At 39.6% G+C, this 144,179-nt stretch overlaps 1 protein-coding gene across 1 annotated transcript; it reads right to left on the bottom strand.

Annotated features, from left to right (window-relative positions):
* Positions 1–73,084: 73,084 nt before the first annotated feature.
* Positions 73,085–125,238, bottom strand: BASP1 (brain abundant membrane attached signal protein 1). The gene is made up of 2 exons (XM_082044668.1): positions 125,038–125,238; positions 73,085–74,420 (listed from the first exon to the last, which is right to left on the bottom strand). Exon 2 carries the CDS (start codon positions 74,409–74,411, stop codon positions 73,677–73,679), a length of 735 nt encoding a protein of 244 aa, XP_081900794.1. The 5' UTR covers positions 74,412–74,420; positions 125,038–125,238; the 3' UTR covers positions 73,085–73,676.
* Positions 125,239–144,179: the final 18,941 nt, after the last annotated feature.

Raw genomic sequence — 144,179 nt, 5'->3', positions numbered from 1 at the left:
CATTCTTGCAGAACAGACCATATACTCTCATCTTAATCGTCGCTTTAACAACACATAATATAACCCTTGCCAGACTTACCTTTCACTCACAATTTTGCTGACTGATTCTTTTCCTTATTCTTCAATATTGCTTTTGCTTTTTACAGCATACAACAGAATAGCATCTAAGTTTTTTTAGGACCATTCATCTGTCGATCTGTCAACCCCTTTTTAACAGATCTAGCTGATTACAGGCAATCATTTCAGAAGCAGTGCAGTGCTAAATTAGACTTTACCAATGGAAACTGAAGTTTCCAATGAAGCATTACACTTACATTTTGTCCTCAGAGAACCATGGTACTTGACTAGAATAAGATGTGAGATCTGCAAGTTTCTCATAAATGGCATCCAACTGCTTTATTTAAACTAGCATTATCTGAAATCTAGTAAAAATCTTCTATACAAACACACATTCTTACTGTTGTACATAAAACAGATCTTGGGTATTTAGACATAATTAGAAAATATTGAACAATTTTAAAATGATCATCAGTCACTCTTCTGATGGGAATCTTTCAAAAATCTTAGCATTTCTACACCTATCCAAATCACAAAAGAGATCATGGACTTCCTTTGGATTTAGGGACATAAATCTACTACTCAAAAATAAATAACAGTAAAAAAGTGTCTTATATAGATGAGCTTGTTACTAACCATCATGAAACATATTGGAGAGACCAATTACCAAATTAGTAGATTAGGTAACTTGAAGTAACAAAACATGCCCTAGTGCTTCAGAAATCATAATCTCTTAGGACAGCAAAAAGTAACTTAAGAGTTCCTACCAGAATTACTGTTATCAGTGAGTTAGTTGGGTTTCAAGCCGATGTTAATGTCACTGTTGCCTCTAGGAAGCCAAAGAATCCTCTTTCCTTTCGGATCTGTAGAAGACCTTGGACAACAGGATTCAAGATATGACAAGAATAGGGTTGTGTCAGAAATCAAGCATAAGCAAACAGGTTCACAATGAAATCAATGATAATGGGAATTTTATATAGTGAAACTGGCTTGCAATGTCAGAGTAGTAACCACTCCTATAGAGTTTAAGAATTTACTGAAAATTCGTGTGGAGACTTTCATAGGCTTAGTAATGAAAGATATGAGCAAATGGGGACCATTTTGCCTTTGGGGCAAAATTAATATTATCTAAATGCAAGTACTACCCAGACTGCTTCATGCCGTAAGATATTTCTTAGTTATTATTCTGCCATTTTGTTTTAGAAAAATTAATGTGTTGTTAAATATTTTTAGGTAGCAAAAGAGAGGACAACAGCAAGGTAGCATGCAGAACAAAGCACAACTTCTAGTCATACTCAAAAGTTTCCATTTCTTCATCTGGAAATTTAATTTTGCTCCAACATCTATCCAAAAGGTCTGTAAATCCAGCACAACAAAGCAAGCCCATCTCAGGGAATCTATTTTATTTCCTACATTGTCAGAGGACTGATGCTGATTGTAATGTAATTCTTCACACTAAAAATGTGAACAACATCACTAGTAATATCACAATTCCATAATGTCAGCACTGTGGTTATCCAGGGTCGTACCTTGGTGCAGCTCAACAGTTTACAAGGGAATTTAATCTGCATGGATGTCTCCATGAGAGTTCATAAATAACTAAGATAAATTAATTAACGCATTAGGTAGTGGGGTTATTATGCCAAAAATACACAGATATATATCAGAGGTTTTCAATGCAGGAGCACAGAGTGTCATTGCATGGTGTTCCCTGACACACCACACCCCACACCCAATGGAGTCATCGTGCCTTGTATTATACTATCCCAGGAAAAAGAAAACACACACACACAAAGAGTAATACATCATTTTAATAATTATGGACAATCCTTTATACATAAGCATTCAGGTTGCTATAGAATATGTGGGTAGCATAAGAGTCTCACACCACAGTTGTTTTTCCCTCTGAATTGCTGATTCCTCATGGCTTTTTTAATGGTTGGGTTTTATATATATATATATATACTTTTTTATTTTTATAATTTTTGTAAAAAATTTTTTAACCATATGGCAAAACAGGTGTGCAAGGTTGGAATTAACATCAATATTTGCCCAGCCATTTATTTAATGTAACCCCACATATGAAGCATATTAAAGGGGTCCAGGGAAACGAATCACCTGAAGAGATTATCCTGATACAGCTACATGTCGCTGAATAACAGCAACATTAGCATATCACAGAATAACCCTCCGGTCTTTTAAAATTATTTCACCGTAGACATAAACTTCTAAGATCCCTTCATCATGTTACATCATCAAAGTACATATTGTGTAACTATGGAGCTGAGAGAAACTTCTGAAGTCCTTTGACCTCAACAAAGCAGTACCACTTTAAATCAGAAAGGAAATGACCCACTTAAAGCTGGTGCTTTTAGGTCCCACAGTCACTTTGTTTCTTTAATAAACAGGAGTGAGTGAACATTTTGTAATTATTTTAGATACTGAGTAACAAGTAGTTACTGGGTTACATAAAAACTGCTTGGAAAAAAATTCTCTGGCAGATGGGGTTGTTCGAGGTTTTTAGTGTATTTTATGCATAACGTAGAGTATGAATTTACAAGAAACCTTCAAGAGCAACTAAAAGACTTCTCTAGTCACATCTTGGTGAGCAGCCAACATTTAGAAAAGTTATCAATCTTTGAAACGAAGTAAAACTATTTGATCTCAGGTAGTATCACCTGCATCCAGGGTTTGACTATAGATGACATTTGAGGGAGTACTAATTTAATGTTTGTATTCCTTAAAATGACAAAGCCCCTTTCCTATGAGCTCCATGTGCTCCTTTACCTTTCCAAAGCTGTATAAACTGGATATTGTAACAGAGGGAGACACACGGTTCCAGCTCCTGGGAGTGAGACCACCCTGCTCCACTGATTAAGACCCTCCAAACAAGACCACGCTCCTGAGGAAAAAAGAGGAAAAAACAGAAACAAAAACAAAAAAAAAGACCTCTTGTATTTTCTGTAGCTCAGGAGTAAATCTAAAATTCCAGAATGTGCCACTTTCTGGGATGAGCAGAAGTATTAATAACTGTGTAAAAGTGTACTTAACTGAGCTTCATTTCTCAAGCTATGCCAGATCAATACAACATGTAAGTGTGCATTAACTCTCATTAAATAAGATGTGCAAAGGACTTGCAGGCTCTGACTACATTAGCCTGTATGGCTGGCTAATAGTATTCTTCCTACCATGTTCAGAGAAGCACAAGGGAACAACTTGTTCATGTCTTAAATCTTACTTAAAGAAAAAACAAACGAACAAACAAACACCACACACACAAAAACCACAACATTAAATGTTTAATATAGAGCCTAATATACAATTCTAATAAACAACTCAAATAAAAGACCAAAGCACATACTGAAGTTCCTTTTTGTGGTGGCGGAAGGCTTCTATCCTGTGCACCAGATAAAACATTTTATGCTGGCCCTGTGAGAGTTGGAGGGAGATCTGTTACCAAAATGGAAGGTCATAATGTGAACTATGGGTGTGTTTTCTATGAATTATTGACTGAGATTTTTTTCCAGTAATAGGATAAATGCTTTCAGAAAAAGAACTATCATAGTAAGAGGCTTGAAGTGTTATTTTCTCTCTGTGTGCTGGAAGAAGCAGGGGAAGAGAGGCACCATTTCATTGTTTGTTTTAAGGGATGAGCCTTTTAGCCAAAGACTGAGATCCGTTATCATTCTAGTCACTGACTATACCAAAGTAAGAGTGCATAAGAAATGTATCCCTTTGCCATTTCAGATTACAAATCAAAAATTCCAGTGGTGTATTTAATCTGTGTACACTAATGTACATGCTCAGAGCTCAACGGCTCTCTTTTATTGTGTATCTGTTATTGAGTGCATCTCCTATTCCAGGTTTATTCTATCCTTGCTGTCCACTTTGCACTGAAGAAAACAGAGTCACACGATGTCCGTTAGCAAGTTTACCTCAGGACTCACTGTGGTGAGTCACCCCTTAGTATGCACTGTAAATCCAGGGCACCTATTCCTGATGATCACTCTTAGTACCAGACAACATACATTGTCTTTTTGTTCATTGCCTTTTTCACATGAATGTTTCCCAAACATACAACCAGTGCATGAAAAGAGCTAAACAGGAGAGTGTATGGTTTGGGGTTTGTTTTGTTGTTGTTGGGATTTGGGGATTTTTGTCAATCCAGTATACGTTCTGCTCCTGGTACGGGAAAAAAAAAAAAAAAAAAAAAAAAAAAAAAAAAAAGCTAAGCATTCTGGTCACTTGATAAATGTAATACATGTGAGCAGACCTTTTCCCATTTGGGTTAGAAAGACAAGAGTAGTCAAGGCTCACCTGTTCATGAATCTATAACTAAATTTTAGGGTGCAATAGGTTACTTGGACAGTACCTAAAGGTAATTTACAGCCTTACTAATAGTTGATAATTGTTGGTGAATTTCTGTGATACAGATGCTAAAAGCATTTACTTGAAGTATGACATCTAGGTCCAAATCTTTGCGCATTTTGATGTTTCTTGCATTCTTTGCTCTGTTACAAAACAGAGAAAATGGCTTGTCTGTTTGTTTTGTAAAAAATGGATCTACTTTTTTTCTGACTTTTGTATTAAAATAGTATAAAGTTGGAGGCATTTTAGCCCACAGTAATGTATTCATACTAGAGTATGAAGTGAACTAACATTTCAGCATAAAATCAGAACGTATGATTTTTGCCAAATGCTTTGGTTTTGCAGGCAAAACTAATTTAGTTAAACAACATTAAGTACAAATGCTTCTTCATGAAGGAAAATATTGACTAGCTCTAAATATTGACAGATAAATCAAGCTGGATAGATTGTTTGCTAGATTGAATGCTGGATCCATTGACCTTCAAATCTATCATGTTTTGCAAACTATATTCAATTGCCTTACAGCAACACACTTTATTCTCTGCAAGCAAATCCCTGGCATACTGTGTGCACTATTGTCAAACAAAAGAATGGTTCTTTCCCTGGAGTATGGCATGCAGGTGAGAGGGGAGAAGAGAAATAAAGGTTATTTTAATTTAGTTCCCTACTCTCCCTCAGACAAGTTGCTTAACTCACTGTAAATTCATCACCACATAACTCAGCTATTCCTAGTATGCTGCCTTCAAAAAATTATTATTTATGGATATAGTCATGGAGTAATTCAAATGTCTGCAACAATTCCATGACAGAGATTCAAAAGGAATATTACACCTTCTCTGCATTTTCTAGTAGTCCTTTCTTAAGCTGATGAAGTGATTGAAGTTAAATGCACCATGATCCCTGTTGCTGCACATCTATGCTCAGAAAATACTACTTAATTACCAATCTAAATCAGAGAGATCTGAGGTCCAACACAACCTTTATGCTTCTTGCTGTCACTGCAGCAAGAGTCTATATGGGAACACTGAAGGAAGAAAAGGCAATCAGCATGATGAACAGAATAAAGTTAATAGCTAAAGCAGAACTAGTCTGATACATCCCATTCAATAGCTCCCTAAAACAAAGTAAAGTTGGATTATATTGTCTCAGGCAGGGTATTCGTCTGAAATTCTAGAGCCATCTACACAGGATTAAATAGTGTAACAGTGTTTCCCATGATAATAAACGTTAAATCCAGTGACTGAATGAGAGACAGAGAGTGATCCTGTTTCTGTATGTGTGTGTGTGTGTGTACACAGGCGTTCCCGCGCATGTGATGGTTTCTATAAGCTTGAGTGATTCGACTGCATTTCTGGCACAGCCTTTTATTCTGCATGCACACAGTCAAGCACATTAAATATTTATCATTGTGGAGCAGAGCGATGCTGCCAGTCTGGAGTGCTGGTAACGATCCTGTCCAAGCAACTCCCTTATAAAATACAGATGTGGTCTCAAAATGGAACAGAGTACAGGACACACACATGCGCACATGCACACATGCATACACAAAAATATGCTGTGGGTTATTTACGTTATGCCTGGTATTGATTATTACCAGATGGGAGGAGAAAGCAATAGCTGACAGATTAACCATACGGATCTGCTTTAATTTACCCTGAATTATAGGCTTGCAATTCTCCCTCCTCTCTTTTTGGCTCAGAAACCTATGATTTTCTAAGGGGAAAAAAATGTAAACTTACTGGAAGGAACACATTTCCATCCTAAGCCTACTAATGCTACACTAAGGGATTGAGCTATCTTTCCTTACAGGAATTGCAGTTCCGGCATCACTTCCTTAAGCCACAGGCAGTGCCACGAGCAGAAGATTTTGATACAGACCGATGAACAAAAAGTGTTTTAATACTAATGAGCCTTGGAGACAATAATTCCTAACTGAAGAAGCTTTGTTTAAGATTCTGCTTTTCACAAAGCTGTTCCAGCCAGCCCCATTCAACATACTGACAAAAAATCCAGAGATGGCAGTTGTCAAGACATCATTCTGTTCTGAAAACTGGGAGCCCTCTTAAAGCAGTGCTTTAAGCTTCAAAGCCTTGGCTTTGGAGGCTTTCTAAATAGCTGCCCTTCCTACAACAGTCAGATATAGCAGGAGCTACAAATTCTTGTAGAGCAACAAAGGAAAACATAGTCTCCCCACCCAGCTGTGACCTTCTGAGACTTGTGCTTTATGCATTAGAAGGCTGGAGTGTAAATGGATACTTCTAGAAAGGCTTAAAGGGGGAAAAGAAAAAAAAAAAAAAAAAGTCTAATTGACCTAAAAAAAGCTTTTTGCTCTTTCTGCTAAAAGTGGGTTTGAAACAATGTATTTTCTGTACAGTTTAACCTTTCATTTATATTGTTTTGATTTGCAGCCACCTCCATCCCACTTCCAAGGGCAGAGGGCAAACAACCCTCTATTGCTCATAGGTTTTATTTATATATATGCACCATTATAGTTATCTAACCTTTTTGCTTTTCAAATCCATCACTTATGTCTACTGCTAAATAAGTTACTGTAGATTTTTCAGTGCTCTCTAAATCCATAAAAGAGCCCTAAAAGGAGGAGCATGGGCATCAAAGAAACAACACGTATAGCTGAGACAATATGAAAAGGGACAATCCAAACTAGAAAATCAGCAGTAAAAAGAAATGTACACCATGTTTCAATGTGCTATTCATATCTACTGGAGGTTACAGGCAAATTCCAGTCTCTCTGGCAGTAAAAGGCATGAACGCCTCCTTTCTTCTCTTGAGTCAAGAAGAACTGTGATAGCCAGAGTTTACGACTGGTCATAGTTTTGTCCCTCAATTCTGACCCACAATTCTGTACAACTGAGGGGTTTTATTTCATTTTCTTACCCATAAAATGAGAACAAACAATAATTCATGCACAGAAACTGCTAGGGGAATTAGTAAAGCTTTTTCAAACTGATAGTTAAAAGCCATGCTCCATCTAATCTAGCTTTGCCTGGACACAATTCTAAAACCACAAAGAAGCTGAGAAGGTTGCACCAATCTGGTAAACTATACTCAGTTGAAAATTTAATAGCCTGCTGGAACAAATGGCAAAAGCCTTGCTCATTTTAACACAGTTAGGATTTCACCCCCCTGAACAAAATTCCCAATGAAAGTCATGCACTTCAAATATTTGCACACTAAAGTCCTGTATTTTCAGTCTCAGAAGGGTATTTTGTAATTCATGCATGACTGATGATCTACAAAAGAATATTAAATAAAATGTCAGTGTTCAGTGAAACCTGAACAAAATATAGTGGTTGGCCTTAAAATCATGCTTTTTATAAACAAAACTATATTTAAACTAAATGACTGCTTCAGCAAGAAATTTGTTTTCTACTATCATTTTTGACAAAAGCTAACAACACTCTGCAACACAGATAATCAATATCCAAAGGCATGCTTTAGAAAACATAAGGCCATTTGTAGTATTTCCCCTTCCTCAGACAACAAACTCAAAGAGTTCAATTTACTGTTGTGCTGTTGGTTCACCTACCAAGCCTGTAACAAAACCAGAATGGGAATCCACAGTTCTCAAATCCCAGTCCTCTGCATTAGCAGATAAACCACACTGTTCCCTTTTGTGCATACGCTGCTCTGATGGCAACTAAGACTGGAAGCCAACTTAGGAAAAACTACCATTTCACTGTAAAAGAAGGAAGGTTACTGATGCCTCCTTGGAGGTCAATAACAAAGAGTAATATGTGACTGCTTCTCATGACAGTGGAAGTTCTGCCTATAGAAGGCTTGTGTGTCCAGGATTAGTGTTTACACTTCTGTGGAGGAACAGAATGGTATCCTGGTGGTACAGCCTTAGTGATTTACTCAGAGTGACACTACTGTTCATTATTGGAGGGCGCTGGCCCTAAGTGGTCCCCCCAGAGCCACACTGGCAGAAGCTTGGAAAGGGGCAGAGCAGTACTGAGACTTTTTACTTTCTGCCTAAGGACAATGCATTCATGCATTGTCTCTAGACTTGCAGAGTGGAACAGCTAGTGGAATGCAAGGAAAGGTTGTCTAGATTTTTAATCATTGCTGTGATATACCCAAAATGGCACACTGGGAATCAGAGTTAAAACCTTGAAACTTCAGTATATTATGCAAATTTGTGGATATCTCCTTACATAAAACTATGTAATAAATTTTAGCTTAATTAGTTATACTGGTCAATCCAAAGGTGTGCGTTTGGTTTGTAAAAATCATCCAAATTCCTGGCTTGGTGTTCTGACACACCTGTGACAACAGATTAAAATTAGATGACCCAGGTGTCCCTCTGCACCTTCCTGACAGATAGTAGTAGGCAGTGAAATAGACCTAAATCAAAGTTGTGGGCAATAACCCTTTCAACCATCTAGTTTTAATCCATTGCCACAAATTTGCTGGATACCACAGAAGCACTTATAATGTCCAAAAGTGCTTTTGTCAGTATAGCTCATTTCACACATTGAACCACTGTGAACTATGCTAGCCCTAGCACTTTTTTGCTAGTGTAGCTGTGATTCCATTAGTAGGGTTTTATTGGGAAAGTTATCCAGTAAAGCTATCTGTAAAGCCAGGTCTTTCATTAGGAATGAAACTGCTAACAAGTCTGACATTTAAATTACCATTACTAGCCAGCTGAGTTATCTTGCTGAAATGAATGGACCATTCGCACCTCTCAGAACTACTGCTGCAAGCTCTTTGCTCTGAACCCAATGAATCAAGATTTTGAGGGCTTTTTGCAAGTAGAATCCATAAAAACATCAATATTTTTCAAAATTCAGAGGAACAAGACATTGCTACAAAATGGTGCCCAATATGACCTGCTACCATTTCCAGACCTATTCCGGGGACTTACCTGCAATGCCCTGAAAAATTCCCTAGGTTACCTGGAAAGTTCCCAAGCTCCTGCTCTGCAAAAGAAAATGCAGACATCATACTAAGAGAAAGAACAATCTCATGGTTAATGTTCAGGTTCTTCTGAACGTGACTTTGGGCAAATATTTTTATTTTCTTTACTGCAGCTTTCCCACTGATGAAAGACGATAATCCTCTTCCTCTAACAGACTAGCTGTGATGGACCTAGCAGCTCACTGCATGAGTAGGTAAAGTCCAAAACAAACCCCCTTAGCTTTCAAGTGCTTTGAGACAAATATTAACAAAATAGTGGTGATCAAGAGACTGCTAAAAAAAAAGTCTGTAAAATACATCAATTGAGCACTTTCTGGATGTTGCTGTACTGGCTTAAATCTTTTTGGTTGAAAGCTGTGGAAGTCCTGCCACGGCAGTCATAGGCACCCTCAGCTGAGGCTGTGGCTATGGCTATGAGATCAAAGAGGCCATGCCACAGAAAAAAAGATGCCATGGCAGCTCCTGAGAAAGGAGCAGACTGTGCATTTGAAAGCTGGCAAAAGAAGCAAACTGCATGCTCAAAGAAAGACATTTGATCAAGCAAGAAGCATAGCCCTGACTCATCCAAGGGTGCTTGGGGACAGCTCCAAGCTGTATACGAGTCACATGATGATTTTGCTGCTTTTCAAAAATCAGGACAGCTCTATTTGCCTTGGGTTAACTGGTTCACATGTCCCTTGCCTACACGTGATCTCATGTAGCTATTTCTTAGGATATCCATTTTGTAAGGAGAAGAGAGAGGAAAAAAAATATAATAATAATAATTAAAAAAAAAAAAAAAAAAGTAGAAAGGCACAGGTTTGGGGATTTGACTAAAAAAAAACCCCAAAAAACAACAAAACAAAACAAAACATAGGCTTCCTGAGTAATCAAAACCCTGGCATCTTCAGACTTGTTAATGTGATAGACTGTGGATTACAGGATTACAGTGGAGAGGCATTTCCAGATTCTGAAAAGACCTTAAAAAATCAGAGGCTAGTAAATAAATGTAGCCAGCAGGAAGACACTCTTGATTTCCCACACAAAATGGAAAAATATAAAAAAGTACAGGAAGAAGCCTGATCTTCCTCTTCCATGGACACTAACCCAGCACAGAATTATAGTCCTGTCTCAATTGCTTTATGCAAACAAAGAGTAATGTCCATGAATGGAGATATCCTCGCACAAAATCTTCTCTGCTCGCTTTCATCAGCCACAGCGTGCACACCCAGGGTCTGAGTAATTGATGGCTATTCATATTCTGGAGCATCATGGCCTGGTAAGTAACAGCATTCACAGCAGCTGGGAAGAAAGAGATTCTGGTTAAATAAATAGAAGCAGAATTAGAAGGCAAGGATTTTAACTAAAGCTAGCTATTTCTAATGCATATTTCTGACAGTTCATTCACTAGCACTAAATGCTTCAAGATGTACAAAAATGTGCATGTATTTAAAACAGCTGGATCTCTGTGCCATCAAGAGTTTCCGAGCCCACATTTTCACAGTTTGAAGCTACTATGTTAATTTGATGCTGTGTATTTGAAAAAATGTTTGTTGGAACAAACAAACAAAATGAAACAAAGAAAAATCACTGTTTTCATTACTGCCTTTTGTTTTACAGGACAATGCAAGCATTCTTGAAGGTTACAGAAAAAGGTAGCAGGAGCATTTTGTCAGAGACTTTCCCATCAACCTAATGTTTAATATTTATGAGAGTTCGAGACAGCAGAAACATCCACAAGAAGGTCAGGCATAAGGCAGAGTAAGGTAGAAATGCAAAAAAAAAAAAAAAAAAAAACAGGTCAGACTTGCTACAAGGTCTCAAGGAAAAATTAAGAACACTGTTAACTTTTACCTTTTGGGTTCAATGTAGCTGCAGCAGCTTAGCTATTTGTTGGATTTTCACCCACACATGGCCAGACAACATTTGACAGTTTCACTTTGAGATGGCTTGTAGTCAAATTTAGAGTCAAATATAGTGACATTCTCAGACCTGATTCAGGAGCTTATTATTCAGGACCTCTTCAGATAGTGAAGAATTGGGCAAAACAGTTCAAGCTCACAGATAATATGTCTAATAAATCAAAGAAAACAAAACTGCTCTTCCCCCCACCCTCCTTTCTTTTTTTTTTTTTTTTACTTTTCTTTCTTTCAAATCTATTTTGCTGTTTTTTTACAATGAACAGATCAGAGTCATTTAAGAGTTTTACAGAGATGGTTCCTGATGTAAAACAAATACCTTTGTGCTTATCTCTCTGGGCACAGTTCTGCACTTCCTCCTGCCTATTGCACTGCAGCAACTCTGTACTTTCAGAGCTCTCCATATAACATGCCTCCCCTTACAGAGCTGGTCAGCACTAACTGTTTTAGACATGGAGGTTTTCAAACACATCAGACAAAAACTCTGAGACACATTTAACTATTTGTATCACACAGCTAACCCCAAAGATGCACCCATTTGTGTAAGTCTGATAAGCAGGCCAGCTTTAACCTTTTTATTTTCTTTATCTGGCTATTCTTTCTCCTCACCGAGCTGAGACACTTGTCATGCCCCTAGATGAGTGGGTAGGAGGAGGCATGGAAAAAGTGCTAGCTCAGCTTGCTAATGACTTGAGCTGTTCAACTTGGTGACAGACTGTAGTAAATTCTGAAAGTTACGACGGTAGTAACTGGCCCACCTTACGTTAAAATTGTTTCCATCTAAGCTTCACAGCAGAATTTAAAGCTGGTTTCAAAAATAGTAGTTATTTTTCATTGGAACAAAAGAGAAAACAAACAAAATTATTCTTTCTAACAAGCTCATGATGCGAACAGTTTACTAAGCTATGCTGAGGGCATAAATCGTGTTTTGGTGTTTTGGTTTTGTCTACTTCCTTTCCACAGATTTGTGGAAGGCTGGGGGTTGAATGTTCAGAAAGATTTATTTGCTTATCAAGTGACAAAGTCTTCCACAAATAATCTCCTAATAGTGGTGAAAATAAATGAGAAGCAGATTGTTTCAGTTCTTATTGAAAATAAGAGACTGGATTAATGCAATAATAACATTGGAAACCATCATGAGTGGATAAAAATCTCTGTTAATTTACATAGGCTGTATTTAATCCAAGAAGAAATTTTTGTGCTGTATTTGTAAGGTGTATTTTGTTCTTCAAAGTGCTTTCCAAATGTTAGAATTCAGATCTTTAAATGCTCTGTGGTCCTTCATTTTCTGTTCCAAGGGATTCAAATTAGGAAATCTCTTTCGAAGCAGACTATACAGACTCCTAAGTAAATAACTGTTTATGTATAAAGAGGAAGAGAACATAAAAGCTAGCACTGGATGTCCAAGGCTCTAGCCTCTCACATGCTCAAGTTTGGATCAGACTAAACCATCTTCCCTGCTTGTTTGGCCATGTTTTCAGTGATAATGGTTCCTATGATGGGTCTATTGCTGTGAGTTTCCAAACATCACAGTCCAGTTGATAAGAAATCTCGTATTTAGCACGCAGAAGCAACAGCCTTTACAATGACCAGTGCCATAATAATTCATTACAAAGTGTTCCAACAACACCTAGATACCCATAGCCCACTTGTGTGCCCCGTGTGCTATAAGAATTAGCCAAAGACAATTGTTGAGTAGTGCAATTTGTTCCTAATGAATAGATCTGCCAGGGTCAGGTAAAGTCACAAAGAATGAGTTAGTTCTCCAGATTCAACCATTTCATTAAGACCTTGTAACTTGTCCACATTTTAAAGAAACACAGGAATAAACCAGTATGGGTGGTTGAACCACCTGCTGTTGAGCCTAGAGACAGTTTTGTGCAACCGAGGCTATGAGTTCTTATTCAGAAAATGTTTACACAGAAGTCACTGCTGTCCAGAAAAACATTTTAGAGACAGCTTTCAAATACTTAGATCAGATGCTGCAAGCAAGGAAGTAGCCACACCATAAATCTCAAAGGGTACTAAATCGCTCAAACATTTACTTAAATTCTCAGGTGGGATTCACAACCTGAGTTGAGCACCATGAGTACACTGAGAGCAGTATTTGAGTTAGCCAGCTTTAAAGTTATCTTGGAAAGACCTTTATTAACCACAGTGACTACAATATTGGCACATGCTTAGGCTGCAAGATTTTTCAGGAAGGAAAATACACATTTAATAGCACACAGAGGAACTCAGAGTGTCTGCACTGGAAAGGGCAATGACACTCTAACCTCCAGCTGGGATTTTACTCATAAAGTACAAAGTAAGAATTACTAAAAATAGGATGTCAAATACTATGTCAAACAGATGACTTGAGTATGTCCAGTAAAAAACAGTTACTTGATTTTGGCCAAGTTTCACTTCAAGTCATTTCAGCATTAAAGCAAGCAGTTCTCAAGAAATGGAAGTGCATACATTTAAAACAAACCCATATAAACATAAACTGCAAGGTCTCACAGAAATCTCTCTATATGCTGTACTTTTCTGCTTTTGTTCTTATTGCCTCTTCCCTTCATTATTTTTTTTACTTTTGCTCTTGAAGTAACTTTCCGTTCCCACGCATTCTCTGCCCATCATTCACCACCTACCTTCCTATAATAATAATAAAGAGAGGCTTTATGTCTCATTTGTTGAAATCATTGTATTCATTTATTTCTAGTACAGAGTAATAAAAGCTAAAGAAAAAAAAAAGTCTTTTTTTTCTATTTAATTAGAAGAATGTATTTTTATTTTATTTTTTCTTCCTCAACTCACATATAACTTTATTGTCACAACCTTTGGGATTGTGACAGCACTTTTAAAAAACATCTTCTAAATGAGTTGAAATCATGCCATACAGCAAACTGAAATGAGGCAATGAATCACATCTTCCATAGGTATAAGTCTTCAAACTTCCTTTCATATAGTTTTACACTGATCTACTGAGAAAGTGATGATGGCGGTGGTATAATCCCCTTTTTCATCATTCTTCCCCTATCCTGCTACACTCCTGTCCTCTTATTACCTCTTTTTGACTTGTAAGACTTAAAGTCAGAAATATTTTAAGGAAGTTTTCATAATGCTGATGGCACTTCAAATGGATTAGAGGGAGCAGAGAGAGAGAGGTTAACCAAGTAACTATATTTGTCTGTATTAGCTCAAAAAGCAATTAACTGCTGTAACACGAGACCTAACAGACTGATGCCTAGCAAGAGTATATATGACTAATGCAGTGTGACCGTATTGAGAACAGTTTGCCCACTAGAGAAGCTAACACATTACTATATAAGAACTCACTTTGAACTCTCATTTTTAAGCTTGCAGCTGGTCTCAACATTTTTTTTTGAGCTTTCTGCTTCCTTTTTTCCATGATTATTTTTGACAATCCCATCGCTCCTACTCAGCCCAGTGCAAAGCAATGCAGTGGAAAAAGCATTGCACTTACACCACCAAAATGGGCAGTTGTATATTTTCTTCTCTGTCTAACCCTTCTCTCTCTCCTCCTCCCAAGGAAGCCCCAGGCCTGAGATATAATAGAGGACAAAAGTAGAATATCCACTTTTCTAAAAATGAAAAAAACTCTTATCCATCCCAGTGACAGTGTGTCTGGCCTGATATTAAAGCCTTTCTCACTTCATAACCACCCCATAGAGTTTCTCCCCAATGTAAAATGACCATCCCAGATGGTTCCATTTGACAGTTCATCGGTAGCAGCTACTTTGGACTGCAAAATTGGCTATTAATAAAAGCAGTGTTACTTTGCAAGTGGTCTAAAACAGACCATGTCCCTGCCTAGTTTACAACAGTACTCATTCTGATGTGACTGCTTGTAGCTGCAGTGGTGTCTGATATTGTGGTAACACTGAGAAATCAGCAGAGGCCTTGCGAGTTTGTCCTTGTAGATGTCCTGAAGGCTAGACCTCTGGTCCTTGTGGAGGAGGGAGGTGGATGGTGAGTGAAGCCCTGCAAGGCTTCGGGCTATACAGCTCAGAGGCAACCCAAATACGGCAGCTGTAATTTAAACATCTTTCACCCTCCTCAAAGGACCCCCTTACCTGTGTCTGAAATCACACATTTTATATCACCTTTACATTATCTTACTGGAAGACAGACTTGGAAGGCAGATCTCTGACCTCCTACCTATCAGAGGCTGGAGGAAATCACATGACCCCTCTTCCTCCACTTCCCTTTCAGTAATGCTATCAAGTATTTCAAAGTCTCCAGTTCCAGCTGATGAAAGACACTTCAGGCAAAGCTTTAGCTGCTGATTATCAGGTTTCCCTCTCACAAAGCTGACAGATTTCTCATGTTGTTAACTGCATTTAAAAAAAAAAAAAAAAAAAAAAGTACAGGAAAACTGCTCCAAAATCTAACACATATTAAGGGAGTGCAGGAGTTGATAAACAACACAAAGATTAAAGATCAATTGCTTTGAGAACAACTGATGAGATCATTCACTTATAAAATAGCAGGCTTGACAGCAAGGATCAGGTGTCCCTGAACTAGCTCCTGAAGTGTAACCATACCGTGTAATTAATATCAGCCCTCAGAGAGGCTAACATTTCTGTTCAAGTCACATTTCCTCCTGCTATCAGTGAGTCTTTCTGCAGGCTCGAGGCACTGCAGAGCAGAACAACAGGGAGTGCAGTGCTGTTGCTATAGAGGCTGCATCATCTGTAGAAGTACACTGCTAGCTGGTCGTGGAAAAGGCAACAAGGAGACTGCTGGATCGTCACTTGGAAATAAAAATAAAAACAAACCTTGGGGGAAAAAAAAAAAAAAAAAAAAGCCAGAGCTGTAGCACTGGATATGCTAGTTATTACAACTTGGCTTAGGAAACAGAACTTTCCAGGGTCATTTCCAGCCTTTGCAGGAGAGTGTACTCTCTGAAACACAGAACAGACTGGGATGAGTGGGCTTGCCATGTCCTGTCATACTCTTCATGTCGGTCTTTCCTGTTTTATCCTCTGATTTTTCTGAAGGGAAAGGTAAAAAAACGTGACCCAAACAGCTCTTCCAAAATACAGAAAAAGCCAACCAAAACCAGCAAAAGTAATTAAAACCTAAGGCCAGCTTAAAAAGCATGTTGGAAGTCATACAGCTTTAGTCTTCAAAGGCTTGCTTTTTTCTGCAAAGTGGTGGAGAAGAAAGCTTTGATTTAAACAGCACCACCATCACCATAATGGATCATTTGATCTTTTGGTTCCTGTTTTATTTTAATTAATGTTTCTAAGTACTGATTTAAAGTCAATCCAGCTTTATTAAAGGTTCACTACAGGATTAAGAGAGATTTGAAACCAAGCCCAATACAGTCAGCAGAGACAAGTTCAAAATGGCCACTCAGCAAATAAAAAGCATATCGTGCTGGTAGCGTTTTGAGAGATCAGCTAATAAAATCAGGCAGCACTTCCAAATACTGTGTTGTTGTCTTTTTTCCCTTAGCAATGAAAATCTTTTAAACTCCTAGTTCATAGGCTTTTGTGCCACTTCTGAAAAAATCCTTTTCATTTTTTTGAGAACATTCATTCATTTAAGGTTAATGTTAAACAGAATCTTACATATGCATCCATCAGTTACACAGTCATTACCCATGCTGAATGCTACATATATTAGCAAACTTGTACCATTCAATTCCCTTCTTTTTCCAGACTTGCAAGCTCAGAACAGCAACACTGTAATGTACTATAGACTCTAGTTCCTCTCCACAAGTCGCATACTCAGGGCACAGACAGAGCAAGGCTTGTGAGAACAATGAGCTTATTTTAAATCTCACAGAAGCAGTAGCTTTTCTAGCTCTTCCAGATAGGTTGCATCCAGTTGACAGCATGTCTTGGTGGTATTAGGACTGTGTCTAGGAACTTATTAGTATTTAATACGGATTAGGCACTAACCTATATATTTCACACTCCATTAGAAGAGAAAATCTGAGATCCTTTACAAAAGAAGCCCTATGTTTTACTTGCCTTATTCCGACCTCAGGTAAAATAGTATGCCACAGGTATAAAAAATGTCTCATTCTCCCTTTCACAGGGAATTTTATTGAAATCATACATGCAGACTCCTAAACCATATCTACACTACTGTCTCCATTCAGTGCTTCCAGCTTCTGCAGGTTTGGGAGAAAACGAGAGTCACAGTAAAACTTCACATGAGGTATAACACCATGAAAAGCACCATGGTCTCTTGCGGAAACCTCTCCACAGCTTCTGCAGTGGGCAGGTGGGAAAAGAGCATCTGTCTGTGAAAAATGAGGATCCGGTCATGAGAGAGCCAGGGTGTGAGCAGGAAAGAGTCTGCAGCAGAACAGTATGGACATTGGTGCTGCCATAAAGCAGGCCCAGGATCAGCCAATAAGGCTCATCATTCCTCTGTGTCATTCAGCTCAGCTAGTTCCCTCTTGTTCAAATGGAGAATAGTTCACAGCTGTGCATACGCTACCCTAATTCACTGTCTCCCCTGTGAGTGTGTCTACAGAGGGTATCAGGAGGCCTCCATTGCATCAGCGCTGCTACTAAAGCAGGGCAGTACTTACAGAAACACATTTCAATTCTGAGTCCTGCAGACATGCTTTGGTTACTTTTGTCCACTTAATGAGAAAATAATGTAGGGCCCAGCTGGTGTAAGTCAGCACAGAAGCAATGAGCCTAAGGAAACAGTGCCGGTTTACCTCAGTGAGGATCTGGCCCAAGGGATTCATAATGGATGGAGATGTCTAGTCAGGAAGAGGTTAGAAGAGCTCAAAAGATCTGCATTTATCCCCCACTTTCACAGTTCAGAGAGATTCTGCCAAATGGCATGAGCAGCTGGACATCTCTTTCAAATCCATATTCAATTCCCTAAAGCTGCATTGAAATGAAGAATCCTGCCCACAAAACAGATCAATATCTCGCACTTCTTTAACTTCAAATTGTAGTGAACAAGGAAGATGCTGCTGTAGCTTAAGAACTAATCAAATAATCAAGGTTACAGAATCTCTACACTGACAAAATGAAGAAAATAAGCATTTTAAAACATTTTCTTAATTTATTGCCTCTGACATAAATAGATTTATACCTGATTGTGACACCTTTTTTATTCAATACAGGGGTAAGTAGTAGAAATCATAACAACAATAATAGCACTAATATTAATCTGAGAATTGAAAAAAAAAAGTGCAAATTAAATGATAAAATTATGAGTTATTGTCATTCAAGATACTGCCATCAATAGACAGAGATACTATGACTAAGTCATACTATTTGAATCTGGGTCAGATTATAATTAACATTAATCTCTCTACTAGAGTTTTCTCTTTCACCAAAGAAAGAGACAAATTTCAAATCAGTGAATAAGCATAGCTAGGGATGGAAGACAATCGTAATTTCAATTCTGATTGAACTTCACTTCTTGACTTTCTTAATCTAAGCAGAACAAAGTCCTCTTCAAAATTGTTTGGTGTTAAAAATTTAATCAGATATGTCTGAGATATACCTGAACATAGGAATGGAATACAGAAAGTAACAATAACATCAGGTAGTTTATTTATTTTGTTAGGGTTATTTAAATTATATGAGAGTACATTACATTATTGAGTGGGATAGAATCCACACAAATGTAGTGTCTCAGAATACACATAGAAATTCCAGTCTTAAGAATCTGTTTTGAGGTCTCTTATGTTGAATTTTCACTCTTGTCAAAAAAGGCATTGTAAAGACATGTCCAACAGGATTTTGTCTATAGCCTTGATCAAAAGTAACCTGAAACCTTCAGGTTTCACAAGACTAGATTTAAAAAGTCTGGTTAAGAATACAAACATTTCTAAACTTTTTGCTATCACTGAATACAAAATTCAATGAAAGGGAAATATGATGTTTGTTAATGTGTCACATTTTAAAATTATCATCTCCACATCTTTTTAACTCCCCTTGATAGTCTAAATCAGAATAAGAAACTTGGCCCCTTAATCACAGACACGTAAGCTTCCATATGCCCACCTGAAACTACAAAACTCATTCTGGCTTGTTTTATGGATGAATCAAACCCTAAAACCCCAAATAACCTGAAAGCCCAAAGATTACATTATATGAATCTCACTTTCTCCCTTTAACCCTTTTAAAGCTTGAAAGTGGTATCTGTTCTCCTAAGACAAAACAGAAGTAGTTCACCTCTAGAAATAGACAAGGGAAAATACTTTTTTCAGAGAAAGAAGCTCAGCTTCTCAATCAAATGCAACTACACTGATATTTTCTGCAACGAAACAACTGTCATTTTGAAACCCCACCAGTAAATAAAGTGCAGGTGCTTTCTGCTAATAAATAACTTACTAAAAATACATTATGTAGGGTACACATACCTTATATAGAGCACATATAATGTCAAAATGTGCCTGTTTGTGTCTTTCAGCACTTGTATCTGTCTGCTATACAAGAGATTCCTAAGACTTCCAGAGCTGATGTGGTTTTGAAAGGTAAAACTGACTAACCACCAGGGAATGAGAAGCCAGATTACCTGCTTGACAAAGCTTCAAGGACAATGTGCATAGTCTGTTCCCAACTAGACTTCAGAAGAATCCCATAATCAAACAAACTGAACAGAAGAGGTATCCAAGGACAGTGCAACAAAAGGCAACAGAGTGACAGAGAGAGAGAAAGGACTGGGAAATAATGTAGACAAACCTTATGGACAAAAGAATGCAAACTGAGGAAGCAGGTGAAAGGTAAGGAATTAAAGTGTATTAGGACAAGGTAAAGAAGAGTGGAGTGTTTTTTTTAGTAAATAGAGTAAGCAAAAATGTTATACATCTCCTGACCCAGACTGTCCCTCAAAGGATTCCTTCACAATTTAGAAAATACTTGTGCGAGAAATTGCAGATCCTACTTATCCAAGTCAAAACAACATATATATTTATAGTAAGATTTTTATGTTTTTATTACTAGAAAAGCCTTTTAACTGAGAACACAACAGTTCCTAGTTTATTTATTCAGTCAGACCCTAGTCCTACTTTGTACAGTAGCACTAATTTCACAGGATGTGAACTCCATTGCTATATTAATACTGAATCAATGGATTGTGTTTTCTGATCAATATAAGCATAATGTTGAAAGTTTGGACTTTCTAATTTTGAGCAAAGACATGAAGCTGATAATGTCAGGAGATAGGAACTACAATATATAATGAAATAGGGAGAGTAGGACAAAGGCTTGGCAAATAGAGTGACACAACAGAAAAGGAAGGACTACTGGATGTAAAGGAGATATTTCTTTGGATTATCTCTGGCCTAATCCTGTTGACTGAGTGCACACTGATGCAGTAGGTGCTTGGAGCATATCTGCTACTTTAATGTCCTCCAGAAGGAATCTAGTCTATATACCCAAAACATATCTGCAGTGCTAACAAACCATGGTAAGAGATGCATGGGAGCCTGACTTGAAAAGTGCTTTCCTGATCCAAGCTAAAACACTAGCATAGATGCATCCTTCACCTTGCTGAATGAAAGGCAGAGAGAGGGCAGGGAAGGAGAAAAAGGGCTCAGGCTGGGAAATGAGGAAGCTGAGAGAAATGAGGCAGAGCTGGGCACCACCAAAGGAGTGTTCTCCTGAGCGCTGAGTGGTCTGTGCTGCAACCCCGTAACTGCAAGCTGTGCAGCTCTCCCATCTCTGGTGACTGTTTAAACCGGTAGGAGACAGTCTGTTTCTGTTATATGAGTGGGAAAAGATCTGTGCTGTATCTCTAGAGCAGGGCTGTCAAACTCATTTTCAGTGGGAGCCACATCAGCCTCGTGATTGCCTTCAAACGGCCGAATGCAATTTTAGGGTTGTATAAATGTAACTACTCCTACATTTATACAGTCCTAAAATAACTACTCCTACATTTGTAAGTAAATGAAAATTAGTTTGACACCCCTGCTCTAGAGGATCCACCCTTGCCAGGTAAGGATGGTTCCCTATGAGTGAATTTTGGAAAAAAAAAAAAATGTCTAGAAAGTACCATCAGAGCAAACGCATCCAAACCTTATTCTGTATGCTGGTTGAGGCCATCAAAATCTAGTTTGCAGGACTGCTGAGTATTCTGTATGCATATCTGAGTCCTGTGGGAGAACTGCTAACCATGTTAGTCCTTTAAACTGAAGCATCTCTGTCAAACAAAATAAAACAAAACCAAGAGTCTGAAAACTACCTCTTCAAAAGGAGGATGCATGGATGGAGATGAGATGTCATTGATGCAGGCCAGATACAGCACAGGAATATACAATATCCTGCTTCCTTCAACACAAGAAAAATCAAATAGCTAGAGATCGTCTCCCTACTCGCAGCTCCAAATCTTCCAGTCAACAAGCTCTCCATGGAAAGGACATCTCTCAGGGGACTGTTCCAAGTGCCTGACTGTGCCTGGCCATCTATGTGTCTGATTTTTGTTGTTGCTGGGGTTTGTTTGTTTGTTTTTATTTGCCTTTTTTGTTGTTATTATTGTTGCTCTTTTCTCCCTCTTACTCCATATTCCACCACTCAAATGACCATGTGCCCTATCCCACACTGTGCACAGTCCTGAAATTCCTTATACATATCTTTAGTTTGGAGACCAGAGCCATCCCATAAAACAATATAAGTTTTTGTACTCAAGTGTGTCTATTTATATGCTTCTGTGCACCTAAGCATTGATGTTGACAGGGGTGAGGATGTAGAGGGCATTAGCAAGCACTTGCACAGCCTTTTGTCATGTCACAATCCATAAAGCCCACACTGCAGGGTACTAAGGAAACATCTCAGTTCCCTCAGACTGTGGGCTCAGTGAACCGACTTTGCAACCAATGTGAAGCTTTCTGATGAACTCTAACTGCATTCAAAGCAGTCACCCAGATTGCCTGGATATATGCACACACACACACACACACATATAATCTTGAGCACTCTGTGGCTTGATACTCTACTTTTAAAATGGCAGTCACATACCTCAACCTCCCAAAGGTCGTGGGACAGTAACTTAAATAATATTTGTGAAGTACACAGAAATGTTATTATCAGCAGCAGAACCCACACAGAAATTAATGGTTATTTACACAGAACAGGCTTGGATCTGAATGTACAGCAAACAAAGGGCATTGAACACTGAAGGCTAGTGATAAAGGAGAAAAAATATGGTCATTTCCTCACCATCTTGTGCACTGAGGCAGAAATCAAAGGAGGAATATACTAATTATTAATTCAAAATTATGGCATATTGTATATGTGCAGGGATCTAGTCTGGACTGAATAGAGACTTTGTTCTTATTTTTTCTTACTTATAGGTTATTTTTATTTTGCATATATGGATTTAAATACAACACAAATAATACTTACATGATACGTTTTGCAAATTTAAACAGCTACTAATGGGATATGCTGTATTTCACAGCCCAGGCTGTCAACTAGAAGCCCAAAACTTGCAGACACTCTTTTGCAGGAAAGCCCTGCCAATGCCAGATAGTCATATTCCATTTTCATGCAATCCTATATTTGAATAATTAAGACTTAACGCAACCAACCATTTGATAATCTCAATAATGATAAAAGAGCTCTATGAAGGTTAGAAACAACAAGTGCATGTCAGTGTCTAAGGAAGAAAGTAGGGGAAAACACAGGGCTTGAGGATGACAAATGCAAGTGAGCAAACCAGAAAGTCAATTATTTTTCTTTCCTATTTGCTAGTTGCATGCTAGCTCTAAGAAGAGCAGCCAAATAGCCCTGCCAAACCCTCCAGGTTGGAGACAGATATGATGACAAGGAACGTGAGGAACTGAGCACTGCTGCTGCTGTTACATCTGTTTTAAAAAGTGACATCAGCCTCCCTTCAGAGCTAACTACCCAAGCAAATTTTGCAGCTCTTAACAGGACTCATTTGCTATTGATGAACTCAAGGTGGCAGGAAAAATCAGATCCAAATCCATCCAGCCTAAGAGCCTTATTGCTCTCATTTTATCCCTAAAGCTTTTGTTGCCCATCTTTTTCATAGTTTGCTTCTTTGTAATTTAAGTCCAGGCCCCTAAAAAGGGTGAAAAACCAATTTTGAGTACAGTCTAATAGTAATTATATTCCAAAAATATTAAAATAAAGATGAAATATCTTTGGCCTTTATAAAAGATATCAAAAGATAAAAATAATAAGGAAGAAGAGTGAAAAATGAATGCCTGTAATTGGCAGTCCCCAGCTCAGTGTGCCTGTCACTAGTAGTGAGTATGCCGTAACAAAGAAATCAGCAAACTGGAAATTCCTCCTGCTGTGCATAAATGAAGCCAGGAATGACTGTTGCTGCCGTTTGTACAGTCAATTTCAACATCTATGTGATGCTTCACAAACTGGGTGTTTGGTGGCCCTGGTCAACAGAGTCTGAGCATCATATTCTGACTATTCAGCAGCCTGCTTAAGCACAAGCTAGTTTCGCTTCCATTCTGATGCAGATCCTGTTTTTTATAACCACTGGAGGATCTGAAGTAGCCAAGGGGAGAAGAAATAATTTCTTTGAAGTTCCAGACAGAAAAATGCTGAATGCCATTCACTGATTCAGTGGAAAAGACACTAAAAAATAAAAAGTGCAAAAGGAAATCACCATTTTTATTGTCCTTTTTTTTTCCCCACCAGTTGCTCATGTTTTACCCAGTGCTTTTTAGAGGCAGAATGCTGCCTTTCTCAACAGCTATTCTACAACATCCTAATTGGTACCTTTTTTTGAACCACTGTTATTGATATAATTGCAAAATATCAGAGTCTCTTCTTATGATATAATTAGGCATCAGGCATGATAAGTTTATTATGAACCAAATGTATTGTCTTCCAGCATGGCTGTTGCAAGTAGAATCATTCAGAACTCATTTTATCTGATTGTATAAGGTACAGCAGCAAGCTTTATGTTTTGTACAGAATGCACAAAGCATTTAACACAAAATTTAGACTATTGAGTGGAAACTTCTATTGTAACATTAGCCAGGGTATGATTTAGTGTCAGGTCATAATCTAGATGAGAAATTTCAGAGGCTTCTTCCTTGACCTAATCATAAAGTAGACAGTTTTCACCAGATGGTGAATTTTTGTTTGGATAGAAACAAAAGAAGGGTTGATTGGGGAAAAAAAATTGAGAGACCATCACTTTTTGTAAGCAACTCAGAGGAGGTGTCTCAAATAAGGGGCCACAGAAGAAGTTACAATGGAACAAATCAACAAAATAACCAGTAAGAAATCACCAGGATTAAGATGATATTAATCAAAAATGACCAAGTAACTCAAGCAAATGGCTGGAAAAAATGTAACCATGGCATTGCATCACAACTACTTGCTTAAAAGACAGGAAGCAGAAAGCAAGGTGAAAACAGAGCAGAACGAGATCAATAGAGATCAAGAAAGCAGAGGTGCTTTTCAGACTGGATAATGAAAAGGCAGATGGCATTCAGTATAGATTAGTGTAAAGAAGTGCACAAGGGGAAGAACAATTCTAACTTCATATATGAAGTCATGGGTTCGAGCTAATCACTAGAGCTCAGGAGAGTGACCATGGGGCTGCAACAGATGAAGTGTTAATGATTATTAAGAATGAAATTGAGAACAAAACAGAGAATATCCTCATGACAGCACAAGGAATCAAGGTTCCCCTGCATATTAAGCTGTGTCATTCTGGCACATAGAGATCAACTAATCATGTTCTCTTTTATCTTAAGAACTAAATGTCATTGAAAAGACATGAAGGATTACACTTCAAAACAGAGGTAATGCTTCACTTAGGTGGTGTTAACTAATGGAACTCCTTGACAGAGAAATCTGTCAACCCAAAGTTTACCTGATTTGAAGACAATATTAATCAAATTTATGCAAGGGAAATCCCTCTAGAATTACTATCCGTCCAGAAACCACATCTAGCTCATGTCTTTTCCATTATATTAAAGAAGTAAGAGTTCTCTTCCCCTGCTTCTATCAGCCAACCTAGAAGTTGGTAACACACAGATCTACTTGAGGAATCTCTCCAGAGACCAGCACCAGCCAAAAACAGTCTTTGGTGAGCAGCAGGACAGTAGAGAGATTTTGGTATATAATGCTCCAGGACTGAGACAAGAACATTAGAAATCTGGATTTATGATAAAATAAGTTTAAAAAAGTAATGAACTTTAGGGATACTGAAATTTTCTATGAAGTCAAGAGGAGACTAGACAAGTCCCTAGAGGAGCATCACTATATACTTGTCCTGTCCTTATATTCTTTGCAGTAGACATCTATTAACAGCTGTGGCAAACTGAGCTAGAGGCAACTTTGGTTTGACCTGCTACCAGTAGTTTATTTGATCTGATCTCTGTTTTTAATGGCAGCATGCAAACAGGTAGTGTCAGGGCTTAAGGCACATCCCCCTGCTCCTGGAGATTTGGCTGCCTGGGCTCAGGGCCAGCTTAGACAGAGCACAGCTACTGACTTCAAAAGTTACTGCGAAGAAAACCAGAAGGGGCCTGAGTAGATGCTGCCCCTCATTCCCTTGGGAGGTGCTTTTAGCTATGACTGTCACCCTTGGCCTCCGCCTGGGCTATACAGTGGTTGCATTGTAGAATCATAGAATCATAGAACTGTTTTGTTGGAAGAGACCCTCAGGATCATTGAGTCCAACCATAACTTAACTCTAGCACTAAACCATATCCCTAAGAACCTCGTCTAAATGCCTTTTGAATACCTCTACAGATGGTGACTCCACCACTTCCCTGGGCAACCTGTTCCACTGCTTCACGACCCTCTCCATGAAGAATTTTTCCTAATATCCAATTTAAACCTCCCCTGGTGTAACTTGAGGTCATTTTCTCTTGTCCTATCACTTGCTACTTGGGAGAAGAGACCAACACCCTCCATGCTACAACCTCCTTTCAGGTAGTTGCAGACTAGTTCTCCCCTCAGCCTCCTTTTCTCCAGGCTAAACAGCCCCAGCTACCTCAGCTACTCCTCATCAAACTTGTGCTCCAGGCCCCTCACCAGCTTCATCACCCTCCTCTGCACGCTCTCTAGTACCTCAATGTCCTTCTTATGATGAGGGGCCCAAAACTGAACACAGTATCCAAGGTGGGGCCTCACCAGTGCCGAGTACAGTGGCACAATTACTTCTCTAGTCCTACTGAGAATAGCAATGCCTGCACTTGGCCATGTAGTCCACTGGGCAGGACTCCTGACCCTGACATACAGACTGACTGCCCAGTACACCCTGAGACCTCTCTTGTCACCATGACTTCAGCTGGTTATCACAGGCCTTCAGCTGTCCCTTGTCCTCAACCCCATCCCTGCTCTGCTTACCTTGTTGGGGCATAGTGTGACTGCATCCAGACAGGGATGCAACACCCCTGCAAGCTTGTGGGCACCTACCCTGGCTGGGTGCAGCCACGCACCTACTGAGCCCTGTCCATACCCCATGGCCCATACTGCACCCTGACACAGAGCAGCTGTACAGAAATTTGGTCAGAATCTTCTGCTCACATTCATCCTGGACTGGAAGAACACATCAATAAAGCATGAGGAATCTGAACATCCATGATGCCTGTGACAACATCTTTTGTCATTAAAAGAAATAGTGTCTCCTAGCATGCTGTCATATTTCAGAAGAGCTTCATTTATATATAGATTTGCACTGTGAAATTCATTGATTGCATAATACAAAATTTCCTTTTGGAATTGGCAGTTGATATATAGATAGCCTTTTGTCACAGGAGACTTCTGTCCAAAGTTAGTATGCAGGAAAATGGAAGAGGGCTAAATACAGACTGTTCTTCACTGTGCTTTTAGAACAACATTCCCAGGTCCTGTTTCTATAAGAAACACTGTGAAAAATAAGTCAAACTGTCTACTCTAGTAGGATAGAAAAATTGCAGGAAGAAAAGGGAAAGGGGAAAAAAATAAAGCGCCCTCAATTAGCATTCTCTTTATTCTTTGGTTGATTGTGGTAGATATTCCCTTAAATAATATATAGCATTACATTTAAAAGCACTACAGGATTAAAAATATTTGATCCTTCATTCTGGTTTGTATACTTTTGGAGTTCATTTATTTGACTATTTATATAGTCAAGAATATTAGAATTTTCCTTTTTTTAGTTTTAATGTGGGAATCTTTACTCATTTAGTCAGCTGATTCCAGGAACTGAGGCTTTAAAAGTAGACCATTAAACACTGAAAAATTAGTAATAAAACTCTAAGAGTTGTCAACAGTTAACCACTGCAAGGACTTTTCTTTTTAGCTGTTAAAGTTTTGCAGTTCCAAATGAATACAGTTCAATGATGGGAACATTAGAAGTCTTCTGATACTGCCTCTCAAAACCTTGCCCCTCAAAACTAAAACTCCTATGAGTCAAAACATCAAAAAGATTAACAGCTTTTATGCAGGACAGCAGTTACATGCACATGCACTTTACTCCTGACAATACACTTCACCTGTCTTGCATTCCCTGCCCATTTTGCTCATTTACTTAATTTTCTGTTACTATGCATAATGAATATTGCTTTGTCCAGAATGTAATTCTACTTCTAATGGTCTAGCATTAACAGGCTCACTGCTGTTTTGTTGAAGTAAATGTAGGTTTTGCTGATGACCTATTGACTTCAGTGTCTGAAAAAACTAGGTCCCTTTTCTTCCTCTGTAAAATATGTTATTAGCATTGAGTCAATGAAACTAGACTTCAAACAGTTTTATCCTTTTTAGCCAATTTAAAATATTAACTCTGTGAAGTCAGATCTATATATATTATAAAAATTAAAAGTTAAAATTAAAAATAGAACATGAGCAGATTACATTTCACTCAAAAATGTCTTTTGTATTCAAGAAAAAGAAGACTGACTGTTAGGAAAGAAATTGCAGAAAAAGATAAAGTTCAGGATAGGCCTGGTTTTAATGTCTGGGAATTTACATTAGAAAGAATTGCACCTGATATATCAAAACCAAAATGAGATTTCAGGTAAAGCTTTCCGATATAATTGTATGTATGTAATTATGATAGAATCCTCAAAAGTAAAAACTAAGGTTTGTATTAGTAGACCTTGATCTCCTTCAGGCATTATTGCAGACCAGAACTGAGACATGTCTGGGCTCAGGAAAAGATGATAACCCAGATCAGGTACACAGCTTTCCTTCTAGCTACATTTAGATGCTAATTTAGCTGCATTAGCAACTTTTTGGGGAAGGCAGACCTTCTGTTTCATATTATTAGATTATATTTGTCTCTTTCCTTCATCCCACTCTTGAGTTGAAATGAGAAAAATGGGCTTAATCTCCTGTGAGCATACCTGGTGAAAGTGTGTAGCAACTGAGCTTACCTTGTCATCTACCTGAAAAGAGAAATTCATATACTGACTACCTATTTACAATGCCAAAACATAAACATTATGCCAACCAATAGTCTGCCTTTCTGCTAACCACACTTGAACAGGACTGAAGATTTATTTCCAAACAAGTCCTGGAGCATTTTGGCTGATTTACATAGGGACTGATTTCTTCACATGTAACAGAAATACTGTAGTAATCAATCCACTAAGGGAGAAAAACTAAATACTCCCCCAACTACTCAACTTCTAAAGAATTCCAGCAGCTTCTGAATTTAATTACCAACAAGTTTAGATATGCTGGTAGATTCCAGGGCTGTCTTTATGCACTTTCCCTTGAACCTCTCTTGTCAGACTTTCTCACAGTTCTTCATAAATGAAGTCCCTGATTGTTTAGATTAAATTGGAACATTGTGTTTATGTCCATTCAGTGTAGTACTAAACATAAACAAATTCTTGATATGAGAAAAGAAGACAGAGCCTCCAAGTGTTATATCACAGAGCACATAATTTCTCTTAAAATCCATAAAAAATATTGCTATTTAAATCCAAACAAATTACTGCAACATAAGAGAACCTCTAGATTTGTTCTTAGTAAAGGAAGTGGGCCCTGTTTCTTTCTACTGAGTGTTCAGACAACTTAATGGGATACAAGTAAGATCAGTGCTAGACCCAAAAGTCAAGGTCACCACTCAGGCTTGGCTGAACACAAGAAAGAATGCTGAACAAACTTTCACAAAGTTAGCTATATCAGTTCACGCATTTTCCACTGCTTGAATTAGCAAATGTTTGTCTGTACACAGGACTTTTGAATTTGAAATTGGAGTTCCCAGCTACACAGAGTTGATGGGCATGCTGTTTCCCTTTTAGTTACAAGTTTCCTCAGCAGCTCCTGGCTTTTGAGCATTGTAGCCTGAAGTCAAATAAACTGTTCAAACACAATGTAGCTGCCCATTCATGTTCACCTACAAAGGTCACATGCTTGTGATGCAAAGATCCAAGAAAAAGGCTGAACAAGAGGTTGGTGGTTGGGAACGAAGTTCTTAACAACATAGGGTGTTTCAAAAAGATGGGCCAAACATGTTAAAATTATACAAAAATTTACAAACAGTTGAATGAGTTATCTGTTTTAGTAATGTTTTTATAAATGCTCTATATTCCCTCTACCTGCTGTATGGACAACATCAAGAGAATAGTTGATAGTTCATAATTACAGAGATATAGTGATTTCAAATCAGGTCCATCTTTTTGAAACACCCTGTATTTTGCCTTTAAATCCTGTCAGAATAGTCTCAGTAGACTCACTTACCTTTTTTATTATTAAAATAATTTGTTATGAAACACCAGAAGTTTCTTAAAATTAAAAAGTAAGATTATTAAAAAATTCTCTTTCACACACTAAACTGAGCATCTCTCTCAACTCTTCCCAATGACTTTATAGAGCAGTCACCATTTTTATTTTCCTTGTTTTTAAATAAAAATGTTAAGCAGAGGAAATCACAACTAAACAGATAGTTAACAGCAAAAATCCAAGAATGACTTCTCCGTCCCTCCTCCATCAGTCCTTTCAACTTACTACAGCTATGGTCTACATGCCACCAGTAATAGCAGTTGTGTTCAAACTTTGGTATCATATTTAGTAATTTGAAACTCCAAGAACTTGCAATGGTACTCAGGAAAGTCAAGTGTTTATCTTAGATACTAGTTAACTTGCCCTGACTGGCTAATTAATTGTCATCAATAACATTGTTACCTGGGAGATACTGAAAATAGAGTAATAAGTGTAAGCATTTGTGTAGCTTAAATACAGGAGGATTTAAAGGCATTAACCATTTGCTAATGCCTGTAGAGACTTTTCCATTGTAAGGTACAAGAGACCTAAACGGATGTTTTCCATTGTCACTTAACAGGGATTAACCCAACCCTTAATTAAATGGGCACTTTCAGCATCAAAGAATCAATGAAACATGCAGACACATAATCCAAAAGAAATCGAAACACACTACAGTGTTTTGGAGTATTTTTACAAGATGTTTGCCATACCTACTGTGGGATTATTACAAGAAAACAAACAACAACTGAACACAAAAGGATTTTTTTTGTTGCAAGGGTAAAACTTGAATTCTTTGCACTACCTACATTCCTATGAAGTCATGAGAACTCATAAGTCATTGCTGTACCTCTGAAGATCCACATTTTCAGCCTATGATGTTTTAGCCTTGATCCACAAATAAGCCCCATGAATCCATTTGAAAGCACTGGAAACATGCTCATGCATATGTAGGCATGTTTTGGATTTAATGAGCAGTGAACAATTAAGTGACAAGGATGACATTTCAGTATAGTTCATAAACTGGTATTTGGGAATGTACATGCACTTTAGAGGCAGTTATATATTATTACTTGAAACAAAAGTAAACAGCTATCAGTATGTATTTCACCATATAAAAATACCTCATTTGATAGCCTTACTTAATGTTGTGTAAAAAGACTATGTTTAGAAAATAACATGTAGCACAGAACTACTCTGCAGAGGCATTTGCTCTCAGGAGCTAACTTTAGATGCTAGTCTTTCAGCTAGAGCTTACCTTGCACCAGAACGCATTCTCTGTTGACTGGAAATGAAGATTTTTTTAGGGTTTGGTTTGGTTTGGTTTGGTTTGGTTTGGTTTGGTTTGGTTTGGTTTGGTTTTTTTGTGAAGCTGAACTGCCTTCAGCATGAAGACCTGAGCAGAAGAGAAAAATAGAATTGCATTTTAAACCCCCACCAGTGACTACTAGCTAGCTGTGCCCTCAGACACATCCTAAGATAATATATTTAATTTTTTAACAACATTAAAATTCAAACAGTATATTATGCAACCACTCCTTTCTGTGCTGTGCTGATGAGTTGAAATGTAGCAGCTGCTTCCCACAGACCCTCACCATGTAGGTGCCTTGGTTAGTCTTGAGGCTACCTGGTGACCTTTTGAAAAAAGGGGCATTAAATATGTGTTATAATTGCAAGGATAGAGCCAGACCAAAAGATGAAGTATCTTAGCTTGAAATACATTAATTTTGTATAGAGGATATGTAAAATTAAGGGAAACAGAGTTGAGACAGGTCACTGAGGTGGAAGTGGACAAATACTATAGGATAAAAAAGCCATCTTTTAAAAACTGGAGAATGGGAGGGGAAAATAATATACAAATGGAAAAATGCACTGTCAAATGAAGGAGTTAAAAGGATTGGAATTATGGAACTGAAAAAGTATTTCCTACAGGGGGTAGCTGTGGAGAATTTTATTCTAATTCAGGGAAAGATGGTTATGTTCTCTTTTCCCTTTTTTCAACCCAGCAATAAAATTAACCACTGTGGATTTCCGTTGTACTCATATGTAAATAGAGAAAACCCAAATGAAAAACAAGGGAAGCAACAAGTATATGCTGTTGAGGGAATACAAATTACCATGGCTAGGTGGTTCAGTGTATGCAGGAAACAACAAGTAAGTTAGAATTGTTTCCTGAAACAAAAGAGTTTGGAACTCAGCATGATCCCAGTTTTGAAGTTATGACTTGGAGTTGTGATCTGAGTATTATAACCTAAACTCAACAGCAATTTTCTTCAGAAGAGACCTCTTCCCATGGACTGCTATAGAGGGTAAACTAGACAAAAACTGAGCAGAATCCAGCCTAAAATATGGTGTAACGGTATTTTATTCTAAACCCTCTAGACCCAAGTGTACAGCAATATAATAAAATAATAAAGGTGTTGGATAAAAGTAAGGTGAAACTCAGAAGTAGGTATATACTACTGGAGATCTCAGCTAAAGAAATGGGAATGGGTATTTGCAAAGACTACAGTAAGAGAGGTGTTTGTACACACATCAACAGAATGCTTCCTTGTACAAAACCAAAGGAAGAAACAGAGACAGGAAGGAAATCACAGGGAATAGCTTGAGTAATAGCCAAAATGCGGTTTAGTTCTGTATAAATGTCATGGTAGAGGAGAGAAAGGGGGGAGAGCTCACAGGTAGTCTTAAAAATGAATTTGTCAACCAAACAAAATAATGTGAGAAAGAGGAAAAAAGAGAGAGGAAGGGACAAGTACTTCAAACAAGAGTGTTACTCCTAAAAGATACACTTTCCACCCATAAAAATAAATACCAGAGTCCTAACAGTGCTGGTAGGTATGGATAACAAACTGCAAACATTAGTTGAAAGAGGAAATGTGTAATATGATAAAACATAAGGTGCAGGAAGAAGAATATTTAAAGCAAGTAGGGGTCAGGTGGAGAGCACACTCCCAAACAAAAATTTAGTAATCTCTTCATCTTTCAGTTCCCAGATGAAAATGGATGACCAAAATGTTAGAACAGAGGAGGAGGAAGAAGCACTAGCAAATACTCTTTCTACCATTTTCATTTAAGGTAACAAAGACTGAAGGAAATTACATGAATGCCAGAGAGAGCAATTAATGCAAGCAGAAGAATTATTTTTAAAGGAACACAAATAATATTAGAAGTAAGCAGATTGTGTGAAGCTTCTCAGGTGTCAGAGAGAGCAGCAAATTTATGAATTTCCTGGCTTCCTTTTTATCAGTCTTTAAGTAGTACTATTTTAAAGCTTTGTTGGCTAACTTGTCCTGCAACTCTTTTGCATACAGAATTTGTCAGATACCAGAAAAAAAAAAATAGTAATAACTAGCCTCAAAAATTATAAAACCATCTCTCACAAGAGATTTGCTTTGTTTCCAGAATCATGAGTGGACAAACTAGGAACTATAAAGTGAACATTTATCACTTGACCATGGTGTCTATGGTGCTGCCTTCAATAATAAACAAGACACATAGAAACAGCCACCTCTACAAGGTCAGGCTGTGCATGTTGCCCAGAAACATCATCTAGAGCAATTCTTGTGGAGTGCTTGTATGGGCATGCTATGTTCAATGTATATTTATGATTTTGTATCCTTGTTCGATATATAGCTGCTGGTATGTTGGAGCAAAATCTAAACAAGGAAAAGAAGAATTTATGCAGAAACACTAAAAATAAATCAAATTTTAAAATGGAGGCAGAAGACCTCTTGTAACAGATTTGCCATTCAGAGTTCCTTTCAGTGTTTAGCTTTCAGCTGTGATCAGAAGGTGAAGCATAATGAAAAATCCTTCTCAGGATCATCCATACCATAATCAGCAAATATCTTCATGAAGAATATGGGGCCAATTCTATTGCTCAGCAGTAACCATGCTTGGTATCAGAAACAGACTGTAAAACTCTTTTTGAAGTCTAATTTGAGGCAAAGATTTTTGACAATGATCTCTTTGTATTAACAGGGAATGTTAGGCCATTGATTCAGTATGACTAAGGTTTCATCCTTCTTACATAGGAATATGTATGTATAGCTTTTTTTTTCCCTAATTCTCACATCATTAGGTGATCTAAATGCTTTCCTTGTGGTGAGCCACTAAGTTTACAAATGATTAAAAAAGGATGGTGACAGTTTTCACGCTACCTTCAGAAATGGTGAGGGTTACCAACATTTGGACTGACTATCTGTCAGACCTAAATTAGGAGCTCTTTCTGACAACTGAAAGTCCATCAGGAAGCTGAAACCTGTCCTTTTCAAAACTTTTGGGACTGAAGTGGAACAAAACCTATGTTTTCTTGAAAAAGAATTTACATGTATGCTCTTTTATTTACAAGTGTAGGCATAGAAATGGCCCACTAGGAATGGAATCCACTAGGTGACTAAGTCAAGTTTTGAGGATTCCACGAAAAAACTAATGACAAGAACAATCTTAAATATTTTCATTTTTTGGTTTTGTTTTGGTTTGGTTTTTTTCCTTCTTGAAATTACTAAAGGTAGTGTTTTGGGGATTTTTAACCTAAAAATCCCTTTAGTTTTTGAATGAAATTCTGCTTGTATGCTCATTTTTGAAAATTCAAGTCGAGATCTGTGAAGGATACTGTATAGACTGTAACCCTCACTTTTGAAAGAATAAGGGGCAGTTAAAAAGAAACTGCTCAGAAAATCGTACTGTGAAGCTCAGATGGCATGTGGGCATGTTCACAATCTTGATTGCTTTCACAGATTTCCTCAGTGAAGAAATCAGATTGAACCTCACTATAGATTTCTAGCATTATGCATTCTGTTTTGAAAGAGTTGACTCTGGCACCACTGGGATGGCTGCATTGCAGAAATAAGCCATGCCCCACTAAAGGTTCAGGTTTGGCCATTTTTAAAGCAAATGATGAAAGCACAAGCTCTATTGTCAGTTACTGAGAAAGAATATTCAACCTTAAAAGCCTACAAGTGAGTTATAGACCCACTTACTGCCAAGTTTAATTACAGGCAGAAAGAACTGTATGTGATGGAAAAAAAGAAGTTTAATCTTCTGCTGCTTTTCTCTTCATACAGGCACCAACAGATGATATCAGAATATAATGCAGTGACTTTCTACACTTGCTTTTTTGCCAGTAAGAGGTAACACATAATTATACAAACTGGAGAACAAACATGAGGTAGAAATGGTGTGGAAACCAAGACTTTCAACTCTAGACAAAAAAAAAAAATCACTAATCCTCTGCTGCAAGCACATACAAAACTTAAGATAAAGACACTCTGGAAGGTCCTTTTCCCAGAAAGGACACACAGTAGTTGCTGCTACTACCATCCACTGAAAAGCCGAATCACATCTCCTCGTGAAACTGCTCCTTGCATACCACCTGCCTTCCCCTACTCCGCCTCACCAAGACAAAGCATGTACTAAACTTTCTCTAACATGTCTGATGAAATACGCTCAAGTTTACCTGCAGAAGTTTCATTCTGATTTATTTTACCTGACCTTGCTTGTCCAGTGCCGAATAACTGTAGTACCTGGGCTGTTCTCTTGGTAACTGAAAAAAGATCAATGGTCTTTCGTAATCCTGGCATAATAATAAAAATATCATCAATAGCTCATCTCTCTCTGGACATAATCTGGTATTAGACAGAACTGAAAATGAAGATTTAGGGTACTATTTTGTCTTTAATAGCAATTGAACATCCCCAGGAAAAGGCAACATACTATAGAAAAGGATCGCAGGACTTCAATCTCTTTTTCTTCTCTGGCTGACATGTTCCAAGTCACACACTTTATAAATTCTTACTGATCTCCATCAACATTTCTCTTTGATGTTTAAAGTCTCAGCTGGAGTCACATTTGTAAGCCAACAACTCCTTTCAAAATATTTATATCCTCCAACTCGAGGTTCAAAATAGGGCAAGACTGTGTATAGTCACTCAAAGCAAGTGCAGTATTTCTGTTACACCAGTTCAAGGAACAGACATGATGTGTATTTTAAGATACTATACCTCATGAAGCTTTTGGCACTGGGGTCAAAGAACTATAACCTTTTGGTAAAGGAGAACAATGTGCTCAGTACTTCTCACATTAAGCCAGTTTTGACTGTACTGGAATCAGCTTCAGTGGTATATAAGTTTTCCATGAGGAGAATTAAGCTATAACAACACTCTAAAGTATGCAAATTATGCACACAGTTTACTGTGGCTCCAATATATTTATAAACTACATATTTAAAAATCCAATGGAATACAGTGGCGATTAAGTCCATAGGGTTCATTAGATACCTATCTTCAAAAAAATGAATAAGTAATGGCATCCTTTCTCCAGAAATTTTTAAGCAATATGTACTTTTTCTAGGAGGAGAGAAAATGGTGAATTTCAATTTATAGAGCTCCGTGTGGAGTATGGATTTCATGTATACCACCACAGATTTTGTTTTGCAAGACTTTTAGATTTATGGTTCCAATGCCCTTCTGCTTCCTAGGTATTCTTGGCAAGATGCTGAAGCCCCCCTCAGGATGGCAGTTCTTTGTCTAGCCGAGCCAGAGAAAGGGTGTGAGACAGATAGGAGGAGCAATTCCTTGACTTCACATCGATTTACGTAGCTCATTCTGTCTGGGCTGGAGGGTTCGAGACAGCTGCTGCAGAAGAGATGTCAATTGCCACATAGAAAGATACACCCCAAATCATTCCATAACCCATATTCCAGATATCCCGGTTCTCAAAGTAAGAGTCAAATAGAGGATTATATTAAACACAGGTGGCAGTTTCAAGCTCTCTGCAGCTGAGCCTGACTGCTGCTTCTGCCTTCTCTTTCTCATTTGCATCCTCCCATCTGTTCTTGCTTCATTTCCTGCCACCCCACACAAATTATTACACTCTTTTCTCAGTCCTCCTCCATCTCTTTCCTTCTCCCATTACAGCTACTGTCACTGCCTTCTCACTTGTCTCTGTCTTTCCCAGGCTGTCACATTCCTTCCTCCTTACCCAGCTTCAGCCATCATAAGCCTTTCCCTTCCTTGCTGTCTTGACTCTCCTTACCAGCAGCTATGGCAGTGCCAGAACAGAGAGCATGATCACAAAGCTTCCTGAACCTGTTGACTTTATTTCAAATCTGCCTCCTGCACCAATGGAGCAAAAATGTCACCGTTTATAAGCCTTATATGATGTCGCATTGCACTTTCATCTCTCATCAAGCATACATATAATCTTGGAAACAATGGTATAGATAAAAGATGTCTCATTCAAACAACTTTTTATTTTCTTTTGTGTTTCAGTTGAATATTCTTTCATGCATAGCAAAATGAAAGAAATCTCTGTGCATTCTCTCAGCCCCAGGAATTCTGCAGAAAATTCTGGTGGCTTTCTGGCTATGCTATTTGAGGAACTTGGGAAATTACCAAGGGAACTCCCATGGAAATTATCTTCCAATATTTTTAACTTTGTATATCTGAGAACAGTGCACCACACACAACAAAACTAATGGATATGGCTATTTCAGAAAATATATGTTTCCACACCCTCTTATGGAAAGTTCAATTAAAAGGAAAGCAGAAAATTCCTATGCAGTTTATGGTGAACTGGCAAAGAGCATCATGACCATTAAGGTGTCAAAGCAGCTCCAGTTTACTACAAAGACCACTTTACAAAGAAACTACCCACTACTTTACAAGAGGTTACCTTTGAAGATACCCAGGTGATTAAGGGGTTGCCCTGACAAACTATGAGACAGAGCTTTTAAACACAGAGAAAACTAAGCTGGCTTCTACAGTGCTGTGGTTTATTTTAAAGTCTAACATATTTTTATGAACATTTTTAATTGACAAATGTAAACTCTTTAATGCAAAGCACAGGAAACCATATTCCTGTCATCAGGCTCTCCCGATACTCATCCTTGACCAAATAGGGACCACCTCTCTTTCAACTCAAACTTTGTCTCTTATGCCTACATACTTTCATCAGCTACAACAATCCACAGAGACACTAAGATTTCAGGCCATATTTTTGCTTCACTGCCGTTGAACCTACATTCTTAATGTTTTAAAAGGAATGCCATGCCACTCATAAACCCTGTGTGAAGGTGATGGGAAATTTTGTCTGTACACTGATCTTCAATAGGTTATTGTGGTGGAAGAGAATCTCAGGAGGATGTACAAGATCTACTTGATTTACCTGTCTCTGTGTCCTCCTCTAGCAAAGACAAGTCAATTCTGTGAGGAAAATTATCTGAAAGAAAGAATTGCTGTGATTCAAACAGACCCTGCTTTATTTCAAGCAGGTTCATTATTATCTTGTGAGTGATCAGATAAGAAGGTCCAATAGATTGATGCTATAGAACAGGTTACAAAACAACAGAGAAGAAATGGCTGTGCTTCAGAAATTTTTTTACCCTTATGATCTTCAACATTACTCCTGGTGTGCAGGGGCCTGAAGATTGTTACGGAAAGCTAATCAGCTTACAATCCAGGGGTCCACCCCATACCAGGATTTTTTCCTGCTCACTGAAAAAGGTTGAAAATCACTGCTCTAGACTTCTTACAGTCAGATTTTCTCTTTGTGATTGCATTCTGCCAGAACAGCTACATAAAAGGATTTAATTATATTTCAGTAGAGGAAGGAGCAGCAACCTCAAGTGTCAGAGAAGGTGTGATTCTCTGTACTGCCCCATATCTATGCATTGCTATTCTTACCCACTTTTACCCATCAGCAAACCCTGTCTTCACATAGGGCCTGATGAAAGTGGGCTGAATCCACCTACACAGACCTCCAGTGCATAAGCTGGAATTTCCCACAATGAATGAGGAACTGAAAATGCATGTGATGTGTACAGGTAGTTGTATTTATAGGTTATGACTCCTCTGACTGATCAGCCACACATTTGGGGATTTTGTTTTTATGGGAGCTACTCAGCTATCTTTGCTTTATACTAAGTGTCAAGGAGGAAAGCTGTACTTGTAGAAATAAGAAAGCACAAGGACCTGGACTGAAAGCACAAAAACAGGTCTGTTGTCATAGGGTAGCCTTAAATCAGTCCCACAAAAAATAGTTCTCTGTCTTCATCATCTTGAATTTTTGCTTCGATTTCAAGTGGGGAAGAGGGGACTTAAATGTATGACATAAATGCTTCTTTGGGCATACAACACCAAATTATTCTGGCTAATTACTTTGTATGCAGCCTTGCATAGGTTTATTTTTATATCTGTGACAGCTTTATTTGCTGCTGGCTCTTTCTAAAAACAATAAGCCCTTCCTGTGCTATTGCAGACTATTGTAAGTAAACAACTCTCCTTTTGGTTTTAAAATTACATGTTGGATAAGGAACTTTTGTCCTACATAAAAGTCAGTAAATTAAAGAGGACATTGACTAGAAGGTACATCTGTGTATAATACATTACAGCAAGTTTGCTGACTTCCTACTTAGTGACTTCTCTACTATTTTACAAGTTACCCTATGATACCTTACCAACAGTACAATAGTCAGTAAGCAGTGGTATTTTATCAAGAACCTTTTTAAAACCTAACTAGTGTCAGGGGAAGGGGAGAATGGGGCTGCAAGAAAATAATAAATTTATACATTTGCATTTTTTATTTTATTTCAGCTACCTTTAAATACATTCATCAACTTTTTGCTTTTTCAAGTTTTGCCAGTCCTGTCCTGAAGTATAATTTCCCTGATACAGATTATCAGTGCCTGTGCTGTGAAGTCTAAAAGTGTTTGCAGAGCTAAAAGTCACAAATATACGCAAGATCAGAACACTTCAGTGAAAACCAGATAGTTATATGGGAAAAACAAATTAAACCTGAAGAGATATGTAGGAAGGACATGCACTGTTAAACAGGTCCTGGCCCTTTTCTGTTGATAGTTTCTGGTGATCCAGCAAGCTGCATGTGGTTTAATAATAGAGAAGTAGAATGTCCACATCCATGTCACAGCTTAAAGAAAATAATGGCCCAGCTTCATTTATAGTGAAGCCAGATTCACTGCATTTCTCCATGGAAGCAAACAGAATGACAAGAGGAACACTCCCCTGCCCAGGTCTGTCAGCTGATCTGTTCAGACTGCACCTGTGAAAGCAACTCAGACCAGAGCTTGGCCTCTGGCACTGAGATGGCAAGTTGCTCAATGTGACTCACCTTCAAATGGCTAAACCTTCCCTTCCCCACACACAGCTGAGTGGCCTCATTCATTCTGCTTGCCAGAAAAGGTCCTCTGCACATGGTCCTCCCCAAACCATATCTTCAAGTGTGTTAATAGCCATGGGTCAAACAGGAACATGGCCACAGTTATGCACTATCAAGGGCCAGTTCCTGAGCCTCGGCGCTATTTAGGTGACATGTAACATGCGTGTAGCCTTGTATTCCTCTTACAGAAGAGCACCAGGAGCCCAGCTGAACTGTGATGCGAGGGGGAAAGAAAAAAAAGATTCTTCTCCATTTAAAAACTGAGGGGAGACGAGCTGTGAAATATGGGCATGCAATTTCTATTATTTGTCTCTCTGACAAGCTTGCTGCCATCATCCTACCATACACACCAAGTTCAAAAAATCTAAACAAACCATGGCCAAACACACAAATGAGTTGCACGAATGCATTTAGTAAATAAAAATAAATAAAAATATTCTGCCTGATGCAACAAACCTCTTTCCTCAAAGGGCTTCTGTTGCCTTGCCCCTGTCAAATACTTTCAATGAAAATAAGATGGGGCCAATGGAAAGAAAAAAACAAAAATAATAATAAAAAAATAAATAGCAAACAAACAAACAAAACACCAACTATTTGGGCCATTTATCCTTAAAATTTCTACAAAGTTGTTATTTGTCACTGAATACCTGCAAGGAGCTTAGGCCACTTGCCTTCAAAAAGTATGAGGTTTTTAAATGTTGAAAACATCAATTCCCAAAACAGTCCCCATTCATTTCAACTGTTGGAAATGAGTTTAATTATATAAAAAGGGGCCCTACATTAAGGACAGTATACCATTCTAGGATAAGTTTGGAATGAACTTCTAAAGCCTGCACACTAGTGTAAAAGCTGGACACCCAATATAATAGTGCACTACTTATCTAAGAGGTAAACTGTTTGCTTTGAATATTTCAAGAGCAAAGGAATAAATGGAAAAGTGCAGGGGGCGAAGTTTCAAGATTACATCTGGTTTAGGTAGCACCTTTTTATCTGCAACTTCATACTCCCAGTCAATGCTCAGAAAAAATTCTCACTCTATTTCATACACAGTGAACCTGTTTGTACCCTCTCTTGGATTTGTGCAGTGTTGTTACCAAACAAAACAGATGCCCTAGGACCAAATAGCCTATTGCATTTGGGAAAGAGTGTCTGGACCTGGTCTGCCATTATAATGAAAGCACAAAAATAAACACAGAGGACTCAGGAGTGAAACAGAAGTAATCTGCCAAGGTAAATAGAAATGGTGCTAGAAAGGCACTGAAGACGTCATTACACTACAGGTTAAACCCTATCTGTTCATTTAGTGGTTATCCCATTAGTGCATAGATTGGAAATAGAAGTTATTAATGTGACATTATATTTAGAAGTAAACTTTGGTTTACCCAAAAGTGCAAAGTCAGTCATAAAATGCCATTCCTCTTGAGGCTTTTTGGTCTCTGGCAAATCAGATCCAGACTACTGTAGTATAACTGAACTCATATATATTTTGAGCTCACAAGACAGATTTGCACCTGTGAATTAAACTGATCTAATCTTGAACAAACTTATTTAGTCTAAGTGAAGACATAGAGAGTAAAATGCTCTTGAGACATGGGAAGTTTTTATTCACCACTTTGATTCAGAATCTTAAGGTTACCTATGGCAGATGCTGACACTATTCTTTCTTCATGTGCACAACCAGCTCACGTAGTTTCCTTCGTTGATGGGGAAAGATTGTCTCCTTAAGTAATGATTTCTTTCTTATTGACATGACATTTTTTTTCTTGCATACTGATTCAGTGGATTTAAAGGAAACTATTCCCCCATACAACTCTTCCTCATTTCAATCCCAGCTAAAGTAATGCATCCTATACTTCAATTTTTTCCTAAATGCTGACTGAAGATTTCTTTTAATAAATTTATTGTCATCAATTGTTATTATAGTTGTCTTATTTATTTCTCTGTAAGATTCTACTCTGTTTTATTTGTGACTTTGACTCATTAAGTTTTGGAGATACAATTTTCTCTTTTGCTACTCACTCAGACTGATTTTTTTCTGAACAGTTTTCCATTTGCCATAGATTAGTCATTTTTGAAATACTGAAGAAAGAGCAGCATGGGATTTTTTCAATATTAAAACTGGTGATCTTATATTTGAAAGTTACATGTTTTGGAGAAGAAACTACAAAGAGACAAGGTAATGGCTTTTGTATCAGGAAAATGTGCTTTGCAAATAAGCATTCAAAAGGATTGTGCTACAAGCCTTGTGGCACTGAGGGAATAATTGAATTTTGCATATGTGCTGTAGAGGTTAACTAGGGTTCAACAGTTAAAACTGCTGTTCCACTCTTGGTTTCCAGGGATAAAGCAATACCTTCTTTGCCTCACCCATTTCCCATCACATATGCCAGATGCCAAGTAAGGAACAAAAATCAACCTGACTCCTACACAAAGGAAGAATAAAAAATAGGATAAGCAAGTAGATAAGAAAAGGAGAAGTTTTACAAGGAGTAGTAAAAAGGTGGCTAAAAGCTTCGAACCTTCAAATCACTGAAAAGGTCCCCTTAGATACAGATGAGACAGATTGGATGAAGCACGTGGGCATGGGGATGATATTAGATATTAGAACTCAAAACTGTGAGAGATTGTGAACAGAGCCAGGGGGATTAGGAACAAGCAACACAGACTGAAGAGATGGAGGGGACAGAGAGTAACATTGTCAGAACAACGTTGTAGAGCTCTTCCCAAATACAAAGTGCTGAAGTTGTGAGAGTGGTGAAGACCTTACATGTAAAGGAAGCAACTAAAGATTAATGTGGTCATGTTTTTACTTTCTTTGCTTGTACTTACAGACAATTGCACAATCAAAATTCAATTTGATCTTACAGCTGATGAAAATCATAAGCTAAGGGAAATATAGTCCAGTGCCTGGCCAGATGAGCATTTGAAGAGATAACATCTAGAACTACACAGACACAGAAAGAAAACAACAGATTGCAATGTGGCTCTAGAAAATGCAAAACAAAATAATAGGACCAGACTGTTACAGTTATTACGGGCAAAGGGTGACTTATACTTCAGTGACATCCCACTACGTCAGCAGCAGGCAGGGAAAAATCATAATGGTCCTGAGCATTTTAATTCATTAAAAAATCCTGTTACATGAAGACTCCTTTTTCCATCAATCAAGTACATGCAGAACAATGGGTCAGAGCTTTGGCAAACTACACAAAGATGACTGATTCATGCAATTACTAAACTCTACAGGCTGAACTAATTTGCGATAGAATAATGACAGGATAAAAATCCAAGCACTCAAATGAGATTGCTTGGACAGCCCATTAACTCTGTGGAAGACTAAAGACAAGTGCATGACCAGTGAACAACTCACATGCAAATAGACAATATAAGCATAGCAGTTACATAGGTATTTCAGAAGGCATGAAAATGTACTGAAAATTCAGTAAAGGAAGACACAAAAATACAAAGCAAAAGAGATGAATAAAATCCAAAGATCTATGGCTGTCATGGGGGAAAAAAAGATAATAATGAAATTTTCTTTATATGGGGTCACATGCAAAAATTCTGACAAGTCATTATGCAAAAGATTGCAGATAAGAAAAAATTGCCCCCATATTGAGAATGTAAGCAGTGACTCAGAGATCTTTGCATGTATGTGACATCAGTGTAGTGTAAAACAACAAAAAATAAATGGACTGTGAAGTTCAGACTAGCACCAGATGCAAAGACAAGGCACCAGAACATAATAAGAAATAGAATGCAAATGAACAGTGGGCATCAATGTGTGTGAAAGGCACAAAGACCTGTTCAGACGTCTGCATGAATAGGAAGGAGAATTGCAGAACTGAATTTTAAATTATCTGATAATATATCCAAACCGTATTTTAAGTTCTCTGATAATATGATCACAGTACCCTGAGACCAAATATATGAAGAGCAAAATGTCATGAAGCAGATAAAGTGAATGTTCAGGTAGTGCAAACATTAAAGAGACTTTTAGCAAAAAGAAGAAGGTTATTAACCCCAGCAGATTAAACCTAAATTACAGATGATTCCTACCAGAAACACACAAATAAAAAGCATACCCTGTGTGGCCAGTACACTATTGCATCCATGTAGTGAAGGACTGGACATTTAAGGCAAAACAACAACTGAGATGCTCAGAGACAAAAAGTTATCAAGTTCCCTCTCTTAAGACCATAAGAAAATGACATTTTTTTAAATTCGCTTTTAGTATCAGACATTATATAGCAAAATATCAGAAAGCAGCATAGGATAGGTAACAGGAAGCCAAACACATACATAAAAAATTAAAAGAAAAATAATAATTAAAAATATTCTATATCTAACTGCTCACAATTAAAGAACCATTACTTGATACAGGAAAGCAAAACTCTTATTAAAATCAATACATGCTACCAAGTGAGAACAGCTGTCTCAGTAACTATACACAGTAAACCAGTTTGTTTTGCAGTTACCACCATAGAAAATGATTAGTGCACATTATAGGGTGCATAGGTTGTGCACTTTCACTTGGAAGCTCAGAAAGCCTCTAGGAATGAGCAGGAGACAGTGTAGTACCATGGGGCAAAGAGATCATGCTGCAGCAGAAGAGTCTCTGTCTCTGAGAGTCCCCCTGAGAGTGAAGGGGCTGAGCCAGCTGAGAAGAGTTTTGGGAACACATAGACTCCAAACCTAGTGGGATACATGGAGGAAAAAAGATAGTGTTGGAAATAGGCAGAGGAACAGATCAAAATAATTCATTTTTACTTATAACATGTAATTCATGCCTTTTACCATTTCCTCCTGCATTTCTGTGAGTAGTGCTGTGGTAAAACTACCAGCAGCTTGGTGGTGGGAGCTGAGAGGAAGCATGGCTCCACTCATCTATCTGAGTCCAGAAAAAGAAAAACAAACCAAAAAACTGGAAGTAATCCATTGAGTTACTGAAGATTTAGACTACTGTAATGAGAAAATGGTCTCTACTGGAGACTGGAGACAAAAATGTTAATTAAAATGTTTACAGTCACAACATTTTGCTTTTCATTGCTGCATGAGAGCCCAATTTTGTTCAAATAGCAGGAATAAGCCAATTCCACAGCTTCAGAGAAACACAAGTGAGCAATTTCAAATAACAATACCATAGCAACAACCCTATGATCACCTCAGTGAAAGAAAATTGGATGCCTCCGAACACGGAAATCCTGAAACCTTGTAGAATTGTTTTTAATGCATTTCACTTTTGTCCTACTGTCATTATCTAATTAGAGATAAGATAAATGATTTTTCCTATGTTTCTACACTGTACTTTCCCTTCATGCCACAATACATGGTAATTTATACTATCATAGCTTACTTCAGCACTGAGCTTTTATTAGCTACAGCCTAGTGTAATTCTGGTTTAAGTTTGCAACAAACTAATGTACTTTTGCACTGCAAATCAACATCAATATTAGATTGGAAGGGGAAAATGAAAAAGTCAAGGTTATTATTTCTGGCAATAAAAAAGAACTTAAATATTTTCTCTCAGGATAAGATGAGCTCATATCTGCTGAAGAGGAGATGTGCAGCATCAGAAATCGAGTGGTCCAAAGCTGGAGGTAATCTGCAGGGATCAACGAAGAACAGATGGTAGACCATTGCACATAAACAAGAGAAGAGGGCATCCAACTTCTGTGTCATTTATGGAATTTGCCCTTCACCTGCATATCTCAAGGATCACAGCACCTTCCCTTTCCATCTTTAGGAACTGTGATGAGGCAGCCCACTCACTTCAGGCTAACTGAAGAGCCTGTCAAAAAAAACCCAACCTGACCAATGTGCCATCTCAGAGCAGCTGATGACTCATGAGCTGATCATGAACTGTTCATGACTGATCAGGTGCTTCAGATATGGAAGTCAACAAAAGGCAAGATCACTAACAAAATAAAACAAAAGAATGTCTGAGATCAACTAAAAGCTGTACTTCATGACAAAATGAAAGTCTTAACTTGTGTATCCTGTTCGGAAAGGAAACCATAAGCTCATTTTGCATAACTACTTAGTTTTGAAATAGATTTATTTTGATTGTATACATCTACATCATAGTCCATAAATTTCCTGGCTTGACATAGGTTTCTCTATGCCTTATATCTCTTTATATGTTTCACTATAAAGAGTTTAACTATTGTCTCTGCAGTGCAAATTAAAACCGCATGTTTCTAGTGACACATTAACGTTAAAATCTTTGACTTCTAAAACCCATGTCTTTCATCAAAATTAGTCATTCTCTCTATCCAATAGGTAAAAAAAAATCTTGCTCACAAAGGAAATTCAAATAACCAAAGAGGGAGACATTAGTTCTGGAAATCTAACAACATTGATTTTACTTCTTGTCATGAATACAGGGCTTTAACTTACCCTTAGAAGTAGAGTCCTAAGATTAATCTCTTTTGCATAAAGTTGTCTGCTTATCTAAGTGTTTGGATAAAAGGCTAAAGATTTGACTCTTTAAAAAAAAAAAATTAATATAGCTTGATTATAAGTTAAATTTTTTATTTTTATTTTCTTTCATTGGCATTTCTGAAACTGATTTAGGAACAACAACAAAACCCCCACCAAACTCTATGAAGAAACTAATGCAAATGAAAAAGAAAAAAAGACTAAGTATGCTGTTTGGATACTTACCCACCTCTTTAAAATGTTTAATATTCTATTGATACTCCGAGATATTTTCACCTTAAAAATGTAAGTGCACAAGACATTTCTCACATAGAAGGAAGAAACACTAGCAAGGCAGCAACCGTTTACCTGAGATTTCAGGTGTTTGGAGAACTCTTCATAGGTAATGAGGGCTTAATTTCCTACAGAACTGTCCTCTCTACTCTTTTTCCTGCTCTTTCCAAGGTATCCCCGCAAATACTGAAATTTCCCCTACTTTCTTCTTCCAAGCACAGAAGTGACGGAAAGCAGAACATAAGGTTTGAAGAATATGGACTATTACCTGCCTGTCAATAACAAGCTGTCCTTTGTGTTTTGCTTGTGCAAGTTCATGCTCACAAAATATGAAATTTAAACTTTTTTGTTTTTTCTCATAATTTTCTACCACTAGTAAGTTAGAGAGTTTGTTTTAAACAGCTCTTCTTGTCCCATAGAAAACGTGCATAACTTAGACCAGTAGAGCGAAGATTCTTTTACCTTTAGAAATTACTCCCATCTTTTCAGACCACCTGTGTCACCTGGAAACAAAGGCAGTGACTAAATACAGAGTATTGGTAACCAACATTTGTGGGTTTTAAAAGAGAAGGTGGACAAATAAAATTTTAAAGTTGTAACGTTCAGGAATACAAAGGGATAGAAAATGTAAAAAGTATTTATATCCCCCAAAGAAATTGTACTGTATAGCACAAAGTCAAGGCTAGGATATATTGTCTGAGCATCACTTCAGAGCAAAGAAGGAATTTGCAAGTTTCATTCCTTTTCAGTATAGAAATGTTGTTGTGTTCCTACTGGTTCGCATGATATATCCAGAAAGATATTGCATGAGAGAATAAACTAAGGACAAGTCAACTTATTATTTATTCATTTGAGTATCAAAGAAATATTGATTACAGAAAGACAAAGAAGTCAAAGCTCAACTAATGGAACACAGGTAGAACAATTTTCCAGTCTGCTTGCATAACCGAAGAGACCAATGGAAATATTTCCATTCATTTTTTAAAAACAATATTATACTGGGAAAAAATGAATAATAGTCAATTACCTCCAAGATCTTTGGAAAATAAAATTTACATCACAATTCTGCACATTAAAACTTAATGTAGGAATAATAATCCAACTGATGTAATTTTACAATGAGAAGAAGTGTCTTGGAAAACAAAGCAAATTGAGTCAATTTTAGAATGAAATTGTGGTTTTACTTCATCCATTAGTTTCAAGGCATCTGTATTTTGTTCAATCAAGTGGCAGAGAGACTTTTAGCCAATAATGTCACCAGTACAACTTTATTCTAAATAAAAGCTTTTCTTTAAATTACTTTGAGTACATATTATAGCTAGAACCAAGCTGTTTATGCTGATAGGTAAATGAAAAACATTCACTTTCTTCCACCTTGTTTCCCAGAAAAAAACAGGTTAATTTGAGAAGCCACGAGTTACATTTCATATTGAGTCAATAACTGGTTTTCTCCTTTTTTCCGTAACTCCATTCAAATACCTTGAATAACTTGGTGGACTGCTCTGCTATTTCTCACTTTGATGTTCCTTCAAAAGATTGGTTTCCCTCCACATAAACACAAGCAATGCAACAAAGTGTTGTGGGTTGTCAGAAACCATATCTGCTCAAATCCTGTGTCATCAAGACTTTCCTGTCACTCACTAGCAGGTGTTTGACAGTAAGCACTTTCTTCCAGGCCTTATGATAAGAAGGAAGGTGAGTATGTAACAGTCCTGCATGTCCCTGTGAAGGCTTCTGAGTGCCCATCGGGGTAGCCAGAAATACCTACCAGAAGTTCAGATGGGACTCCTGCTGAACCAGCAGAAGTGAGGAGCTGCTGACCCATACACACTTGAAATAACTATATTTCCATCAGCACCAGGTGAAATTTTCTGGCTCAGTCTGAGTAAGAGAACAGATAAGATAATCCAAAGAGTCCGTAGAAAGTTTTGAAAAGCTTTTGAGCTGACCATTAATCCAAAGACAATTCTTACAGAACACAGATAGCCATGAAATTGAGACCTACTTTGAATTTGCTGTCAAATACTCCATCACAGAAAAACTAGAAAATGTAATTATGGAGAACAGTACCAAAAACAACTTATACACAATTAAATTTCTGATTCTGTTTGTTAATATCCCGTAAGAAAACAACAGCAACAACAGAACTATAGGAAATGGTGAAGAAAGCTAGAAAAAATATCATAATAATGGATATTTCAAGTGTTTATTTTCTCTTTGTCCAAAGCAAAGATGTAAGCATTTTACAAGGTGATATGGTATTCTAATTTTACTAGCATTATTTTCCTGTCAGAGAGTGAACATATTGATAAGAACATCTAAACCACAAAATATTCCTAATGCTCTAATGTCCAATTAGAGCTAAAACATTAGCTAACTTCAAAGAAGGAGTCTACTGCAGACACCAGTGGTTTAGAAAGTGCTTCATGTTGGAATGCTTAAATGTTTGCAGAGAATAAGACTCTTGAGTATCATATTTGACTTTAATCAGTTATGAGAGATATATTTGTTTCATTAAAAAGATTGCTGTCTGTAGACACAGCTAATACAAATGAGTTTCATTCTGGTAAGGCTATTAATGCAGAACACTATTGCTATGGAAGTTACTTTGAATAAATAGATATGTGTACATATGTACTTCTGCACAGAACTATTTACTTTTATACAAAATGCATATGTTCACATATGTATCTGTGAACTGGGTGGCAGGTGGTCCTCAAATTCTGTTTACTTAATTTGTGATAAAGAGAAGCTTTCAGGATAGCATCTAATGATGGCCACAGATATCTCAGGTTGCACACTTTCAAACAAACAGCACAGTCATTTTGACCTGCAGTTTTACAGGAATTTAGGTGCATAACTTCCACAGAATAGATTTTGCTGGCTGCTGGACATCTAAATATACTTTTTTTGGTGTTGATTTTTTGTTTGCTTGCTTGGTTGGTTTGGTTTGGTTTGATTTGGTTTGGGTTTTTTTCTGAAAAATAAGAAGTGGCCTCAATTCCATCTGTCAAATGGTCCAGACTTTACTCAGGACTGGTATCCAGGTCTGACATGTATTCTTCTCAATCTTTTTCACAAATCTTGTTGTCATGTAATTTGCTCTTAAAAAGTGCCTTATCTTACTGTTGAAATGTGTTGTTTTGCTGTTTCACAGTATAGAGGGGACTCTCTATGAAATTCACCAGCTGTTTGTCTTTGGGAAATGTATACTACAATCATGTTATTAGTTCACTCATTTCTATAACAATTTTGTGTTTCACATGCTTTACAGTCTTATGTGACTGGATATCTGGATATGCTGGAGGAAAACATTTCTCCTCATCAGTTTTGCTATAACAGTTCAAGACAGGGAAACAAAACAAAACAAAACAAAAAAACGCCTTGCTCCGACTTGACACATCTGAAGACTGACCTCTCTGTGATGTATATATATATATGTATGTATATAAACCTGCAGTCCCTACCCCCCCAAAAAAGGCTTTATTCTGCAACAATGAATTCAGTGGAAACCTTCCATTTGACTTCATCAGATACAGAAATAAGCCATAGAAGAAGGGTGAATATGAAGATCTGGTTATGTGCATAACTATCACTTCATCAGCTGAGACTGCAATCCTGGCAGAGGAGAAAAGGACAAGAAAAGTCTCTGGATATCCATGGTGCAGTTGGCAGCCTCTGGCTACAAAAATTACACCGGGTGCTGTAGCTTCTGCTATAGGACCTTTGCCCAGAACCTAAGCCGTCCAAGTGATCCATCTTTGCCTTAAACAATTCTCATTCTCTGGACACCAGGAGTCAATTCTTTTATTGCAAACAGCCATTTGGAGAAGCAGAATTCCAGACAACTAGCTAATAAACAGCTGATGAGCCAGGCACTGAGTAGCAAAATAATTTGTTTAGTTGAATTTGGGTTTTGTATGTCTCTCTTTATTATAAAGATTGATCTAATTACATCACTGTAGTCAGAAGAGTACAGTAAATCTAATCTCAGGAAGCACTACAGCAAAAGCCTCTCAAGGCTTTCTGAAGCCCTTCCTGAAACACCACAAAATCAAGCAAAGCATTATTGTCACTCACTCTTCAAAGCAAAAACACTTCCTGTTTTACTCTCGGTAGAAGAAAGTATGTGAGCTTAAGTATAAAAGGACTAACAATTAGTGTGTGAGTTAAAGACAGAAGCTGCTAGCTGAAAGAAATACAAGGACTGCCATGGGCTTTACTGAATAAGATACCACCCTTCGAGTGATGGTGTGAGATAACTGGAGATTCTGAGCCTGATATTGTACTTTACACTTTAACACAGCTATTCCTAATTTAAATCTGAGCACATTCCTATGTTCCCTAACTTTACCCATATTCTGAGACATATGCCTCTGGCAAGATGTTTGCCATCTTTAAATTGGGGGTATTCCTCCTTTGCAGGTAGGCCTAGTCAAAGAGTTCTGATTAATCCACAGTCTCAAAGCTGTCACATCAGAGAGACACATCATAACGTGGTAGATCTTTTTCATATGATAGTCTCTGGTGCGAAATTAATTTGTTTAGAAGAAAGCAGTCTTATACAGAGATTCTTCTCTATTCCCAAAGTAATAGTGTACATATACAAATGACATAGCTTCAGATCCACTTTCATATTTTTCATTATTATTATAATAGCATTGATCCATGTTTCCATGTGTTTGTCAAGCTGACAGGTTAGCTCAGATTATCTGAAGGCTTCACTTAATTGATTTCCTGATACATAGCTAAATTCTCTGTTGGCTCAAACTAGCACAGCAGCACTATATTCGACCAGTAAAGATACAGGCATTTAGAAAGTTAGCAGAGTATATTGGTCAAATTCAGCTTTCAGTTGCTACAAACTGAGAGATACTTAATTGATTTCAGCTAATGTATTCTACAGTTGCCCTCATACATTTGAGAGCCAAATTGGGGCCAAGGACAGTAAGGACTGAAGTCACAAAATTATTGTGACAGAGAAGTAACATTTAAATTCAGGCATTTAAGGGCATGGCTGTGTAACTAACCTGTCAAAAAAGCAACTAGAGTTAGCCTGCAGTTGCATTACAGATAGACCAATCCCAGCTCTAAATTTATAACACTACCTGGGGTATTTAACTATTGGATAAAAGTTGTGCTGTCACTGCAGTACAGATATATCCCAAGTTATACGGCTCCACAAAAAAAAAAAAAACATTGATTAACCAGTCATCTACTGCTGATAACATTTTTCCAAACTAATTCCAAATAGTTCCTTACCAGAGCTCCATTTCTAGAAGAGAGCTTATCACTTTCCTATGGTGTCATTTACAAAACAGCATGAAAACAACAGCCTTCAGGTGCTGTGAATTACAAGCTGTTCCTTATGAGAAAAGTACCATCAAGAATCCTTAATTTGGTTTTGATGATCCCATATTTAACTGTGGTGTTAAGTGTGCTGAAAGAAAAAATCTGAAAGGGCTTTTCTCAGTTTTCACATAAGTGTTGCTATAGAGCTTGCAGGGTGATAATTTTTCTAATTTCCTTTGAAGTACAAGTGTTCTCTAGTCTCTTCTCTTGAACAGGGGTTGTTTCTACGTTGCATTATAACCTCAAGTAGGAGCAGGGAAGTGCCTTTCAAAGTTACACACCAAGTATGTGCAAAACTCCTTAGACCGAGACATTTTGAAACTGGCTTCAAATTTTGAAAGGGTACAGTAGTATGACCACCATAAGGAAAGATAATTCTGTACTTGAAAAACATGCTTAATCATCATTTTATAGATACAGATTCTGTGTCTAATATGAAATTACACATTCTAAACTCACACTTGCCTTTTGTGATCACACTCTGCACTAGTTTCTGTTTTCTTCTTGAGCTAAAAAGATACACATATCAGTGAGCCATGTAGAATTAAGCCAAATCTATGCCTTTCCACTCTTAAACATAAAGACGCTCTTAAAATTTCAACATGAGGACAACTCAGTTTTGTGGAGACTGATAATCAGTGAGCACAGAAAACTCTGTGAAATCATCTAGCTTTGGGTCGGTAAAAAATGACACCTGGGATCAGGGACATGAGGACAAGCCAGGAGCTGCAGGTGACCCCAACATTGGCCATGCCATTACTGAAGAGGAACCAGTCCGTGACACCAGACTGAGGCTAGGCTAGTGACAGAGGCAGGTCCCATTGATGGTTTAGTGATCGTCTATTGAAGGCAGGAGGGTGAATCAAGTCGGGCCATTAAATCCGAACAATTCAAAATGGCCACTGGCGACATAGCTCACCAGCTGAGGGCCCCAGGCTGAGCTGAAATGGGGTCCTGGGCCATTGGCAGCATGGAGAAAGCCCTGGGGTAGGCCAGGCAGGGTCAGTACCCTCAGAACCTATACAGTAGACAAAATAATAAATGTCTTGGACAGTAATTATTTTGGACTGTGATTTTTGTGACTAGTTTAGTGTTACGTAAGCTAAATTCAGATTTCAGTTGTCCATTCTAGGTCCAGATATTATTTTCACACACAAAGCCTAATCCCTAAAAGATATCACTCACATACTTATGAGAGGAGTGGTTTAAAACCCAAGTTTAGTGCCTAAATGAAAAACACATCTCAGGTACTTCTTGCAAATACACATCCCCTACAATGGTAGCATCTTTTATACCTTAAACTTAGCATGTGAAGTGAAAATGTATTGATCACAATGGGTCAGCTTCTAGTAGATGGAAAACTTTCCTGTACCTCATGTCTCAGAGCTACTGAAAGTGATAACACCCACTAAAAGCTTTCTTGAGAAGAGTTGTCATTGAGAGCCTCCTCACTCCTTCTTTCCATGCTGTGCCCAGCTGAAGCATTATTTCCTAAAAGCGCACCAATTAGGTTTGGTAAAGTTTCCAAGTCACAATTCTGTGGGATGAGGAGGTCCAGCATAATGACTATCTGAAAGACACAGCACATCGGTTGAACTATGAATGCTGCTTCCTCCCCTACTTTCCTTTGACCATTGTTATATACTCATTAAAAAAAGTACTAGTAACCAATACTAGTAACTGCTGTGCATTCAAATTTGCCATTCCATGGTCCCAGAGATGAAAATCTCTTTCCTCCTTTCACATGGGATAGGAAACCTCCTGATACCCCTCTCCTGGTGCTTCGTGGTTGCTCTGGAAAGTCCAGCTACAGCTGAGAAGTTGGATCAGCAGCCTCAACCACTGCGCCCTGAGACAGTGGCTGCTGTGCTCTCTTGCATATGAAAGACAGAGAAGTAGCTGCCCTAATTATGCACAAAACACCCTGTGTCACCAATGGACATCTGCAAGTTAATTTATTTTCAGTACAAAAGTCCACATGCCACTCTCTCGATCTGGTTCAGAACTTCCACTGACAGTGTGTGGATTTCTGTGTATGACCTAAGGAACAGATATCAGTTATTTACTATTGTTTATAGGTTTTTCCTGCAGGAACTATTGATATCTTTAGTTTTATTCAGCCTCTTTAAATAAACGTAACTCGAAGGTTTCTGAGTGTCTGTGGTGATTCATCTCCAGAAGTGTAAGTCACTGTGGTCCCCCAGAAAAGGAATGGCAGGGGAATTATACATCCATACCCAAGCTACTCCAGCCTCATACTATATACGCAGCTTCCTCAACAATTTAAACACACAGGAATGTGATGGAGAGTGGTGTAGTCACCATCTAACACAATCAGTCATGCTGTCTTTGCTACCACAAGCAGGAGAAGAGGACAAAACAGAGAGAGCAGAGAGAAAACATGGACGGATGAGGCTGGCATGTCTTAAACTGCCCCAGTTAAACTCAGGAGTAAGAAGTAAGACCTTCCTAAATTAAATTGGATATAATCAACGCGATTAAAATTCCTGATTTGGAATCCCTGAAGTAAATAGTTTGGCTCATGCTTTAGAGCTAAGCCTTTCAACAAGTACGTTCAAGTTTAGGAAATGGTTTGAGGTAAAAAAAAGCAAGGCAGAAACCCAGCCTGGAGAATGTCTCAATCCCCACAGCAGCCTGGCAGGTTGTTTCCTGAGGGTAAAAGACATATGCCAAAACTGCACTGTGGGCTTGTGAACTGGAAAACGAGAGAGAGAAACTAGCTGCTTCCATAGAAAGCTTTAACCTTAAAATAGGGTTGCTTGAAGTGAGCAGTTTCCTGCGGAGAGCAGAGACTGTATCCAGTGCTCATTTCTGCTCCTCAGACTTCTCTGCTGCCTGCCACTGGGAGATATGTATGAACACAGCCACTAAGGGCTGTAATTTAGAGCTCAGAACAATGCATTCATAAATCTGATGAATAACACAATGAGCACAAGCCAGGCTTGGGAGCTGCAGTAAATACTGGAAAGCTGATGTGGCTACAAAAACTTAGTCTCATGACCAGCCTGGATTGCTTTAACATGAGTCACCTGACCTCAGAACACGGGCCTGCGAGGGCTGGGCTTTCTGATTACCCTCATTAGGGCTTTATTGTTTCTCAGGTTTCACACTGCCAGACTGTGCTTCCAGAAAATGACAATGCATCTGATGGAAGCATCCCTCACGGTTGGCCAGTGATTCATTTGTGATGGATGCATAATTCCTGTGTGATAAAATTGCACAAATGTTTTGGTTACTATATAAGCAGGATGCTAACATGGTGACTACACTTAGAGGGCTTTCTAATGCAGTATTAAGAGAACCTCGTATGTATTTGTGATTATGTTTTCACTGCGTATCAAAGATGTTTGCATCAGAACAGTAAGTCAGGTCCACATGACTGAATCATTGTAAAATGGCTAAAATAAAAACAGAAGAAACCATATAGAAAGTTAGAGGATCCCCCTTGCTAAAAGCTAGTGAGAATTATCCTTTCAGAATATCACTCAGTGCTAAATGCAAATCCAAACTTACTGAAATGCTGTGTCTTCAGACCTCAGATTTCAGCCTATACAAGGTTCAAAATCTAAAGCCTGTCTCGATTCAGGTTTGGTTTGAACCCATCTTGTCTTATTACCCACCTCACATCTGTTTTTCTGCCCCTGCACCCCAAGAATACGTTTTCTTTAATGTGAAAAAGAAATGTTGTCTTTGAAAATTTCAGTCTTATTTCAATACCTCTTAGCTGCTGAAATCCATAGGGCTGCCTTTAAAACTGCATTTTAATTTCTATAAGTACTTAAGCCGTTCTTGTACTCCTATTTTTTAAATAAAAAGCTATCATCTTTTGCTTGCTTACAAATAGCTCTACTGTAGGTGAAGCAGGCACTGGCAGGAGTGACTAGAAAGCAGAAATGAAAAATTCTAATAAATGCTGTTTCACATTTATTTTCCTTTCCAGGGCAGAAACACTATGAATCAAACCTTTAATCTGAGTGATTGATATGTCAATTTATACCGCCTTTGGCTTTGATCTTTCAGTCCTACCACATTGTAAATTTGGCCTCATATTTAAAACTTGGAAAATCCCCTGGTTGTAAAGTCTGCTTTTTCTCACTTCCCATTCTGCTACAACCTTTTTTTTTTTGTTTCTGAAATTGTTGTCTTTTTGTGGTTCCTTTGAGAAGTGTAGCCCAGCATCTCCTCTTGAATTTTCATTTTTTTGTGTATTTAAACAACTAAAGGCCACTGCTTCAAGATTTTCCTTATTATTACATTGCAGGAATTTACATGGTAGAGATCTCAACAAATTCAAAAAATTCAAGGCAAGTGTGCATTCAAAAAATACAAGTGTGCATGACTTTTAAATAACTGCTAAAGTCTCATTAAGCTCATGCCTGAAGTAAAATCCACCTAAGTATTTTGCTGAAGGGAGCCCTCTTGGGTCTGATCCAGTGCACATTGAAGCCAGTCAAAATTTCCCATTGACTTCAGTGGGCTCCCAGCCGATTCCTGGGAGGTATTGAGTGTGTGAAGTTCACCACTTCTCCTGCCAAACTTTGGTTCTTGCTCTGACATGTGTTCTTTGGGGTTTTTTTTCACCGTCTCTTCTCAACAAAGAAACATAAATTTTTTAAGGCTTCCCTGAAAGGTCAGAAGAGTTTTTCACCATTGCTTTAAATGCACTCTTGTCAAAAGCGAAGTATTTCAAAACCATTCATTTCCTCCTATGAGAAACATAAAAAGAAATAGTTTCCAGTCTAATATATAACTTTAGGGCTGATAAATGCCCTTGCAGCTTTATAATTTTGAGGTTATTTTTGTATTTTTATACAAATCTTCAGGACATGCAATATTATATACATGTATAAATACAGAACATGAATGCACACTATTGTATATATTTACAATCTTCCATTGGTTTATATAGTTTAAAATGTTTTTCAGAATTACAACTTTCATAACTTTGTGCTCAGTTGGAAATTTTAAAATAGAAACATTTTCAGTTCAGATTAAAACTAAATTTCTAAATGTTCAGTTTCCCATAGAAGAAAAATTCCATTTTTCTGTTGATGTCTTCTAGAATATTTCAGATAATATAGCTTTTATACTTTCTTCTCCCTCTGACCTTTTACTAGCAAGCATGAAAATCCACTTTTCAACATCCTCCTTTATTACAAATACCTGTATTTGGATAAGAGGGTTATTAGGGGCAGTCAGCATGGCTTTACCAAGGGTAGGTCATGCTTGACCAACCTCATAGCCTTTTATGAGAATGTAACAAGGTGGATGGATGATGGCAGAGCGGTGGATGTGGTCTACCTTGACTTCAGTAAAGCCTTTGACACAGTCTCCCACAGCATCCTCACAGCTAAGTTGAGGAGGTGTGGTCTAGACAATAGAGTAGTGAGGTGGGTTGCAAACTGGCTTAGGGAGAGAAGCCAGAGAGTGGTAGTCAATGGTGCGGAGTCTAGTTGGAGGCCAGTATCTAGTGGAGTGCCTCAGGGGTCAGTGCTGGGGCCAATATTATTCAATATATTCATTAACGATTTGGACGAGGGAATTGAGTGTACTATCAGCAAGTTTGCTGATGACACCAAGCTGGGAGGAGTGGCTGACACGCCGGAGGGCTGTGCTGCCATCCAGCAGGACCTGGACAGGCTGGAGAGTTGGGCGGGGAATAACCTAATGAAATTTAACAAGGGCAAGTGTAGAGTCCTGCACCTGGGCAGGAACAACCCCAGGTTCCAGTATAGGTTGGGAGATTACATATTAGAGAGCAGTGTAGGGGAAAGGGACCTGGGGGTCCTGGTGGACAACAGGATCACCATGAGCCAGCACTGTGCCCTTGTGGCCAGGAAGGCCAATGGCATCCTGGGGTGTATTAGAAGGGGGGTGGTTAGTAGATCGAGAGAGGTCCTCCTTCCCCTCTACTCCACCCTGGTGAGACCCCACCTGGAATATTGTGTCCAGTTCTGGGCCCCTCAGTTCCAGAAGGACAGGGAACTGCTGGAGAGGGTCCAGCGTAGGGCAACCAAGATGATTAAGGGAGTGGAGCACCTCCCTTATGAAGAAAGGCTGAGGGAGCTGGGTCTCTTTAGTTTGGAGAAGAGGAGACTAAGGGGGGACCTTATTAATGTTTATAAATATATAAAGGGAGAGTGCCATGGGGATGGAGCCAGGCTCTTCTCGGTGGCAAACAATGATAGGACAAGGGGTAATGGGATCAAGCTGGAACACAAGAGGTTCCACTTAAATTTGAGAAAAAACTTCTTCTCAGTAAGGGTGACAGAGCACTGGAACAGGCTGCCCAGGGAAGTGGTGGAGTCTCCTTCTCTGGAGACATTCAAAACCCGCCTGGACATGTTCCTGTGCGACCTCACCTAGGTGTTCCTGCTCCAGCAGGGGGATTGGACTAGATGATCTTTTGAGGTCCCTTCCAATCCCAAACATACTGTGATACTGTGATACTGTGATTTTATGTATACAGCCAATATCAGAACATAATACTCAACTTGCATAAATAAATCTTCTGAGTTACAGTGCATCAGATGTTCATTTTAAATGGAAGCTCACAGCTAATAACTATTTATCTCAAACTTAGAGATTTCTACCATCACCATTCTGTTGATTAGTGAGTACGAATAAACATGGCACTTTCACCTTGGCTTGCCTGTTTGAAGCAACTAATGAATTCATCCTTAAATAATCTTGCAGTTAAATAAATGAACTTTGTATGCAATGAGACAAGTTAAGCTAAAGTCTATAGAGGAGAGCTCTGGTTTCTAGGCATTTTGTTCATTTAATGGCAGCTTCATTACATACAAAAATTGAGAGTTGAATCTTAAAAAGTTTTAAGGCCACCGAAGCTCTGAAGCCTAATGAGCTATACTGGTTCAATGCAGCTGTGCATGTGTTCAGTTGAATATAAAACTGAATAGTAGAAACTGAAGAAGAGCCATCTGTTTTATTAATATTATATATTCAATGTATTTTGTGTGGTCGCTTAGTTTTCAAAAAGCCTCTTTCTTTCTGTCTTCTTACTGAAGCTGTTAGGAAGATCCTTTGATGTTTAGGTGGTAGAGATGGGGAGATGGCACCCAAGAAGGTACAGAAGCAAGTCTGAGCTTCACAAACAGTTTGAGTCATAGGATATACCTGCTGGAGGGATCAGGACAAAATCTAATCAGAATTCAAATTTATCACATGAAGATTTCACAGTTACTGGGGCCATCAGAGTACATAGGGTATGTCATGTCTTTCAGATCCAGGCACAGATTGACCAGAGGGATTAAGGGGCCTGTTGCCTCCATCTCCAGAAGACACTGGAGGGAGAAGCAAGGGACTACTAAAGCCACTGCCCAGAGGTGCAGTAGCATTAGTTGCCTGGGCAGTCCTTGTGCAGTATGGAAATTGGCATCCAAACCCTGCTTGCCCTGAAATACCTTGGATTTCCAAAATGCATTTTGTTCTTATCCCACCGCCCTCACAAGAGAAGGACTCAAATATTACCTATCAGTTATTTGTATGAGAGGCTTTCCCCACATCTTTACAAATGCAGATTTGAAGGACTGTGTTTATTTTGAGTGACAGCTGAGTTATTAAATGTTTATCACACCTGGAATATTACATAAATCCTAGTGTCAGAAAGAAATTAGAAAAGCAAGTGACAAAGAGAGAAAGGTAGCAACTAAAAAGAAAGGCTATGTTGTACAGTGAGCTGTACATGAAAGATGAGGGGAGTGAACTTTCTTCATGGGAATTTAAGCCTCTATTTCTGTGCTTGGGTAGTCACTGTGCTAGCTTTAGATTGGTCTTTTACCATAACAGGATCCAAAGTGTGTTTGTCTTTTGAAGAGAAAAATGAAAATTTTTGTCAGTCATTCCCTTCAAGCAATTTTTCCTTCTCAATCTCTCTGCCTCTCTGTTTGTTCACAGCAGTGGCTCTTCTGAATCAAAGAGAAAATCAGATAAAATGGTGATTTGAAAACTCACCTGTTGATAGTACTTTGACCTTGACCTCTTCCACTCTAAAATCAGTGGTGATATAATTAATTCATTCAGTATGGTGTAAGACCTGATCCCTGATTTGCAAGGACCCTGTTCTGCAATCATTAGCAGGCAACCCAAAACTTCCCTCAGTTTAATTCAGAACAGTATTAAATATCTATATATGTATATAGATTTTTTTTTTTTACCATGTAAATCAGTGACTTCTTTTACTCTATGCGTAATTGAGAAGGGGTCTTTGTTCCCAAAAAAGGAAAGAGGTCATATTCTTTCCATCAAGATTTTGAAGAAAAAAGGAAAGAGTAAGAAAGAAGAAAGCCTTAAAAACATACAAAGAATAAGCCAGAGACATCTCTCTCTGAGATCACTACTATACTACTTGGAGAAGGGGGAAGGTGGGAGGCTGGTAAGTAAAAGGATCAATGTCGATGTATTTTATTTTTTTTTTTAGAGTACACTTGATAGATTCTTAAAAAGAATTACTGGTCAGAAGAGCAACAGAGTAAAAAGAAGGTGCACAGCAGAGACTTTATACTTACAATATGTCACTGATGTCCACCAGCAGAGGATCATAGAAATATTACAAAGGGAGAAGTGCCAAAAACTGCTGAGTCTGCAAGTGGAGAGAGATAATGAATACAAAAAACAGAGAAAACCTCCATTCTACATGCTTCCCTGATCTCTGAAGTTCAGCTAGTGCTTTTTAAATCCTCTCACTGAATGTTTCCCTGGTGCTTCTCAGGCAACCTAGCCACCCCCCCACACTCTGACTAATTAAACCAACAGACAGTAATTTATGCTACTGTAATTCACACAATGCCTCTTCATCATTCCAGGATAATCCCAAACATTTTCTTTCTTAGTGGAGCACTAGCTTACATTGTACAGATATCCACAAAAAAAGGCGGCTTACCAAAATACCCAGTTGGAACAGCATTGTGCATAGAGGTTTAATAAATCCTTATACTTTCAGATAATTTAATATACTTGGTATTATTACAAAAATACAAAAACGTAAGCTTTTAAGTTTTGCATCTCACCAGCACTACTTTTCTCCCTCTTTCATCAGAGCTGTATTAATGGTTACTCCAGAGCAACCACATCATGTGTATGCCTGATTACAGAACAGCAGCTTATAATGAACAGCCTATCTTGTCTAGGACAAGGTTGTGTTGTTTTCAGTTTGGCTTTCCAAATCCAAAGTGAATTAGACTGTCACTGTGGGATGCACACTACTTCTTTACCTGCTGCATTACTGCTTGTGCACCCAAAGCCTGAACTAGGTGTAACTGTTTCAAGCTTACCTGAAACTTTGTTTTAGACTGAGAGCATTTTTTTAACCTTCTATGTTATTTTCCCCTGGAAAGCAGTTCACGCATTTAAGAATGTATGCAGAAAGCTTCAGACTCTAAAATCTTGAACACAAAAGTGATTGCCTCAAAATAAAATATATTAGTAAAGAAGTTCCCAAATGTTGCATAATAAGAAATTGATTAAAAAATAATAATAATAATTTTTGTTCCTACCTTTCTACTCCCTGCCCTCAAGTCTCCAGCATCTCCTGGGAGCTGTTGTGATTATCCTCTTCAGCAATTGCTTTAAAACCAAGCTAATCCAGGGTATCAAGCTTTATAAAATTGTTTTATCTCTGTCCTAAGGTGGAAAAATAGCTCTTTAAACCTAAACTTATGATGTAGTAGTGATACCTGTGATTGTGTAGATTGTCAGTCATAGCAGGAGTGATCTGTCTTACCATGTGGCACCACTGAATTCCAGTTGCATGCACTACACAAAATGACAGGTCACACTTTAACAGCTCTATGTAGTGGAAATATATATACTGCCATTTATTTTTCATAGTGAAATCAGCTACTCAAACATACCTTGTAGTCCATGAGTGAATGTTGCTAAAGTATGTATTATATAGTTCCATTCAATTAATGTTTTAAAATAGAATCACTTCTTCACAATGAGTGCAGATAATGAGTATTATGAGCAGTTGCAACCATTGTCATCCCAAATATTTTATCCATAGGAGAAGTTCGGAACATTTCCCTGAACTAAAATTATGAGAACTGAAAATATTGTAACTTTCCAAAGAGAAAATAAATTAAACCATTCTGTCATTTCATGCCTCTTAGATCTTTGTTAACAGCATCAGGAAGAGAAAAAGAAGCTCTTTTCTTTTTATTATGGTATTTAGTTTTGATACAATGGCTGAAGGACTGCAGCTCTCCCCTCAGCTATTCAGTAACTTTTTATGATGAGTCCAATTGTTCACTCTGTAAGAAACTCTTATTTCTTATTTGAAAAAGATAAAGCTGTTCAATAAGGATTAGGGACTTTGTGAAAGTATTACAAAGATAGGCAAGCACTAAAAACGCTACACACCTGCCTGTATCTGCACAGTGATAAAACAGTGGAAAAAATATATATGGTAACAGGGTAAGACACCCTGTTGCTTTCAGATACCAGGTGAGCTGAATCTTTAGGAACTACCCATGAATAAACAGTCCAGATTTTGTGTAAGGGTGCGGCTGATTGCCTAGCAGTTCCAGTTTTCATAATGGAAAAGATGCTCAAGCATCTTGCATACGTGCAGTTGCTCCAGTTGAACAAACTTTCATTTTCTTTTTCCCTTCGTTTTAATAGCTTTAATTTTTAATTTTTTTTTTAATAGCATAATTATCCTGGCCAAAATCATGGGAAGTTTTATATGTAGTTTGGTCCTTAAGTTCACTGAAATTTTGATGAATTTGATCAAACTAAGATGGGAGGTGTGGGGGGAACATGGAAACATTGGTGGTTTCCGAGACTTAATATTAAACCCAGCAGTTTGCAGATATTTTCCTCTGAGGTTTAGATGTTAATAGATGCCAGGAATCAAGATAGAGTACAGAAGGAGACAAACTCATTGAATTTTCAACTGGAAAGACTTTGAAAGAATCCTCAAAATTGTTAGTTTCTGAGTTACAAATGGATCTTATTCCTCTTATGCGTATGGCTGAGTCACTTCTGAGCAGCTTCTAGTGCCCAAACATGGCTGTGTGGAGATGCACAAGGACTTGAGAAAGTCTCATCTACTTTCAGTTTCTAATCTATCTGCTCCTTCCCTACAACAAAAATGAAAGACTTAGAAAATAATTTTCTCTTCTGGATAAAAAGAGGGAGTTTACAATTTTATGGTTTCCCTTATGTGTGTCCCAGCTCCAAATTAAGTCAGGACTACTATGTCTATGCACATGCCAGCACAAAGGAAAAAGCACAGAACAGCAATGATTGCTCAGCAGTCAGCGCTGTACATGAGGCAGGGATTTTTTTATCCTGTTCATCACTACAATTTGCTAGTCCAATTCTGCCAAATCAGCAGAAGTACTTCTTAAAAAAAGCCTCACCCAGTTTTGCACAGACAGCACTCTGAGAGTTCGTAGGGTTACTAGCACTTTTCATCAGAGATCCACTGTGAATTGCACTTTTAAATAAAGCACACAAAGATCTGAACATTTTCACCACTGCTGGACATCTACATACCCCCAAGTCGATTTATAACAACTGTTGATTTTGCCCTCTTGAAATAGCAATCTGGTCCTTGCCTATAACAGGCTGAGACGTGAACTGAAGTGCTGCAAAAATATATCCCAGGGAAGGCCGTGACCAAAACATGTGCTGTTGTTTATCATTTGTGGTTTGATTGATGTACACAGGAAAAGGTAAACAGTTTTCCCTATTGATGGCCTGATGGACAAAAGAATGGCTGGAATGAAATCACGTAAAAGAGGATGGAGGAATAGGACAAAATTGAAAAACGTTTCATTCTGGGCACTCAGACAACACTTCAAAAATCCATTTAAGTACAGGCTACTCAGTATCCCAGAGTAACAGTCTGCAGCTATTGAAGTACTACACTGTGGGAGTTATTTAAGACTGAATGATATCTTGTACTGCCCTTAGTCCTGCTAAAGGCGGCGCAGAGTGAATTATTATTCCACAGAAGCAGATATAGCCTAGCTCTTATTCAGGTGAAGCAAAACAGTTCTCACTGGGACAATGTTTCATCATCACAGAGCCACAGAAAGCTTGAAAGACTTTGAATTTCAAAGTCTTTTAAGGTTTCCCATTCCCCTGCCCTACAGAAGATGCAACCATACCCATTTAATTCCTGACAAATAGCTCTCCTCCCAGTCCTTAAGCTCTCCCACAGTGGTTCCATGGCCTCCCCAGATGATTTGTGTCCTCCAAGCCAAGTCTATTCAGCAATAGACTGGTGCAGATATGCCACAAGCAGAAGAAGGAGCAGCTGGAGGGCAAGGAGAGGCAGTTCACCTGCAGACAGCCCTGGTGAGCCAAAGGTGGGCAGCTCTCCTCACCCATGCACTTATCCAAGCCTGGCAGCACACAAGGCAGACAGAGAAGTTGCTCATCAAATGATCTCTCTGGGTTAACAAGACCATTGTTGTTTCAGGCAAGTACTAAAATGCAACACACCCATCTGTATCTTCATAGTGATAAAACAGTAGAGAAAACTGATGTTCTAACAAGGTAAGGCTGGTGATGGTTTCAGATATCAGGTGAGGTGGTACATCTTTATTTCATACAAGATGTTTTGTAGGATAAGGCTGTGTGTGAAGCCTCTACAGAAGCATGAGACATGGTATTTGTGGTATTTGTCACATTCTTTTTAAATGGGTGTTTGCCTGTTGAATAAAGCATATCATCTTGGGGACAAGAATGAGACCCTTGATGGAAAAATTAAGCCAGCAGGAGGAAGTAAATATCGATGTGGGAGAGCGGGAGAAAAAAAAAAAAAAAAAAGAATAGCAGTGTATGACTTTCTCTGTGCTTTCACATGAAGGTAAAAACCCTGTACTTTGTTTTTGCATAACATCACTAGCCTGCAATCCATTCTATCTAGTCCAGACTCTCAGCTTGCACCTTGTCTCCATACCCATTCAAAGAAGTGCTCTGAAAATCATTATCCTGAACTTGTACACTGACTGCAAACTTCTCCTGACATTCCCTCTGTGATTAACTCCTTCCCAAATGCTTCTCTGACCTTGTAATGGCTTTTTAGTCTTCCCTACAACTATTATTTCACTGACTTGCAACAGATAGATTGATTCTTACTTTCAATGCTATCAAACTAATTCGGGGACTTTCAAGCTGGACAGCAGAGTTATAAAATCAGTGGAAGCAGCCATTCGTATAAAAGTTGCTCCTTCAAAAAGTCATATATAAACTGAAGCATTATGATTATAATTGATTGCACTTGGATCTGATTGATAGTTTCATTGGATCTGATGGTATCTTATGATACTCTCACTAAAACAGGACTTTGCACTCACTGAAAATGAGCTCTGATCACTGTGTAGAACCACAGCTCCCATCCCATCCTCTCATTTTTATTGGAAACATTGCATGTATTCAGGGCACTTAATTAGGAACTTGTACTTCATTGACACCACAGTTCATTTCTTTTTATGCTCCCACATCCTGCTCTGGAAAGGTTTTGCTTATGCTGTTGCAAAATTTCATTGAGTATACCAAAATGTATTTTCTTGCATTTGCAATCTAAATTAAGTCTCAGAAATGTAAGTATCACACAAAAAGCTCTCTTTGAACAGATTATGGATATGATCTCTTCTCTAAAAATGACTACAACAGCAGATATGTCTTTCTGTCAAACTAGGTGTCCCTCCAATTATCACAAATTTCACTTTTGCCTAAAAGCAATATATGTTCTCATGTTAGCTACATTTTTGTCCTCAGCTTCCTCCTCTACAGTACTGTATGTGATCCCATTTGTAAGGTGCTATTCTTTTCAGGACACAGCTTATGTCTTTGTCACCTTAATTCTACCATGAAATTAAACATCACTTTTATGCTAACTATCATAATTTCAAACTTCTTTTCCATTCTCTGCTTATCTTGACCAAGGAACTGTATAGCTTTTTTTTTTTTCAAGTTTTTGGCCTTTCAGCTAAAACCCAGAGGAGCACACTTCAGCTCAGTATACTAGAATGTATCAGCCACCGTTAAATTTTGAGCACGGGGAATAAACGAGATCAGTGAGATGTGGAACATCCAACACACATTAAAACCCACTGACAGGTTTTCTCAGTCACTGTCATTGGTATGGACACATCAAAGCCAAAGGTAATGTGCTCAGATGAAGCACAGTAGGTAACACAGAATTCAGTCTGCATGGGAAAGGCCTATCTAAGAGTTTGTGTCATCACCTATTCAGATCTCCACTAATGTAACCATGTTTGTCCTGATAGATTAAACTAGAAAAAAAATGTTATAAAATTAGGTCAGGTATGCCTACAAAAATAGTGGTAATGCAGTGAAAGCAGAGGTGTTGTTCAAATCTCATCTGAAATTCTGGTCCAACTTGTGTGTGATACAGCCTAGCTAGAACACTAAAATATGATGCAAGGCAAAATTCAAGCCCAAGGTATTTGCAGCATGATGCACCAGTTTAAATTTAAGAGTTATTAAAAAGCTCCTCCTATACCACTCCTTCCTGCTATCATTAATTTTTTAATCTCCATTTCATTTTTATGGGCATATGTAGAAATATGGTGATCCTTATATTGTCCCCCTTGTCTCACAGAAACACTGGGAAACATTCATTAAAAACTGACAGCTTAAAGTCTTGAATAAATCATTTAAATTTACTATTTCACAACTTATATTACATTCCTAATTGGTATTCATACCTGCTTCAATTCAAATCCAAATCTGCCCGTTATTAGGTTAATACTAAGGTTAACAGCTTAGATCTCTCATATCCATTCATTCAATGCTACTTACTATAATGTGACATTCTATTTTATTTTTTTTTCAGATCTATATGGAATAACTGCAAATAAAATAATTTTCACACGGTCCAGTGGACCTGAATCAATAATTTTGCTAGTTGATGGACTGGTCTCCCATCTTCCAGGTTTTCCTTCCATACCCTGTGATGTGTGGCCAGACTGTTAGATTGTCCATTTAGCTTATCATCAACAGTTATGCTACGAAAGTATGGTTTTATGAATATGCCCTTGAAAAACTGGCTATCAGGAAACATTTTCTTTTAAATAAAATGTTAGAAAAGATTCCTATGTAGTGTTGGAGCTTCTTCTACCAGGAAAGGTTATTCAAGGTTTAATGGGATTGGAATTTTCCTTTGCAACATACTCATTATGAGCTACTGTTGTTTGTCTTTTGAAACAGAAATGCTAGCTTGGGAATGCTGTCTTTTATTTAAAAATGAAAAAATGAAGTGCAGCTGACAAAGTTCAGATAATTGGACAGAGCAGCAGAGCTTAAACCAACAATGTATTCAGCATACTGACATGTGATCGCTTTTGAAATCTCCATAGGGTCTTTGAGCTTACAGTGAGCCATTTCAGAATCCCACAATGTTGCAGAATAAAGGGTTTACTCTTTCAGGCTTGCACTGATTTCCAATGACATAATTATTTTTTCAGCTTCTCCTTTCTACCAAATAAATTCATATTTCACTTGGTAAACATATAAGTTTTTATGGACCTAGTCCAAAATCTTGCAAGTAGTGACAGAAGTCTACACAAAAAAAAAAAAAAAAAAAGCCAGAAAAATGTTATTAATGGATCATCAGTATGGTCTGTCATTACAGTACACCATTCTCATTAACCCATAATAAACCTAAAACTGGTAGAAAGCAAATAAAAGAGGGATAGGGCAAAAAGGAGTGCTAAAAATGAGAGCCACTGGAATAGAGACATCAGAAGCCCAGCAGCTGGCTTCCTGCTGTACCAGGTATCTATAGCACATAACTTCTCAGGGGGTTATGTAGCCTCTGATTAAAACACCTGCTATTCAGGTCTAAGGTTTAAAATGCTGTTAAGTTTTAAAGACATTCTCCATTTTTTGGTTAGTATGACTTTCAGTTTGGCTGCTATCAGGTTTGTCCCCATTCCCAAAATGAAAAGACCATCTAGGGACACTTTCCTGTTTCACGCTGGTTTTCTGGTTGGAAATGAATGGAGGAAAAAAACTGAATTCTATTACTTTTCCACCTCGTAATGTGAACAGCTCTATTCTGTCCTTGCATTGAGTCCAGTACAATTCATTCAACTCTCAAACGAGACTGAATGTTGAACTTTACCAAGTGTTAATCTAAAATTACTGGCCAGCTGAACCAGCAGATATGTTTAGCAAGTTATTTATTTTGCAGCAACCTGATGACGTTCCAAATAACAGACTGGTAGGACTTGTAGGAAGATTTCATCTTACCCTCATCAGGAACATCGTGTAAAGCCTTTGAACTTCTGCTTAGTGAGTTAAACAAAGCTGTAACTCAGTCAAATCTGCACCTCACTTGATTGAACAATCTCAAAAAAGACAACTTGATCAAGCCCAGCAATCAAGAAACTCAGTGTCCTGATGGAACAGGAGACTCTCAGAGACGTAAGAGTTGTATCGTGGAGGAAAAACAAGCTAAAGATGGAGGCAATACATTTAAACACCCATGACAGTGAGATCAGGAATTAATATTTATTGCCTAGACAAGCAAATATGCTAAAAGAGAGACAGGTATCCTGACAAGCTGGAGAGACTTGGTAACCCTATGGTGGCCAGTCAACATACAGTACTGTTGTCTCCAGGAAACAAAAAGATTGTGTCATCTGTCCTGTGTTTCAACTTCTGCGGCCGTATTTTGAAATATCTGCTCCTTCCCAGTGCTCCCCCAACAAAACAGAACAACAACAACAAAAAAAGGCAAACCACAAACCACACCTTCTGCTTCCCTGGCTCTGTGGCCAGATAGTGAGCCCATCATGATAAAAACAGCAAGCAAAGCTCTGCCAGTACTGGAGAAGGCTCCTTTTCACAGCAGTGAAGGAAAATACATGTATGATGTATGTTCCTTGTGCTATGTTTTTCCCCTGGCTGGAGGGCCATGGTTTCAAAATCTGACTGCTTAAGAGCTAATATGCATTCATATTGCACGAAATATGGTGGGGAGGTTAAATATAAAACAGAAAGTAAAAAAAAAAAAAGGCCAAAAGTGAACCAAATCAGACTCTGGATAAATGAGGAGAGCCTGGTGCAGGAAAAAATATGGACTGCAAAATAAACAATAAATGAATACAGGAAACCAAGTTATTAACATTTTAGAAATAATTAAAAAGAGCTATAAAGGCTATGAATTCAGTACAAGGAGACAGCAACAAAAGTGTACAGTACATCTACAGTAGAGTAGATGTACTGAAGAAAGGTACTGTGAGAAAATGCCTTCTGCAGCATTGGCAACAAATCTGAGGTATTTCTTTGACACATTCTCCACTTTGGTTAAATAAGGATAAATTCACAGAAATGCAATCTAGTGATAAGAAGGTTCTGAAACAAGGCTGAGGGCTTGATTCACTCACTGTTTCAAGCTCAATTTAAGTACACTAGAACCAAGCTCGATTTCATGTCAATCTGGAGAAGGTAATTGTTGAGACAGAGAATGGATAGACCTCCTCGTTAAGTACTAGGACAAAGGAAAGGCCAGAAGAAATTTGGGAGTCACTGACTGGTTAGATATTGGTGGTCACACAGTCACATGCACACAAGTGTTGTCACATAAGACACCAGCACATCCTATAATGGTTTATTTTACTGCTTCTTCATGGAAGTGTCTCTTCTGTACAGGCACATGTTAGTGTACAGAAAACAGCTACAGGGCAAGTGGTAAGCATTGCTCCTAGGAAGCTATTTTGTTATGAATATTTTAACATCAGTTAGTTTTCAACATTGTTATAAAAATACCACCGGGTACATTTCAGTACAGTAAAAAAAAAAAGTTAAGTTGCTGTAACAGCAACTGCATGTCTCCTTGCTATGAAGTACAAGCAAAGCATGAGCAAAGCCAATGGCACTGACCTTCCTGTTGCTGAAGAGAGTGCAACACATTCTTGACAGTCTCCAAGGCAAAACATGGGAGACCTTGCAAACATCTCTCTGTATGGTCTCTTAACAATAGCGAAGGTTCTTTCCCAGGGTTGAATTTCTCTGTTCCTTTGGCATGCTTTCACAAAAGGGCTGGGTCCTTTGAGGTTATCTGCAATGTGCTTACGCTCAAAGCATTAACATGCCTGTTAGCTCTGTACCCTTAGCATACTTTTTTTTTTTTTTTTTTACTGTTATTAAAGAGTGATTATAACTCAGAAAAAGAGAAATTGGAGATGAGATACTGGACTGAGCTGAAGAAAAGCAGGGCTCTAGGCTCTAACCTTTTCTCATGCCACTTCAGGCAAGTGACATGTGTCGCATTTCTATTAACCATATATGCTTAGTTTATAAGCTCTTTAAACAGAGATTATTTCTTTCCTTGCGTATGTAGGTATAGAATAGCAGTACTGTTGAACAATGGCCTGAGCCAGAATGCCTTGTCACTGTCAGTAACACACTAGCACTAACCATTTTAGCTACTATGACAAAATTTTGCAGCCCCCTTTACTAATCGAAGAATTAAAAGCGTTATAGAGGAACTTTCCTTTTTTTTTTTTTTTTTTTTGATAATTCATTTAAGTACATCAGTCTTTGGCTGTACTGCCTCTCAGCTTCTCAAACATAACTGCATATTTCTTTGTCCATGTGCTAGTGATTTCCAGCCACATGAGGCATAACATTCCCTTGCACCATCAACACTGTCAGGAAGAAATTACCATCAGCAAGCAGGTTGTGAGAATGGCAGTTTATGTGTTGAGTCTGCTGTCAGCTGCAGCAGAAGACACTGGGTTTGGGTACAGCTATATAGCACAGGGGTATCTTTAATTGCCTCAAAGAATTAAAGTAAGATTGCATTCAAGATCTTCTCACCACCTCTAAATGTGCCCACTGAAGAAAGCTCAGGGGAAAACAAGGCATGTGTTGATTGTCAAGCTATTTTAATAATAGAGATTAAATACCATTTTGAACATTATATTGGAAGTGAATGGGTGTGGTACCAGAGAAGGTGTGATATTGTTAGTAGGCACATTGGCATACCATCCCAGTAATCAAGTTACATACCTATTCTCCATTGACAGCTACTTCCAACTCAAAGGCAGAGCACAGACTTAGTCCCATCAGCTTCGGTTCAATTCAGCACCATGTCACCACGAAGTACTGCAGGATCCCTGGACTACTCCTCTCAGTCCTGGAGTCATCTCACAAAAAATGATGTGGGAGTTATGGACAGAAGTTCTCCCTTTCCGGGACACGTCTGCACTGGGAAACGATAGCAGAGGGGTCTTACAGATTTGCAGGAAAGCCACAGACTTGGTCACACAAAGATGCTGTAGATCGTGACAGGTGTTTTATATAAGCACAAAGCTTGGTGAACTACTGTGAATGTGTTATCTGCCTGACGTCCTGCAGTGCTTCAGCTATTTTGTCTAAAAATGCCTACCTTCTTTTTAATTCAGAGTACTTAGCTGACCTTCATCTGTGCAAAAGAACGCACTTCATTTTGACATGTTATGCATGAAACTAACTCCTTCCACATTAAGGATGCAAAAGCTTGGTGGTGGTGCAAGATTCATGTAAGTGAATGACCTGATCTAAACCAAACAGAACTAATCCTGCCTGTTCCAGTAAGCTTTCTGCAGGCACACACATGCACATCAGTGTGCCCATCACAGCATGGGAACTGTGTATTTCTGAATAAAATAAAGGATAAGAATTATGTAAGTCTGCAGAGTGAATCCTCCTCACAGCATGGAGGGGCTATGTGAAATCATCTATATAAATTTATAACACCATTTCCCTTATTTACTAAACACAAGTTCACTCATCCTTTTGGTATATGTGTAAGCTGTGTTTCTATTTACCGTTGCCCACTTGTCTCAGAACATCTGCTCAGCCTCAGAGCTTATTGATGGGCAGACTTAATATGCTTCTTTAACCAGTTTTGTGAATCCTGGGTTCTGTGTAGAAATCTGTTGTTCGTATCCAGTAAAGACACTATGCAGCAGAAACTGCCATTATTCAGCATTTCTGCTGAATAAAAATGGGGCAAACAAGCAAAACTATTGAAAAATGTTGTTTATGCTGGGCTACACTGTGCTCAGCTACACAAGGTTACCCGTATTTGAAATACACAGAATTGGCCTTTTGTGGCAGCTGTGGTTCATCTCCTACACAATGGCAATGAGGAAAAGAACGAAGTGTATCAGCACTGGGAATATTTGAATAGGACTAGGATTAAATGTAATTGCCTCATTTTAAAAGATCAGTTTATCAAATCCACTGCTTTACTCCCAGTTAACACCCAGTCAGCACGCCTCTGGCTCTTTAAAATAGCAAAAGAGCATTTTTTTCACATGTTAAGGCAGGCAAAAGCCATTTTTACTTTGGCTAGGTTAAAATATATATGAGATGTGTTGTTCATTTGCCACTTCTCCCAACCTCACCTGCAAATGTTTGTGGCTGTTCAAGTGGTAGTTTATGGCAGCATGTTTCTAGGACCACGAGGCTGATGGTTTTTTTCTTTGCCTTTACTTCACAAAAAATAGGAGACTAAACACCCCCAGATGTAATGCTTCTTACTTTGAGCATAAGAATCTTCTTCATCAAGCTCGTAAAGGATAAAAGTGAAGATTTAATCAGTCTTTACACTTTTATATTTTTTAAATTATTTAACTTTTATTACTGTTGCACCATTTATACAATTACATATAATTTCAATGCATCCATTGTACATTTTGTTTTTCATTTGTTTTCCAATGAGTGTGTGTTGGTGTCTGTGACACAGAATGGAAGAGAAACTGGAACTGCAATGAACGCAGACTTTTTCATTTCCACTGACCAATAAACAGAACTACAGGTGCACCCAACCACGGACATGCATTAACTCGTCATGAGAAATCTAGGTAGGCTAAGTAGGATGAGAATGCTTTTTACTCCCAAAAAATATTTGGAGAGGAAGAATTGGAGGGTTGGCATTGAGAAATATGTGGACAGCTAAGTGGGTTTTGTCTGAAAGTTGGCATTCATCCACTGCATAAAAAAAATATCAAAATAAGAAAGGCTGTAAATAAAAATTAAAAAAAAAAAAAAAAAGAACACAGAAAATACTGCTTTCATAAAGATCTGATTGCCTTGGCACAAACCCAGTGGGCAGAATCAAACACATCACTCCCAAACCCCATTACAGAACAAAAAGAAGATTTTGATACATTGGTGGAGTGCATTTACAGCAGTTCAGATACAAAAGATGTGCTGTACTTTCAGACATCCATTTATTTAACTTTTTTTTTTTTTTAATCCAGGACTTGTGTCAAGTTGGCAGAAAGTATATTAGATATTTCCCCACAAAAATACTATTTGGATTCTCCCCCCCTCCCTCCCTCCCAGCTTGATGGGACATCCTTTTCATTTTTTCTTATTTTTTCTTTTTTTCTCCTTTTCTTTCTGGGCAATACATATTTGTTATTTCAGATCTGAAACGAGTTAGTATAGCTGAAAAAATAAAAAAAAGACACAGGTTGTTTTAAGTGGTTGTTTCAACAGGCTGTCCAATTTAATCTTGCACTGCTATGGTTTGATCCGAATTAGTCGCTGGAACTTCAGAAGTTTTCGCTTCCTCTGGTGGGGCTGCAGGGTCCGAGGCCTTAGCAGTGGAACTAGGTGCTGCTGTTGCTGCCACGGGCTCCTTGGAAGAAGGCGCAGCCTCGCTGCTGCTAGGTTTTGAGTCTGAAGCTGGGGCCACTTCACTTTTAGTTTCTTGGGCTGCAGGTGCTGCGGGAGCCTCAGTCTTTTTGGCTTCCCCTTCCTCTTTGCTCTTGTCATCTGCTTTACTGGGAGCTGTGGCTTCTGAAGGCTGGGAAGCTTTTGCATCATTGCTAGGCTCAGAAGTTTTGGGTGCTTCGCTACTTGCAGCGGGAGGAGAGGCTGCAGTTGGCTCCTCTTGCTTGGGTGCCTGTTCGCTGCTCTTCTGTGGCTCCACTTTCGCATCAACAACAGACTCCGACTTCTCTGGTTCTGGTTTCTGGGTTTCTTCCTGGGTCACTGTTTTCTCCTTCTCCCCTTCTTTTTCTTCTGTCTTATTGGCAGCAACCTGAGTATCCTTTTCACCTTTCTCCTCCTTGTTGTTCTCCTTCACTTCTGTGGTTTCTGTGGTTTTCTGGGCATCCTCAGCCTCCTTTGGAGTCTCCTCTTCCTCAGTTGCTGCTCCTTCAGCCTTCTTGTCTTTGTCTTTAGCTTTTTCATCATTGACACTGTATCCCTTCTTCTTCTTGCTCAGTTTGCCTCCCATGTTGGAGCTCTGTAACAGAAAAAAGAAGGAGGTGGTTACCCAAAGCCCAGCATTTATCACTGAGAGTATCAAAATCAGGTCAGCTGAGGTGCAAGAGAAAAATTGGTGATGGCTCCTTGAAAAGGACACTACAAGAACTTTGGTCAGAGGTTATCAGCTGAACACACTGATGGTGCTGAGCACCACTGCTGCTGAGCTTATGTCCCAGTCAACCCTGCAGCATTTCAGAGAGCAAACCCTCTTCTGCCACATACCCTGTGAACAGTCCTTCTCTGAACCCCTCTAACACTGGCTACTTTTCAGAAGGGAAGGAGGGAGTAACAAGGTGATGAAGGACCAACACTCTTGTGTCCTGAGAAAGGGAAATAAAATGTGCAAGTAGAAAAAGCCATATTTATATTCAAGTTGGGCACAAACAAAATTTGACAGTCAATATTAGCGTCTACCCCTGGCCAACACAAAGCACACCATGACTCTAGCAAAGGCTATGAACAAGTTTGCATTAAGGTTTCAAAAGGTCGAAGAGAGCTGAGAGTTAGCAAGAGGGCTGATGTTCTCTGTCAGACAGCAGACTGCAGCTACGCACTCCACTCCCACCGCCTGCTACCCACACAGCCAGCTCCCATGATACTTACAACCTACACACAGGGTTGATGGTACCCAGAGGCCAGAGAGGTGTGGACACCATGCTCCAGCAGCCCCAGAAACAGGAGCAGCTCTCGAGTGGGGATAGCCCCACACATAGAGCCCCTATGACCCCTTCCCAGCCTATAGTTCCCACAGGGATCACCCACCATGAGCCTCAGATTCTGGCACATGGCATCTCTCCACAGCCCCACAGCAGGAGGGGAAACACAGGGCATGAAACACAGCAAGCCTGTGAGCACTCCGTGAGACTACAGAAGTATAAGCACTTCCAAGTGCAGTCTTGTCTGTGGCACATGACATAATGCAATAAAAAATTGGGGCGAGGAGAAGAGGGGTGCATGCTTTGTAGCCTCTGCTCAAGGTTTTCAAGCACAAGTGATCAGGTACACAGTTCAGTTGTTTAAAAGAAGTTGAGTACATGTGTAACCATATCAGTATTTATACAACTTTTGTGTGGGAGTCTTAACTAAAAATATACAAAATCTTTCACAGCACTTCAAAGCAAACTTTGTCTATTGAAACAGGAAGAGACACAGATAAAATGTGACATTAATGAACGTCAAAACCTCTATGATTGCCTGAAAAATACACTTCTGGTGTTAAAACAATTATATCATTCATACTCAATGAAAGATTAAGGAAAAAAAAAAAAGAATTTCTTAGTTTGATAGTATTTGAAAATAGTAGAGAAGGTGATCTTTTCAAAGTACTGTCAAACAAATGTTTGATTTAAGAGCTTCTTCAAGGGAGTTGAACCATTCTAATTTTCTGTTTTTCAAAGGTCCTATATTTTTCACACACTTGCCAAAATTGTGAATTCAAACCAGTAAAAATCCATAGGAGTGCTTATAGAAGGCTGAATATTAAATAATTTTAAATACCACTTAGAACTAGCTGCCTCTCAGTAGATTTTTCACTAACAGAGATACAAGGCCCAGACACAGCCCAACAGCAGATTTTTCCATACGTCTTGGGTAGAAACAAGCTATTATGGTCAGCAGAGACCTTTCTGATTTCGGCTCTCAAAAAGAACCATTTGCAAACACTGTTAAAGGCTTAGCACATAGCCCTGCAAAATGGTAATGTAATGTTGCTGAAACACTGCTTTGTTGTCTGAAATTTTATGGGGAACAGCAATAAAAGGATTAATTTCCACAGATCCACAATTGAGCAGTCTAATCTCTACCTTTGTAGCAGAGATAACAGCTTTTTAGGCATTTAAGTTAGCCTACGGACATTAGTTTGTCATCTGACAAATTTACAGGCTTCTCGATACTCCATGAGTATTACTCCAGCTTATTGTTTATGTACAGTTACAACCAAATATTTTGAAAGGGCTTTTGCAAGTCCACAGGATCAGAGATTTATACTGAAGTCATGTGTATCCCAATTTGAATCCCTAATTAAGACTATATTTGTTTCCAGTAAAGTCCAGATACTGCAAGCTTTATTTCATTTGCTGAATCTTCTGTATTTTTCCAGATTTTGCTATTTCATTGATAGTAGTAACCCATCACAATGTATATTTTCTTCCACAAAAAGCTTTTCTACTCGGCTACAGCTGGCTACAGAATGCGCATGCCAAAGGACCTTTAATAAGCAGAGAAGCATGCATATGAGAAATGTGCGCCCAAACTATGAAAAAAACCATGCACTGTCTTTGCTTGGAGGTATACTGTGAAATTGCTGTGTCTCCATTTGCATCACAGCCAGCTGGCTGGAGATGCTGGAGCAGAAGATGGGGCAGAGGCTCTATTAGTAAACATTTACAGTTACGAATGGACTGCCACATTCCAGCATAGCTTCAACGATGTTATAACACAATAGATTTTTTTTCTTTGTGACACTGAATCTCACATCTCACTATTTAAAAGCCACTTAGTTCATCATCATCATCATCAACATCATCATCATCATCATCATCATCATCATCATCATCATCATCATCATCATCATAGTTATGCCAGGCTATCATGCAAAAGCACAGTACTCATCAGGGTCATCACCCAGCCCGCAGGTAACAATGCTACAATGTTCCTTTCCCCCTATACCTGAATTACAAATATTCCTCCTCCTCTCCATAGCCTCCTGATAAGGTATCTGGGCTGTCCTGTCACATTCTCCAGAAGCAGCCCCCACGTGCTTCATTGCCTCACACAGATGCTGATCTTGCCCCTGTCCCACCTTAACTGTGCCTGAAGCACAGCTCTGAACAGCCCAGCACAAAGAGCCTCAGGATGCAGCAGACTCAAAGCAGAACTTTAAAAATATTTTAAAATTGCAACCAGCTACACCTGGAAGAAATATAGCATGTAGATCAAGTCACTTAACCATCTCTGTGACAGCAATAGCTATTCTTGCAGAGATAACCCTGCCTGGTGCTGCAGTGGAATGTCTCACAAGTGAAACAGACAGCAAAATGCATTAAGTCATTGAGGTATGTTCCGCTGCCTCTCCTTAACTCCCACGACCCTTGCATCCACCTTGTTAATGACAGACCCAGAAAAAAAAATTGCCTACAACTATTAAAAAAAAAAAAAAAGTATGGCTTCAGTTATTTGCACCACCATTGACATATAAGGATTTTGAACTAGCTCTAGCAGCTACCGAGAGCAAAGCACATCCAAAAAAAAAGAAAATACTTGAAAATGTTGGTGCTGAGCACTGTTCCTGTAAAATGGCACAGCATTTGACAGCTGTCCCTCTTTGCTACTGGAAAGAAAAAGGTCTAGAGAGAGACAAACTAGAAGAAGATTTTATATAAGTAGTTGCAACATATCAGTTATTTTCAATGAATTTTGATGAACCAGTTGGCAGACCAGCATGTCAGAAGAGAAAGGTTAAATAAAACACTTCAAAGTTATAAGAGACTTCATCTGCTTCTCAGTGTGCTCAGTACTCTTTGACTGTATTGCTTTTTTCATGGAAGAAGAAACAGATCCAGAGACCACTATGGAGGTCTTCTATGATAGGAATAAGGATTGCTTCAGCTTCTAAGAGCCACTGGTCATTGTGCTTATCCTGAAGTTTCCATTCATCTACAGAACACAAGCTCCTGGAGAGCTTGCACGGTTATCTTTTAATTCTATATAAGAAATAATCTGACCCTAATTGTTTTACAAAGTACAATGTCTACAGGTCACCTAGAGCCTGTTAAGCACTTTGAAAATTGAATATTCATGATAATCAGGATTTCTGGGATAACAGTGTCAAAAAAAAAAAAAAAAAAATGTCCGTAAGACCATAATACAGCAGGATGAAGAACACACAGAACATTTCAGATCTGATGGAGATGAGTCCATGGAATGCAGGCAGCATACACTTGTACAGTTTAGGATAATAAATACTACTACAATGTTTTACATTGCAAATTGTGCTTCTATATTGAATCTATCTTACTCTCTCTGTCTTCTGTCAATAAAGATTTGTCTGCTCAATTAGATTTCCCGTGTGCTAATACATTTCTAAATGTTTCATTTAGAACAGACTTTCACATCCCATGAAAGGATGTGGCTATTTTAGGAATGGACTTTCTAGCACCCTCATTCTCAGTATAGAGAACAGCACATCAGGAAAGGACAAAAGCACAGATATCACCTGTAAATTATACTACCACAGTCTGATTGCCAAAGCTAAACTTCCAAAGCTCCTGTTCAGCTTCACACAGTGTGGGGAGCTCAGTCCACCCACAGAAAAAAACAGTTCAGGAAGACAATAGGTATTTTGTGAAATCCTGCTGCCCTCAGTACAACATAGGAACATGCAGTAGATTGGGCCAAAGTATTCCTTGCACAAGCCTGTTCCCAGGCACAAGTTATCTCACATTGCCTGCAGACGAGAGTTATAAAATGCACATCCCTCTAAAGGCAGGGTTTCAACACTTCAAACCAAAGGAAATACTATCCCAGGAACTGCCCCATCCCCCAGCTGCTCAAAATAAATAAAAATATATTTAAGAAACCATTGTATTTCTGTACCTCACTGTACGCATCTGTTTTTCTTACAAAAATACAAATTTTTATAAAGGCATGTATATAGGATCTTGAGGAAACAGGAGATTTCCAGACACAATTTTCAAAAGATTTTCTGAAATTTTTATGAAAGAAAATAAAACAGAAAACCTTACTACTTCTCAAGATATGCAGTATGATTTGATGCTTCCCTTTACACACACACAGACACTCCTCCCTCACCAGCACAGAACAATTAGTTTACCAGGTTACTGTTAGAAGATGTCTGAAGTGTACCCCTTGATAACATTTTACTCACTAGCCTTGTTTTTTAGCAACAAAGCCATATTTTTCTGTTTTTTCTCAATTATCCTCACACACCTTGGTTTTCCTCTGATGTTACTTGGAATTAACAAAACAGCAATGTTAGCTGTCACTGAGGTTCAAGCTTCTTCACACCTTGGTAGTATCGAATTTCTCTTTTCTCTTCTCTTCTCTTCTCTTCTCTTCTCTTCTCTTCTCTTCTCTTCTCTTCTCTTCTCTTCTCTTCTCTTCTCTTCTCTTCTCTTCCCTTCTCTTCCCTTCTCTTCCCTTCTCTTCCCTTCTCTTCTTCTCTTCTCTTCTCTTCTCTTCTCTTCTCTTCTCTTCTCTTCTCTTCTCTTCTCTTCTCTTCTCTTCTCTTCTCTTCTCTTCTCTTCTCTTCTCTTCTCTTCTCTTCTCTTCTCTTCTCTTCTCTTCTCTTCTCTTCTCTTCTCTTCTCTTCTCTTCTCTTCTCTTCTCTCCTCTCCTCTCCTCTCCTCTCCTCTCCTCTCCTCTCCTCTCCTCTCCTCTCCTCTCCTCTCCTCTCCTCTCCTCTCCTCTCCTCTCCTCTCCTCTCCTCTCCTCTCCTCTCCTCTCCTCTCCTCTCCTCTCCTCTCCTCTCCTCTCCTCTCCTCTCCTCTCCTCTCCTCTCCTCTCCTCTCCTCTCCTCTCCTCTCCTCTCCTCTCCTCTCCTCTCCTCTCCTCTCCTCTCCTCTCCTCTCCTCTCCTCTTCTCTTCTCTTCTCTTCTCTTCTCTTCTCTTCTCTTCTCTTCCACTGTTCCCTTCCAAACAGAAGGCTGGGGGTGTCACAGGGCTGCACCCCAAAGGCCCAGTCCCCTCATGCAATGCCACATCTGTGGGGGTTGAGCAGCCTTCCCACAGCAGTCGTGTATGTCCCAAAGTATCAAGATGCCAGCTCATTAGATGCACACAACAAAACATGGCCTGTGGTCTCCCCATGCCTTGGTTGTTCAAGCCAAGTCCTTATCACTGAACAATTGTGTGTGTTTATTGCTGTGACACACACAAAATTAAACGGGGAACATCTCCGCTTGGCACTTATACTGTTTTCTTCATGGACCACAGCATGTGCGTAGCCCTGTAACTGCTATGGCTTCTTTCCTTCCTCCAAAACCTCATTAATCTCAAGTTTTAGTAAAGGAGTATAGAGTAAAAGAACAGTGAATACTTAAAACATGGATACTGTGCTCACTTGATTTTCTAAATTAGATTGTTAAAAGAAGCCTATTCCAGTTTTGGTACTGTCTTGCTTGCTTTTTATATGCAGCTAATCAATTAATTCTAAGAAGTAATATTATTGGGTCTAAGGGTTTAATTTTCAGGCAGATTTCAGTTCTATTTTCCTCTAGTGAGAAGTAGATTAAATTTGATGCCATTTCTACTTAAGAACTTGTAGGTGAGTAACTGCTTGATTTGAGAAGCATAACTGCTAATAATATAGCAAGTTATCAGAAAAGTTAATAATCACATGACAATTACTTCGAGAGCAAATTAAAAAGTTGTACCTGAGACATTACTAAGATTCATGTGAAATACAGATTCATGTGAAATACCTGATCTCTGAGGTATGCATTAGATTATCAATTATGAGCCTATTTTTCCAAAAACAGAATGGGAATGAATATCAGCAGCTTCATTACAGGCAAAAGTTTTGGCAAAATTATCAATTTATATTAGCATTCACCTGAAACCACAAGTGCTTTACATGTGTCATTCATCTTTGCACCCTACATGGAAAAAAGCTAGCCAGCTAGACAGAATTCCTGCATAAAAATAAAATGTATCCATTATTCAGTCACAGAGTGATGAAGATTTTGTGGGCTACATTGAAATCGACTGTCAAAGACTTTGGACTTAGGTCCTCCTGACTTGGAGGCCTGTACAGCTGAAGAACCTGGAGAGATATCTTGACTGAGGATCCACCACCCAGTCTGACTCTGGTCAGACACCAGTACTACTTTAGCTGTAGAAGAGTCTGTAGAAACAAATACATCAAGGTACCACCTTTTGCAGTCTCTCTGTGTCATCTTACACTAAAGACACTTTAGTGAAGTATTGACTCAAGTGCTGCAGAGCCTCTCTGTAGGAGCGTGCTCCCGAATGTAATATACCTCACTTCTTTAAGCCAATACAGCCTTAGCTTCTCCAGCTACAAATTTTGCAGAAAACATGAGCAGAAAACGGACTCATACTGTCTTGCCTTCCTGAGTCAACGAGTGCATGGAAGAAATGCTCTGCTGGGTGCAACCTCCCTACTCGCCCCAGGCGAGGCTGTGCTTTGTAGTTTGTAGGCAGAGTTACTATCTTTTATTAGACCACATAATATGGACAGAGATAACATCACCCATGTTCTCCTTAGGCAATTGTCTACAGCTGGTACATTTAGGTGTTAGCATTATTTGATACTTTCTTATTGTTGGTTTCAAATCAGAATCACACTGATTTTGCTACAACTGTTTTTGGTTTTCAGTGATCAAACACACCACTACATTGCCCAGCAGTGTAGACACAACTGCCTGTGCCTCCAGTTTCGTTCCTGGCAGCTCCCGCATGACTGTTTCGCATTGTTTATAACAGAAACACAAGCCATATTAAAAACTGAGCAACACAGAATAAGCATAAAATAGGTTATTTTTACAGTGCATTGTGTGCATTGTTCACCCTTGTGTTCATTTCATCCAGTGCTCTGATTTGTTAAATTAAAAATGCTGCCATATCTGCCCCATTCAGCCTACCAGCCATCCTACAGTCTTTAGACCCAGCTCATGTTCAAAGGATTTCTCTTATATTCAGATTAACTGCATATGTACTTTTCGTTGAATAAGAAAAGAGGCTTGCAGACATGCTTATGCAGGTACACACACGAAGCCAAAAGTCAGTCTGCCCTGGACTGAGATCCTAATCACACTATTGTTGGGCACATGGTTGGAAGAGGAAAATCTGCTGTAAACACCTGTTTTGCAGAGACTGAGATTAGTTTTACAAGAACACCTCTTGTAGAAACATTTTGCAGTTTGTAGGCTTCAAAATAACTTAGAAGACTAAGCCAAAAATATTAATATAAGCATGTGTCTCCTCCTTATTCTTACTAAGTTGCCACATCACTTTGGGGTTTGTGTATGACTCCATAGGAAGCAGTTTAATAAATATTTTACGTTAGACAAAGCTTTCTAATCTGTAGCTTGGAATTAGGTTCCTAGACAAGAAACCATGCAAGTTTCAAAGGTGCTTATTACCCACATCTTTCAAACTGTTCAGGTCCCTGGAACGTGCACAGCCAAGGGAGAGGCAAGATTCCACACATATTATTCCACTTACGGTCAGCCACTTTTTGCCTCCCTCTAATACTTAAGACTCCACTACCATGTCTAATTACAAAAACACACAAGGTGATAAAAGCCTAGATAATGAGACCATTTCCTTCTAATTCACATTTTGCTCAAATTTGGTCCCTCCAGTGCTATCTCAATCAGGGATCTCAATACCACAAACACGCTTGGTTTGCAGACCCCTGGATGGTTCTGAATGCCTGCAAAAGAGATAGTCCAAAAATGTAACAGTCATATGCTAGTAAGCAATGAAAAGATTAGCCTCCTCCACACTACAATCCTAGTGAAGAGCAGATGTGGGAAGACGTCATTCCTGGAGGGACTGCACACTGGGAAAGGAAATTTTTTCAAGCTTAATACCTATAGCTTGTATCTCTCTAGCCTTATCCTGAAGAACGTAAAGTATGAGGAACATGAAGAGATTTCAAATTCATGGTTTTCATATGAAAAATAAATTTTAAGCTATAACTATACAATCCTTATTTACATGGGTTTTTTTTTTTAAATAGCAAAGGTTCTCAGTTACTATTTGCATAAATTGCAAACTTTCCTGCCATTTCCTTAATGAGGACATAGAGAGCCACATTCACTTTTTGAAAAAGTCCTTAGGGTATTTAACTAGGGAACTGTCACTGGAGACAATTATCTATGGAGATTTACATTACATTACATCTATTCTACATTCCGCACTTTAAAAAGCTGTATTATGTTAATGCTCATTTAACTGGTCAAACCAGTTTTAATTAAACAGTCCTCAGAATGTAAATTACAGAAATAGAAGAAACTGATACATTAACTTTGAAATCTTGAAACTACCAGTTTTACTTTGAAAAGGGATTCTCCAAGTGATTACTAAATTCTTCAGCATTTTTCCCTTTTCTAGGCTGTTCATGGTGCTGTTCACTGGAAAAAGCACTGGAAAATGTATGCCCTGGATGTAAGAAAAACCTATATATAGGAACAGGACTCTTAACAGACAGCTCAGACCTATGGTAGATCATTACTATCCTTAGACTATGTATTTCCTTCTTCTGTTTGCATGACACTCTCACTACAGGCAATTAAACCACATCTATAATTATGAATTAAATCCAATTTTCTTTTTTTTTTCTTTTTTACATACAAGCTACATGGACTGCACACCATTACTGACTGTGGCACATGACTCCACAATTGCATCACAGAAAAGAAGAAAATGGGGAAGCAAGATGAGCTGTTACCCACTCAAGGCAACACTCTCTGTTGGGGTGTGTGTCATGGTGTTCATGAGATCATCACAAGCACCTCCTTCCAAAATACACAGTATCTAGTTTATGCAGCAAACCAAAAGATTATAAATTTAAAATAAGTATTTAGTTGACTAAATACTGCCTAACTATTGAAGTATTTTAAGGTTCAGGATCTAGCTAACACATTCTCTATCTGTTTTTATCTGTTTCAGCTCTGTATTAAGCTGCAGCACTATATTTTCTCTATTTTTCTTCAAAATGAAATGATCACAGATGATGCTCGAGCAGGTATCACAGCTTAAGGTTGAGACATTGGAAGAGGCTGGTTGATTTAAAACAAACAAACAAACAAACAAACAAACAAACAAACTACCCTAGAGTTCTCCTATCCCAAATCTCCATCACAAAAAATGCAGCTGCTTCAGCTACTGTCGATGTGCCCACCTTCTAGATAACCTTGGCCCTGAACACCATAATGGCGTTCCTCAGAAATAAAAGCATATGCAAGAGTCATAGGATTAAACCAATTTCATCCTCCAGTTAATAAGTAACTGCTAATGACAGTTAAATTAGTAATTGGAATGATATTTTGAAAATACCTTCAAATTTAACATTGCATTAGAAGGTTGTGTGCACTTACCCCTGTAGGACAGTACTACACATCATGCCCCTGGTAGAATTAAACCTACTTACCACCTCAGCAGCACTTACAGGGTGTTTTATGCCAGCTTCCTGAAGAGCTGCTGCATTTCCCCTTGGAATAACAACTGTTGACTTTTAGTCTTATGTATGAAGTTTCATTTTAAATGAAAAATCCTGTACTGAAGTCAATGTATACAAGTTAAGTCATGTTTTGCATAACATCAGAACTACCTATAATTAAACCCTGCAAGACTTTGGGCTGAATTACAAATATTTTTCACGTTGTTAAGAAAAAAACTCCTCCTCATGACCACAGTATCAGTGTGGGCACCTTATCAGCTCTTCTGTTTCTCACAGCTCTGTTGCAATTATGTCTTGTAGTAAAGACATGCTCAAAAGAAGCAATAGAAATGCAAGCCTGAATGCTCAACACCCTGGAAACATTTTTGCATTCATGTTCCTGAACACTCATTTGTGCCATATGCATTTTCTACCAGATTTTAGTCTGGCCTATTATATTGTCACTTGGGTCATTCTCACTTTCTGGTTCTCACACTAGCACAATATATGTTGGGTTTTTTTTCAACAGCGTACATTTAACACAAAAGAAAATCTCATGTTCCAGACTTTCTTTTTTGATGTCTGCATGTCTATACTGGATTTTTGCTCCTCCCACGCCGCCCCCCCCCCCCCCCCCCCCTCCATTTTTAAAACAAAGGATTGCATTCAAACCACCAGGCTTACTAGTTTCACTTTAGTCACTGGGGGAGGATTATCAAAATAACATGGAACCGGTACACAACAATCACTGGCAAGAAAAGGGCATTAAGCATCTGATATCTATTTGTGTCTTACAATTATCTTTCTCCAACTTTTTCACCACTACTCATCTACACTCTTCTAATGGCTGTTCAAAATACCAGGACATCTTAGGCAATCTTTTATTAAGACTGGCAATATTCTCTGAAACTTAAGAAATGAGAGCTATATTTCTTGACCCAGATGAAGAACAGTAGGTATGCATCAGAGAATGCTGTCGTGTGGAGCCTGTTGCACGCCTTCAGTGCCACATTTTGGTAATAAACTAACACATAATTCAGAGTGTGCCATAGAAGGTTGAGAGAAAAGAAGCAGAGTTTGCTTTTCATTTCAGTGGTGCAAGCTGACAGAGGGGGCTGCAGAATAAAACCAATGCCTGTTAGAGAGATTTGTGTTGTGTCACGACATGATAATGGTTTGCTTTGAGAAACCCACTTTGATAACGCAAAGTGTTTCTAATAATCCTGAAGTAAGAGCTATGCCAGGCAATAAGCTGTACCAGATCATGTGTTCAGCTGTTAGATATATCACCTTGGAATTCAAGACATCCAGATCTGGATTGATTGCCTAAGTTTCCTTCTGACATCTTCAGTGACTGTACTTTCTCATTTCTTTTACTTGATTTTGGTTCGGGTTATATTGGGATGGCTGATCAGCTCTGCTAGAGAGAAGGTTACAGAAGACTGGAGGCTAACAAGCCCATTTGGCAAGATGTGAAGTGAGCAGCTAGTGCAATCCACGAATTGCGCTGAGAGATTTATGTTCAAACCAGACAAGGCAGAAATCCGATTTAATAATTACTCAGTCAGAACCATTCCAAGCCAGAAGCTGCCCAAAAAGGAGAAGAACAAACAAGGCAGCAGGAATGAAATTAAATGAAAACTAGATTTCAGGAAAGGGGATCAAGTGCATATCTCTTTTCAATAAAATAGCTTGTTTTTCCCATTTAGGTATCATTGGGAGATCTATCCATCTTAGAACTACCAAATGTAAACTCACTAAATGAAAGCAAAAAAATAATTTTGCAGGGATAGCTGTGGAGTTGGATGTAGTCCCCTTCCCTCCTCCTCACCTGAGCACTAACTTGCATTTTGTGTCAACTAATATGGACACAATTCAATTTCTGCAGTTCAGAATGCATATCAATTGCCTTAGATTATATTACTTTTGATGTTGGTTGGCCCTCCATCAAGGCTGTGTGTATGCCAAGTTACAATTTTCATCAACTTGGACCATATAACAGAAAAGAGATTACAGTCCAAGGCCCGCATGCTGTACAGAAAGCTATTTATAGAGAACTCTTAGGGTAATTCCTTCAGTTTAAATAGCTTTCAGTCCATGGCTATTTGAAAAATTATTTATTCTAACCAAAGAAGACAGGCAGACATCAATTTAAAGTTTAAAGAGCTATTTCAGGATTAAAATGATGGAAGTCTATCAAAGCAATAGAGTCTTGTGAAGTATGGAAAATTCGTTTTCATTCTTCAATACAGAGCCATAAATAAAAATACTACTAGAAAGGTTCTGTTAGCTCTTTCATCACTAATGTCTTTCAGCAGTAGTCCATGTTTCAAACCAGCACTGGGGTCCCATTTTCTGTCCTCCATGTTAAGCACATTGTAGAATTCATCTGTGCCCCAGGATGTCCACATTTTAGAAGGAGTAAGAAGATATCAACTCATCAAATCAATTAATGCCATTAACAGAATGCAGCTTCCAAGACTCCCAACAATAACTGGCTTTTCCAGCATTTTATTTGTAATCAGTTGTCCTGAATGGTGTGGCAGCAAAAGTCAGACCGAGCAGCACTTCTGTTTGTTTTTTTTGTTTCCTGCACTAGCAGGTCAGCTGGTAGGACAGGGCCCCTGCCTTCCCCTACAAGATCCCATCTAGGAATGGGAACCCAGTGAGTGCCTCTGCCCAGCTGCCTCAGCTCTGGCTTTCAGGGTCTGGCAATTCATTTGCTTAGGGATGGGAAGAGGGAGCTGTGCTGCATAAACTTTAAGATGTTGGCTGTCACGACCCAAGAGGCATTTCAGTTCTGCAGAAATCATATATGCAGTTCTGCTCATTGCAGTTTTCTGGGTAGTTCCCCCACATGCACATGTCAAGCACTAAATTCATACATCCCAAACAAGGGAGGGCGGCTCTAAATACAATTCAAGTGCATAGGAGCCTCATATCCATGTTTGGAAATATTACTTTCAAAGGTCTCATGCTATTTCAGAAAATGCTAAGTGAGCCAGTGTCAAGAAATACGTCTCAAGAAACACGTAACTATTTTAAGACTATTTACAGCTCCAAATCTTCATTTAAGTCTCTTACCTATCTCAATCTCTTATACTTTTGTATTTCTTCTATTTTTCATCACAGGTAACTGGCAAGAAATACCACAGTTAAGTTTATTTTAAGATTTATGTATTAAAGACAATTAAAAATTCTTCCATAAATGGCCGATTTCTCTACACATTTTCAGCTCAGCAATTCTTCACTATAAAAGGGCAAGCTTTCTATTTAAATATTTATTAGCTTTTGCAAAGGAATTATTTAAAAAGGTTTATTTTCAAAGTCTATTCTGTGTGAATACATGGGTGTAAAAAGAGGGGTCCTTTTATGCTAGTTGCCACTGACTACAAACTTCTCTCATGTCACACACTTCTGACAGAATCTGACATGAACCACTTCATTCAAACACAGAAATCAAATACTGAAGGTATTATTCTCTTTATTCAGGGCAACTTAGATAAGTAATGCAAAACTACCATCACACCATTACATTTTGTCATAGCCTGCCATTCACACATAGCTTCACATGTGAAGCCTGTCCCAGCTCTGCATCTTTCTGCAAGACTAAAGAACCAACCTCATGTCCCTAAAATCACAACGTGCTCATTTGGAGCAGGAGTCATCTTCTCAAGGTGAAATTACCACCCTAGAGCAGCGAGACAATATCCCTTGGTTTAAGCTTCTGTCAGCCACCATCGTACAAAGTATACTATGATAAAACTGACAGATAACATCTTTCCTTTCAAAGCCCGAATGCAGAAATATATTATAGAGTGTTTCAAAAAGATGGACCTGATTTCGAAGCAGTAGTGTTTTCAAATTGGGTCCATCTTTTCAAAACACTCTGTACTGCAATAAAAATGTAATGTAGTATGAAATCACAGGAATATCTCTCCCTGTTTTCAGAGGACCACAGGAGTCTGGAGTCAGAGGAGGCAAGAGCCCAGAATCTACTCAGTTTGTTCCAGCTGTTGCATGGATGGTCACGTCATTTGCGACCCAACTTCCCAATCGCGAAATGAAACAATATCACTTTCCAACCTCAGAAAAGCTCTGCCTGATACCAACAGATGCTAGAAAGGCTTGGAGATATTTTTCCTTGTTTTAAAAAGCAAGCTCGTTCCATATGACTTATTCACCCCGAATCCCTGTCACAGGAGGCTGATTTTCTGCATATTGGCACTGTACTGAAACTCTGTCTCTGAAGCTTACCATTCTATCCCACATATTAGAACTGCATAATGAGCAAGTCACTCATCTAGATTTTACAGTACTGTGCTAATACTGTAATATGGAGCTGTAAAGCACCTCTGAACATTTTCAGGTATTGCTGAAAGCTCCTTCTGGAACCAAGATGCTTCGCGTTAATGCCTCTAGGCTGAGAACATCTGTACATGGACATTTTGATTTATAGTTCCAATATGCACATTTCGCTCAGTTTCGGTTCACTTGATGAAAAGGATTTTTTCTCAAGCTAAGAAAGCTCAGGTGTATCCAGCTGGATAAAGATGAAGCTACTGCTTGGCAGCCATCTTAGTACTTTATTAAAGACAGATGTAAGAAAACAAAGTAATTTTGCTTAAACAGAACATTGTGAACACCTGAAAAACTACGATAAACCCCTCTAACTTTCTTTCATTAGGTTTTCAGGTGTCAGACTGACACATCATGGTAAATGCTATGTTTATTAATTAAATGCATGTCTTGTTGAAAGGATATCCCTTTTAGAAGTGATTATTCAAATTTGAACAGATGCAAGAGGAAGTTCTAAACTGGTTCACTAACTTTCCAAGACCTTTTTAAAGACTATGTAAGTTTGAAAATTCTGAGTTAAATTTGTCACATGCTGCAGAAGCTTCCTTTCCTTACTAGCTACAGATCTGAGCTGTAGCAACTATATTATTACAGTCATAGAGAGTAACAAAAATTAGAAGCACCTTGTTTTAATGTGTGACTAAACATCAGCCAGATGAAGCAACACAGTGTTGCTGGAGATGATGCTCAACAGAGCAGGATACAAGAGAATCATCTGCAAGGAATGGCAGGAATTAGGAATTTGAAGGGTGATAAATTTAGGTAAATTCCCCTCGGTAGCAGCGTTGTCACACTGTCTATTCAAACTAGGCTGTATTCTGGAGTTTCAGAAGCCTTGGTAAGCAAACTAAGATCAACAGTGTAAATTTGAGCAGGTAAATAGTATGAAGGCAATGAAGAACATCCTTGTAGGTCTTAGTACCTGCACCGAGGGACAAGCTATTACGAAAGCCTGCACTGTGGGCTCAAAGTCACAAACTGATTTTGTGAACCTCTAAATTGGTACCCATTGACTTTGACGTAATTTTTTTAAGGTACATGTTGATGTAATTGTTTGATTTTGTTTGGTTTGGTTTGGTTTTATTATGAGTAGATGAAGGGCATACACGTTACAGAGACTTCCACTTCCATGCAGGTTACATCATGGCAATTACAAAAACACGAGGCTTTAGATAAAATCTTGTCTGTTGACAATGTTCACAACCTGTTTTGTAGTCACTGCTTGGGAAACAAATTTATCTTCAAAGCAAAAACAGTTATTGGAAAGAATTTCAAAAGTAAGCATAATTTCCATGTAAAAAGTTCAAACCACTGTTAGAGAGGACAAAAATAAAATAAAATAAAAAAGTGTTGTTTTTTTTTTTTTTAATAAAAGAAAACTACTTTCACTGTCATATTCGTCAGAGGCCAGATAGGAAAAATGCTATGTGTGCCAAAAAAACTTAAAGATTCTAGCCTGAGAAAGGAGTGCGGTTACAGTAACTACATAGTATGGGATCATAACCGTGACACTCACTTTCAAATGAACTCAGTTTCTGTGAACTCTTACATTTGTAAGTTGTCAGCTCATAATTTTACTATAACCTCAGAGTATTTGGAATTTCTTTAAAGCATCAGATCCAGTATTTATTACAAAATAATCTAAGCTTTCATTTCTAATCCTCATTTTAGCAAGAAAAGTACTGAAAGTCCTAAACCCAGAAGGCATTTTTTGTCTCATGGTTTCTTATGAGATAATTCATTTTAAATGCTTAACGCCAGGAAAGCTGCGTGCTTGCAAGGAGACAAAGGTATTTGAAACATTCAATAAAAAATGAATGTCAGTTTATTTCATTGCTTCATACCTGTTAGCCTGGTATTCAGATAAATTCAAGAAACACATGAGTTCTTTAAATTTATTTTAAAATTTGTGTGTTTCTTCTTGTTCTGACAAGTTAACCTTACATATTCAGGAGTCAAGATGTCCAGCACTATTTGAAATAAATCTGATAAAGGACGGTATAACAAGGCCACAGGGAAAACAAAACAATCAGAAGAATTGTGGATGGGAAAGAAGAGTACTGAATTTCTGCTAACTGGTATGTCAGGAGTGCAGAGGTGGGAGTCTGTCAAAATTAGTACAGGTAGAGAAAGGAGGCACTCCCAACAATTTTTTTCCACTTCAAACCTACATGGAGCATCCAAAATTCTCCTAAAAAAAATTAAACTAACTTTAAAATGAAAAAGACAAGAACAATTTTGTTTTCTACAAGCTAGCTACAGTGCATCACTGCAAGATGATCTATGCTATTTTTCTCCATCTACTGAGCTTCTGTACTGTTTTGACATTATTTCTTTTGCTCATTTGCACTTAACTGATATTGATGTTGCTCTGACTTGTTTTCCAGCTGGAACAGTATAATAATCATTTGATTTTGTTTATGTTATTTATAGCATAGAATTAATCCACAAATGAAAACACTGAAATTTTCAATTGGCTGTTTTGCCTGGATATTTTTATCCATCTTTTTTTCCTATTTCTTTCCTATTTTTAACAACTGTTTGCTATCAAGCTAGATTAAAACAAAAGCTGCTTTAAAACTTCTTTGGAGTAATGTGGTGATATTATCTGCTGTACCGAGTAATTCAGATACAAATTAATGTGCAATTTCAGTATTGCTCAAGAAATGGGAGTTTTCTCGCTTATTTTTAAGTTCCAAACTTTATTTCTGTGAGTTACATTTTCAAAATTCGGTTGAGTTTTTCCTTATGATCTTTCCCTCAAAGATGACTATAGATAACAGTGCAAAGCAAGAACTCGGTCTTTTCGAAATGCCACCATTATTAATAATAATTTTGCAGTTTTGCTCAAATAACTACAAACTAATGTTTAGAAATGCTAAGCAAAAGTTAATCTGCAATGACTGTCTGTAATTCAATACTTTCAAATGAGTATTAAAATACTAAGTTTTATATTTAGGAGAGTGAAATTTAGCTGAGATCTTTGATCATCTCTCTAGCGTTTGCCAGTACAATGCTCTTTCAATTAAAAGTACAAAGACGAGAGACAGAAAGACTCTGGCACTGTTTGCTAGCCCTATGAATGAAGTTAGAAGCTGGATCAAAGAACACTGAACCAGAAACCCTGAAGACAATTTGCTTTGTTGCACCTCACATTCAACATTTTTTTTCAAAAATCAAGTGTTTCATATGCAGCTCAACTGTATGACATCTACAGTTACTCAAATCTGATCCACAGTTACCAGAAATATGTGCATATTAGCAAGCAGCAGCTGGAAAACATTAGTATCAATGGTAAAACTGGATGGATATCAATATCTGTAAGCTAATAGCCAGGGAAAATAAGCATTACAGTTATACACATCCACCTGCCTATACAGATTGAGAGCAATTAACTGCCTTCTCGACTGAGCATCACCCTCCTCAGACTGCTTTAACGACTTTCAAACATTGTTTAGAAGTTTATTGAGAGCATATTCTTTACATTTACAGGGTATAATACCATTTCCCCACTGTAAATTGCTGAGATTTACAACCTCCTTTTGACTAGCACCACAGCACGATGCTGCAGAGGAGAGCACACCACTGGGCTTGATGCATGTGATTAAGGCTGTGAAACAAAAGCCTTAATGTTCAGCTGCAAAAACATGCAACAATTAAATATTTGACTACAACAGGATGAAATTAAAAGCCTGACTTTCCATTAGCACCCTACCTTGGACTAATGTCTAAGAAAATATAAAGACTGATCTTCCCTCATGTGACATTATCAAGCAGTTGATGGTTCTATTAATAAATAGACAGGAGAAGGGAGAAACAGGAGAGCAACTTTCTGCACGTACACATTCTTGTGTTAAAAAGAGAGACATTAGACCATGACTACAATTAAATTTGCCAGGAAACAAAGTCTGGAGTCTGTAAAGAGGTAATAAGATCTGAGAATAAGTTGTTCTTTCCCCTTCTTATATAGTACTGGAATGGCACAGAAAAAAAAATAAATAAAAAAGAAAAAAAAAAGTCACTCTACATTCCCATTCAGATGTGGGAACTTCATTGAGCCCATCAATCTGTGCACATTTTCAATCAATTGTTGTCCACAGAATGTGGGAATGCATCAGAGAACTGTTTATTTTCCATTTAACACCCTGCCTGGAAAGATCAGCAATCTTGCAGCTCTGAAAGGCTTCGTGCTTTGCGGCTGATCTTGCTAAGATTTGAGAGATCACCAGCACTCAAGGACGCTATGCAGATTTATAGGCACTGTGGGCTGAACAACCAGTCATAGCCTGAAACATCAATATCTAGATGAAGACACTTCCATATAATTATTGTATGAATACCTCAAAGCTGTGCTTTTGTTCTTGGAACACGATATTGCTGGGAGGTTTCTATAGCACTAATACGACTCACTCTCTCATCAGATACTACCATAAACTGGGTACAATAGGTTTGTGGAGGTTATTATTCCTGTCCACCTAAATCCTCCCAAGATGTAAAGTCTCAACTCTACTTTAAATATAAAAATAAAAAACAAATATAAGTAATCCTAGCTTTTTTTTTTCCCTGCCAAGAAGCTACAGGATTTTGCATCTCAGCTGTAAATAACTATTCACTATCATTGGGTCACAGTGCATAACAAACCTAGGAGTCTGAACAACCCATACTTGCTAATAATTCCAAGGGAAAGTGGCATAAAAATTGTTAAATAGTTATTTCATTCTAGACTATGTTTTATTCCTTTTCTACAGCAGTGTTTTAGCTCTCAAAAACTTAAGACATTAGGGAACCAATCTGGACATTACAAGCATAGTTGCCAAGAAAAGCTCAAGTGTAGAATCTGAGAGTTGAAGGTACCAAGAAAGTTAAAACACAGATTTAAACAAAGACTATTAGCCAGAACATGAGCTACCGAAGTGTGAGGAATGATTGTAATTCAGAAAATTAAGTTACTCACTGCCATTGTCCATAGTGAACATGGTCTCACAGCAAATATGTAACAAGCAATGCCAGGAAAAGGTTACTAAATTGGTTCTTGTGCTTTTCTGATTATTCAAATGTTGTGTAAGTATCTGACAAATGGTAGACATCTTTGCAGCCCCCAGGATTCGCAGTCATTTTAGGATGGCACTGATTATTTCTGAAGTCAATCTGTGTAAATGCTAATGAGTGAAACTACTTTTCTGTCCAACAGAGTTTGCAAGAAGAGGGGAAAGGACAAAAGGGCAACCCTTTCCCTTTAGAACATTGCTGAAGAAAGGATGTCTCTTATCTGCTTCTACATCAGATACTGGAAAATGGCAGACTACCTCCCTCCTACTGTCTTTCCTCTGGTGTTTACTGTGTTCCTCACTGAAGGAATATCCAGTAAATTATCTTAGCATGCAAGGTAGTGTTTACCATCACACAGAGAAAGGCAAGACATCCGCTGTTCGAACCAAGAAATCAAAGCAACTCATGTACAGTGTCAGTATGGTTCATATTGCTGCTTGGATCTCTGTTACCATGACAGAACACCTGGGCTTCAAGCTGCCCTGTGCATGTTCAGCATGGGAAGTATCCCCTTCTCCTTTTACTGGCACCAGTCAGCATCTTCTTCCTGCTTCCTCTGCACCGGCATGAAGCAAAAGACTCCAGGAAAGAAGCTGGAGTTACTGGATGAAGACACATGGGGGAGGAGATTCACTTTTACACTGTGAGGAAGGGAAGGAGAGGGACAGAAGGGAGACTAGAAGACTAAATAAAAGTATATATATGAAATCTCTCCTCATGTTCAAAAAGAGCAAGAACATGCCGCCACAAGACCTTCACCTCCGTTTCCATGGGGTCCTTGCAAACAAAAAGTTCTCCCCACCCACAGTTGTAAGTCAGATAATGTCCCATTACACAAGCTATTGTACACAAATATAAGATGTTGCCCTGGACTACATAAGAAAGGTACAGAATTAGCAAAAGACCAAAACAAAATAGCAAGCAACAAAAGCTCTCTCAGACCAGTAGCAGCAACTCCAGTACCAGAGCTCAGCATCTGTTTGAACACAAGCCCGGCTTGCCCAAAGTGCCTGGTGTCACTGGGCCAGTGGCATGGTCTGAATGCACAACACTAGGCCCAGCCAGACAGCAAATGAAATTTAACAGCAAACTGTACAGAAAAAGAAGCAGTATACTGAACTCATTCTTGGCAAATGGCTGTTCAGTGTGGTTGGGTTGAAATGCATAGCTGACTTAGGAATCTCAGTAGCCTACATTTGCCATGACACTCAGGAGAAAAGGGGCATAAAAATTACTAAACAGCAAAAAAAAAAATTCTCACCTTGAGTTTAATCTAAAGTAGATGGAAAACAGCAACATATCTTTATTATTATTATTATCATTAACAGATATCTGAAATTAGAGGCAATAATCTGCACCTCTGTAACTACTTTTATAACTGTTTATATTGTTTTAACTACATAAAACGCATTTATATGCTGGAACTGATTTCTGGGCATGTTTGCTGTGACAAACAGGGATAATAAATCACATAGTCTTCTGTTCTTCACCATCACCTTCTGCTGTACGTCACATTTTGGTGAATACACTACCTTTCATAAATTATCCTACCCCTTCACTTATAGTGCCCCTTTAATTTTATGAAACACAGCTGTCAAGGACTTAAGTAACAAAGAAATTCCCAAATTCTCCCAGTCTTAGGCATTTTCCTGTCAATTACACTGCTTACAACATTAGAGCAGTGTTATGGGAAATAAGGCTGCCTTAAGAGTAAAGCTGCCACTGTCTATTGACACGGGAAACTTTAAAATGAGAATGTAGTAAGAGTCAAAGTTCAAGAATTGTGCACCCAGTCCAGCTGGATAACATACAAACATCTTACAACTCAAGTCTCATTAAATGAGTTCAGGGAAAGGGCATTGCTAAAAATGAAGAACAAATGTCTTGATTTACAGATCTACACGGCATTTGCTGCAATACATTAAACAGTAACAGAAGTAATTTTTAATACAGCTTGTTTCACTGAGAAACACATAATGACACCACATCTGTGCTTCTAAGGAACACAGAAAGGACACATGCAGCATAAGTAATTTGTGCTACCTTTTACTGAAAGCCCATACCAGTAGAAGATAATGTACAAAATATTGCTCCAGTTATTAAACCAAGATCGTCAATCCTTGCCTTTCCTTTCTGATCACCACACGTCCAGGAACCAGGCTGTGGACAGCCCAGGAGATGCTCTCAACAACGACTGAGTTACCCAATGTACTGTATGTCACCAACTTTGAGAGACTCAAATTCATGCTTATAAGCAACAGGGCAGAAAATCAGAGACTACACATTCTTATTTTCAAAGAAGAGAGATGCTGATACCAATTAGAGTACAGATTTTAACAGTTTACCAGTAGTAGCCAACTGATCCATAGCAATCATACTTTTTGTTGAATAAACATGTTTGGTTTTGTTGTGTTTGTTGTTTTTTTTTTTTTTTTTTTTTTCTGCAGTATGCAGCTCTGTAGAAAAGCTGTGTGTCAGGGCAATTGCTTCTAAACTGCTACGTCAGTCTTTCCAAAGATGTCCAAGCAACTTCCTGCACCACATTTTATTTCTTGTCTCCTGCAAAATGCCACGCAGCATGGGGTACACACCCCAGATCTCACTGGGGTAGACACAAAGCACTGTCAAATGCATCTGCTATAGTGGTATTGGATAAAAATGCCCACTGTTGATTCAAAAGTGAGCTGCTTTGATTTGGGGCTTTGGGAGAGGAGCAGCAGCTCATTTCTATAGTCACCATTAAGGGGTCTGAGAAGGCAGTATGTTGTGACACATGAGATTCAGTGTCAAGTTCCTGCTCTGCCTAATTGAGGGTGACCAGGAATAAAAGAGCTCTATCTTGACAAACAGCTTGAACTTTGGATCTCCCGCAGCCTAATCTGTTCTTTAGCACACGTGTACAACATGTGCAAGACATTCTTCCCTCTTTCCACAACAGGAGATGACCCTGGGAGTAAAAACAGACCTGTTTCCACAAACGAAGAGTGCTGTTACATTTAATTTGAAGCATACAGCTATTTCTCACACACTACTCTGATGGGAGGAGGAATAGGTGGAAAAGGGCAAAACTGTGCAGCAATTTCATAGCTCACAGGAAAGAACAGCTCCAACCTTGTAAGCAAAAAAAAACAATGGCACCAATCCAAATATCTTCTTCCACCTTGGTGCCAGCTTGCTATCCAGTCTCTGGCAGAGAAACGGAGATCTTATAAGCAAGCACAAAGAATTTGCTTTTTCCTTTTCTCACCTGAAGCTTTGAAGATATTCATCTCATTTTTACCTACATAACAGTTTCTCCAAGTTTGGGCACAGCATTAGTTAACTTTCTGTAGCTAAGGAGACAATCAGAAAAAGACCCACAGGATTATAAGGATCATGTATCCATGGCGATTTTAATAAGAAATCTTACTTGTAGTAGAATACATAGAAGCAAGAAGCAGAATCGGGCTCCACGGGTGATTTATTTTAGTTTATCTCCTAGGAAGTAGGATATTACTGGTTTGATTTGATGCCAAAAATTGTAAGCCTGGATCAAGTTCTTGAGATTCAAACTCAACTATACTCTGCTCTCAGAAACCAGGACACTGTGGCAGTCCTTATCTCAAATATACCAGTTCTCTTTGCTTATAATGTATTAAGCCAAGTTTTGACAGAGTCATGCTGTGAACATTAATTTCATCAACAGAAGTATCTTACTTCAACTGCCTCGTTTCTTTTCCTGCAGCTTTATGAAAGAACAATATTTACGGTACTTCTGTTCCTTCCCAAGGCCCCATATACCTAATTTTGTCAATTCTTCAGCCAGGAATTTTGCAGTGTATGTCAGGATGTTGTGTAGAAAAGGGGCACTAAGCAGTTATAACTTTCTTTTGTATCTATATTTAAATAACATTATTGTAAAGAATTTGTATACATATTAATACATATATGTCTATATATAAATATAGAGATTCTACTGAGTATGAACACTCCTTGTTTACAAAAATTCTTCTTGGATCAGCTGCCTAATGTCCCTTATTCCTTGCAGCTGATTGCTACATTGTCTGAAACACAGTAAGTTTATTTATTTTATTTATTTTATCTATTTATTTTAATAAGCTATTCTAACAAGCATTTCTAAATTGCTCACCACTACCATATTCCCTGAGATCCAGGGTAAACAAAGCATTTGGGCTTACAGTACCCATGGGATTCTGTGACTGATCTGCCTAACTGCAGGTATGTCCTAAGCAGTGAAGTTATTTGTGATGCTAGAGGGGCTCTCCCATGCCCATTTGGTTTCCTCTGTCGTATACAGATATATTTTACTCAGTGTCCTTGCTCAGTCAAGGAGGAAGAAATCCCAAGAAAACTATGTTGACAAAGTAGAATTTGATAGAAAAACTTGTAAAAATATGGAGAAAAGAGACCTGTTTGCCTTGAGTCCGACTCTGTAGGAGGGAAATGCCACAATTAGAGTTTTAGGCGTGAATGAATTAAGACCAGAATGGAAATTATGTTAGGACTTCTGAGAAAAGGACTCTGACAAATGGCAGATCAGCAGTGAAATGTTTGCATTCCTTTTGCAAGATCCAATAGCTCTGTTCCCATAGCTACCGTATGTGGAGGTGGATGATGTAGCTACAGCAACAGAGAGCCAACATCCATGTTCAATATAGAATTCCTAAGTCATTACTTAAAACTTGTTTTACCTCCTTCCAAACTTCTAAAAGAGGAAGAAAATAGGGTTAGCTTGTTACCTGAATGAATTTAAATGATGCTAAAAATATTAAAATTAAAAGATCTGCTGTAGACAACTGGAGATACGATTTGCTTCCCCGGCACAAACTGCTTCTTCCCATGATTCCCCTCTCCATACTGACTGGGGGCCATTGCTGTTTTGCTAAAAAGAGACCTGTCACTGTGTTACTCAATGAGTCATGTCTGGCAGTCTGCAGATCCTCCAGGTCCCACTGTATTCAAGTGCAGTGCCCAGTCATTTATAAGCCAGTCCTTCTGTCAAGTATACTCAGTTTTTTCGTAGCTCCCACCACCCACCATTTCCACACCACTACTATTTTGAAGAAATACTTCTACTCAGAAATTCTGCAAATTTTCATTCCAATTATTTGCTTCCACTTAACAGTGCCAGTTTCCTACATAATTAAAAGGGAAATATTGCATCAAGCATAGAAAGTGTTGTTTAAAGCACAGTCTTTTAACCTTCAGCATGTTGTTCACCAGGTGATTGCCAACTGGATAATGTTTGGCAAGCCAAGGCCATGTTTTGTTACATGTATATACAGCTAAACAGAAAAGAGTTTAAAGTTTAACCTACTATAACGATTTTTGCTTTAATGCCCCAATTCGAGTCTCACCAAAAACAACAGGCGTCTCACTTAAGGGATTTATCCTGGGTCCTTAAGAGGAACAGTCAGCACAAGCCTTGATTTCCTAAGGGCCCTACACAGAAGTATGCCCTGTCATTGCAGAATCCAAACATGGAGATGCCAGCGAAAGTCAGCACCCTGAGTTCTACTTAATTTTACTTCAATGTCCTACTTAAAACCACTTTTTTTTTCACACTGCATAATCCTACTCAAATGGTCAGACTTTGCCAGAACTATAAAAGGATTAAGCAACACTTAAGCCCTGGTATAGTGTAAATTAATCTGTAACCATTGATTAGAAAAGCACCAAAGCAGTTTTATGTTAAAAAGTCAACCCTAGAATATTCTCAATTAAAAAAATCCCAACCTCAGTGCTCAGAAATAATCTCAAAAGAGTCCAGAAGGCAGTAGAATCTCAGTGTAAATATTTAAAGTTTTAATAACAAGATGTTTATGCAAGCTCATAAATCCAAGTGTGGCATAACTACCCAACATCTACACTGACATTGCTAATTTTGGCTTGTGTGGACAGAAGGAAGGCTCAAGTAAATACTGCGGAGAATTGTTTTTCCAGACCGCATCTTTCTGTCAGTGCAGAATTGCTAAGGCTTGCAGACACATTTGGTTAATGTTGGGATATTTTTCTTTCCTGCCCGTGAAAGGTACAGCACAGGTAGCATGTAAACAAAATTACTCCTTCAGCAAGTGTCATTAGTCAATGGTTTTCCATTAAAAATAAGTGAAAAAAGAATACAAACACAGCCTAGGTTTCACCTTTTTCAGAGGAGGTGACCACTCTGGTTATGAGAAATGACCATTTCAGAGATGAGTTGTTGGAGTTTTTTTGGTGTGTTGTTGGAGTTTTTTTGGTGTTTTGTTGTTGTTTTGGTTTGTTTTATTCATTTGCCCATTTGTGGGTTGGCTTTTTTTGTTTGTTTGTTTGGTTTGGTTTGTTTTTTTCCCATCCTGGCATTCCAATATATCTTTCCTACTTCCCAGGGCATAGATTCTGAAAGAGCAAAGTTTCACAACACGGTGCCGGCAAAGCAGGTGTGCATATCGTACACCAGCCTGGAACGAGAGAAATTGTGCAGGAAGTGAAACTACTGTAAGTTCACAAGTTTTCAAATACAGAGCTGAATATAGACACAAGCTGGCTGAAAAGTGGAAGAAAGTAGAGTTGATAGGGTTCATGCAACGTAGCAAGAGAGAGAAAAATGCACAGAAAAGAACTTACGATTTTTTAATCTGGATTTTTCTAATTTAAAAACAGGTTGATATTTCATGTGTATTAAGGGGTTTTTTAAAAGAAATTTTGCTAATAATCTCATTTTTATATAAAAAACTGTAGCAGATCTGGGCAATCTAACAAAATAAGAGTCTGGTAGGTCATCAGGTCATCGTTAACTTCGGTACTGTAATACCTTTGAAGTCCGGCAGCAGAACTCATTTAAACAACTAAAGCTAGCTACCAGGTTGCACTGCTAGAGTCGTCAATATCTACAGATTTGGGATGACTGTAGGCTCTGAATGAATTAACAACACAAAAGGAGATAGGTTGCTCCATACAAGCTCTCCACATAAACAGCTGCACAGATACCATTGGAATTTCAGTCAGTACCAGGAAAGGCTTCCTAAAAGCTCCACAGATACGTTTGCCACCACACCGCAAATAAGTTCTGAGGCCAAAAGTAGACAGAGTAGGAGATCATCAGAATTTTATCTTTCAACATAAGAGATTCCATCTGCATACCAGGATAGTGTGAAACATGTCTGGCACAAGCCTAAGCAAGGAGAAAAGAGGATTCAGAAGTCATGCATGTACTCTGACCTAAACACATACGGATTCACACCTCAATTTTAACATCAATTTCTGTAAGAATTAATGACCTGGATGACCAGGACTGCCTCTTCTTCAAGCTGTGTCCATTGTGTGAAACCAACAACTAAAAGTTATGAGAAACTGGCCCTGCCTCATCTGGATTTAGCTTGCTCTATTGGCTTGAAAAGACTTTGAAACAAGGAGTCTCCATATGACAGAAAACAAGCCATGGTTCCAGAGAAACCTAAGCTTCCTTCCTTCATGCTGGGCATTGCAAAGGGACAAAGACAGGAATTCCAAATCAATATGACCATTTCGGTACTAGAGACAAACCCTGTGAAAGTGAAGTACAAAGCAGGAAAAGAATTTGCTGTGGGATTGCCCCAGGCAGGCTAAGCTAAAGGAGTGCCATTGCTACTTCTTCCTAAAAGAGAGATGGAAATCACCTTGTTGAGTTGGATTCCAATGCCAGAATAGCAGTTTGAAGACTAACAGTGGGGAATAAATCATAATCTGGGAGTATCCTCAAAACTCAACCCTTCCAAGATATTAATTTTGTGAAATAGAAAACATATTTAGAAAAATAAATCCTTCAGATTCAAAAGAACTTAAAATGAACTGCCACTCTATCAAAGAGGCACCAGTCTTATTATTAAAAACAGTTATGGTGTTTATTCCACTGTACACCACAAATGCCAGATCCAGGATTACATTTCCTCTGTTCTTCATTACATTTACTTCATTAAATTTTACACTCTGATCCCTGGCACAACTTGAAGAAGGCCTCCCACGCATTTGAAATATGCATTCTGGTGCATTCAGTGTAAGCAGTGCTTTCTCCCAGTAATGCAGTGGACTGTCATTGCAGCAACAGAGATTCAGCACAGCAATATGAAAGATAAAGAAAGCACTACCTCACGATAGAGGCAACCTTATGACTTCCATCCTGCATTTATTGTAAGAAATTCAGTAACTTGTTCTGGCCCACCTGCAGTAGAAGAAGGAAGGTGTTCAACGTGCAAAGACATCAGTGCCACAGCATTATTTGATAAATATTTCCAGAGCTTCTCAAGCAAGCAACATCCTCTAACTGCTGTCAGAAATGAAGCTTATATAGATGGCAATGAAGATTCAACTATAAAGAGCAGGTGGTCTGCACCCATCCACTAAAACTAGCAGTCAGCAAGTGAATTAGTCTTAATCAGTGTTTTGGTAAGGAATCAGCAAATGAGAGATCAGCCCAGTGACACTTATCTCAGTGGCTATGACATAGTTTAAAATAAGCTTGCAATTTTATGTGATTTAGCTTTATTGTGTGTTCAATAAAGAAAAATAAGATTAAAAAAAGTACAGCAGTGATGTAGCCAACACTTAATTGGTATTGATTTGGAGGAATAAGCCATGTCATCATGACCAAAAAGAACTTCATTTGGACAGGTCAATTTTTTTATTCTTTTGTTTATATGCATGAATAGATTAGAATAGAAAGTCCTTAAAGAGTAAAATGGATGCAAATAGAAACTGCTTACAGTAAGTGATCTGAAGGGACTGCAGGGAAACTCATTGTTACACAGTACCGTCAGTGGAAGCATTGAGGTGATCCAGGAAAGGGAAGGAAAACAGTTAGGAGTTCCTGATATAGATGAAGTCATTCACTTCTAAGAATGTATCCTCAAAAGCAAGATGCAAAAATGATAGCTAAAAATGTTCATTTAAGAGTGAAAAATGTCCTAAGAAATGACAGTGGGAAAAAGGTCATAACAAATCTAGAAGTTTCCAAGAAATTACTGTTCTGATACACTTTCTACATTTTCTTTTGTATTTGCAAGGTAAAAACTTAAGACTGTCTTGCAGCAGAGCAGGATTGAGCTAATTCAGGTCTCCCCACAGGCCTCTGAAACTCTGTTATGTAAGTTCTGTTCATTTTACATACCTCAATTATTCATTACTTCCAACATACAAAGCACATAAGAATTTTTTTTAGTATTTAAGTGAAAGCATTTGCCAGTTAAAATGAATTCTCTAGTCCAGAAAATGAGGCAGTCCAGAGAGTGAGGCTTCTGCTTTGAGGTATCAGTTTTCAAAACACCCAACTGTCTGGTGGTGAGGGCTGAATGAACTATCTCAGAGAATTCTCAACCCATGAGAGAACTTCAACTCTGCACAACTGAAGAAGTGGCTAACGGTAAGTGAACAAAAAGAGCTCCTTGCTCAAGAACGTGCTGCACTTGTTAACAGCACTTAGTGCGTGCCTACCAGGCTACGTGCATTGCTATAGCCCTCAGTGGAAATACTGTTGCAATAAAATTTAGGCCATATAAGTGAGAAATTTAAAATAAACCCAAAGTAAAGAAGGACCAGTATTTTTGTAGATACTACAAGTACATAAAAGAATCCTTGCCAGCTGGCAGACTGCGGGGCAGATAGCCTGCCAGAACAAACTATCCTGTGCCCTGGTGCAAGGTTTTGGCAAGCTTTACCCTGTCTATTGGAAGTTTATTTCCCATGAACCCTGGCAGCACCAGGCAGGCTCTCACCTAAGCTGTGCCCAGGCAGGAGCGAACATAGAGAGAGGGACGAAGGAGCAGAGCTGAGCACGAAGGGGAGCCTACGGTCAGGTAGAGATGTGGGAATACCCCGCGCCATGGGAGAGCAGAAGAAGTTGAACTGGGATGGGAACTGACTGCAAGAAAAACCCTGAGATCCAAAGCTGTGGATGATTTGGGGGAAGGATGGGTGAACCACAAAAGAGGGATTCTAATGGCAGAGAATTCAGTGACAATAATTAAATACAGAGGGCTCTGCACATTAACATATTTGAAAGAGTCCATTGCTGTGATAAGGGGTAGGACAATAGTGTCAAAATGCAAGGGCAATGTCCACAGAGCACGAACAGAGAACTGCCGGACGAGGGAAATATCACCCTTTTGGGGACTGGAAGAGATTACATGCTAGCTGGAGAGCCCCTGGCTGGAAACAGTCTTTGCTACCACAAAATGTTTGGCGTTTGAGAAGTGGAGGGGCTCAGATGGACAAAGACAAAAGGGGAAGGAGATCGTTCAAGGCAGCAAGGCAATCCCTAATTCATACAGCCAGATTTTGGCCTTTGTTCCAATCTCCACAGCAAGCAAAAGTGTCTGTGCCTATAGTCCACTTCTCGAAGAGCTGACAAAGTCTGGATCAAGATTTGGGAAGGCTCAAGGGCAGCTAGATTAGGTCTGGCACAGAACAGGAGTTAAAATCAAGGACCTTGGTACAGTCCAACTTTTCTCTACTAAGCCCTCTTCATCTGTGTTTTTTTCCTTTCCCATTGTCTGTGCTAACCGAGAACTGTTCTTTACATTTCTCCAGTCCTGATGCAGTTGCCCAGAGGAGCAGAGGTGAAACAAAACAGTCCATGGTACTGCAAAAAACCACACATTGCCAGACAGCAATGGATAAAATACAGACACAGAATTCATCTGTTTTTCCACTCACTCTAGTATTTAACTCTATTAAGGTTATTTTAAATACAGAGGTCTCACTACTGTAGTGGGATATTTTTTGAAGTCATTCCAGAATATTCTTACATGCTGTTTTTTTTCTTTTTTCTTTTTTTCCCCACTCTAAAGGGAAAGCTTCAACAAAAAAAAAAAAAAAAAAAAAAAGCAAAAAGCTTCAATTTTAAGAAAACATAAGGACTTGGCAAGCAGGCAGATTTGGCAGCAGCTTTTAAGTTTGTGGACATGAAGGCCAGTGGCATAAGGGACATACACTCTATATCACAGCTGCATGCTACTGAATTTCCACAGCGGGTCAGTGACTCAATCACATAAACAGTGGAAATAAGAGATCAAATCATCCCAAACACAGCCAACCTATTAATAAAATAAAGTGTTGCTGGGTATGAAAAACCAAGAATTGGCAAAAGTAAAGCTAGGAAGGTTCCCTGCCTTAAAAGCAACACAGAGCTAAGTTTGAAGTTGTTGACTCCAATAAACTTGGCTTAAATGAATTTTCAATATCTACAACTTTTTGAAATATTATGCACAGCTTCACTAAGCACATGGTATATTAGGATTCTGACCATACAAAGAAGAGAGGCAGCATGTTACAGAGCCTGTTTCTACTTCACACTTCTCACCTTCAGTTTGCTTCAAAAAAATCCTGAGATTGCTTTCATCTCTGTGGTATCTGAGGTATGATAACCACAGGTCAGCTAATTATCTTCAGTAGATAATTAAGAGCACTGAGGAGCATGGCTTTCTCCACCAATGGTAGATGTCAAGGCTTTTAATCTGGGCATTTAACTTTGCTCCTTAAGTTACTCTGTAAGAACTGCAACACTATGTCTCCAATTGTTATAAAACCTACAGAACAGAAAAAAATCTTCTTTTACGTAATAATTAAGTATTTCTGAGCACTGCTAGTCCTCCATTTCAAAGACCTTCAGATATGATGAACTGAGACTTCAAAACACTATATAAACCAGGCATGTAATCATAGTTGAATTCAAATAGCTGCTTAACACAGTTAAGTTACAGTTCCCTAATAAGGCCCAGGTCACACTAAAGGCATAAAAAGAAGCAACAAGAAGAAAGGAGTTGAAGCATCTTCTATAACAATTTAGCTCAGCTTCATCAGCTGTTTTGTCATGATGTATTGCTTGGCCTAGGCAATTTGCTAAAAGAGTCAGAGTTTCCTTTGTGGTCTAGGAAATAAAGTATCAGGTGCCAGTATGTAACTGTCTTGAGACATAATAACATGGCAGTTTTCCTGGCAGCATGGTCAGGGAATTTCAAATTGCCACCATATTTTTTCAGAGTGATTCCTTAAATAATTCCTGCAAGATATCCTCTGAAGTCTTGAAGTGTTCCAGGATTGCTGAGGCAGCAGCTGGTTGAAAAACAAAACAAAACAAAACAACACACAAAAAAACCCAAACATACTCTGATCTTTGCTTTATTGTTGAGCTGCATTATGTCCTTCTTTTGGCTACTCCATGTGTTGTTCTGTGCAAACAATTGGTCTATTTGTCTTGGAATAGAAATATTCTGTAGAGTGATAAAATGGTCTAATATTTTATTTTCTTTTGAGACGACATGAGGAAATACTTTCTGAAACAGTACAAGTTACAAGTACAGTTAAAAAGGAAAACAGAAGAATTAATCCAAGAGAAAGAGGAAACAGTCTCAAAATACTTAATGAATATTCCATGCATCGCTCCATCTGATGAGTTGCATCACTCCATACAAGATGCATTACACCTTCTCACCTCCAAAAACTGCACATATTTTAGGCATGAGAAAATTAAACCCATGTAAAATTCAGAAACTGTAAGCCCTTGAAAACAGGTGTTTAAAGAACAATCATGCTTGTAGCAGTGCTAAGTTTGGAGAAGAACTTGCTCATAGCTTAAGTAGACACTAGTGACTGATTTGATTTCAATATTCAGAATTGTTTCATTGTGTGGTTTGTTTGGTTTTTTTGTATTTCAGTGTTTGAGTACTTGATAGGAGAAATATTTGTACAAAAGTTGCACTTGTTAGCCAGGACAATGCACACAAGCCAGTTGTTGAGTCCAACAATACCCCCGAAGCAATGCTTCAGCGCTAGATTGCAGAAACAGCAGAGCAACCCAAATGAACCCAGAATTTCAAGGGAGCGCTCTTTATATCCCTCTAATTGGGTGGACACATCAATCCTTATTAGAGCACCTCAGTGATTCATTTGTTGTTTGCTGAGGCATGTGCTGGAAGAATCCACTGGCATGCCTTCAAGGGTCACAGGAGCCTCTTCCATTGAAATTAAAGTTCTAGTTTTCTTTAGCAGTTTTTTAATAAACAGGATTTCCATTTGACCCACATTAGAATCTTGTTTTGTTGAGATCTAGAAAGAAATGTATGTCTTTGCAGAAGTGCACAGGGGGATGTTAATGTTCAGATTAGATTTCTGCAGCAATTAGGTATCACTAGCAATGAGATCCAGCTCAAAATGAAAACAATTTCTTCCTTGTCTCAAGAAGTTCTTCTCAAGGAGTCACCTTTCTTCCTCTCAGATGCAGCAGCCTTTGTAGACGCTAGAGTCTTTTTTACAAGTGGGTTTTCAAGCCGACCTGCATTAGGTGAGAAGCTGGAGTGGTCCAACATCTCATCAGGCGTAGGTTCATATAAGACTACCTACACCACAGATGTATGCTGCATAGCTTTAACACCAGCTAACCCAGGTGCTGCTAGTCATGAGTCTACCCCAAAGCACAGTGTGGGCTAACTATTTTGTATGTTCACACCACTGCTTGCGCGGTTTCTGCAGATTGCTGAGCTCCCTGCTGCCTTGCAATCCTATTACATGCCTTGAGCTAACTCTGCACCACAGAGCCAACACAACAGCACCAGCGGTGTAGACATGCCACAAAATTCACAGGCAGAAGGAGAAGGAAGCAGCTTTCAATCCAGCAGTGCTGTTGTGCAGCTTGCTTGGCCGGGACAGCAAGTAACCTCACAGCCAGAGCCCCTAATACAGCCCCACTATGGTGATATAGCTCCCTCACCAAGAAGGCAAATGGCATCACCCCGGGGTGGTTGGGACAGAAATCTTGATGAGATCACAACTCCAAATAATAAAGTGCTTTTTTCAGCTTGTTCTTCCTGATGGCTTTTAGCATTTATTTCAGGGATGATATGCTTATCCATATCCTTGTTATCTAAGTTACCTCACATTTTTTACAAGCTTAAATTCTTCAGTTCAATGTCTGTTTTACAGAAGGAAAGCCACTAAAAAACATGAACTGGTAAGAGGGGGCAGTGGTTTTCTATAAAGAGTGTTTATGCTGAATATCTGTGTTGAAGGAATGACACTGGACCCATTAACACTTGTATGACGGATTCAGTCTCTATAGTGCCATTCATTTGTAGAAGTGTGCAAATACAAGGTAGTGGGATCTCCATCGTTAGTGCCGTGTCTCATGTTGCAATTTTGTAATTCTTCAGTTATTTGAGGTTGAAGTTAAAAGCGATTGTTAGATTTTACAAGCACTTCTGAAGAGCTATGTGCAGAAAAAGAAATCTTTATAATGAAATATAAAACTAGTATATTTAAGACTGATTTTAATGTTATTTTTATTCCATTTAATTCAATTTAAAAGAATGGAACAAGGATACTTACTACTCCAGGCAATGCAACACAAATTAGTACTGAAACACTCAGTTGGAGGGCAGAGCTATGGGGCACAGAGAAGTATAACATACTAGTGCCCATATTAGCAGAAGCAACAGGGTAAAATACATGTGAAATTCTGCAAGAGCTGGCTAAACATTCTCAGAAGAATAAAATTAGCTCCCAAGAGTTTCCTCATGAACTTGGCCATGGTGTTGCTGGGAACAAAGCTAACTCCCACACTTCTAAAGCTACCAAATGCACTATGGATATATTCTCACTTTTGTGACTGCAATATAACAAGCATAAAATTGTGGATCAATAGCTGTAGATCGGATGGATTAGGACTGGTCCTAATCCACCTCCAGATAAAATCAGAAATTCACTTGCACTTGGTTTCTTAAAAATCTCATCAATAGCCCTTTCTTTTTACTGTATTGCCTCAGGACATGGCAGAAACCACTTCTCAGGGCGTTTCGGTAGGCAGGAAGTACCTGATGAGTGACTGTATTAAAGATAATATGATAGCTGGGCTTACCTCATAAAATACAGCTTTACATAAGAATAGTGCACCTACCTCACTGTCCTGACAAACTGTCTCATGTTTGGCTAACAGCCCTTCTTTCCCCTCTCACGAGCAAGTGGTACTGCTTTCCTGCAGCCAAATGGCTGACACAGTAGACATAAATAGGAAAGCTCCATACAAAATGAAGCTCAGTTTTACAGCCACCTCATAAGTACTCTGAGAAAACTACACATATTCATATTCATATTCACACATTCATGCTGACAGCTAACCACAGGATATTTCACAGAAGTGCTAAGTCCCTATTTACGATATAAAGGATTTCTTAAAACCAGCATCAGTGTAGCAATTTATGTACAACACATTTTGATTGCTACTTTACTGATCTAATTCTATCAAGGAGTACAACCTGTAGTCTCAATGACCTGTTTTGTAGTGGGAATCTGGAACTACAGATGAAACAGTTGAGCTAAAATCTCCTTAGGAAAAAAAAAAAAAAAACCACAACAAAAAACCAACAAAAACAAACAAACAAAAAAACCACCCTCCTTTGAACAGTTCATAAATATGTATTAGGAATTAAAATGTAGTTCCCTTGATTAAAACTGATGGAAATCCCCCCAGTTCCCCCAGACAGCATCAAAGGAAGATTAAGAAACACTTGAAAGTATGAACCCAAGTTTCCAGTCCAATGTAACAGTTTCATCATAACAACCTACTCACTATTTTTAATATTTGAATCAAAAGACAACATTAAAGTAAGAATTTAGTGATTCTTCTGCAGCTGTCTTGCAGTGCCAGGATCACAATATCCCAGGAGACAACTGGCTGCTGCCCAAGGCACAGAACTCTCGGATGCTCCAAGGCATCCCTTTACTCACAGCACCACTTTACTCACACCTGAGTTTTACACATCAGTCTCCACTCAGATGTAAACAAAAGGATTGCATCATAAACCATAAGGGTTATTGCTTGTGTTTATGGGAATCGAAACAACTGAAAAAGACCAAAAAAAAGGAAGCTTAAGGTCTGAGTTGTTCTTCATTTATGCAAAATAGATACGAATGTAAGAGCTGTAGATAGCCATTAGAAGTCACAGCCTGAGTTAACTTCTGATTTCCCACACTGGAACTCCTTTGTTAGTTCAGACATACAGTGATCTTTGGGCAGATTTAGTCCTTTGACAATGAGGCAATTCACTTACTAGATTTTAAACCAAAAAGCAATTTATTGGAAGATTTCACAATTGGTTTTAATTCGCAAAAGTTGGTGCATTTCTTTTTAATTCCATAACGTGATTTTTCTGTGTTCTACTCATAAGGTGGATTGTCTTAAAAAATGTGGGTTTAGATGAAAAACATGCTAAGAGAAATAATATTAAAAAATGATTGAAATTTTGAAATGAAGGTGTAGTTTGGTGATACAGCTAAGCCAAATTAAATAGCTCACTCTTTCAAATGGGATGGTCCCACTGTACACTCCTCTTTCCTTGCACCTGGTCTGGCTCTTAGCTGTGCCCTGGGTGAGTTAATCCAGCTCACTGAGCCGGGAGAAAAAGAGCCCAGCAAGAAAAAAAACAAAGCAAACAGAAGAATACGCAGCCGGCCCACCCTAAGGAGCTACTGATTCAGTTCAGCTGTCCTACCCGCACCCTTGAAGTGGAACTATCTAACACCATAGATGGGATTAGTTCTTAAATAAGGAAAAAATCCCACACATTGTAACACAAATTTAAAATTTTCACGCTATGTAATTTGCCTCTAATGTAAAGTACTGGGACCGGCTCTGTGGCTAAGATTCATGCCAGGCACTGAACTGGCAGCTGGGGACTTGCAAATCTTCCCAGAAACCCCTGCAAATAAAATACTGCAAAACAGCAGAAGGAAGATATTTAACTTATGAATTCCAACAAAGACACTGGCTTTATTCTATAGCTACGCAGTAAAAAGCTGTCCAGTCCCCCAAAGAGTTGGTATTTATGACATTTTTATCTGAGCTTTCGTAGCCAAACAGGAAATAATTTGCTTCAGGTTTAAACCGTTTACTTAAAGAGAGTCCCTGTATCTATAAAGAGCATGTTTCAACTCATCTCTGTCCAGCTGAGACCTGAACATCAGCTTTCAACACCTCAGTGAGTGCTCTGACCAAAGACGTCCTCTTGCCAGTTGGTAGTTTCTACAGCACAGAGTAGCCAGCTTCATCAGTAGATGCTGAGAGTGACCCAACCAAAACTGGACAATCATCAGCTGGATATGTTACACACTTGTGTTATAAGAGATAAGGCTAATCCCCCAGCTGGAATCAGCAAGAGCAAAAATTTGAATTTTGGCTCTCCACATGGGTATCTTACGCATTAAATGGTTGACAAGCTCAAAGTGGCTAAGTCTGTCCTTTTTTTCAGCTAGAAATAGAAACCTGTGTGATTATTCCTATAGAATTTGAGCTTCAAGAACTCCAACTTTTTCCAGCAGAAAACATTTCATGGAAAGATTCCCAGCAGTGCCATTGTCCTGGCCAACTCTCAAATATTTTTATGACAATCTTTTTAAAAAAGTAAAACAAAATAAAAATTATAAAGTCAAAAGTACTCTTCACTTGACTAGAAACTGCTGAGAGGATTATATTTCAATTTTGTTCTATCAGTATTACACTTCATATTTGGTGAAAAATAAAAAAACAAACACAAAGGATGTGGTACTACACAGGAAGCTACAAAATCTATTAAAATATATTCAAATTCAAATAATTCACATTAGCATTTTTGCAACAAGCTTTCTTATTGCTACACATCCTCAGGGTGCTTTACCAATAGGCATGTGATATGTGTTTTTCTTTAATTAACACTCATTAGTCCATAGGCTTTGTATGGTATTGCACTCTTTAGGTCTTAAACCTCGGAACTATGAACTGTACCCTTTAAAAAGTGCATAGTTACCTTATGGTAAAAAATTTAAATGTTTTTACTATCCTACTGTTGCAGACAGTAGTCTCAAAAGCATACTCTAATCCTGAAACACAAACTTGAGGGTTGGTTTTAAGTTCATGTTTATTTTTATTGTCGTGTTTCTTAAGTAGAAAAGGTTTTAGTAGAAGCACACTAATTGTGCCAGCCATATCTGGTTTATACACGTCAGATATTTCTCTGTGACAAATCAGCCCAGCTCTGGAGTTTAAACACCAGCATGCACATAATACTGGAAGTTAAAAATTATTTTCTAGGGCATATCAACCCTCGAATGAAGTTCCAACATGGCAATTTTTTAGCACTTCACCTTGCTTACCTGTTGCTTATACTACAGAGCTTCACATGGCAGCTGATGAAATAAGCTTGGTTGGATCACTTTTGAACAGTTTTACTAAAACCAGATTCACCACCAAAACACAGCCAAAGGCAGCTCTGGGGCAGGATGTTGATTCAAACTCAGTACAAGCAGTGAAAGCCCCATGACCACTCCAATACACCATCCTCACTCAATACCTCCCACACCAAGAGCACTGCACATGTAAACACTAGTACATGCTCCATACCTGCCCTAGTATATACTACTGCACAGTAGTATGCGCTTCTGTCCCTTGTTGCTGTAATAACTAGATCTTCTGTTTCACAAGTACAGGTCCATACACTGGAAAGCAATTCTCTACAGACTATCCTGCAGTCTTTGTGCCAGTTTATACAAGCTTATTAATATTAATCAGATCTAACAACAGGGATTTTGCCTCTGACCAAAATAATCCTAACTTAAGGCATATTTTTTCTGACTTATCTGCTCAACATAAACACTGTACTGCTGCACACTCTTACCTTCTACAGATTAAAAAGATAATCCCTCTTCCTGTTCAGGCAGTAAGAAATTTGCCTTCAACGTCAACACTATCCAACTTAACCTACCATTAGTTTCTTAAAGTAACCAATGAGGAAGATAGGAAAAAAAAAGAAAAATGTGACAGAACACATGGATTTAATGTTTTGTCACATGCTTCTGCATTGTGATTGTGAACACAAGCATTGTTATATCACATAAGAGCACCAGACCCAATCAGCGCTGCCTGCCCAACGATCCAAATTACTATGGAATTCTAGTGGCTCACAGCTCTGCCTTTATTAGTACAACTCAATTAGTTTCAAAGAAAATACTCACTGATCAACAATGTAAACAGAACTGGAATCAAGCCCATGGCTCTAGTTCTGCTCCCAAACACACCATTGAGAGGTTTGCTTCAGAGAATGCCAATGCACTGTTGTGCATGGCTCGAAATCCATATGTCACTGGATAATCTAACAATTAACAGTTAAACGAAGGTGAGCATTCATTCATCTCTAATAACACCAAGATAAAGGCAGCTAGCAAAGAACCCAGTTCATTAAACAGAAACATACGTACATATCCTGCAACTGCTTCTTAAGAGCACAACATTATTTCCAGTAAGCATGTATGGAAACTAAACTAATCTCAGGTTGCCCTCAGGTACAAAAAGGTTGATTTCAAGCACATAGTCCAAAGTAGCTGCAGCACGGAGAGCCCCTGGTATTGAACCAAGAACTTCAACGGCAGCTGCCCACCTGCACACAAAAGATAGATTGCACAAAGATATTTGTTCAGCTAAACATTAGGTCTATTCAAAGCCATTTATGAATACACACCAAAGATTTCTTTAGAAATTAGCCTAATTTATATCAGGTTTAACCTTCAAAGCTATTGTTATTATACCATTAAGTTTGAGCAACCATGTGTTGAAAACGTGTGTATAGCCTTTGTTACGCAGTTAGATTCTCCACTCATCTGTGGAACAACCTAACAAATGTCTCTGCAGCCTATAGATTAAATAACAAAAGACATCCTAGTCTCATATCAATCAGAATTTCACAGCTGTCCTCAGATGCAGCCACAAATTTTCATCCCAGTTTTACAGAGTAAAATTTTCAAACTTAGCCCAAGTGACTACATATCACTGTCTTGAAATAAAATTTAGGAACTCAAAAGCTTCAATCATTTTTCTGAGCTTTACTTCCCCTTCTTGCACATCAGCCCTTATTTGAAGAACAGTCACAAACTTACAGCACATTTCAGGAATTCTGTCAGAAGTACTATGAGAAATCTCTGTTTAACAACCTCTGCTGTTCAGCATCAATAAATTAAATATGTTCTTGCCAGCTCTAGAAAAAATGTAAAATTTTTATATTTCTTTCTAGCATATACTATGTCCATAAAGCACCTTAGCAGAGAGTTTATCTTTTGATCTCTATTTTAAAAGAGCTCAGGCATAATGACAATAAATTAGTATGCTTGGAAATTTTTTTTTGTTTCAACAGAACTCATTTATCTGCAGTCAAGACAAAGCTTGCTCCAAAGGTCTCCCATGTGCATGGTCCCACAAACCACAGGGCTGAAAGGGACCTCAAGAGAAGTCCAGATAGTCCCTTTTCTTGCCCCAGGGCAGAATGAATCACATTTAAGTGACTTTTTGCTGGTTTTTGTCTTAGCTCTTCTTAAAATAATAATTTTCTTCTTTACACTGCACAAAACCAATATGATCATTTTCCCCATTCATAGGCTGTGATCGTTCGGTCTTATTGTTTACATGTGCATCCACTTGAATGGCATCTCTCTTTTATGTGGCATATGACCCATGCAAGTAATACCTTTAAACGTGCAATGCATAGTACATGAAAAAAAATCTTAGATGTATATTTCAGAACAGTTAAAAAGTAATTTATTCTATTTTGGTAGCAAACATCTAACACAATTAGGGAGTGGCCCTCTGTTATTATTGTTGTCCCTTTCTCATCAACAAATCTTCTTTTTGGTAATTCTGATTGCATATTCTTTATGGCTACCATGTACCATTTTTATTAGAAATGATTCCACGGACAAGGATTTTTTTACTATAATTTATTCATTTCAAATAATTCAAATTATTTTAACTCAGGTTACTGATCATCTTCCATCTGTTACACAGGAAGGGGCAAATATATTACACATACAGTCTAAAGTTATGTTTATCTACTCAAACAATGAAAATCCCACTTCTTGTGTACGACACTGTTACTTACTAGTCCTTAATGGCAGAACAAAGAAAGATGCCTCCTTGTTTCCAAGAAAGGCTATAACGTGATTGTAAATTCTGAGTTGTATTGCTAACATAAAAAATATTCCACCATGTTAATTAAGGTGAACTCTCTGTTTTGTTCTGGTTTTTTATTTCAGATGAAGGGCAGCTGGGAGGTATTCCCAGTTGTGAGTCTGTAACTTTGAATATAGTCTCTTAGGAACCATGAGCAGATTCAACCACAAGTAGCTAAATGTGCCTAGATACACGAAGTTATGTTTAACTATCCCCCTAGCTAATTAGATCAGGGAACCAGAATCATATGGATAGATTAATTAAGATAAAACATGGCATTTGTAATAATCAAGTTAGCTATTTGGTCTCCTTTCCAGTGCAGGGAGTCAACGAACATCAGTAGCACAGCAGCTGATGACTGGCACTTCAGACCACGTATGTCCCAGGGGTGCAGTCCCACCAAGCACCATGTTTGCAGGACAGCACAAAAGGCTCCCATGGATAGTCTCATTTTAACTCTTTTAAGAAGACCAAAAGGCTAGCAGGGGTCTTTCCCTGGAAGAGTCCCCGAACCTACTCAGAGGAAAGAAGGAGACAGCAGGGTGAGACAGACAAGAGATTCAAGCTGGGCACTGGCAGTTCAAGAACAAAGCTGGAAAATGCTGTGAGCAGCACGTAGCAAACCCACAGTCAGGCCCTTAAAGCATTGGAAAAGAACTTTGGGACCAGGGAGAACTGTGGAAATTTGCTGCAATGCAGAAAACCACTGCATTCTTGAAACCAACATTAGTATATGAAACTTGCAAGGGCTCATGGGCAGAGACTGGGCTGTGAATAAATCTTTTATCTATTAAATTGGTTCTCTCATTGCTGTAAGTTTTCTCTGTTTAAGGAGATAGTTAACTGAGATGACTAGTTGTAATTCTAATGAAAATAATTTCCTTTGAGTTTTTTGGTCTGCTTTGGGAGCTCAATGTACAGTAGATGATCTAAATCCACTTCAGTTCTCTAGTACCCTATTTGGGGACCCTCCATAGCAACCAAAGGCTATTTTGTGTCTTCACTCCATCTGTAGCCACAAACTTGTACTTCAGAAAAAAAGGCATATGTATTGCCATCACGAACTGATTTATTCCAAACATGGCCCTCATCTTGATGGCATTCATAACAGATTTGCACAGCAATCATGTCATTGCCTTAATAATTTATAGATGTTGTGCTTTATTTGGACACAATGAAAATCTCAAACAATTAGAAGTGGATTGAAAGAAGGGTTTCTCTATGAAAGAAACTCAGGCCAGTATGACTGTGACAGCTACTGGCCTTTACGCAACATGCAGTCTAGCAAAGCCACAGCTTGATGGACAACCTTTGTCTGTTATAATAGCAAATGTTTTCCCTAAAAGTGTGTTTTGGAAGGTTTTGTAACTTTAATTATGATCTTGCAGCAATTTGTTTAATTTCCTGCAAGAATCAAATAAATCAGTTCTTCTTGAAAATAAGACTGGCAATGCAAGCTATCACATACAGAGTTTGGGTTAGGTCAGCAGAAAGAGAAATCACGTTAATATTTCTTCAAGTGATAAAAAGTTTAAAACGTTGAATACCTTTGGCTGGCAGAGCTCCAAGATTTCTATATGGTTACAGGATTTGCTTTTTTTTTTAAGATCAAGTTCTTATGTTGATGTGATCTCACTCTAATGAACATCTAGATTTGGGAGCCATATCCATACAAACAGTTGGGGTCTAGTAACATTAAAGTTTTGCAATAAGTTATTCTGTTCTATTCCCTGCTTCGTATTACACAAGAATGACAGCACACGCTTAAGCTTATGACATAGATCTTGCTGCATTCTGAATGTCTGATAATGCACATATTACATGTTAATATGTGATTAACAAGGTGTTCTCTGAAATAGGTTGAGTTAGTTCACAGCAGAAAGTATGGACTTCCAGAGAGGATGATCAAGAGAAACAGCAACATAACCAGTTGTGACAATTAATTGAAGTAAAGATAAATGATCTACAGGGACACAGCAAAGAAGGATACTGTGTCAGAGCTAGCTGAAAAAATAAGAAGTACTGCCTCAAGACACTGGAATTTTTTTACTGTGACACATTTACCAATATCCATAGAGATATTAAGGTATATCCCAACATATTAGAATACAAAGTTTATACCAAGAAATGTATTGAATGGCTTCTTTAACCAGGAGCAAATGTGCCAAAGAATTTTGGGTTTTAAGTAGAAAGGAAAAAAAAATGCTGAGATAAATATTTCTATTCTCAGATTGTAAATTTTACTGCCACTGTTTCACAGCAAACTCCTAGACAGACTTTTTTTTTTTGAACCATAAATCTGTCAGTGCAGAACTTCCCTCACACCATATCACCTCTGTGTTGTAGATGGTGAGGGACTCAGATGTTCAATCTCTTGTCTCACATGGTCAATAGCTGTGGGAGAACACGAAAAGCCAGTTGTTTCCCTCAACACTATCCTCTATGTATCAACTCCAAGTGAAAACAGAGATGGCAAGTATTTAAAGACACAATATTTATCCTGCTTCATGCAAGGAGGATTCATTGTATTTGTCAGCTGTTGACTGATATGTTTGCTTTTCTCTGTAATGCCATGGTGACAGCATTGTTTCAAGAGATTTTTATGAAATCACCTGCAGGTGATTTGTAGTATAGTTTGAAACCTTGGTAACAGAAGCTACCTCAGCACTGAAGGCCACTTTCAAGTCATTGTGCCTTAGTGGATTGCCAACAATACTGTATTATTCGATCAGGACTGCGACACCATGAGGAGTACCACATTGCTCTTGCTATCACCATCAATAATTTGTGCATGAATCTGTCAGTCACTGACTCATCCACAGAAGAGGATGACAGCTGAACTTTCAATGACCTAACAATAATTCTAGTGCTTATAAAAAACTACTGTAATATTAGTTTTCCTGAGCTCTGTTGAAGCTTTTATCCAATATTACACTTGGGTGAGCTATCGTATTTCAATGCATATGGGAGGTCTTACTTAGCTTGGTTGTAAAAGTAGTGTTCATTAAGGCAATGTCATCAGTTCAAGGCAACTGGATGAAAAGCATGGGCCACTATGCAGAAAGCTGAATGTTCCTCTAAATATAATCTAGAGAAATTAGCAATGAGGAAATCATTAGAATGTACAATACTGTTGAAACATCAGATGGCCACAAGCAGTTTGAAAGTGGTTCTGCTGGTACCTCTGCACTGTGGGGTGGTTTTCTTCAAGGTGAAGGTCTCTGAGGGTAGGAAATGAGAAAAGTGAACAGCATACAGGAACACAGAATGGACAAATCATTTTTACCAAAATCCTTCCCTGCAAATGATACCAGATCCATCAGAAAAAATTGTCTGCATGGGCAATTTGTCACTCTCACAGAATCACAGAATCACTCCTTGAACTCTCACAATCTACACACGGCTTTCTAGAGGCATCAGGATGCTCTTAACTATGAATGTTGGAGTTATGCGGAGCACATATAGACTGTAAACAGGGAAAGAGTTTCCACATTTCCACATTTGCTTTAGTCCGCTAATTTAGGCACTTAAATTATAGGCTATGGGGCTACCCTGAGCACTCAGGTACACTTACAGGGGCCTCACACGCTCCAAGTGAAAGCTCCTAGTGAAACTGTTAGAAACCAACAGTAAGCTCTACTCCATCTCAAGCAAAGTATAGAATGGAAAAGCCTGGAAAATCTGGCCAGATTTTCATTTTTATACTCTGGGGAGCTGTTGTCTCTCTTGCTTCACAGGGCTTGTAGATTCGAAAAGGAAAGCAAGAGTCAACAGGCAGCTTTCACCCACTCTTCAGCGAGACCAGCTATTCCCAGCATGGGCTGTACATCCACTGGTGCAGAGCTTGCACACAGGGCTGAGCAATGCTGCTGAAGGAGAAGAAGGCCCACTCTCGCAGCCCATCTGGTTCAGAAACCTGTCAGTTAGAGCAGCTAACATATCTTCCCCATTTGCCTTAGTTTTGGTGGTGACAGCAAGAAACCCAGAAGAGCTGTTGTCACCACCTCAGCTCACTGAGTTTGCTTCCTCCCACCAGCTCAGCAGAAGTCAATCATGCACTTACCAGTGCTGGTCAAAATACAAGCAACACGAAACTCTGCATATGAATGGAGAATGCCAAAATTATCTGAGCACCATATCTAGTGATGACAGATTTCACCCTATCTTTTTCCAGACTCCTAGTTTTATACCACCTCTAGCCTGCTTTTGTTTTTGTTTTCTTTCTCCCCGAATGACGCGTTTCACTGCTTTGAGGAAGGACGATTACAGGAAGCTGATGTAGCAGTTTTCGGGCTCCCATCTATCTTGGACAGATGTACCAAAGTGTTCCTCATGGTTTTACTCTCCCATATTGATAATGTGTTTTCACTGTTTTCTGCATCCTGATTTGCACTTACTTTGTGTGTGCTTTTCTAAGGCAGTTAGGGACATGTATCAGTTCTGTTATTATTGATCCATTATTTGTTTTGTCTAACTTTGCTTCACTTCTTCTCCATAGTTTGGCAATTATTGTTTGTCTAGCAGATGCACATCTACAGCATCCTGCTATGTGACCATCTTCTACTTCATCCTTAAACAGTTAATAACATCAAGCTGTAATCAATCTGTAATTTTGCATATGAGGCCCTCCTTTACCAACCAATCACATAAGGTAATAACAGAAAACAAATTCTCAAACTAAAACCAGGCTCTGTCCTTCTGCAAGGGTTATTCTCTACGTCCTACAAGTACTTAAGGACTACTGAAACGGTAGCCCCCTGATTTTACTACTTGTACAGAAGTGGCTTCCACTTGTCATGTAAAGTCATGACAACATAGATTTCTGCCATTAAAACAAATCCTATGGGAAGCTTTGCCATTATAGATACTATGCTTTTGCCTGGAGTAAAAGGTTATACTTCAACATTGCATTCACATCGTCTTCATGCCAATGCTTCAGTATTACAACCAGCATCATGCCATCATTAGCAAGGGTCTATCTACATAACTTTATAAGTAGCAAAAGGTAGGTGGTTAAGGCCCAACCTTATTAGACTTTCAGTATTGTATCCTTCATATGGACAGCAAGTCTCTAATCAAAATGAAGCTATTACCATCAACTCTGCGGTTTACATTAAGCATGAACTGCATGCTGATCTGAACTGCTAGGGTAGCATACATAAAATTAAATCTTTTGAAAAGACATTCAAATTCCTACAGGGTTAAAAAAAAAAATATCCCAGGCTCAGCAGATCATAATCATATGTGGCACTACTTACCAGGCTAAAATCCGAACTATGCAACGTGTGACTAAAAAGCATGTGGCTTTCCCAACACTACAGCACTGGTGAGGTACTTGGAAATCTACACCCCACAAGTCAGATCAACTGTACAGCTTGCTTAATTTCTGTTCTGCAGAACACAATAACAAACACATCAAAAGAGATCAGCCTCTAATTTATACCCTAAGACAGAAGGTTTTTATTAATAAAACTATTTCCTTGGAGTTAAATTCCATTAACCATACTTAAGAGGGAATTACTACACATCTTGCTCCCAGGCAGAGCCTGACCATTCCACATGTGTTACAAATCAGTATCTCTTTACATTTATTGATGTGCTGAAGAAAGTCAAAGGATTTCATTTTCAGATTCTGGCAAGTCAGGAATCTTTCATGTTTGAGGAATCATGTTGCTATCAATCAGTTTCTATTTTAAACTTATGAATTTTCATATCAAATAACCAATAGGTACATCTTCAAGTAAGAAGCTTTTAAGAAAGGCAGCTGGGAGATACAGGATGCTGTAGAGAAGACTTTAAAGTCCTTTCCATTCTGCACGAGGTGTTTCCCCCCTTCTTTCCCCTGCATTTTTTTTCAATCTTGAAAGCATTTCCTACTAATGCATGAAACCTCTATTATGCTGCATATGGTTTTTATTTTAATGTCTCTAATGCTTTCAGGAATTTCTTTGATTTCTCTAGTTGTTACCTCATTCTTGTCATTCCTGATTGACACAGAAAAAGCAACCCAAGCCCTTCTTAAGTGTTCTTTCTTTAGTTATTGACTATGTCTCAATGCACCTACACAATACCTCAAAATGGCCTGCCTTTACTACCCTTGTAGGAATGAAGGTGGGGCCTTGAATATTGGTTTATAACTCTATATTTGAATAGCATCAGTTTTCTTACTTGAAGAACTCAGATTTTAACCTACAGTACAGTGCACACAAGGACACTACGTTCACACCTACAGACCTAAATCAAGACCTGGGATTTGCACATAAGTGTGTACATGCAAATGTAGCATCCTCTTCTTGCAGATTGAGGAAAAATAAATAAATAAATAAATCTGAAAGTCTTGTTTTCAAAATTAGTGCTAAATCAGCTTTCAGTGGCAAGTTACCTAATCATTAGTAGCTCAATGGTAGCTCAATGCTAGCCTGAAAATGCAGCCACACAGAACTCTCCTAAGACTTCATGGGAAGGCTTGTTTCTGTCCCAGAACCAGCTTCTGTCTGTCAGTGTATCCCATTGAGGCATGGATAAATGCCTGCACAAGGGAAGAATTTAGCACTGTTCAGACAGAAGCTGTCCTGTGTGCAGGATGCTCTGCTGAAGGACTTCATGGTTCACTGCATGGGGCAAAGCTAGCAGTGGAACACAGCAGAAACACAAGAAGCTTCACTTGGAAAATACAATTTATTTCAGAGACTTAATGTTGAAAGACCAAAGCAAATAAATACTGAAGGACTACAGACAGTTCTAGAGATATTTCTGAAATTAGGGAATGTGCACACTCTATAATCTCAGGGAAAGGATGTGCCCCAAAGGTATGACACTTTCTGAGATAAACGAATCTTTTATTACCAGATTGCTTCAGTGAGTGTTGCATTTCAAATGCAAGGAAACATGGAAAGAGAGGCAAGGGGAAGAAAAAAAAAAAAAAAAAACAAAAAAAAACAACACCCTGATCATGGCTTTGTGCAATAACTGCAACAGTAATTTTCCATTTTACCTTCTAATGCTGATTTTAGTTTCACTAGATATGATATGTTCATAGGTTCACATCAACAGAATAAAACCTGCTGCGTGATTGCTTTTTGGCAGATACGTACGAATTCCCTGAATTACACAATCAGCCATTTCATACATGAAGCATACAAGAACAGACAGAGCTACCACAAATTTCCCAATGCTTTAGGTTTGTTCCATCCACAGACCAGAGCTGACATTCTCCAGTGAAATTAGAACACCCAGACAAAAAGAAAATATTCACTGCATACAGTCCTGTAGGTAGGAAGATCACAAAGCAAATCTTCTCACTCTTATGAAGTTCTGTGAGACAATGAATAGAAACAGCAAACGCAAAAACCTTTCATCATGCCTTTACTTCTTCCCTCCTCCCCAAAGCTTGGAGGCTCTGCCCCAAATCCTCAAAAACAACCTTGAATACAAAAGGATTGCACAGGTCAAGGTATCACCACTGGAGACAGCAGTAGCAGCAGATGCCGCATCTTCCCCGAGTCGGGCACTCCCAGCCCATGCTCTCGCTGCTCCTGTGCTAGCGGGGAACAGCTACACTAGGAGAAAGCTCCTGGTGTTTGAAGCCTGGCCACCAGTCTAAGTGGTGCCTGGCAAGCAGCTGGCAAGCAGAGAGGGGACAGTAAGACAGATTGTAGGGCTCTGATGGCAGTGCTTCTTCAAAGGGGACCTTAATTGAAAACACTTGAAATACCAAGTAATCACCAAGTAGGGGGCCTTGGGGTGTATGTGTTCCAGCAAATGTTCATCACCCTAGAGAGGTACAGAGAGTATTCTTTTACCATCTTTAACCCTGGCTTGACAAATACATCAGTTGTCTCTCTTCAGAACCTAACAGATACTAGCTTACAAAATTACCGAATTCCAACAGGCTTCAGCATGTTCACCCTAAAGAGAAATATGTATCCTAGTTTTGGACAAGAGCATCTACTGAGAAGGAAAACGGGGGGAGGAGGAATGAGCACCGATGCCAGCATCGAGATGCAACGATTTGAACAAAAGAGATTTCAAGATGTCGCACTAACACACACACACACAAAATCTTCCTCTTGAAAGATTGCTTCCCCTTGGCAGAGAGAGTCGCTTCAGGAGAGCGCCCGGACACGCAGAACACGCGTGTCTCCCCTAGACGGAGCCCGGCAGCGAGCACGTCCCCGCGGCGTGGCTGCTTCATAGGGCATCCAACCGCGGCACGTACATCGCACCCACTTCGCCCTCTTTGGCCAAAAGGACCCCTCAACGGACCTGCCGCACCCGCCCGGCTGTAGAGGACCCCCCTGCTCCCCCTTTTCTGCGCCGCCCCCCCGAAGGCCGTTGCGGGGGGGAGGGGGAGGTGGTGTTGGAGCCCGGGGAGGAGGAGCTCGACGGGCACCCCGCAGCCACTCGCCTTCCACCGAATAAAATCTGCTGCGGGAGGGGGGGCAACACCGCCCTCCTTTTCCCTTCCAATAATGCCTGATTTTGTCTCGGCGAGATAAGGGGCTGCGGGGGGTGGGGCGGAGCGGGTCCGCTCCGCCGCCGCGCATGGTACCAGATGCCAAAGCTAAGCCAGGAGCAGTGTGGGGCTACTGCTATTTATCTCCCGGGGTGAAGGCCCGGCTCGGCCGAGGAGGGTTTGGGCGGGGGTGGGGGGAACAGCCCGGGGGTCGCAGCGCAGCGCCTTTGTTCCGCCGCCGGCCTCTCCCCGCCTCCGCGCATGCGCCGGGCAGAGACAAAGGCGCGAGCCGGGGCGGCAGGGCTTCAATCATCCCCCCGCGGCACCGCGCCCCGGTACCGGGCAGCAGCCCCACGGGGCGCCCACCCGGCGTGGCGAGACGGTGGATGAGTGCCGTTTGCACGTTTCCCTCCCTTCCTTCGCGTGAGCCACCACGCCCAGCCGAGGCACAGGGAAAGTTCCTTGCGGGAGCCGCGTTTGAAAGACACGCGTGTGCGTGGCGAGAGGCGACACAGCGAGGCGGGTCGGGAGGAGAAAGAAAACACGTTGTAGGGAAGTTGTATCTTGCTTTGGCGTGGTAAAAAAAAAAAAAAAAAGGTAAAAAAGGGGGGAGTCTGTGGGAAAAGGGGGGCAGCATTCGATGAATATTCATGACAGAAATGACAGAAGAGCATCGGGGCGCCGGGCTCTGTGAGCGGAGCAGCACCGGGCGGGGAGGGTGGGGGTCGGCGGCGGTCCCTGCCTGCTTCGACGGCTGGTTCGTAGCCCCTGCTCAGGCAGGACTCGGGCAGTTGAGCTCCCCTAAACCTTGGCATAGCGCCCCGCCAAGAGCAGTGATTAAAATCGCCGTCGCGTCCACGGGCACGCGTGACGGCGAAGACAGCGCCCGCTCCTTCGCTGCCTCGCCGAGAGAACAATCGCATTGTTACCAGCCACAATAGGCACGCGCCGCCCCGCGCCTCGCTGCCACCGCGGGCTTGCGCTCCGCGCGCCCGGCCCCGCCCGCCGCCCCCCGCAGCGCGGCCCCGCTCCCCCGGCACCGGCCCCGCCGAACCCCCGCGCAAAAGCTGCCTGCCCCCCCCGACACCTCCCTGCACCACCACCGCCCCCCGCTCAGCCGCCCTGCCATCTTCCGAGCGTGCTGCGTGCTTTTCTCCAAGCGCCTCGTTTTGTGGAGACGTTTTTGGATCTTTTTTTCTTTATTACAATTTTTTTTTTTCAGCAGCTTCCCTCTGGAAACGGATTCAAGGCACAGAAACTGGGCATAAGCCATTATTTCTCCCACCACACCCATCGCTGCCTTCCTCCTTCCCCCCTCCCCACCCCCCTAGAAAAAAAAAGGCATTTAATTTTCGCGGAATAGGCTTCAGTCCGTTTTGTACCTCGAATCCGCTCCTAGGCGGTCTCCCTCGAGGAATCGAGCTCCTCGCAGCAGTGCTCCTAAAATGTGCCCGGAGAGGCGACTCCTAGTCTGCTCCGCTCTCCCCGATTCAAACGCACATCTCCTTACCCACAGCCCAGACACCACGGGTGAGGAAATAATAAGAAAAATTGCAAAGCTCTCGGGGTTTGCTATGTAAATGGCATAAGTGAGATATACCGCTTCTTACCTTTTTATGTTTTTCCTCTCTCCCCCTCTGTGTATTTGAGTGCTGGGGTGTCACAAAGAGAGTCCCAGGTAGCCCAGAGCCCGCTCAGCTTGGTCCGAGGGCTGTGGCTCTCCCCCGCTCGCTCGCCGGGACTGGAGTGACTAGTGCCTGCTGGAGCAATGCCGCCGCTACCGCGGCTGCTGCCTCTGCATTTCTCACTCTCTCCCCCTCCCTCTTTCCCTCCCTCCCCCCTTCTCTGTGACAGTCTGTGGGCAGTTCAAAAGCCACACGCACTTATTTATTTATTTTTCAGGCTCGCAGGCAGGAGATGCGCTGCGCGGCGTTCACGCTTAGGGGGCGCACGGACCCAGGGTTTTAAATATTAGCCTCGCGCGTTGCGGGAAGACTTACTCGGAGGTCCGCAAACGCACCTTGCAACCTTGTCCCCCCCACACACACCCCGCCCTATAAAAAAATCTCAGGGAGCATCCCGTCAAGGAGGGAACGGGGAGCGGGAAGGGAGAAGCCAGCCTTCCTGCCCCAAGGAGAGCGGGCGCGGGGCCGCACGGCGAGGTGCGGGGCGCTCCACCGTCGTCCGCAGCCGCGCCGCGGCGGGGCGGCTGTGCCCTCTGTGCTCCGTGGGGCGCCGGCGGGTCTGGCCCCGGCGGAGGTGGGAAGCTGCGCGGCGGAGCGAGCGGGCACGCCGGGCTGCCTGCCTACAGGTGCAGCCCTTTCGGGGACCGTGGGAGCCCGCTACCCCTCAGGAGAGAGGCGGCAAAGGCGGAAGAAATCGAAAAATCCCAGGCTGTTACGCTTTTGGCACGCTTAAGGAGAGGATCTGTCCGGTAAACACAAAAGGCAAAAACAATAGAGGAAAGCAACCCGTTTCTCAGGAGAATGGATCTCTCCCGGGTGCTCCTGCAGCTGAAGAGCTGGCCTGAACGTCGCTGGGGCTTCAGGTCTGGCATCGCTCCAGTTCTCCCCTGTGTCCCCTGGGCCGCCACAGCACCTTCGCCACAACTCAGGGCACTTTGCCACCTCCCTCTTTTTAAAACCCTGCCGCCAGGCCCAGCCCGGCTGCGGTGTGGCCGGGCGCGCCATGCACCTCGCACCGCGCTGCGGAAGCCCGGCCACGGCTGATGCGCGGGGCTGGGGCGCCCTCTGCTCCCCGAGCGGCAGGCGGGCAGAGGCCGCTGTGCCGGGCCGGGTGCTGGCTCTCGGACGGGTGGCCGCCCCCCCGGCCACGCTGCCAGGGAGGACTGGTGAAATGGACCCGCTGGGAGCGAACCGCGGTGGCGGCATCTCGGGGGTGCGGGAGGGAAAGCGATCCGGCTGCGCCACGGCTTGCAAAGCCAGCAGCACCATCTTTCAGCGAGGACAATGAAAGCTGTTTCCCATAGCTTTCATCCCCAGCACCATCCCCAGCGGGGACGAGTACCGAGTCCGAGACCCGCAGCTGGCCCGTGATAAGGATAATCCCAGTTTGCGTTTTCCATAGAGACGGAGAGGAAAACGGCGCAGGGCACGTGGAGAGGGGCAGGCGCGGCGAGCGCGGCTGGGGAGAGGAGGTTTTGGTGCAGGGACGTGGTGTGCGGTGCGATGTGCGACGCGAGGAGTCCTGCTTCCCATACATTCCCACGCAGGGAAATTATCGGGCAATAAAATGTGTTTGGGGTGTATGTGTTTCACACACCACAGCCTGCGGCCATGCCGAGCACCCAGCCACTGCCGGGGCGAGGAGTCAGCCCGAGCCACCGTGATCGATCAAGGCCTCAGACACGGGCGGGCAGTGCGGCGGGAGCCCTCGTTGTCCACTCGCCGTCACACAAAAGCCCCGGGCGCGGAGGGAGCGAGCACGGGTGAGGCGGGGTCCCCGGGAAACTGCAGACAATTCTCCGTATTTTTGCTCAAACCTTCAAATGCTAGTACTTGTTTCAGCCATTTGCATTTTTCTTTTTTTATTTTTTCCTTTCCTTAATTCTCCTCTGCATCTGCGCTTTTTTTACCGGTGGTTTAACCCTCGCTCCGCAGCTGTGGGGGGCGGCAGCTCGCCTTGCCACACCTGCACAACTGCAGCATCCCACCCCTTCTCAGGCGCGGTGCGGGGCTGGCTGCGCTCTGCCGCAGCTGGGGGAGGGAAAGCAGACAAGACCCCCGCCCCACCCCCATCCGCGATATCTCCTTGCTTACGGGCTGCTGGGGGGGCGGCGACGCCGCACGGGTGAGGCAAGCAGCCTTTACCGTTAAATTGGGTAATCGAGGAAAAAAACAAAAGGAGGGGTGGAGAGGCGAGGAAGCGCTCTGACACGTCTCAGTTGTCGGGGAAGGAAGGAGCTTCTTCCCACAGATCCGACGCGCATCCTGCTCCCCGCGCTGCCTCCGCGGGCAGGGGCAGACCGAGCGCCGCGAGGCCGTGGCGGCCAGCGGCCTCCGCGCAGCCTGGGGGAGCCGGGGTGCGCCTGCTTGTGTTCCCGGGAGCATCCCTGTAGAGGGAGCAGTAACGCCGGTGCCTACCCGTCGGTGGCTTGCTGCAAGGTCAAGGAGGAAAGTCCCTCTCCCCACTTCTATTTCTAAGCCTTGTGTAGTTCTGAGGCAGGAGTGGAGGAAAGTGACAGGCGACATGGGTCCAAAATCTAGTCGGGAAGCAGGATGGAGCACAGCACGCCCACAGAACAGCTCAGCCAGGCACTGAGGCCCTGCTCTGGGCTGAAATGGGGTTTTGGATCATGGATGGGGCTCGAGGGAAGCTCCAGGTTAGGCTGGGCAGGGAAAATCAGGGCTAAGGATGCCCACAGGGCCATGACATTTAGAGTGTCAGGTTTGACCTGTAAAATTGCACAACCACTACAGAACCAGTGTGAAATAATATTGTAAAGGGAAAGAAAAAGGCCAGCATTTAAGCCTGTATTTTGAAGGTGGGTTTAGGCAGTGAATGTTCACTTGCATGGAGTCAAGTGCCATCTGATTTGATAGGGAAAGACAAGTTACGCAGGATTCCCAGTATATCAAGGAAATAAAATTCCTGACTGTGTACTGAGTCATTTGCTTGGGAAAGCCTGGACAACCAAAAGTAGTGTGAAAATAGTCATTGCTGCTAACAGTTTGAGAGGGGGGGTTGATCTTTTTGCCATTTTCACCAGCTACAGGGCTGAGATTATAATAATGGTTTACCAGCTAGTATTCTTTAAAATATACCTACATACTGAATTATGCATCTCTGAACATGCCCTCAAATTCAGAATTCATCAAATGCTCCCTTTAGTTACTTTGCTGCATCAAGATATCATACCTGTCTGAATGTTATATTCAATAAATGTGATACATTTATCAAAATGGGTATTCCAAAAAGCCTTTTAATATCTTTATTATAACCAAGAGTGTGTGAAGTATCTCCACCTGTTCCTCATATGTTGAAGGAACTGAAAAAAAAGTTGGTATCAGGAAGAAGAAAAAACATTGAACAAACACCTGCAAAACGATGGGGAACTAGGTCTGTTCTGGATATATGGGTACATCTAGACCCTTCTGTGTATCATAGCAGTTCACTGTTTCTCTGAAATCCACAGTGTTACTCTGCTGTGACAAACACCCACGTGACCTCCCTCTTCTTAGCCAGCTCCTCTTGTCACCTCTTACCAGTTACTCCATCTCAGTGCCTTTCTCTCCAGCACCAGCACTTCAGGTACAACTTTCTTCAGCCCTGTCTGTCCTCTGGATCTTACCCGCTGTCTTATTTCCATCCTCCCCATGAGGGAAAAAATCCAGTCCTAAATACTTACGTTTTTCTTCTTTTACTTGTACTCAATTTGTTCTTCTGATTAATAATCAGTTTTTTGCTCTGTGATTATCTTAGGTCTGACTACAGAGGCACAAGCCATGGTTCTTAGTCCAGGATTATCGCAGCACAAGTCTGAAGTATTCACATGGCCACCTCCCCTCTTCTTCTCCCACTCTACCAACATCCCCCCATCCCTGTCACCCAGCACCTCCTTTACTGTGTCTAGGGATTGTCTGATCTTTTTCCTCAGGAGAAGCTAGTATCAATAGCACAACAAATCACAACAAACCAAAAGCAAACCGGGAGTCATAACAGCTCAGGGCTTTCCAAACCTGCGGAGTTCGGCTGCATCTGCTGGAGCAGCCTGGCCCCCGCAGCCTCCATCTGCTGCTCTGTTTCCAACCTTACACCGCAAGAGGGAGTGTTTTGTTCAGTTTATTGGCAAAACCTAGTTTTCCCTATATGAAGACAATAAACCGAGTTTCCTGTATGTAGAGGTTTTCCCAAGCCCGTCTATTCAATAAGCATTTTCCTAATAAAACTTTTTATTTTACCATGCAGTGCAATTTTTTAACATTTCATAGGAGCATTATTCACATATACTAAGTTTTATAATGAGTATATAAAATGAATCAGAGTCTAATTCCCTGTTGATTCACCTGGTTATAGAGTCATTTGTTCTTTGGAAACTGGCATATTACACGTCAGTATAAGGCATATGTAAAATATTCTATTTGCAGTGGGTATCATTTGCCTCATAAATGTAAATACCAACTACACAAATTACAAAAATTGATTGCTATAACATAGGTAGAAACAAGATTCTTTTTCACAGAATCACAGAAGAAGTACATTAAATAAAAGCAATGGTAAAATCCTAAAATAACAACTTTGATAACATGCTACTGGAACACCTCAATCCAAATTTAAGTCCTGACATTAAGACAGATGCAATCCTCTGATAACAATTTTAATCTTAACAACCCAAAGTTGTATGGTGGTAGGCATAGCTAGGTCTAGTTTTGCTAGACTGAGTGTTTCTGCTTGTATCATAAAAAGTGGTGCTTCATGCCTGTAGCCAGGTAGGGATATGTGGGTTTTGAACCTTGCTTTACCCCAACATTCCTGGCTTCAGCTCAATCTCTAATGCAAAGCATATGTGCCTCCCAGGAGGTCTTGCACTGGCCATTGATTTTAAAAGGCTTTCCTGCTCCACAGAAGTCTGTATGCAAGTTTTCCCAAAGATGGATATAGTTGCTGTTCTGACAGTACAATTATCTGGGTTACTTCTGTCTCCTACCCTAATTACCCTTAAGACTTAAAGTTGCTCATGTACAAAAGAAGCAAATGTGCTCAACTACTGTAAGCTTCTCTTATGATCTATTTATGCCAGGCTTCTCTGTGATCATCTATAACAGGGGTGTCAAACTCATTTTCAGGAGTAGTTACATTTATAGAGTCCTAAAATTACATTTGACTCTTCGAAGGCAACCATGAAGCTGATGTGGCCCCTGGTGAAAATGCATTTGACACCCCTGATCTGTGGGTTATATCTTGGTGTCTTCGCTCCATTTTTACTTGCAAGTTTCACCGAAGCAACAGCTGAATAAGGTATTCACTGTTTGGCTCCTATGGCCACAAAAATGTCTTTCAGTTAACAGCTGGATTGACTATATCAATATCTTGACAGTGATCAGAATTGGCTTGTCTTGTAGTATTTTCTTCTGTTCTTACTCAACTACAAGAATGTCAGTAATGTAGGATCAAATGCATGATTGACTGGATGATCTAACTAATGTGACAGCTACAATGTACCTCCTACAAGGTAGAAATGAGGCCCACAGAAGAGAGTGTCAAATACCCTGAGAGAAGAAAAACGTGATTTTCTACTCCAGTACTTGATGTTCTGATCTCCACACTGAAGGCTGTTTATGTACTTTACTTACTAGACTAAAACATTGCTCTGTTTGAAACACAAGTTGGATTCCTACCTTGAGAGAGAACTTCTGGCTGTGAATTCCAGGGCCGTGGGTCTGAGGGCACTGTTATCCCTCCCTACCCCTTCCAGGCTTCCCCTGAGACCTCCCCCCACCCTTGCCCATGGCCCAGGATGCTGTTTCAGTTCAGTCTGGGCCACAAGCCTTTGGCCACAGTGACACCACAGTGTGCCTGTTTCCAGCCCTGTCTTTGATCCGATCTTATGCTGCTTCCTGGATGGATCTTAGATCTGGTTTAGCTCCCTGTCTTGCCCCACTTAACTCCTGGATCCTCCTCCCTTGCAGAGCGCCCCTGCACTCACTGCTCCCCAATATCCGGTTTGTCAAAGCTGCCTCCTGGCAGCCCAGTTAGTTGTGTCAAGTCAGCACAAAATCCTGTTCCTTGAGGTAACTCCATCTTAAGCCATCAGGTCTACCTGGCACATTGCTTGGTGAAAGCACTCATGATATTGGTACGACTGCACTGCTTTCAGTTTCAAACTGGGTCACAGGAGGCCACTGCAGGAGCACTTGCATCTGTACTTTTGCAAACTTAGTCCTATAATTAAAACTCTCCTAACAGTGTCAGTGTCACCACAGAGTTATAGCAGAAAAAAGGACAAGATGGACACCCACCTCTAATTTGTCTAATAGGGGCAAATATTGCTAAGAGTTATTCATTGTTGCTGCTACTCCTGTCCTGGAAGCTGACTGCTGGAAAGCCTGGGGGCTCATTGCACAGTAGCAATTTATAGGATCATTTGGTTGTCTTCCTACTGCTCTAGGTTGCAGCATTCATATGCCTTGTCCATCCTTTTCCACCCTCTCCCAATAAAGTGCATCTCTAGGTCAGAAACTGATTGAAATGAGGTGTTCTGAGGATCTCTGGTGATTGAAGTGGTCATGGAAGAGAGCTTAAACCTGCATAAATTACATCAGCTCTAGTCCTATACAGCCACTTTTCTTAGACCTCTTTATTCCTCCAAAGTGGAGGCATTAGATTTAAAGCTGTCTGCCTCTTGTACTTTACTGTGCTCTTTGTGCCAAGCACAAGCCCTGAATGGCTTTTTGAGAGTCTAATTAAATAACTATATTAGAGGTGGTTAAAGCTCAAAGTATTTGTAAATGTTGAGATGTAAGTGGCTCTCCCAGAAAATGAGAGCCTCAAAAATGTTATTCCTCAACTACCCACCAGACATGTCGATAGCACAAGTTGTTGCTATCACTCCCATGTACGAAAACACCCCTCTGCTTCCAACCAAGAGTCAATTGTGGAGATTTCTCTGGAGCTGAATTGTTAGCAGCAGGTCATCACAGAAAGGACCCAGCACTTCAGACTGGCGAATACAAGTGTGTGCAGCTACATGGTGAGTTATGCGGCCACACCTAGATGACCTGTCCTTTCCATTCCAGAGATGGGTACATTCTCAAAGCACGCACCATGCATTCAGCCACAGGATTCTCTATGTTGGAGCAAGACATGCTGTCTGCTTCCTGAATGCTTCCTTGAAACACTACACTACTTTGATATTTTTATTTTCATGTTTTTACGTGCCAAGTTCAGTTATCAGAGAGCGTGGGTGAAAGTACTTGAGCTTTAAATAAGCCTTGTAATGTGCACTACCAGCTGTTTGTAGCTGAATGACAGGGGATCTGTAGCCAGCCTATAACTTTTGACTTTATTGGGTGAATTTTGTGGGTACTATAAGTGAAAGAACATATGGGGAGTCCTGAGGTATGGTAGCATCAAGGTTTTTACAGTGCATAAATAGAACACACACACACAAACTGGTTCCAGCTTTACTGAAAAGCTTCAGAAAGGAAAAGATACAGGCCAGTGGCATCAGTGGAGATCCAGAAGCTGATAGCTGATTGTGTTCCAGCATGGAAGTATCAGACATCTCGTGCTTTATCAGCTACAGTTCATTGACCGGTGTAACCGAATGACTTCACGTAATGGAGGCAGATACTGCTTTGCTTGCTTGCCCAGCAGCCCAGTGGTGACAGGCACAGGCTACTGTTATCACCACATCACCAGTCTGTCCTTCAGTTAAGACTGGTTAATTGCAGTAACAATATCTGACCGTGCAAACAGCACCTTCACTTTGAATTTAGTGAGTTAAAAAGCTGAGAATGAACTTTCCAATGGGACAAGCAGGGCATCAGCTTTTCTCACAAAAATCACTGAAGGAGGGTCCATTGCTGCTAGGTCTGACATGAAGCTGACAGGACAAACAGCCTGTTCGGGTGCAAAGTTGTAACTTTCTATAAGGAGTAGTTTCCAAGTATTTCTGCAACATCACAGTTTCCAAGCTGGTCGAAGTCTCTAGCACCTTCCAGAAGAGCTAATCAGTGGGCCATGGTGTGACCTTACAGCCTAGACTTCCTGAATGTATTGTCTGATAGGACTTCTGTGAAGAGGCATGTGGTGTTACTTCTGATCAATGAAATTCATAGATACCATCTTGTACTGGCCCCATCTTCTCTGTAGTCTCAAGTATACTTGTGTGCCTTAATTCATCTCTCAGGAAAACAAGCCTAATACCACACCTGGAGGTAAGTCACAGGTATCCTGAATTCCATAAGCTACATAAGCCTGAGGCTGAGCTATTAATAAGCAAAGATTACAAGCCAAATCAGTAAAGAGTTTCTGTTCCAAATATGGTAGCCACCACATTAGCAGAAGGGCTTCTGAGCAGCTATTTCTTGGAACTGTGAAAGTAAACTGGGCAACGCCATAGTGCCAAACAGTTGCCAGTTGGCTGAATGCTGAATTGTTTAGAGTTTAAGAGATGCTTTAGCTTTTCTTTGTACTCCCCCTGCCCATCCTCTCCCTTTCCTTTCCTTACAAACCAGCACTCTGGCTTCTTGCCAGAGAGGCTGTAGTACTCAGGAAAGCAAGGGTAGGAGTTTACACCATCTTTCACCGATGCAAAGGAAATATAAGGGATCTGCAGGAATTTATAACATAGGTAAAATCAAGTCATAACCAAACCTCAAAATCGCCACAGCTGTCTTGCTTTCAGTCTTTCATGTGATTTCATCTCCGCAGTCTGTCCTGTTGCAGTGTTGTCTTTCTGACAAAGGCACAAATTTTTCAGGCTCATACACAACCATGTGTTGTAGGTTCTAGCCAAGTCAAATAGATTATTAAGATCATGATGCTGGCTAGACTCCTGTACAGTGTAGGGATCATAAAAAAGCATAAGGATGAGCAATGCCCCTATACTGGGAGTAAAAGAGCCTAGGAGGCAACAAGGCTGGATTTTGTGAGGGCTATCCCCCTCTGTTGTGCGGGTAGCTAATGACAGTGCAGTTGGCTCAGGCACCTCCTGCTGCTTGTCCCAACAAAGTCAGTGTGACTGAAATTATGCATCAGGGAAGATTACTGATGCCAGAACCATTTCCTCCTTGCAGAAATAGAAGGATGTCAAAGGGTTATCAGAATAGTTCAGGAAGAAGCTTTCCTACACCCATTTTTTTGGCATGGAAGCCATGAGTACTACTATTAAAAATCCTTATTGTTCAATTTAGAAAGAAAACTGACCAGAGCATATTGAGGCAGTCATATTCTGAGTAAATATTCTACTTTTCTACAACAGATGCATCAGACTTAGTTTTGAGAATTTCATGGTGAATTTGCAGTGGTATGTAATGAATAAGATACATAATGATGTGCATGGTCTGAAGCTCCAGTCTTATTCAGTCTATGATCTAAATCTGCTTTTCTTGTTCTGCCATTTCTAATCAATGTCTGTTTCTTTTGTTTGTGGAAATTAGTAACAAAACTTAAAGCAAATCCTCTTGCCTTCCATCTTTATGTGTTCCTTTTTAAAAAGACTGGCTCTAAGCAAAAATTACTCTATATTCTGACCAGAATAATTAAGCCTCTGAGCAATCTTAGAGGGTAAAAACATCAACTTTCCCATGTTGCCTTCTCAAACACTCTCTTCTATCTAGAAGCAAGCACTCACTAGCCTGCACTATAGCATAACATTGAAAACCTTCGCTAAAATTACCAGTCACAGTGTAGGCCTTTCTCATGGAGGAACTAAAGTGTGTCCAGGAGTTTATTTCATAGCCATGAAGCAAGTTAGTCACAAGAGCCAGTAGATGCCCCAACCAGATAATGAAACAGGAAACTTGAAGGAAGGCTGTGCTCTCTTCCCGTTCCCTGTAGCCAACTGCAACGAAACTCTAACCTGATACAGCTCATTCCCAATAACATGCAATGAATGAAAGACGCTGAAGATTTGCCTCCACTTCTTTCAGCCTTCTTATACCAAAAAAAAAAAAAAAAAATATATATATATATATAACAAGATTTATCTCTGTTACTCAGTAAATAACAGGAATATTGAGTCTACCAGGAGGTAGTTCTGCTAAAAGGAACCTTAGGAAGTACCTACTGCAAGGGCCTGCACTATTATGATGACAAGGCTAAACCAGAATATTTTTACAATTTATTTTACAATATTAATTAATATTGTAAACAAAAAAATAAATGCCAGCAGTTTGACCTCAGGTTCCTTTCCATTCAATTGCTTAACTATCAGTTTCTGGATTTATATGCAATCCAATTTTGTTTGTTACCCACACCTTTCAAAACAAAGCCGGAATATTTCACTTCTCTCACCAAACAAATAACTCTAAAAAAAAATGTTCTTTGAGACACAGGGGGAAAATAGCCAATAAACTGAAATTAATTCCTTAGCTAGAAGGTCTTCTTGATGATCTGAATTGTATAACCTTCACGGATATACACCACACAAGCAAAATAAACTTGAAATGCAAGATTTCTGCTCGGACTAGAGATATTCATACCATATTACAAGAGCTGTATTGAGGAATACTTAGGAGGTGTATAGCTTGGTTTTCTGCTTAAAGCAGGACTATCATTAACGCTGAATTAGGCCCGTCATGGCTTCATCTGGCTGAGTCTTCAAAGCTCCCAAGGGTGTAGTCTCTACAGAATTTCTTATAGCTTCTTCCAGTGCTGAACTATATCTTGGTGAATAATATTTCCCTGTGTCTTATCTGAACCTCCCAAGTCACAAAAGATGTCCCTTACCCTTGTCTGCTTTGTGTTTGCTACTGTGAAGAGATGTCTGGCTTTGTAATCTTCGTAACTTCACCTCATATAGTCATAGATCACTATTCAATCTCACTTTCACCTCTTCTTTGCCAAACTAAACAAGCTCTGCTCCCTCAGTTTTTCCTCATAGCTCATGTTCTCTGTGTCCCTGACTGTCTTGATAGCTCTCTACAGGACTGTTTCCAAGCTTTAACCTCCCTCTTGAAGGGTGTAGAGGGTCTCAGAACCAGATACAGTAGCCTAACTATGGCCTTCTCAGCAGCAGATTAAAGCAAGGAATAACCTCACTTGATCTGCTGGCCACACTCCCCCTAAGGTAACCCTTAGCCTTTTCCTTTATTCATTATGGGAGCACACAGCTGGCACATGTTCACCTTGGCATCCACTGTTGCACCAGTTAACACCTGTAATCCAAGGTCCTTTCCAGTAAGGCTGCTGCTCTGCCAGCCAGTTCCCAGCCAGTACTGAGGTATGGGGTTATTATGCCCCAGCTGTGTTTTTCCATGAGTTTTCTGTTTCCCCAGTTCCTGAGTTTCTCAGGTCACTGTGAACTGAAGTTCCACCTGTTGCTGTGTCAGTCATTTCCCCTAGTTTAGCATCACCCACAAATTCATTAACAGTGTGTGCTGCCTCATCATCATGACTATGGATGATACTGTGGATTGTAATGTTGCCCTTTGAGGGACTCTACTACTTACCAGTCAGACTTAAAGCCATTGATTTCTGCCCTTTGACCCCCAATTTCTACCCTACTCAACCCCAAGCTTCCTGAGCTTTTGAGTGAGATCTAGGATACAGTAGGAGGTGGTGTCAAATGCTTTACTAAAATCAGCTCCTCTTGCCTACATAGTCAGTCATTCTGTCAGAGAAAGTAATCTGTCTAGTCATGGATTGTTTGCTCTTTGGAAATATGTGTTGACTAGTCCTTACTACCTTCTTGCTAGTTCTTCAGCTACCTCTCCTGGTTGTCATTACTTTCCATGGACCAAGGGATCACAATCGTATCAGCCATCTCTGTCAGCACCCACCTCTTCTCACCTAATTAGGTAGTCCCTAAATTTTTATGGCCTCTGTACACCATCTCCTTCCCAATATGTGCTGGTAAACACAGAGCTCTGGGAGCAGGTTTTGTCTGTGAAGACAGGAGCAAAAAAGGACTTCAGTACTTCAGTCATTTCTGTGTTTGTTACTAGACTGTCTCCTCATTCATCCACTGACTTAGCTTTTCTCTGAATTTCCTTTTCCAGCTAATGTGCCTGTATAATCTCTCATTGCCCTATGCATCCCTGTCCAGTTTTAGCTCCAGACCCACCTTCTGTTTTGACCATCCTGATTTTGTCGCTACAGCATTTGTCCTTAAGCATTGCTGAGCGATATTGCTATACTTTTCTTTCCTTGCCTCTCTTTGTTTCCGCTTCTTGTACTCTCATGTTTTTTTGTGGTTTTGTTCATGGAGAAGCTCCTGGCATAACCAAGCAGGCCTTCTGTCAGAATTCCTGGTCTTCCTATACAACAGGATGGTTTGTTCCTGAGCTGTAAAAAAGTTTTCTTTAAAAATAAGCCAGCTTTCCTGGGCACCTTTTCCCTTCATGGCTGCTTCCCAGGGCACTCTGCCTAGCAATTCCCTAAAAATAAGCCAAAGTCTGCTGTCCTGAAATCCAGAGTGCTAACCCTGCTGTTTTCCTTCTCAGCCTTCCTTCAGATCCTGAGCTAAATCATCCTGTGGTTACTGCAACCCAAGCTGCCAACTATGCCTGCATTTTCCACTAGCTCTTCACAGCTGGTAGACCATTACCTATGGCTGAGCCTCTAATATTTCTGTGTTAGGAAACAGGTACCAACACGATCTAAGGTTTTTCTGTCGTGCTTACATAATGTCGTGTTGTCAATGTCTAGAGGGCTGAAAACCACATGAAGATGAGACCCTATAAAGAGTAGATATTTACTAATCATTTTAGAAAGCCTCAGCTGTTTTGTCCTCGTGGTCAAGTAGCTGTTACAGATTCGTTCTCAGTGTACACTCCTCCTCTGTTCTTGACCCAAAGACATGCTCAATGAGCTTGTCCTCCAGCTTTATACTGGAGCACTGGACAGTCAGACTCTTCATGAGCTCACCTCCCCTTCTTCCCCGCTTGTCCTTCCTGAACAGCTTTTACTCATGTCTGACCATGGACTTCAGTCTCTGTTCACCAGGGCTTTACATTATACAAGAGAGGAATACAGGATCTACATTCAAGTTGACCAACCTTGATGTGTTTATAGCTAGCTTACACAAGTCAGGCAAAACCTGCTGCGTTAAATGTTGTTTCGTATTTTGGAGGCAAAAGAAATCTAGGACCTGTCCTCCTTACCCTTATGCAAACAGGGGTGGATGAAGTTGTGATCTTAAAGGGGACAACACAGTTGTTCCTTGTGCCATGGTTCACAAGCACAAACAAGGTGTGAAACGAGGCAGGATGAGCCACCAGACAACCCCCAGCAATAAGATCCAGTTTTCTACCCACATTTGCATTTGCATCCATGGAAAACACAGGAGTGATTAGAACAGCAATAACTTCATCTGCACGGCGATACTACAGTTATGCTGCACACATGAACTTGCTCTCAACTTCAAAGTAGTAAGCACATTCCTCTAACTCAGGAAACTCTCATAAAAATGTAAATTTATCCTATTTCCTATTGTATTCAGTAGTGCCTATATACATATAGCAATACAGTTCACAGCAATCTCTTATAGCGCTTCAGCCAAGCTAAATGCTTTTGAAGTGCTAATAAGCACAATGAATAAATTCTTCATAACCCAAGACACTGCTATGCATTCAGTAAGGGGAAAGCTTCCTTAGCAAAGGCTATCTCCCTTCATATAGGAGATGTATTAGGTTTTGCCTGTAGAGCTTGTGAGTGAGAATTCAGAGTCACCTTGACATTAATACTCACATGGATTTTGTTATAGGGTTGATTATTTATAAAGCAGCTAATTTGAAGTATGTTTCAGCTGCAATCAAGGAAAATAATACTTGTATTTCATGTAATAAACTGTAACTCTTACTGTATATGGCTTGTGAATCCCTCTTGAACTTGTGATTCTATAATCCTATTTCCTTATGGAAATATGTGTGTGAACAAGCAGATATCCTCTGAAAAGTTAAGAATCACTAAGGTCAATGAAAATGTATTTTAGATTACTTTGGATTTGTTGTCTCAGTCTCAGGGTGAATTACAGCTATGTTTTCTGCATTTGCTATTTGCTGACAAGCCCAAGAATTCATACTGTGAGAAGAAAAAGAGTTTTCTGGACTCCAGGGTACAGGACAATGTCAACAGTGCCACTGTTGATGTTCTATATGTAGCAAGCTTTGTATGGAAAGTACAGTGTTTGCAAGCAGAAATGCAAAGTCTAAACTTCTTTTCCCTACCACCTCCACAACTTTTAACCTATTGGGCAGTTTCATCGAACAGGGACAGACATCTCACATGAAAAGCTTGCATGTGGCCATTTAAGAAATGTCCTAGTTTTCTAGAGGAGCTCCATTTCTGTTTCGCTTTAGGGAGAGGTTGCAATGTGAGCTTGTACCTCAGGCACATCAGAAAGTGCTCATATGAGCATTCTGAATGCCTTGGGTTTAAGAAAAACTTTGGACACATCTTTAGGTACAGAGTGCAGTCAGGAGGCAAAAAGCTACCCAGGGTATGTTAATAACATCTCTCTTGGGCCATATGCACATAGCAAGTCAACGTCTCATATAAAGGAGGCTAGATGTGCTGCACAGATGCTGAATGGTCTGATTTTACACATGCTTTGCAGTTGCTCTGTGCACATACAGCATAATGTGTGTGATAAACACAGGGATCTGGAAAACCAAGCTTCTGCTTGTTAAAGTAACTTCAATTGCTCACAGAGCTCCTTGTTTCCTTGTATCGTTAATCCTGCAAGGCCAGCAGGAGGATCACATCCTTCAAACATTGTGAAGCTCTGTAGTGCGTAAGTCTCATAGCTTTCTAATTGGCTCCTGCCTTTTGTGTAGGATCACTAAGCACCACAAACTTGTGTGCTACAAATATCACACAATGCTGTCGAAAGAGGTCAAGGCAATGTAGGTCTAGGTCCTGGATGGTGGGTGGTCTTAGACTGTTGTCTTTCTGTGGCATGGGTACACTCTCCAGTAGTGCCTTAAGCAAAATAAATGATTTGTCATGTGTTTGGTCGCCTCTTTCAGAAAACAGACATAGCTTTCAAGTTACCTCCCCTGGAATAAGTAAAGCAGCACTATTTGCTGCATTTGTGTGTCCTACTTTGATGGAAACTGGTGAGCCATCCAGATGATTTAATCTTGATGACAAGTACACTTGGAGAGAGTAGATAGGCACTGTTCTATGCAGCAGGCATTGCTCCAAATGGTGTTATCAGAAAGCTTCATGTTTCTGCTCATTTATCAAATGACAAATCAAGCTGAATTCCATCAGGACCATGTTTTTGACTGGAGGAGAATGACCCATTTCAATTATTTGCAATCTTGGTGAACTTGAAGGACTAGCATGATTACCTTTAGGTCCTACAAAAGTATCCCTCTGTTTGAATCTGATACCTTCTGTTTTCAATGTTAAGCTCCTGCAAGTGAGGCCAAAACTAGCTCTCAAGTAATTAAAACATCCCAGGCTGCCTGCTAGGGTGAGCAGTGGTCCTGTGCTCCTAGAGCAGGATCTGGTAGCTAATTCTAGCTCCCAAGTTTAGGAGCACTGCAGAAGGTACACCAAAGAATATTGTCTATCTGTCCTGGGCTCTTGTTATGCCCAGGCTTACGATACCTTATCTTGGAGTGGGAGTCCTGGAAAATCGTTGCCCTGCCCACTCAGTCTTCCACACACAGGAAGTAAGTAACAGTTCCCATCTTCTGTCTCTTGGCCAAATGAAAGCTGTAGTACAGAGTCTGTAGGATCAGGAGTGTTGGTCACAGTACATTTGCTGCCTTTCTTCCCAATAATGGGTTAGTCCACCTCCATTGATATTGTAGCTGGAAGTAGCTGAGGGAGATAGCTTTGGAGGCTGTGCAGCTTTCCATGAGGTAGAGGATGGAAGACATCTCATTTTGTCAGCAAAAAAATCGCTACTTATTAGCTAACCTGAAGGGAGTCAGAACAACAGATTTACTCAGATTCTGACTGTCATAGCAAGAAAAAAGCCATTTTTTTTACAGTTAAAAATATCCAGTCTTTCCTAAAACGATTGCTAGTACCGCTATTGGAAGGACATTTCATGTTACAAGAACATGGTGTTCATAGTCAGTCCCTCAACACCCTTATAATTTGACTCCAACTAACAGTCACCAGAACTGAGCAAGATCTGAGCAAGGCCATAATAGTACATTCATTAATAGAACGGGAGTGTATTTGGGAAGTGTAAAACATCCAAGATTTCTCAATTGTCTCTAAAAATTGGAACATAGTGTGGGTTTTTTTGTTGACATTTGTTGTGCTTCTAGTGAACAAATAGGCTGGAAGGATACTAACAGGAAATTCTGTTCACAAGATAAGCAGCTGTTAGCCCCCAAAGCTTCAGAAGTTCATAAGAGCCAAAAAAAAAATTTCTTTCTGTGTCTGATTTAGTGAATATTCAGCATTCCACATCAGCCAAAGGAAATGCTTTGGGGGCAGTTTTTACAGATGTAATCAAATTTTGTGTTTGTGTGAAGAAGGACAGAGCTTGCCATTTGTTTGTGAAATAACAGTTTCAAAGGTTATGCTTTCACCACAAAAATCTTGAACGGTCGTCATTCCAAAATGCCTGAGAATTTTGTAACTTTTTGTATAATTTCTGGAAAGAGACTTGGTTCAGAACATGTCATTGTTTTCAGATTAGAAATCCTCATTATTTTAATGCACATTTCTTGAAAAGTGTTCTAGTCTGGCTCTTAGTCATCTACCAAACAGCTAACAGATAACTGCTTCAATCTTTTTGTCTTCTGTTTGTGGCCCACAGATGGTACTGCTTTTCAAGTAAAGTCACAAAGGAAAGAGTAATAAAAGCACCTCAGAAGTAAGGCCACATGATCCGTTAGTGAGATCATAAAATGGCTATGACTTCATCAAATTTCTCTGTGCTGTGCAGTGAGGTACATCTTCAGCTGATGTAGATAGCATAACCTCATTTGTTATTCCTATGTTGATTTACATTGGCCAAGGTTGTGGACCTGGGGAGACACTTGTTATTCTGGGAAAATTCCTTGCTTCTTCAGAAACATTTGTTCTTGGAAATGTGACGCTGGATTTTTGTATATAGAGCATGTCCAAGGACTGTCCTTCACAGCGAGTAGTAAATTTAAATTTAGACGTTATGATTTTGTCTGAAAAAATGAAAATAAAAATGAAAATTGAGCAAGTAACTGTGGGTTCTGTATCATCTATTTGTAGAAGGCTGATGAAACTTTAGAGCCCTGAATTCTTTCCAATGGAAAAAGCAAGCTCTAAAAAGCTTGGCATTTATGAAACCTTAATCCAAAATGGCCAGAGAAGTAGTAAGCCATGCTTCTTGCAGGGAGATTAACATAATTACTTCAAACACTTCACAAGCCTAGTGACAGAAAACATGACAGGCCTTCAAGTTGCTCATAAGTTGTCTTCAACATATAAGAAGCCAAATTATAGTACTTATGTTCTCCTAAACTTTTTTAGTCTTCTAAACTTTGGCTCCTTTTCTGTGTTTTCTGTTCCCAGTGTAAGACAGAATGAAGTTTTACATGCGGTGTACAAGAAATGTGTATTTAGATGCCTCTATGACAAAAACAGTGTAATTGTGCATATGGAGTTCTCATCAAGCATAGGGCGGATATATTGTCTCAAGAAAATACAATGGTCTTAACTGCAATTATATACGAGCTTTTTGTTATTCAGTGTCAGAGGAATGAAGTATGGTAGGAAACAGCCTAGACAAGACAGAATATGTACAACATTCAGTGTTATTTGTTTACCCAAACACTGTAATTGGTAAGCTGAGAATCTCCTCAAGCTGTATAGAATGATGGAGCAGAGGAACCCACCCACAGCTGCTTTGACCATGTTGCATGTATGCACCAAGGTTCTTTTTGCATTCAAGCTGCTTCTGGGCCACGGCAATTCCAAACTGACAGGCACTTGATTATTCATCTGCCTTGTACCAGAACAGATCAAGTAGGTGTAACCATTTCCTCTGATTTCCCTATTACTAGTGCATCCTCAGAAGGTGCAGACAAAACTGATGATGGAAATGACACTGTGAAAAGGGAATAAACAATTTTTCAGGAGTATCCTGGTGTCAACATGACAAATGATGCTTTTCTTTTCTCTGTATCTAGCATGTTTTTTAATCAGTAATGCCTAAGTTGTACAGAAGTAGAAACAAGTTGTGACATTTATATATATTGATTTCTGTCCTCACATTTGACAATATACTTTATCTGGAAAAAGCTGAAAAGTTATTTTCTTCTGACCTTTTTTTAGTTGGCTGCTTGGGTTTTTGTTTTGTTTTGTGTTAGTTGGTTGGTTTCTTTAGTTTGGTTAGATGGTTTTTGTTTTTATAAAAAACTCTTCTCAAAATGGAAATAGATGTTTCAATTTTGGTTGAGCTTGAAAGCAATGTTTTGTTGCAAGAGAAGACATTCTTTGAATTTTGTAGTGTTTATATGTGTATGCACTTCATTAACATGTGTTTGTATAGAAAAGCTTATCTAAAATTTCACTAAAGAGTCTCTGCAACGTTTTAGAAATACATTTAAATGTCTAGCCTACAAGAAACTTGAATTTCCCCTGAATCACAATCTAAATTAATCTATATTTTTTTAATGAGCTTCTTTCAAGGCTGAACTGCTGCGCTGGGTCATACCTCACTGAGCTTGAACAGAAATTACATCTCTTTTTCACTCCCTTTTTCCTGACCTGGGTGTTTGTGCTGTTTTCACCACTTTAGTCAGAGGCAGTACCTGGATAAACTGAAGTTCCTGCCTCCCCATTGCTAAAAGCAGCCCTCTGGATCTAGCTGAATGCTGGCACATGGTACATTTTTACAGCAGTCTCACTGAATTAAGTCAGTAGGCTCTTGTGGTTTTATTTATAACACTATTTCCATTTGTACCTACACATAAAAAGTGCTGAGGATTTTTGTTTGTATTAGTGGAAAGGATGAACTTCCCAAAGCCTTCCATGGAAGTGGTAAGACTGGCATTTTGTTCAATGGGAAAATTGGCCCTGGCCTATTTCCAGGACCCAAACACAAACCTGAGCATATCACACTTAGCTGAGCTACTGTCTCAGTCTGCCAGCCAGTACTGCTGCAGAAAATGCT

The sequence above is a fragment of the Streptopelia decaocto genome (genome assembly GCF_964273445.1).
Source record: "Streptopelia decaocto genome assembly, chromosome: 2".
In the NCBI taxonomy this organism is placed as follows: Eukaryota; Metazoa; Chordata; class Aves; order Columbiformes; family Columbidae; genus Streptopelia; species Streptopelia decaocto.
This window is presented reverse-complemented; position numbering and strand designations above follow the sequence as displayed.

Coding starts and splice junctions, on each gene's coding strand:
- BASP1 (XM_082044668.1), bottom strand. CDS start 74,411: ATGGGAGGCAAACTGAGCAAGAAGAAGAAGGGATACAGTGTCAATGAT.